Source organism: Erinaceus europaeus, chromosome 13 (genome assembly GCF_950295315.1).
Source record: "Erinaceus europaeus chromosome 13, mEriEur2.1, whole genome shotgun sequence".
Classification (NCBI taxonomy): domain Eukaryota; kingdom Metazoa; phylum Chordata; class Mammalia; order Eulipotyphla; family Erinaceidae; genus Erinaceus; species Erinaceus europaeus.
Genome location: NC_080174.1, coordinates 100203908 through 100348086, shown reverse-complemented (window position 1 = coordinate 100348086; position 144179 = coordinate 100203908).

Sequence of the window (144179 nt, the reverse complement as noted above, 5' to 3'; positions counted from 1 at the left end):
CCTCCCCCTCCCCTTCCTCATCCTCAGAGGGACTCACTCAGGGCCCTTGGCCTAGGCAAGCCAGGGCTGCTGCTCTGGCTGCTGCAGCTGCTATCCAGGGGGTGGGTGCAGGTATCTGGCCCTGTCAGTTCCTGATTCTTGGGACCTGCCTGCCTCCAGCTCCACCCACTCTCCAGTCCAGCCCCCTCCCCCTCCTCCGCAAGGATTTCCCCTTGCCCCCTACCCCCAGCTCCCCAACTGTCATCTACTGTTTGCCTCCTTTCCTGCCAGCCTGCTGCTGCCCTCCAGCCCTGGGGGCCCTGGGCCAGCCCAGCTGCCATCTTCACCATCCTGCAGGGGGACCTGCCCTAACGCCCTGCCACCACAGGCACACACAGCCCTGCACCTATTCAGGGGCTCCCCTGCCTGCAGCCTGCCCCCCAAACAGTCTCCTTCTGCCCCTCAACCCCCTTCTAACCCCTGTCAGGGCCCCTCACACACACCTGGGCATGAGTATCCCACACATGCACATCTCTCCCCTCCCCCTCCACTCCATTTGCACTAAGGATGGGAAGAGTCTTTTTCTCTGGGTATCCCGAGAGGAGTTGGGTCTGTCCAATGTCCTGGGGAGCCGGAACTGAAAACAATCTACAATGTAACATTTGGATCTCAGGCAACCCAATCCCAAGTGCGCTGTGCAAGCCTAGGACTGGCAAAAACACCCCACTCTGAGCACAAGGTCTGCCTGGGGCAGTGGCTCCTCCAGTGGACTCAGAGACAGGCAGAGGCAGACAGCGTTTTCAGGTTCAAACCTTGTACTTCCCAGAAGCTGGTCCATCAGTAGGGTAAAAAAAAAAAAAGGCTTTATTTTTTTTTTATTTCCCACTGCCTGACTCTCCTGTGTGATGCCTGTTTCTCATTGAAACAAGGGAAAAATCTTTTTGGAGGGAACAGGACCAAGATGCAGGCAGGTGGACTCCGTGGAGGGTGGATGGGTAGATGGACCATGCCCTGGCTCTAGAGCCCCAGCTGCTGTTCCAGGTGCTCTCTGATTCCAGAGATCCCCCTGTGGCTTCTCATGAGACTATTTCCAAGACTGATCCTCAGGATATTGAGGATTCAAAAAATAGACAGGTCATATTGCTGTAAAAAGGAAATCCAGGGAGGTTGGGCGGAATGTCAGAGGGTTAAGAGGTGGTGGAGGAAACGAGGGGACAGGTAGAAGGATCTGCGGTATGGCCCCCAGACCCCCACCTGCAGGGGAGTAGCTTTACAGGGGGTGAAGCAGATCTTCAGGGGCTCTATCTTTCACTTCCCCCTCTGACTTTCCCCTCCCCTATCCCTTTCTCTCTGTCCTATGTAAGGACAGTAACAACAACAACAATAAGAAGAAGCACAACAATGATCAAGCAACAAGGGCAGCAAAAGGAGAATAAATGGTCTGCAGGAGCAGTGGATTCCAGGTATATGTATCGAGCACCGGCAGTGACCCTAGATGCAATAAATAAATAAATACATATATATATATATTTACTCATAGAGAAAATATACAGGTAATATACATGTATACATGTGTCGGCGTATCCACTTTGTTAATAAATGTACATGCTTTTTGTTTATCTAGTGAAGCAGACCTGCAGGGGTCAACCTTTCTCTCACCCTTCTGTGTTTCCACTCCTCTCTCCCTTTCTCTCTGTCCTATGCACGGACAGTAACAGCAACAACAACGATAATAATAACCACAACCAAGTTCAGGCAACAAGGGCAGCCAAAGGGGAAAACATGGTCTGCAGGAGCAGTGGGTTCGTGGTGCAGGCCCCTAGCCCTGACAATAACCCTGGAGGCAATCAATCAGTCAATCAATCAATCAATAGATAAAGAATACATAAATAAAAAATGCAGGTATTATACATGTATACGTGTCTCTGTGTTTCTACTGAGTCAAATGAAAATGTGCTTTATTTATTTAGTGAAGCAGATCTTCAGGGGGCCTATCTTTCTCTCCCCCATCTCTCTTTAACCTCCTCTTTCCATTTTTCTCTGTTCTCCGCAAGGACAGTAACTATCACAACAACAATAATAATATTATTAATAACCACAATATTCAAGCCACAAGGGCAGCAAAAGGGGAAAAAATGGAACATAGGAGCAGTGGATTAGTGGTACTAGCACTGCGCTATGGCAATAACCCCTTGTGGCAATAAATAAATAAATAAATAAATAAATAAATAATACAAGTAATATACAAGAATATGTCCCAGTGTGTGTTTCCACTGTGTAAACGTAAAAGCACTTTTATTTACTTATTTATATTTTATTTATTTCTTACCTAGCCAAGACAATTTCTTTTCATTGCTAAAAAAAATGTCACATTAAGCTTAGCAGGTGGTGCCTCACCTGGTTAAGCACTCATGTTAAACTGTAGGAGGACCTGGGTTCAAGACCCTGGTTCCGACCTGCAGTGGGAAATCTTTACAAGTGGTGCAGATGTGCTGCAGGTATCTCTCTGGTTCTCAAAATCTCTATCCCTCCCTTGTCTCTCAATTCTTGACTGTCCATTCCAAAAAATAAATCAAGATACTAGAAAGCAAAGAAAAAAAAAGAAGATGAAGAAGAAGAAGAAGAAGAAGAAGAAGGCAAAATGAAATATCCCAATATTTCAAGGGGCTGCTCAGAACAATGCTTTCCTTATTATGATCCTCACAGCATACCATATTCAGAAAGGGAAAAGACACCGCGTTTTTTTAAACCCAGTTTATTTAATACATTTATTCATTTATTTATTGAGGTGTTAATGTTTTACATTCGACAGAAGACTAGGGCTCTTATGCCAGAGGTCTCAAGTACCCCTACATGGCTCTCTGCCTCTACAAAACCAATCGATCAACCCGTGCATCACTCGATCCTTCCATCCATCCATCCTTCCATCCATCCATCCATCCATCCATCCATCCATCCATCCAACTATCCATCGACAATCAACCAAGCTAAGTACAAAAGGATATATAACCTTAAATGATAAAGACAGTCAAGCCTGCACAGATACGTTGCCAGCTGGGCAGTTTGGCTGAATAGGGCAGAGGACCTGATCCAGGGAATGTGGTGGGGCGTGTGGGTGTGGGTGGGGTGAGCAGGTGAGCCTGTGAGCTGGGTCATGTCAGGGACGCAGAGGGGGGGGTGTGGGAAGCTGTCACAGGTGAAATGTCATAAGCGCTTGAGCTGGTGATCAGGGCACCCGGAAGTGAGGAGAGAAGAGAGGAGAGGAGCAGACAGGAGAGGAGAGGAGAGGAGGGGAGAGGAGAGGACAGGACAGGAGAGGAGAGGAGAGGACAGGAGAGAACAGGAGAGAACAGGAGCGGACAGGAGAGGACAGGAGAGGAACTGAGAAACCCACCTGGACAGAGGTAGCATACCGGCATCCAGCAAGGCAGGCAGGCATGTAGGTAGCTGTAGCCCGGGCTCCCTGGCTCCTGGGCGCACCTCCTCCTTTGCTCTCTTGGCTGCCAGCCCCGAGGTCCGTCGTCGGTCAGCGCTGTCCTCCCGTTCTTCTGTCCCTCTGTGCCAGGGCCCGGGGGTCTGGTTGCTGCCGCCTGACATAGTGGCAGGACAGTTGGGCTGCCCAGTGCCAGTGCGCATGCGCACAGAATCCTGGGGGGGGGGGACATCACAGAGGGCTCGAGAGGTTGCTAGGCCACGAGGACCCCGCCCACCCAGTTGACCCCTAGGGAGGCAGTGGTGGTGGCAGCAGCCATGACACCCACCCTGAACTTGATCTGAGGGGTGGTGGCCAGCCACCAGAGCCAGAGCCCCAGGCAAAAGCCAGCGCAGGTGGGCAGGGCTCTGAGGCAAGGGGCACGGTGGGGGCGTGTCCGGGGGCGGGGCCGGCATCTGACAGCCCAGGGCTGGGGTCCAAGGGCCGCCAGGCCCCTGTCCAAGCAAGTGCACTGACACACAGACAGACTGACTGACTGACAGCCCCCAACCCACAGACACCCCCCAGGGCCCTGGGAGCCCTGAGCTGCCCCGGATCGGCTTGCAGCCACCTGGACACAGGCCTCCATAGTGGAGGCTCCTGTAGACCCGTTGCCTGCTGACAGCGGCCCTCCTCCCCCTCCCTCTACCCCTCCCCCTCCCCTTCCTCATCCTCAGAGGGACTCACTCAGGGCCCTTGGCCTAGGCAAGCCAGGGCTGCTGCTCTGGCTGCTGCAGCTGCTATCCAGGGGGTGGGTGCAGGTATCTGGCCCTGTCAGTTCCTGATTCTTGGGACCTGCCTGCCTCCAGCTCCACCCACTCTCCAGTCCAGCCCCCTCCCCCTCCTCCGCAAGGATTTCCCCTTGCCCCCTACCCCCAGCTCCCCAACTGTCATCTACTGTTTGCCTCCTTTCCTGCCAGCCTGCTGCTGCCCTCCAGCCCTGGGGGCCCTGGGCCAGCCCAGCTGCCATCTTCACCATCCTGCAGGGGGACCTGCCCTAACGCCCTGCCACCACAGGCACACACAGCCCTGCACCTATTCAGGGGCTCCCCTGCCTGCAGCCTGCCCCCCAAACAGTCTCCTTCTGCCCCTCAACCCCCTTCTAACCCCTGTCAGGGCCCCTCACACACACCTGGGCATGAGTATCCCACACATGCACATCTCTCCCCTCCCCCTCCACTCCATTTGCACTAAGGATGGGAAGAGTCTTTTTCTCTGGGTATCCCCAGAGGAGTTGGGTCTGTCCAATGTCCTGGGGAGCCGGAACTGAAAACAATCTACAATGTAACATTTGGATCTCAGGCAACCCAATCCCAAGTGCGCTGTGCAAGCCTAGGACTGGCAAAAACACCCCACTCTGAGCACAAGGTCTGCCTGGGGCAGTGGCTCCTCCAGTGGACTCAGAGACAGGCAGAGGCAGACAGCGTTTTCAGGTTCAAACCTTGTACTTCCCAGAAGCTGGTCCATCAGTAGGGTAAAAAAAAAAAAAAAAAGGCTTTTTTTTTTTTTATTTCCCACTGCCTGACTCTCCTGTGTGATGCCTGTTTCTCAGTGAAACAAGGGAAAAATCTTTTTGGGAGGGAACAGGACCAAGATGCAGGCAGGTGGACTCCGTGGAGGGTGGATGGGTAGATGGACCATGCCCTGGCTCTAGAGCCCCAGCTGCTGTTCCAGGTGCTCTCTGATTCCAGAGATCCCCCTGTGGCTTCTCATGAGACTATTTCCAAGACTGATCCTCAGGATATTGAGGATTCAAAAAATAGACAGGTCATATTGCTGTAAAAAAGGAAATCCAGGGAGGTTGGGCGGAATGTCAGAGGGTTAAGAGGTGGTGGAGGAAACGAGGGGACAGGCAGAAGGATCTGCGGTATGGCCCCCAGACCCCCACCTGCAGGGGAGTAGCTTTACAGGGGGTGAAGCAGATCTTCAGGGGCTCTATCTTTCACTTCCCCCTCTGACTTTCCCCTCCCCTATCCCTTTCTCTCTGTCCTATGTAAGGACAGTAACAACAACAACAATAAGAAGAAGCACAACAATGATCAAGCAACAAGGGCAGCAAAAGGAGAATAAATGGTCTGCAGGAGCAGTGGATTCCAGGTATATGTATCGAGCACCGGCAGGGACCCTGGATGCAATAAATAAATAAATACATATATATATATATATATATATATACTCATAGAGAAAATATACAGGTAATATACATGTATACATGTGTCGGTGTATCCACTTTGTAAATAAATGTACATGCTTTTTGTTTATCTAGTGAAGCAGACCTGCAGGGGTCAACCTTTCTCTCACACCTCTGTGTTTCCACTCCTCTCTCCCTTTCTCTCTGTCCTATGCACGGACAGTAACAGCAACAACAACGATAATAATAACCACAACCAAGTTCAGGCAACAAGGGCAGCCAAAGGGGAAAACATGGTCTGCAGGAGCAGTGGGTTCGTGGTGCAGGCCCCTAGCCCTGACAATAACCCTGGAGGCAATCAATCAATCAGTCAATCAATCAATCAATAGATAAAGAATACATAAATAAAAAATGCAGGTATTATACATGCATACGTGTCTCTGTGTTTCTACTGAGTCAAATGAAAATGTGCTTTATTTATTTAGTGAAGCAGATCTTCAGGGGGCCTATCTTTCTCTCCCCCATCTCTCTTTAACCTCCTCTTTCCATTTTTCTCTGTTCTCCGCAAGGACAGTAACTATCACAACAACAATAATAATATTATTAATAACCACAATATTCAAGCCACAAGGGCAGCAAAAGGGGAAAAAATGGAACATAGGAGAAGTGGATTAGTGGTACTAGCACTGCGCTATGGCAATAACCCCTTGTGGCAATAAATAAATAAATAAATAAATAATACAAGTAATATACAAGAATATGTCCCAGTGTGTGTTTCCACTGTGTAGACGTAAAAGCACTTTTATTTACTTATTTATATTTTATTTATTTCTTACCTAGCCAAGAGAATTTCTTTTCATTGCTAAAAAAAATGTCACATTAAGCTTAGCAGGTGGTGCCTCACCTGGTTAAGCACTCATGTTAAACTGTAGGAGGACCTGGGTTCAAGACCCTGGTTCCGACCTGCAGTGGGAAATCTTTACAAGTGGTGCAGATGTGCTGCAGGTATCTCTCTGGTTCTCAAAATCTCTATCCCTCCCTTGTCTCTCAATTCTTGACTGTCCATTCCAAAAAATAAATCAAGATACTAGAAAGCAAAGAAAAAAAAAGAAGATGAAGAAGAAGAAGAAGAAGAAGAAGAAGAAGAAGAAGAAGAAGAAGAAGAAGGAGGAGGCAAAATGAAATATCCCAATATTTCAAGGGGCTGCTCAGAACAATGCTTTCCTTATTATGATCCTCACAGCATACCATATTCAGAAAGGGAAAAGACACCGCGTTTTTTAAAACCCAGTTTATTTAATATATTTATTCATTTATTTATTGAGGTGTTAATGTTTTACATTCGACAGAAGACTAGGGCTCTTATGCCAGAGGTCTCAAGTACCCCTAGATGGCTCTCTGCCTCTACAAAACCAATCGATCAACCCGTGCATCACTCGATCCTTCCATCCATCCATCCTTCCATCCATCCATCCATCCATACATCCATCCATCCATCCATCCATCCAACTATCCATCGACAATCAACCAAGCTAAGTACAAAAGGAGATATAACCTTAAATGATAAAGACAGTCAAGCCTGCACAGATACGTTGCCAGCTGGGCAGTTTGGCTGAATAGGGCAGAGGAGTTGATCCAGGGAATGTGGTGGGGCGTGTGGGTGTGGGTGGGGTGAGCAGGTGAGCCTGTGAGCTGGGTCACGTCAGGGACGCAGAGGGGGGGGGGGTGTGGGAAGCGCTCGAGCTGGTGATCAGGGCACCCGGAAGTGAGTAGAGAAGAGAGGAGAGGAGCGGACAGGAGAGGAGAGGAGAGGAGAGGACAGGAGAGGAGAGGAGAGGACAGGAGAGGACAGGAGAGAACAGGAGAGGACAGGAGAGGACAGGAGAGGAACTGAGAAACCCACCTGGACAGAGGTAGCATACCGGCATCCAGCAAGGCAGGCAGGCATGTAGGTAGCTGTAGCCCGGGCTCCCTGTCTCGTGGGCGCACCTCCTCCTTTGCTCTCTTGGCTGCCAGCCCCGAGGTCCGTCGTCGGTCAGCGCTGTCCTCCCGTTCTTCCGTCCCTCTGTGCCAGGGCCCAGGGGTCTGGTTGCTGCCGCCTGACATAGTGGCAGGACAGTTGGGCTGCCCAGTGCCAGTGCGCATGCGCACAGAATCCTGGGGTGGGGGACATCACAGAGGGCTGGAGAGGTTGCTAGGCCACGAGGACCCCGCCCACCCAGTTGACCCCTAGTGAGGCAGTGGTGGTGGCAGCAGCCATGACACCCACCCTGAAGTTGATCTGAGGGGTGGTGGCCAGCCACCAGAGCCAGAGCCCCAGGCAAAAGCCAGCGCAGGTGGGCAGGGCTCTGAGGCAAGGGGCACGGTGGGGGCGTGTCCGGGGGCGGGGCCGGCATCTGACAGCCCAGGGCTGGGGTCCAAGGGCCGCCAGGCCCCTGTCCAAGCAAGTGCACTGACACACAGACAGACTGACTGACTGACAGCCCCCAACCCACAGACACCCCCCAGGGCCCTGGGTGCCCTGAGCTGCCCCGGATCGGCTTGCAGCCACCTGGACACAGGCCTCCATAGTGGAGGCTCCTGTAGACCCGTTGCCTGCTGACAGCGGCCCTCCTCCCCCTCCCTCTACCCCTCCCCCTCCCCTTCCTAATCCTCAGAGGGACTCACTCAGAGCCCTTGGCCTAGGCAAGCCAGGGCTGCTGCTCTGGCTGCTGCAGCTGCTATCCGGGGGTGGGTGCAGGTATCTGGCCCTGTCAGTTCCTGATTCTTGGGACCTGCCTGCCTCCACCTCCACCCACTCTCCAGTCCAGCCCCCTCCCCCTCCTCCGCAAGGATGCCCCCTTTTCCCCTTGCCCCCTGTCCCCCAGCTCCCCAACTGTCATCTACTGTTTGCCTCCTTTCCTGCCAGCCTGCTGCTGCCCTCCAGCCCTGGGGGCCCTGGGCCAGCCCAGCTGCCATCTTCACCATCCTGCAGGGGGACCTGCCCTAACGCCCTGCCACCACAGGCACACACAGCCCTGCACCTATTCAGGGGCTCCCCTGCCTGCAGCCTGCCCCCCAAACAGTCTCCTTCTGCCCCTCAACCCCCTTCTAACCCCTGTCAGGGCCCCTCACACACACCTGGGCATGAGTATCCCACACATGCACATCTCTCCCCTCCCCCTCCACTCCATTTGCACTAAGGATGGGAAGAGTCTTTTTCTCTGGGTATCCCCAGAGGAGTTGGGTCTGTCCAATGTCCTGGGGAGCCGGAACTGAAAACAATCTACAATGTAACATTTGGATCTCAGGCAACCCAATCCCATGTGCGCTGTCCAAGCCTAGGACTGGCAAAAACACCCCACTCTGAGCAGAAGGTCTGCCTGGGGCAGTGGCTCCTCCAGTGGACTCAGAGACAGGCAGAGGCAGACAGCGTTTTCAGGTTCAAACCTTGTACTTCCCAGAAGCTGGTCCATCAGTAGGGTAAAAAAAAAAAAAAAAGGCTTTTTTTTTTTTTTTTTATTTCCCACTGCCTGACTCTCCTGCAGGCAGGTGGACTCCGTGGAGGGTGGATGGGTAGATGGACCATGCCCTGGCTCTAGAGCCCCAGCTGCTGTTCCAGGTGCTCTCTGATTCCAGAGATCCCCCTGTGGCTTCTCATGAGACTATTTCCAAGACTGATCCTCAGGATATTGAGGATTCAAAAAATAGACAGGTCATATTGCTGTAAAAAGGAAATCCAGGGAGGTTGGGCGGAATGTCAGAGGGTTAAGAGGTGGTGGAGGAAACGAGGGGACAGGCAGAAGGATCTGTGGTATGGCCCCCAGACCCCCACCTGCAGGGGAGTAGCTTTACAGGGGGTGAAGCAGATCTTCAGGGGCTCTATCTTTCACTTCCCCCTCTGACTTTCCCCTCCCCTATCCCTTTCTCTCTGTCCTATGTAAGGACAGTAACAACAACAACAATAAGAAGAAGCACAACAATGATCAAGCAACAAGGGCAGCAAAAGGAGAATAAATGGTCTGCAGGAGCAGTGGATTCCAGGTATATGTATCGAGCACCGGCAGTGACTCTGGATGCAATAAATAAATAAATACATATATATATATATATATATATATACTCATAGAGAAAATATACAGGTAATATACATGTATACATGTGTCGGCGTATCCACTTTGTAAATAAATGTACATGCTTTTTGTTTATCTAGTGAAGCAGACCTGCAGGGGGCAACCTTTCTCTCACCCTTCTGTGTTTCCACTCCTCTCTCCCTTTCTCTCTGTCCTATGCACGGACAGTAACAGCAACAACAACGATAATAATAACCACAACCAAGTTCAGGCAACAACGGCAGCCAAATGGGAAAACATGGTCTGCAGGAGCAGTGGGTTTGTGGTGCAGGCCCCTAGCCCTGACAATAACCCTGGAGGCAATCAATCAGTCAATCAATCAATCAATAGATAAAGAATACATAAATAAAAAATGCAGGTATTATACATGTATACATGTCTCTGTGTTTCTACTGAGTCAAATGAAAATGTGCTTTATTTATTTAGTGAAGCAGATCTTCAGGGGGCCTATCTTTCTCTCCCCCATCTCTCTTTAACCTCCTCTTTCCATTTTTCTCTGTTCTCCGCAAGGACAGTAACTATCACAACAACAATAATAATATTATTAATAACCACAATATTCAAGCCACAAGGGCAGCAAAAGGGGAAAAAATGGAACACAGGAGCAGTGGATTAGTGATACTAGCACTGCGCTATGGCAATAACCCCTTGTGGCAATAAATAAATAAATAAATAAATAATACAAGTAATATACAAGAATATGTCCCCGTGTGTGTTTCCACTGTGTAAACGTAAAAGCACTTTTATTTACTTATTTATATTTTATTTATTTCTTACCTAGCCAAGAGAATCTCTTTTCATTGCTAAAAAAAATGTCACATTAAGCTTAGCAGGTGGTGCCTCACCTGGTTAAGCACTCATGTTAAACTGTAGGAGGACCTGGGTTCAAGACCCTGGTTCCGACCTGCAGTGGAAAATCTTTACAAGTGGTGCAGATGTGCTGCAGGTATCTCTCTGGTTCTCAAAATCTCTATCCCTCCCTTGTCTCTCAATTCTTGACTGTCCATTCCAAAAATAAATCAAGATACTAGAAAGCAAAGAAAAAAAAAGAAGATGAAGAAGAAGAAGAAGAAGAAGAAGAAGAAGAAGAAGAAGGCAAAATGAAATATCCCAATATTTCAAGGGGCTGCTCAGAACAATGCTTTCCTTATTATGATCCTCACAGCATACCATATTCAGAAAGGGAAAAGACACCGCGTTTTTTTAAACCCAGTTTATTTAATACATTTATTCATTTATTTATTGAGGTGTTAATGTTTTACATTCGACAGAAGACTAGGGCTCTTATGCCAGAGGTCTCAAGTACCCCTAGATGGCTCTCTGCCTCTACAAAACCAATCGATCAACCCGTGCATCACTCGATCCTTCCATCCATCCATCCTTCCATCCATCCATCCATCCATCCATCCATCCAACTATCCATCGACAATCAACCAAGCTAAGTACAAAAGGAGATATAACCTTAAATGATAAAGACAGTCAAGCCTGCACAGATACGTTGCCAGCTGGGCAGTTTGGCTGAATAGGGCAGAGGAGCTGATCCAGGGAATGTGGTGGGGCGTGTGGGTGTGGGTGGGGTGAGCAGGTGAGCCTGTGAGCTGGGTCACGTCAGGGACACAGAGGGGGGGGTGTGGGAAGCTGTCACAGGTGAAATGTCAAAAGCGCTCGAGCTGGTGATCAGAGCACCCGGAAGTGAGGAGAGAAGAGAGGAGAGGAGCAGACAAGAGAGGAGAGGAGAGGAGAGGACAGGACAGGAGAGGAGAGGAGAGGAGAGGACAGGAGAGGACAGGAGAGAACAGGAGAGGACAGGAGAGGAACTGAGAAACCCACCTGGACAGAGGTAGCATACCGGCATCCAGCAAGGCAGGCAGGCATGTAGGTAGCTGTAGCCCGGGCTCCCTGGCTCGTGGGCGCACCTCCTCCTTTGCTCTCTTGGCTGCCAGCCCCGAGGTCCGTCGTCGGTCAGCGCTGTCCTCCCGTTCTTCCGTCCCTCTGTGTCAGGGCCCAGGGGTCTGGTTGCTGCCGCCTGACATAGTGGCAGGACAGTTGGGCTGCCCAGTGCCAGTGCGCATGCGCACAGAATCCTGGGGGGGTGGGGACATCACAGAGGGCTCGAGAGGTTGCTAGGCCACGAGGACCCCGCCCACCCAGTTGACCCCTAGGGAGGCAGTGGTGGTGGCAGCAGCCATGACACCCACCCTGAACTTGATCTGAGGGGTGGTGGCCAGCCACCAGAGCCAGAGCCCCAGGCAAAAGCCAGCGCAGGTGGGCAGGGCTCTGAGGCAAGGGGCACGGTGGGGGCGTGTCCGGGGGCGGGGCCGGCATCTGACAGCCCAGGGCTGGGGTCCAAGGGCCGCCAGGCCCCTGTCCAAGCAAGTGCACTGACACACAGACAGACTGACTGACAGCCCCCAACCCACAGACACCCCCCAGGGCCCTGGGAGCCCTGAACTGCCCCGGATCGGCTTGCAGCCACCTGGACACAGGCCTCCATAGTGGAGGCTCCTGTAGACCCGTTGCCTGCTGACAGCGGCTCTCCTCCCTCTCCCTCTACCCCTCCCCCTCCCCTTCCTCATCCTCAGAGGGACTCACTCAGGGCCCTTGGCCTAGGCAAGCCAGGGCTGCTGCTCTGGCTGCTGCAGCTGCTATCCAGGGGGTGGGTGCAGGTATCTGGCCCTGTCAGTTCCTGATTCTTGGGACCTGCCTGCCTCCAGCTCCACCCACTCTCCAGTCCAGCCCCCTCCCCCTCCTCCGCAAGGATTTCCCCTTGCCCCCTACCCCCAGCTCCCCAACTGTCATCTACTGTTTGCCTCCTTTCCTGCCAGCCTGCTGCTGCCCTCCAGCCCTGGGGGCCCTGGGCCAGCCCAGCTGCCATCTTCACCATCCTGCAGGGGGACCTGCCCTAACGCCCTGCCACCACAGGCACACACAGCCCTGCACCTATTCAGGGGCTCCCCTGCCTGCAGCCTGCCCCCCAAACAGTCTCCTTCTGCCCCTCAACCCCCTTCTAACCCCTGTCAGGGCCCCTCACACACACCTGGGCATGAGTATCCCACACATGCACATCTCTCCCCTCCCCCTCCACTCCATTTGCACTAAGGATGGGAAGAGTCTTTTTCTCTGGGTATCCCGAGAGGAGTTGGGTCTGTCCAATGTCCTGGGGAGCCGGAACTGAAAACAATCTACAATGTAACATTTGGATCTCAGGCAACCCAATCCCAAGTGCGCTGTGCAAGCCTAGGACTGGCAAAAACACCCCACTCTGAGCACAAGGTCTGCCTGGGGCAGTGGCTCCTCCAGTGGACTCAGAGACAGGCAGAGGCAGACAGCGTTTTCAGGTTCAAACCTTGTACTTCCCAGAAGCTGGTCCATCAGTAGGGTAAAAAAAAAAAAAGGCTTTATTTTTTTTTTATTTCCCACTGCCTGACTCTCCTGTGTGATGCCTGTTTCTCATTGAAACAAGGGAAAAATCTTTTTGGGAGGGAACAGGACCAAGATGCAGGCAGGTGGACTCCGTGGAGGGTGGATGGGTAGATGGACCATGCCCTGGCTCTAGAGCCCCAGCTGCTGTTCCAGGTGCTCTCTGATTCCAGAGATCCCCCTGTGGCTTCTCATGAGACTATTTCCAAGACTGATCCTCAGGATATTGAGGATTCAAAAAATAGACAGGTCATATTGCTGTAAAAAGGAAATCCAGGGAGGTTGGGCGGAATGTCAGAGGGTTAAGAGGTGGTGGAGGAAACGAGGGGACAGGTAGAAGGATCTGCGGTATGGCCCCCAGACCCCCACCTGCAGGGGAGTAGCTTTACAGGGGGTGAAGCAGATCTTCAGGGGCTCTATCTTTCACTTCCCCCTCTGACTTTCCCCTCCCCTATCCCTTTCTCTCTGTCCTATGTAAGGACAGTAACAACAACAACAATAAGAAGAAGCACAACAATGATCAAGCAACAAGGGCAGCAAAAGGAGAATAAATGGTCTGCAGGAGCAGTGGATTCCAGGTATATGTATCGAGCACCGGCAGTGACCCTAGATGCAATAAATAAATAAATACATATATATATATATTTACTCATAGAGAAAATATACAGGTAATATACATGTATACATGTGTCGGCGTATCCACTTTGTTAATAAATGTACATGCTTTTTGTTTATCTAGTGAAGCAGACCTGCAGGGGTCAACCTTTCTCTCACCCTTCTGTGTTTCCACTCCTCTCTCCCTTTCTCTCTGTCCTATGCACGGACAGTAACAGCAACAACAACGATAATAATAACCACAACCAAGTTCAGGCAACAAGGGCAGCCAAAGGGGAAAACATGGTCTGCAGGAGCAGTGGGTTCGTGGTGCAGGCCCCTAGCCCTGACAATAACCCTGGAGGCAATCAATCAGTCAATCAATCAATCAATAGATAAAGAATACATAAATAAAAAATGCAGGTATTATACATGTATACGTGTCTCTGTGTTTCTACTGAGTCAAATGAAAATGTGCTTTATTTATTTAGTGAAGCAGATCTTCAGGGGGCCTATCTTTCTCTCCCCCATCTCTCTTTAACCTCCTCTTTCCATTTTTCTCTGTTCTCCGCAAGGACAGTAACTATCACAACAACAATAATAATATTATTAATAACCACAATATTCAAGCCACAAGGGCAGCAAAAGGGGAAAAAATGGAACATAGGAGCAGTGGATTAGTGGTACTAGCACTGCGCTATGGCAATAACCCCTTGTGGCAATAAATAAATAAATAATACAAGTAATATACAAGAATATGTCCCAGTGTGTGTTTCCACTGTGTAAACGTAAAAGCACTTTTATTTACTTATTTATATTTTATTTATTTCTTACCTAGCCAAGAGAATTTCTTTTCATTGCTAAAAAAAATGTCACATTAAGCTTAGCAGGTGGTGCCTCACCTGGTTAAGCACTCATGTTAAACTGTAGGAGGACCTGGGTTCAAGACCCTGGTTCCGACCTGCAGTGGGAAATCTTTACAAGTGGTGCAGATGTGCTGCAGGTATCTCTCTGGTTCTCAAAATCTCTATCCCTCCCTTGTCTCTCAATTCTTGACTGTCCATTCCAAAAAATAAATCAAGATACTAGAAAGCAAAGAAAAAAAAAGAAGATGAAGAAGAAGAAGAAGAAGAAGAAGAAGAAGAAGAAGAAGAAGAAGAAGAAGAAGGCAAAATGAAATATCCCAATATTTCAAGGGGCTGCTCAGAACAATGCTTTCCTTATTATGATCCTCACAGCATACCATATTCAGAAAGGGAAAAGACACCGCGTTTTTTTAAACCCAGTTTATTTAATACATTTATTCATTTATTTATTGAGGTGTTAATGTTTTACATTCGACAGAAGACTAGGGCTCTTATGCCAGAGGTCTCAAGTACCCCTAGATGGCTCTCTGCCTCTACAAAACCAATCGATCAACCCGTGCATCACTCGATCCTTCCATCCATCCATCCTTCCATCCATCCATCCATCCATCCATCCAACTATCCATCGACAATCAACCAAGCTAAGTACAAAAGGAGATATAACCTTAAATGATAAAGACAGTCAAGCCTGCACAGATACGTTGCCAACTGGGCAGTTTGGCTGAATAGGGCAGAGGAGCTGATCCAGGGAATGTGGTGGGGCGTGTGGGTGTGGGTGGGGTGAGCAGGTGAGCCTGTGAGCTGGGTCACGTAAGGGACGCGGAGGGGGGGTGTGGGAAGCTGTCACAGGTGAAATGTCAAAAGCGCTCGAGCTGGTGATCAGGGCACCCGGAAGTGAGGAGAGAAGAGAGGAGAGGAGCGGACAGGAGAGGAGAGGAGAGGACAGGAGAGGAGAGGAGAGGACAGGAGAGGAGAGGAGAGGACAGGAGAGGACAGGAGAGAACAGGAGAGGACAGGAGAGGACAGGAGAGGAACTGAGAAACCCACCTGGACAGAGGTAGCATACCGGCATCCAGCAAGGCAGGCAGGCATGTAGGTAGCTGTAGCCCGGGCTCCCTGGCTCGTGGGCGCACCTCCTCCTTTGCTCTCTTGGCTGCCAGCCCCGAGGTCCGTCGTCGGTCAGCGCTGTCCTCCCGTTCTTCCGTCCCTCTGTGCCAGGGCCCAGGGGTCTGGTTGCTGCCGCCTGACATAGTGGCAGGACAGTTGGGCTGCCCAGTGCCAGTGCGCATGCGCACAGAATCCTGGGGGGGGGGGACATCACAGAGGGCTCGAGAGGTTGCTAGGCCACGAGGACCCCGCCCACCCAGTTGACCCCTAGGGAGGCAGTGGTGGTGGCAGCAGCCATGACACCCACCCTCAACTTGATCTGAGGAGTGGTGGCCAGCCACCAGAGCCAGAGCCCCAGGCAAAAGCCAGCGCAGGTGGGCAGGGCTCTGAGGCAAGGGGCACGGTGGGGGCGGGGCCGGGGGCGGGGCCGGCATCTGACAGCCCAGGGCTGGGGTCCAAGGGCCGCCAGGCCCCTGTCCAAGCAAGTGCACTGACACACAGACAGACTGACTGACTGACAGCCCCCAACCCACAGACACCCCCCAGGGCCCTGGGAGCCCTGAGCTGCCCCGGATCGGCTTGCAGCCACCTGGACACAGGCCTCCATAGTGGAGGCTCCTGTAGACCCGTTGCCTGCTGACAGCGGCCCTCCTCCCCCTCCCTCTACCCCTCCCCCTCCCCTTCCTCATCCTCAGAGGGACTCACTCAGGGCCCTTGGCCTAGGCAAGCCAGGGCTGCTGCTCTGGCTGCTGCAGCTGCTATCCAGGGAGTGGGTGCAGGTATCTGGCCCTGTCAGTTCCTGATTCTTGGGACCTGCCTGCCTCCAGCTCCACCCACTCTCCAGTCCAGCCCCCTCCCCCTCCTCAGCAAGGATTTCCCCTTTTCCCCTTGCCCCCTGTCCCCCAGCTCCCCAACTGTCATCTACTGTTCGCCTCCTTTCCTGCCAGCCTGCTGCTGCCCTCCAGCCCTGGGGGCCCTGGGCCAGCCCAGCTGCCATCTTCACCATCCTGCAGGGGGACCTGCCCTAACGCCCTGCCACCACAGGCACACACAGCCCTGCACCTATTCAGGGGCTCCCCTGCCTGCAGCCTGCCCCCCAAACAGTCTCCTTCTGCCCCTCAACCCCCTTCTAACCCCTGTCAGGGCCCCTCACACACACCTGGGCATGAGTATCCCACACATGCACATCTCTCCCCTCCCCCTCCACTCCATTTGCACTAAGGATGGGAAGAGTCTTTTTCTCTGGGTATCCCCAGAGGAGTTGGGTCTGTCCAATGTCCTGGGGAGCCGGAACTGAAAACAATCTACAATGTAACATTTGGATCTCAGGCAACCCAATCCCAAGTGCGCTGTGCAAGCCTAGGACTGGCAAAAACACCCCACTCTGAGCACAAGGTCTGCCTGGGGCAGTGGCTCCTCCAGTGGACTCAGAGACAGGCAGAGGCAGACAGCGTTTTCAGGTTCAAACCTTGTACTTCCCAGAAGCTGGTCCATCAGTAGGGTAAAAAAAAAAAAAAAAAAAAAAGGCTTTTTTTTTTTTATTTCCCACTGCCTGACTCTCCTGTGTGATGCCTGTTTCTCAGTGAAACAAGGGAAAAATCTTTTTGGGAGGGAACAGGACCAAGATGCAGGCAGGTGGACTCCGTGGAGGGTGGATGGGTAGATGGACCATGCCCTGGCTCTAGAGCCCCAGCTGCTGTTCCAGGTGCTCTCTGATTCCAGAGATCCCCCTGTGGCTTCTCATGAGACTATTTCCAAGACTGATCCTCAGGATATTGAGGATTCAAAAAATAGACAGGTCATATTGCTGTAAAAAGGAAATCCAGGGAGGTTGGGCGGAATGTCAGAGGGTTAAGAGGTGGTGGAGGAAACGAGGGGACAGGCAGAAGGATCTGCGGTATGGCCCCCAGACCCCCACCTGCAGGGGAGTAGCTTTACAGGGGGTGAAGCAGATCTTCAGGGGCTCTATCTTTCACTTCCCCCTCTGACTTTCCCCTCCCCTATCCCTTTCTCTCTGTCCTATGTAAGGACAGTAACAACAACAACAATAAGAAGAAGCACAACAATGATCAAGCAACAAGGGCAGCAAAAGGAGAATAAATGGTCTGCAGGAGCAGTGGATTCCAGGTATATGTATCGAGCACCAGCAGTGACCCTGGATGCAATAAATAAATAAATATATATATATATATATATATATATATATATATATACTCATAGAGAAAATATACAGGTAATATACATGTATACATGTGTCGGTGTATCCACTTTGTAAATAAATGTACATGCTTTTTGTTTATCTAGTGAAGCAGACCTGCAGGGGGCAACCTTTCTCTCACCCTTCTGTGTTTCCACTCCTCTCTCCCTTTCTCTCTGTCCTATGCACGGACAGTAACAGCAACAACAACGATAATAATAACCACAACAAAGTTCAGGCAACAAGGGCAGCCAAAGGGGAAAACATGGTCTGCAGGAGCAGTGGGTTCGTGGTGCAGGCCCCTAGCCCTGACAATAACCCTGGAGGCAATCAATCAGTCAATCAATCAATCAATAGATAAAGAATACATAAATAAAAAATGCAGGTATTATACATGTATACGTGTCTCTGTGTTTCTACTGAGTCAAATGAAAATGTGCTTTATTTATTTAGTGAAGCAGATCTTCAGGGGGCCTATCTTTCTCTCCCCCATCTCTCTTTAACCTCCTCTTTCCATTTTTCTCTGTTCTCCGCAAGGACAGTTATTATCACAACAACAATAATAATATTATTAATAACCACAATATTCAAGCCACAAGGGCAGCAAAAGGGAAAAAAATGGAACATAGGAGAAGTGGATTAGTGGTACTAGCACTGCGCTATGGCAATAACCCCTTGTGGCAAAAAATAAATAAATAAATAAATAAATAAATAGTACAAGTAATATACAAGAATATGTCCCAGTGTGTGTTTCCACTGTGTAAACGTAAAAGCACTTTTATTTACTTATTTATATTTTATTTATTTCTTACCTAGCCAAGAGAATTTCTTTTCATTGCTAAAAAAAAATGTCACATTAAGCTTAGCAGGTGGTGCCTCACCTGGTTAAGCACTCATGTTAAACTGTAGGAGGACATGGCTTCAAGACCCTGGTTCCGACCTGCAGTGGAAAATCTTTACAAGTGGTGCAGATGTGCTGCAGGTATCTCTCTGGTTCTCAAAATCTCTATCCCTCCCTTGTCTCTCAATTCTTGACTGTCCATTCCAAAAAATAAATCAAGATACTAGAAAGCAAAGGAAAAAAAAAGAAGATGAAGAAGAAGAAGAAGAAGAAGAAGAAGAAGAAGAAGAAGAAGAAGAAGAAGAAGAAGAAGGCAAAATGAAATATCCCAATATTTCAAGGGGCTGCTCAGAACAATGCTTTCCTTATTATGATCCTCACAGCATACCATATTCAGAAAGGGAAAAGACACCGCGTTTTTTTAAACCCAGTTTATTTAATACATTTATTCATTTATTTATTGAGGTGTTAATGTTTTACATTCGACAGAAGACTAGGGCTCTTATTCCAGAGGTCTCAAGTACCCCTAGATGGCTCTCTGCCTCTACAAAACCAATCGATCAACCCGTGCATCACTCGATCCTTCCATCCATCCATCCTTCCATCCATCCATCCATCCATCCATCCAACTATCCATCGACAATCAACCAAGCTAAGTACAAAAGGAGATATAACCTTAAATGATAAAGACAGTCAAGCCTGCACAGATACGTTGCCAGCTGGGCAGTTTGGCTGAATAGGGCAGAGGAGCTGATCCAGGGAATGTGGTGGGGCGTGTGGGTGTGGGTGGGGTGAGCAGGTGAGCCTGTGAGCTGGGTCACGTAAGGGACGCGGAGGGGGGGTGTGGGAAGCTGTCACAGGTGAAATGTCAAAAGCGCTCGAGCTGGTGATCAGGGCACCCGGAAGTGAGGAGAGAAGAGAGGAGAGGAGCGGACAGGAGAGGAGAGGAGAGGACAGGAGAGGAGAGGAGAGGACAGGAGAGGAGAGGAGAGGACAGGAGAGGACAGGAGAGAACAGGAGAGGACAGGAGAGGACAGGAGAGGAACTGAGAAACCCACCTGGACAGAGGTAGCATACCGGCATCCAGCAAGGCAGGCAGGCATGTAGGTAGCTGTAGCCCGGGCTCCCTGGCTCGTGGGCGCACCTCCTCCTTTGCTCTCTTGGCTGCCAGCCCCGAGGTCCGTCGTCGGTCAGCGCTGTCCTCCCGTTCTTCCGTCCCTCTGTGCCAGGGCCCAGGGGTCTGGTTGCTGCCGCCTGACATAGTGGCAGAACAGTTGGGCTGCCCAGTGCCAGTGCGCATGCGCACAGAATCCTGGGGGGGGGACTTCACAGAGGGCTCGAGAGGTTGCTAGGCCACGAGGACCCCGCCCACCCAGTTGACCCCTAGGGAGGCAGTGGTGGTGGCAGCAGCCATGACACCCACCCTGAACTTGATCTGAGGGGTGGTGGCCAGCCACCAGAGCCAGAGCCCCAGGCAAAAGCCAGCGCAGGTGGGCAGGGCTCTGAGGCAAGGGGCACGGTGGGGGCGTGTCCGGGGGCGGGGCCGGCATCTGACAGCCCAGGGCTGGGGTCCAAGGGCCGCCAGGCCCCTGTCCAAGCAAGTGCACTGACACACAGACAGACTGACTGACTGACAGCCCCCAACCCACAGACACCCCCCAGGGCCCTGGGAGCCCTGAGCTGCCCCGGATCGGCTTGCAGCCACCTGGACACAGGCCTCCATAGTGGAGGCTCCTGTAGACCCGTTGCCTGCTGACAGCGGCCCTCCTCCCCCTCCCTCTACCCCTCCCACTCCCCTTCCTCATCCTCAGAGGGACTCACTCAGGGCCCTTGGCCTAGGCAAGCCAGGGCTGCTGCTCTGGCTGCTGCAGCTGCTATCCAGGGGGTGGGTGCAGGTATCTGGCCCTGTCAGTTCCTGATTCTTGGGACCTGCCTGCCTCCAGCTCCACCCACTCTCCAGTCCAGCCCCCTCCCCCTCCTCAGCAAGGATTTCCCCTTTTCCCCTTGCCCCCTGTCCCCCAGCTCCCCAACTGTCATCTACTGTTCGCCTCCTTTCCTGCTAGCCTGCTGCTGCCCTCCAGCCCTGGGGGCCCTGGGCCAGCCCAGCTGCCATCTTCACCATCCTGCAGGGGGACCTGCCCTAACGCCCTGCCACCACAGGCACACACAGCCCTGCACCTATTCAGGGGCTCCCCTGCCTGCAGCCTGCCCCCCAAACAGTCTCCTTCTGCCCCTCAACCCCCTTCTAACCCCTGTCAGGGCCCCTCACACACACCTGGGCATGAGTATCCCACACATGCACATCTCTCCCCTCCCCCTCCACTCCATTTGCACTAAGGATGGGAAGAGTCTTTTTCTCTGGGTATCCCGAGAGGAGTTGGGTCTGTCCAATGTCCTGGGGAGCCGGAACTGAAAACAATCTACAATGTAACATTTGGATCTCAGGCAACCCAATCCCAAGTGCGCTGTGCAAGCATAGGACTGGCAAAAACACCCCACTCTGAGCACAAGGTCTGCCTGGGGCAGTGGCTCCTCCAGTGGACTCAGAGACAGGCAGAGGCAGACAGCGTTTTCAGGTTCAAACCTTGTACTTCCCAGAAGCTGGTCCATCAGTAGGGTAAAAAAAAAAAAAAGGCTTTTTTTTTTATTTCCCACTGCCTGACTCTCCTGTGTGATGCCTGTTTCTCAGTGAAACAAGGGAAAAATCTTTTTGGGAGGGAACAGGACCAAGATGCAGGCAGGTGGACTCCGTGGAGGGTGGATGGGTAGATGGACCATGCCCTGGCTCTAGAGCCCCAGCTGCTGTTCCAGGTGCTCTCTGATTCCAGAGATCCCCCTGTGGCTTCTCATGAGACTATTTCCAAGACTGATCCTCAGGATATTGAGGATTCAAAAAATAGACAGGTCATATTGCTGTAAAAAGGAAATCCAGGGAGGTTGGGCGGAATGTCAGAGGGTTAAGAGGTGGTGGAGGAAACGAGGGGACAGGCAGAAGGATCTGCGGTATGGCCCCCAGACCCCCACCTGCAGGGGAGTAGCTTTACAGGGGGTGAAGCAGATCTTCAGGGGCTCTATCTTTCACTTCCCCCTCTGACTTTCCCCTCCCCTATCCCTTTCTCTCTGTCCTATGTAAGGACAGTAACAACAACAACAATAAGAAGAAGCACAACAATGATCAAGCAACAAGGGCAGCAAAAGGAGAATAAATGGTCTGCAGGAGCAGTGGATTCCAGGTATATGTATCGAGCACCAGCAGTGACCCTGGATGCAATAAATAAATAAATATATATATATATATATATATATACTCATAGAGAAAATATACAGGTAATATACATGTATACATGTGTCGGTGTATCCACTTTGTAAATAAATGTACATGCTTTTTGTTTATCTAGTGAAGCAGACCTGCAGGGGTCAACCTTTCTCTCACCCTTCTGTGTTTCCACTCCTCTCTCCCTTTCTCTCTGTCCTATGCACGGACAGTAACAGCAACAACAACGATAATAATAACCACAACAAAGTTCAGGCAACAAGGGCAGCCAAAGGGGAAAACATGGTCTGCAGGAGCAGTGGGTTCGTGGTGCAGGTCCCTAGCCCTGACAATAACCCTGGAGGCAATCAATCAGTCAATCAATCAATCAATAGATAAAGAATACATAAATAAAAAATGCAGGTATTATACATGTATACGTGTCTCTGTGTTTCTACTGAGTCAAATGAAAATGTGCTTTATTTATTTAGTGAAGCAGATCTTCAGGGGGCCTATCTTTCTCTCCCCCATCTCTCTTTAACCTCCTCTTTCCATTTTTCTCTGTTCTCCGAAAGGACAGTAATTATCACAACAACAATAATAATATTATTAATAACCACAATATTCAAGCCACAAGGGCAGCAAAAGGGAAAAAAATGGAACATAGGAGAAGTGGATTAGTGGTACTAGCACTGCGCTATGGCAATAACCCCTTGTGGCAAAAAATAAATAAATAAATAAATAAATAGTACAAGTAATATACAAGAATATGTCCCAGTGTGTGTTTCCACTGTGTAAACGTAAAAGCACTTTTATTTACTTATTTATATTTTATTTATTTCTTACCTAGCCAAGAGAATTTCTTTTCATTGCTAAAAAAAAATGTCACATTAAGCTTAGCAGGTGGTGCCTCACCTGGTTAAGCACTCATGTTAAACTGTAGGAGGACATGGCTTCAAGACCCTGGTTCCGACCTGCAGTGGGAAATCTTTACAAGTTGTGCAGATGTGCTGCAGGTATCTCTCTGGTTCTCAAAATCTCTATCCCTCCCTTGTCTCTCAATTCTTGACTGTCCATTCCAAAAAATAAATCAAGATACTAGAAAGCAAAGAAAAAAAAAAGAAGATGAAGAAGAAGAAGAAGAAGAAGAAGAAGAAGAAGAAGAAGAAGAAGAAGAAGGCAAAATGAAATATCCCAATATTTCAAGGGGCTGCTCAGAACAATGCTTTCCTTATTATGATCCTCACAGCATACCATATTCAGAAAGGGAAAAGACACCGCGTTTTTTAAACCCAGTTTATTTAATACATTTATTCATTTATTTATTGAGGTGTTAATGTTTTACATTCGACAGAAGACTAGGGCTCTTATTCCAGAGGTCTCAAGTACCCCTAGATGGCTCTCTGCCTCTACAAAACCAATCGATCAACCCGTGCATCACTCGATCCTTCCATCCATCCATCCTTCCATCCATCCATCCATCCATCCATCCAACTATCCATCGACAATCAACCAAGCTAAGTACAAAAGGAGATATAACCTTAAATGATAAAGACAGTCAAGCCTGCACAGATACGTTGCCAGCTGGGCAGTTTGGCTGAATAGGGCAGAGGAGCTGATCCAGGGAATGTGGTGGGGCGTGTGGGTGTGGGTGGGGTGAGCAGGTGAGCCTGTGAGCTGGGTCACGTAAGGGACGCGGAGGGGGGGTGTGGGAAGCTGTCACAGGTGAAATGTCAAAAGCGCTCGAGCTGGTGATCAGGGCACCCGGAAGTGAGGAGAGAAGAGAGGAGAGGAGCGGACAGGAGAGGAGAGGAGAGGACAGGAGAGGAGAGGAGAGGACAGGAGAGGACAGGAGAAAACAGGAGAGGACAGGAGAGGACAGGAGAGGAACTGAGAAACCCACCTGGACAGAGGTAGCATACCGGCATCCAGCAAGGCAGGCAGGCATGTAGGTAGCTGTAGCCCGGGCTCCCTGGCTCCTGGGCGCACCTCCTCCTTTGCTCTCTTGGCTGCCAGCCCCGAGGTCCGTCGTCGGTCAGCGCTGTCCTCCCGTTCTTCCGTCCCTCTGTGCCAGGGCCCAGGGGTCTGGTTGCTGCCGCCTGACATAGTGGCAGGACAGTTGGGCTGCCCAGTGCCAGTGCGCATGCGCACAGAATCCTGGGGGGGGGGACATCACAGAGGGCTCGAGAGGTTGCTAGGCCACGAGGACCCCGCCCACCCAGTTGACCCCTAGGGAGGCAGTGGTGGTGGCAGCAGCCATGACACCCACCCTCAACTTGATCTGAGGGGTGGTGGCCAGCCACCAGAGCCAGAGCCCCAGGCAAAAGCCAGCGCAGGTGGGCAGGGCTCTGAGGCAAGGGGCACGGTGGGGGCGTGTCCGGGGGCGGGGCCGGCATCTGACAGCCCAGGGCTGGGGTCCAAGGGCCGCCAGGCCCCTGTCCAAGCAAGTGCACTGACACACAGACAGACTGACTGACTGACAGCCCCCAACCCACAGACACCCCCCAGGGCCCTGGGAGCCCTGAGCTGCCCCGGATCGGCTTGCAGCCACCTGGACACAGGCCTCCATAGTGGAGGCTCCTGTAGACCCGTTGCCTGCTGACAGCGGCCCTCCTCCCCCTCCCTCTACCCCTCCCCCTCCCCTTCCTCATCCTCAGAGGGACTCACTCAGGGCCCTTGGCCTAGGCAAGCCAGGGCTGCTGCTCTGGCTGCTGCAGCTGCTATCCAGGGGGTGGGTGCAGGTATCTGGCCCTGTCAGTTCCTGATTCTTGGGACCTGCCTGCCTCCAGCTCCACCCACTCTCCAGTCCAGCCCCCTCCCCCTCCTCCGCAAGGATGCCCCCTTTTCCCCTTGCCCCCTGTCCCCCAGCTCCCCAACTGTCATCTACTGTTTGCCTCCTTTCCTGCCAGCCTGCTGCTGCCCTCCAGCCCTGGGGGCCCTGGGCCAGCCCAGCTGCCATCTTCACCATCCTGCAGGGGGACCTGCCCTAACGCCCTGCCACCACAGGCACACACAGCCCTGCACCTATTCAGGGGCTCCCCTGCCTGCAGCCTGCCCCCCAAACAGTCTCCTTCTGCCCCTCAACCCCCTTCTAACCCCTGTCAGGGCCCCTCACACACACCTGGGCATGAGTATCCCACACATGCACATCTCTCCCCTCCCCCTCCACTCCATTTGCACTAAGGATGGGAAGAGTCTTTTTCTCTGGGTATCCCCAGAGGAGTTGGGTCTGTCCAATGTCCTGGGGAGCCGGAACTGAAAACAATCTACAATGTAACATTTGGATCTCAGGCAACCCAATCCCAAGTGCGCTGTGCAAGCCTAGGACTGGCAAAAACACCCCACTCTGAGCACAAGGTCTGCCTGGGGCAGTGGCTCCTCCAGTGGACTCAGAGACAGGCAGAGGCAGACAGCGTTTTCAGGTTCAAACCTTGTACTTCCCAGAAGCTGGTCCATCAGTAGGGTAAAAAAAAATAAAATAAAATAAAATAAGGCTTTTTTTTTTTTATTTCCCACTGCCTGACTCTCCTGTGTGATGCCTGTTTCTCAGTGAAACAAGGGAAAAATCTTTTTGGGAGGGAACAGGACCAAGATGCAGGCAGGTGGACTCCGTGGAGGGTGGATGGGTAGATGGACCATGCCCTGGCTCTAGAGCCCCAGCTGCTGTTCCAGGTGCTCTCTGATTCCAGAGATCCCCCTGTGGCTTCTCATGAGACTATTTCCAAGACTGATCCTCAGGATATTGAGGATTCAAAAAATAGACAGGTCATATTGCTGTAAAAAGGAAATCCAGGGAGGTTGGGCGGAATGTCAGAGGGTTAAGAGGTGGTGGAGGAAACGAGGGGACAGGCAGAAGGATCTGCGGTATGGCCCCCAGACCCCCACCTGCAGGGGAGTAGCTTTACAGGGGGTGAAGCAGATCTTCAGGGGCTCTATCTTTCACTTCCCCCTCTGACTTTCCCCTCCCCTATCCCTTTCTCTCTGTCCTATGTAAGGACAGTAACAACAACAACAATAAGAAGAAGCACAACAATGATCAAGCAACAAGGGCAGCAAAAGGAGAATAAATGGTCTGCAGGAGCAGTGGATTCCAGGTATATGTATCGAGCACCAGCAGTGACCCTGGATGCAATAAATAAATATATATATATATATATATATATATATATATACTCATAGAGAAAATATACAGGTAATATACATGTATACATGTGTCGGTGTATCCACTTTGTAAATAAATGTACATGCTTTTTGTTTATCTAGTGAAGCAGACCTGCAGGGGGCAACCTTTCTCTCACCCTTCTGTGTTTCCACTCCTCTCTCCCTTTCTCTCTGTCCTATGCACGGACAGTAACAGCAACAACAACGATAATAATAACCACAACAAAGTTCAGGCAACAAGGGCAGCCAAAGGGGAAAACATGGTCTGCAGGAGCAGTGGGTTCGTGGTGCAGGTCCCTAGCCCTGACAATAACCCTGGAGGCAATCAATCAGTCAATCAATCAATCAATAGATAAAGAATACATAAATAAAAAATGCAGGTATTATACATGTATACGTGTCTCTGTGTTTCTACTGAGTCAAATGAAAATGTGCTTTATTTATTTAGTGAAGCAGATCTTCAGGGGGCCTATCTTTCTCTCCCCCATCTCTCTTTAACCTCCTCTTTCCATTTTTCTCTGTTCTCCGCAAGGACAGTAATTATCACAACAACAATAATAATATTATTAATAACCACAATATTCAAGCCACAAGGGCAGCAAAAGGGAAAAAAATGGAACATAGGAGAAGTGGATTAGTGGTACTAGCACTGCGCTATGGCAATAACCCCTTGTGGCAAAAAATAAATAAATAAATAAATAAATAAATAGTACAAGTAATATACAAGAATATGTCCCAGTGTGTGTTTCCACTGTGTAAACGTAAAAGCACTTTTATTTACTTATTTATATTTTATTTATTTCTTACCTAGCCAAGAGAATTTCTTTTCATTGCTAAAAAAAAATGTCACATTAAGCTTAGCAGGTGGTGCCTCACCTGGTTAAGCACTCATGTTAAACTGTAGGAGGACATGGCTTCAAGACCCTGGTTCCGACCTGCAGTGGAAAATCTTTACAAGTGGTGCAGATGTGCTGCAGGTATCTCTCTGGTTCTCAAAATCTCTATCACTCCCTTGTCTCTCAATTCTTGACTGTCCATTCCAAAAAATAAATCAAGATACTAGAAAGCAAAGGAAAAAAAAAGAAGATGAAGAAGAAGAAGAAGAAGAAGAAGAAGAAGAAGGCAAAATGAAATATCCCAATATTTCAAGGGGCTGCTCAGAACAATGCTTTCCTTATTATGATCCTCACAGCATACCATATTCAGAAAGGGAAAAGACACCGCGTTTTTTTAAACCCAGTTTATTTAATACATTTATTCATTTATTTATTGAGGTGTTAATGTTTTACATTCGACAGAAGACTAGGGCTCTTATTCCAGAGGTCTCAAGTACCCCTAGATGGCTCTCTGCCTCTACAAAACCAATCGATCAACCCGTGCATCACTCGATCCTTCCATCCATCCATCCTTCCATCCATCCATCCATCCATCCATCCAACTATCCATCGACAATCAACCAAGCTAAGTACAAAAGGAGATATAACCTTAAATGATAAAGACAGTCAAGCCTGCACAGATACGTTGCCAGCTGGGCAGTTTGGCTGAATAGGGCAGAGGAGCTGATCCAGGGAATGTGGTGGGGCGTGTGGGTGTGGGTGGGGTGAGCAGGTGAGCCTGTGAGCTGGGTCACGTAAGGGACGCGGAGGGGGGGGTGTGGGAAGCTGTCACAGGTGAAATGTCAAAAGCGCTCGAGCTGGTGATCAGGGCACCCGGAAGTGAGGAGAGAAGAGAGGAGAGGAGCGGACAGGAGAGGAGAGGAGAGGACAGGAGAGGAGAGGAGAGGACAGGAGAGGAGAGGAGAGGAGAGGACAGGAGAGGACAGGAGAGAACAGGAGAGGACAGGAGAGGACAGGAGAGGAACTGAGAAACCCACCTGGACAGAGGTAGCATACCGGCATCCAGCAAGGCAGGCAGGCATGTAGGTAGCTGTAGCCCGGGCTCCCTGGCTCGTGGGCGCACCTCCTCCTTTGCTCTCTTGGCTGCCAGCCCCGAGGTCCGTCGTCGGTCAGCGCTGTCCTCCCGTTCTTCCGTCCCTCTGTGCCAGGGCCCAGGGGTCTGGTTGCTGCCGCCTGACATAGTGGCAGGACAGTTGGGCTGCCCAGTGCCAGTGCGCATGCGCACAGAATCCTGGGGGGGGGGACATCACAGAGGGCTCGAGAGGTTGCTAGGCCACGAGGACCCCGCCCACCCAGTTGACCCCTAGGGAGGCAGTGGTGGTGGCAGCAGCCATGACACCCACCCTCAACTTGATCTGAGGAGTGGTGGCCAGCCACCAGAGCCAGAGCCCCAGGCAAAAGCCAGCGCAGGTGGGCAGGGCTCTGAGGCAAGGGGCACGGTGGGGGCGTGTCCGGGGGCGGGGCCGGCATCTGACAGCCCAGGGCTGGGGTCCAAGGGCCGCCAGGCCCCTGTCCAAGCAAGTGCACTGACACACAGACAGACTGACTGACTGACAGCCCCCAACCCACAGACACCCCCCAGGGCCCTGGGAGCCCTGAGCTGCCCCGGATCGGCTTGCAGCCACCTGGACACAGGCCTCCATAGTGGAGGCTCCTGTAGACCCGTTGCCTGCTGACAGCGGCCCTCCTCCCCCTCCCTCTACCCCTCCCCCTCCCCTTCCTCATCCTCAGAGGGACTCACTCAGGGCCCTTGGCCTAGGCAAGCCAGGGCTGCTGCTCTGGCTGCTGCAGCTGCTATCCAGGGGGTGGGTGCAGGTATCTGGCCCTGTCAGTTCCTGATTCTTGGGACCTGCCTGCCTCCAGCTCCACCCACTCTCCAGTCCAGCCCCCTCCCCCTCCTCAGCAAGGATTTCCCCTTTTCCCCTTGCCCCCTGTCCCCCAGCTCCCCAACTGTCATCTACTGTTCGCCTCCTTTCCTGCCAGCCTGCTGCTGCCCTCCAGCCCTGGGGGCCCTGGGCCAGCCCAGCTGCCATCTTCACCATCCTGCAGGGGGACCTGCCCTAACGCCCTGCCACCACAGGCACACACAGCCCTGCACCTATTCAGGGGCTCCCCTGCCTGCAGCCTGCCCCCCAAACAGTCTCCTTCTGCCCCTCAACCCCCTTCTAACCCCTGTCAGGGCCCCTCACACACACCTGGGCATGAGTATCCCACACATGCACATCTCTCCCCTCCCCCTCCACTCCATTTGCACTAAGGATGGGAAGAGTCTTTTTCTCTGGGTATCCCCAGAGGAGTTGGGTCTGTCCAATGTCCTGGGGAGCCGGAACTGAAAACAATCTACAATGTAACATTTGGATCTCAGGCAACCCAATCCCAAGTGCGCTGTGCAAGCCTAGGACTGGCAAAAACACCCCACTCTGAGCACAAGGTCTGCCTGGGGCAGTGGCTCCTCCAGTGGACTCAGAGACAGGCAGAGGCAGACAGCGTTTTCAGGTTCAAACCTTGTACTTCCCAGAAGCTGGTCCATCAGTAGGGTAAAAAAAAAAAAAAAAAAAAAAAAAGGCTTTTTTTTTTTTATTTCCCACTGCCTGACTCTCCTGTGTGATGCCTGTTTCTCAGTGAAACAAGGGAAAAATCTTTTTGGGAGGGAACAGGACCAAGATGCAGGCAGGTGGACTCCGTGGAGGGTGGATGGGTAGATGGACCATGCCCTGGCTCTAGAGCCCCAGCTGCTGTTCCAGGTGCTCTCTGATTCCAGAGATCCCCCTGTGGCTTCTCATGAGACTATTTCCAAGACTGATCCTCAGGATATTGAGGATTCAAAAAATAGACAGGTCATATTGCTGTAAAAAGGAAATCCAGGGAGGTTGGGCGGAATGTCAGAGGGTTAAGAGGTGGTGGAGGAAACGAGGGGACAGGCAGAAGGATCTGCGGTATGGCCCCCAGACCCCCACCTGCAGGGGAGTAGCTTTACAGGGGGTGAAGCAGATCTTCAGGGGCTCTATCTTTCACTTCCCCCTCTGACTTTCCCCTCCCCTATCCCTTTCTCTCTGTCCTATGTAAGGACAGTAACAACAACAACAATAAGAAGAAGCACAACAATGATCAAGCAACAAGGGCAGCAAAAGGAGAATAAATGGTCTGCAGGAGCAGTGGATTCCAGGTATATGTATCGAGCACCAGCAGTGACCCTGGATGCAATAAATAAATATATATATATATATATATATATATATATATATATACTCATAGAGAAAATATACAGGTAATATACATGTATACATGTGTCGGTGTATCCACTTTGTAAATAAATGTACATGCTTTTTGTTTATCTAGTGAAGCAGACCTGCAGGGGTCAACCTTTCTCTCACCCTTCTGTGTTTCCACTCCTCTCTCCCTTTCTCTCTGTCCTATGCACGGACAGTAACAGCAACAACAACGATAATAATAACCACAACAAAGTTCAGGCAACAAGGGCAGCCAAAGGGGAAAACATGGTCTGCAGGAGCAGTGGGTTCGTGGTGCAGGCCCCTAGCCCTGACAATAACCCTGGAGGCAATCAATCAGTCAATCAATCAATCAATAGATAAAGAATACATAAATAAAAAATGCAGGTATTATACATGTATACGTGTCTCTGTGTTTCTACTGAGTCAAATGAAAATGTGCTTTATTTATTTAGTGAAGCAGATCTTCAGGGGGCCTATCTTTCTCTCCCCCATCTCTCTTTAACCTCCTCTTTCCATTTTTCTCTGTTCTCCGCAAGGACAGTAATTATCACAACAACAATAATAATATTATTAATAACCACAATATTCAAGCCACAAGGGCAGCAAAAGGGAAAAAAATGGAACATAGGAGAAGTGGATTAGTGGTACTAGCACTGCGCTATGGCAATAACCCCTTGTGGCAAAAAATAAATAAATAAATAAATAAATAAATAAATAAATAGTACAAGTAATATACAAGAATATGTCCCAGTGTGTGTTTCCACTGTGTAAACGTAAAAGCACTTTTATTTACTTATTTATATTTTATTTATTTCTTACCTAGCCAAGAGAATTTCTTTTCATTGCTAAAAAAAAATGTCACATTAAGCTTAGCAGGTGGTGCCTCACCTGGTTAAGCACTCATGTTAAACTGTAGGAGGACATGGCTTCAAGACCCTGGTTCCGACCTGCAGTGGGAAATCTTTACAAGTTGTGCAGATGTGCTGCAGGTATCTCTCTGGTTCTCAAAATCTCTATCCCTCCCTTGTCTCTCAATTCTTGACTGTCCATTCCAAAAAATAAATCAAGATACTAGAAAGCAAAGAAAAAAAAAGAAGATGAAGAAGAAGAATAAGAAGAAGAAGAAGAAGAAGAAGGCAAAATGAAATATCCCAATATTTCAAGGGGCTGCTCAGAACAATGCTTTCCTTATTATGATCCTCACAGCATACCATATTCAGAAAGGGAAAAGACACCGCGTTTTTTTAAACCCAGTTTATTTAATACATTTATTCATTTATTTATTGAGGTGTTAATGTTTTACATTCGACAGAAGACTAGGGCTCTTATTCCAGAGGTCTCAAGTACCCCTAGATGGCTCTCTGCCTCTACAAAACCAATCGATCAACCCGTGCATCACTCGATCCTTCCATCCATCCATCCTTCCATCCATCCATCCATCCATCCATCCAACTATCCATCGACAATCAACCAAGCTAAGTACAAAAGGAGATATAACCTTAAATGATAAAGACAGTCAAGCCTGCACAGATACGTTGCCAGCTGGGCAGTTTGGCTGAATAGGGCAGAGGAGCTGATCCAGGGAATGTGGTGGGGCGTGTGGGTGTGGGTGGGGTGAGCAGGTGAGCCTGTGAGCTGGGTCACGTAAGGGACGCGGAGGGGGGGTGTGGGAAGCTGTCACAGGTGAAATGTCAAAAGCGCTCGAGCTGGTGATCAGGGCACCCGGAAGTGAGGAGAGAAGAGAGGAGAGGAGCGGACAGGAGAGGAGAGGAGAGGACAGGAGAGGAGAGGAGAGGACAGGAGAGGACAGGAGAAAACAGGAGAGGACAGGAGAGGACAGGAGAGGAACTGAGAAACCCACCTGGACAGAGGTAGCATACCGGCATCCAGCAAGGCAGGCAGGCATGTAGGTAGCTGTAGCCCGGGCTCCCTGGCTCCTGGGCGCACCTCCTCCTTTGCTCTCTTGGCTGCCAGCCCCGAGGTCCGTCGTCGGTCAGCGCTGTCCTCCCGTTCTTCCGTCCCTCTGTGCCAGGGCCCAGGGGTCTGGTTGCTGCCGCCTGACATAGTGGCAGGACAGTTGGGCTGCCCAGTGCCAGTGCGCATGCGCACAGAATCCTGGGGGGGGGACATCACAGAGGGCTCGAGAGGTTGCTAGGCCACGAGGACCCCGCCCACCCAGTTGACCCCTAGGGAGGCAGTGGTGGTGGCAGCAGCCATGACACCCACCCTCAACTTGATCTGAGGGGTGGTGGCCAGCCACCAGAGCCAGAGCCCCAGGCAAAAGCCAGCGCAGGTGGGCAGGGCTCTGAGGCAAGGGGCACGGTGGGGGCGTGTCCGGGGGCGGGGCCGGCATCTGACAGCCCAGGGCTGGGGTCCAAGGGCCGCCAGGCCCCTGTCCAAGCAAGTGCACTGACACACAGACAGACTGACTGACTGACAGCCCCCAACCCACAGACACCCCCCAGGGCCCTGGGAGCCCTGAGCTGCCCCGGATCGGCTTGCAGCCACCTGGACACAGGCCTCCATAGTGGAGGCTCCTGTAGACCCGTTGCCTGCTGACAGCGGCCCTCCTCCCCCTCCCTCTACCCCTCCCCCTCCCCTTCCTCATCCTCAGAGGGACTCACTCAGGGCCCTTGGCCTAGGCAAGCCAGGGCTGCTGCTCTGGCTGCTGCAGCTGCTATCCAGGGGGTGGGTGCAGGTATCTGGCCCTGTCAGTTCCTGATTCTTGGGACCTGCCTGCCTCCAGCTCCACCCACTCTCCAGTCCAGCCCCCTCCCCCTCCTCCGCAAGGATGCCCCCTTTTCCCCTTGCCCCCTGTCCCCCAGCTCCCCAACTGTCATCTACTGTTTGCCTCCTTTCCTGCCAGCCTGCTGCTGCCCTCCAGCCCTGGGGGCCCTGGGCCAGCCCAGCTGCCATCTTCACCATCCTGCAGGGGGACCTGCCCTAACGCCCTGCCACCACAGGCACACACAGCCCTGCACCTATTCAGGGGCTCCCCTGCCTGCAGCCTGCCCCCCAAACAGTCTCCTTCTGCCCCTCAACCCCCTTCTAACCCCTGTCAGGGCCCCTCACACACACCTGGGCATGAGTATCCCACACATGCACATCTCTCCCCTCCCCCTCCACTCCATTTGCACTAAGGATGGGAAGAGTCTTTTTCTCTGGGTATCCCCAGAGGAGTTGGGTCTGTCCAATGTCCTGGGGAGCCGGAACTGAAAACAATCTACAATGTAACATTTGGATCTCAGGCAACCCAATCCCAAGTGCGCTGTGCAAGCCTAGGACTGGCAAAAACACCCCACTCTGAGCACAAGGTCTGCCTGGGGCAGTGGCTCCTCCAGTGGACTCAGAGACAGGCAGAGGCAGACAGCGTTTTCAGGTTCAAACCTTGTACTTCCCAGAAGCTGGTCCATCAGTAGGGTAAAAAAAAATAAAATAAAATAAAATAAGGCTTTTTTTTTTTTTATTTCCCACTGCCTGACTCTCCTGTGTGATGCCTGTTTCTCAGTGAAACAAGGGAAAAATCTTTTTGGGAGGGAACAGGACCAAGATGCAGGCAGGTGGACTCCGTGGAGGGTGGATGGGTAGATGGACCATGCCCTGGCTCTAGAGCCCCAGCTGCTGTTCCAGGTGCTCTCTGATTCCAGAGATCCCCCTGTGGCTTCTCATGAGACTATTTCCAAGACTGATCCTCAGGATATTGAGGATTCAAAAAATAGACAGGTCATATTGCTGTAAAAAGGAAATCCAGGGAGGTTGGGCGGAATGTCAGAGGGTTAAGAGGTGGTGGAGGAAACGAGGGGACAGGCAGAAGGATCTGCGGTATGGCCCCCAGACCCCCACCTGCAGGGGAGTAGCTTTACAGGGGGTGAAGCAGATCTTCAGGGGCTCTATCTTTCACTTCCCCCTCTGACTTTCCCCTCCCCTATCCCTTTCTCTCTGTCCTATGTAAGGACAGTAACAACAACAACAATAAGAAGAAGCACAACAATGATCAAGCAACAAGGGCAGCAAAAGGAGAATAAATGGTCTGCAGGAGCAGTGGATTCCAGGTATATGTATCGAGCACCAGCAGTGACCCTGGATGCAATAAATAAATAAATATATATATATATATATATATATATACTCATAGAGAAAATATACAGGTAATATACATGTATACATGTGTCGGTGTATCCACTTTGTAAATAAATGTACATGCTTTTTGTTTATCTAGTGAAGCAGACCTGCAGGGGGCAACCTTTCTCTCACCCTTCTGTGTTTCCACTCCTCTCTCCCTTTCTCTCTGTCCTATGCACGGACAGTAACAGCAACAACAACGATAATAATAACCACAACAAAGTTCAGGCAACAAGGGCAGCCAAAGGGGAAAACATGGTCTGCAGGAGCAGTGGGTTCGTGGTGCAGGCCCCTAGCCCTGACAATAACCCTGGAGGCAATCAATCAGTCAATCAATCAATCAATAGATAAAGAATACATAAATAAAAAATGCAGGTATTATACATGTATACGTGTCTCTGTGTTTCTACTGAGTCAAATGAAAATGTGCTTTATTTATTTAGTGAAGCAGATCTTCAGGGGGCCTATCTTTCTCTCCCCCATCTCTCTTTAACCTCCTCTTTCCATTTTTCTCTGTTCTCCGCAAGGACAGTAATTATCACAACAACAATAATAATATTATTAATAACCACAATATTCAAGCCACAAGGGCAGCAAAAGGGAAAAAAATGGAACATAGGAGAAGTGGATTAGTGGTACTAGCACTGCGCTATGGCAATAACCCCTTGTGGCAAAAAATAAATAAATAAATAAATAGTACAAGTAATATACAAGAATATGTCCCAGTGTGTGTTTCCACTGTGTAAACGTAAAAGCACTTTTATTTACTTATTTATATTTTATTTATTTCTTACCTAGCCAAGAGAATTTCTTTTCATTGCTAAAAAAAAATGTCACATTAAGCTTAGCAGGTGGTGCCTCACCTGGTTAAGCACTCATGTTAAACTGTAGGAGGACATGGCTTCAAGACCCTGGTTCCGACCTGCAGTGGAAAATCTTTACAAGTGGTGCAGATGTGCTGCAGGTATCTCTCTGGTTCTCAAAATCTCTATCACTCCCTTGTCTCTCAATTCTTGACTGTCCATTCCAAAAAATAAATCAAGATACTAGAAAGCAAAGGAAAAAAAAAGAAGATGAAGAAGAAGAAGAAGAAGAAGAAGAAGAAGAAGAAGAAGAAGGCAAAATGAAATATCCCAATATTTCAAGGGGCTGCTCAGAACAATGCTTTCCTTATTATGATCCTCACAGCATACCATATTCAGAAAGGGAAAAGACACCGCGTTTTTTTAAACCCAGTTTATTTAATACATTTATTCATTTATTTATTGAGGTGTTAATGTTTTACATTCGACAGAAGACTAGGGCTCTTATTCCAGAGGTCTCAAGTACCCCTAGATGGCTCTCTGCCTCTACAAAACCAATCGATCAACCCGTGCATCACTCGATCCTTCCATCCATCCATCCTTCCATCCATCCATCCATCCATCCATCCAACTATCCATCGACAATCAACCAAGCTAAGTACAAAAGGAGATATAACCTTAAATGATAAAGACAGTCAAGCCTGCACAGATACGTTGCCAGCTGGGCAGTTTGGCTGAATAGGGCAGAGGAGCTGATCCAGGGAATGTGGTGGGGCGTGTGGGTGTGGGTGGGGTGAGCAGGTGAGCCTGTGAGCTGGGTCACGTAAGGGACGCGGAGGGGGGGGTGTGGGAAGCTGTCACAGGTGAAATGTCAAAAGCGCTCGAGCTGGTGATCAGGGCACCCGGAAGTGAGGAGAGAAGAGAGGAGAGGAGCGGACAGGAGAGGAGAGGAGAGGACAGGAGAGGAGAGGAGAGGACAGGAGAGGAGAGGAGAGGACAGGAGAGGACAGGAGAGAACAGGAGAGGACAGGAGAGGACAGGAGAGGAACTGAGAAACCCACCTGGACAGAGGTAGCATACCGGCATCCAGCAAGGCAGGCAGGCATGTAGGTAGCTGTAGCCCGGGCTCCCTGGCTCGTGGGCGCACCTCCTCCTTTGCTCTCTTGGCTGCCAGCCCCGAGGTCCGTCGTCGGTCAGCGCTGTCCTCCCGTTCTTCCGTCCCTCTGTGCCAGGGCCCAGGGGTCTGGTTGCTGCCGCCTGACATAGTGGCAGGACAGTTGGGCTGCCCAGTGCCAGTGCGCATGCGCACAGAATCCTGGGGGGGGGGACATCACAGAGGGCTCGAGAGGTTGCTAGGCCACGAGGACCCCGCCCACCCAGTTGACCCCTAGGGAGGCAGTGGTGGTGGCAGCAGCCATGACACCCACCCTCAACTTGATCTGAGGAGTGGTGGCCAGCCACCAGAGCCAGAGCCCCAGGCAAAAGCCAGCGCAGGTGGGCAGGGCTCTGAGGCAAGGGGCACGGTGGGGGCGTGTCCGGGGGCGGGGCCGGCATCTGACAGCCCAGGGCTGGGGTCCAAGGGCCGCCAGGCCCCTGTCCAAGCAAGTGCACTGACACACAGACAGACTGACTGACTGACAGCCCCCAACCCACAGACACCCCCCAGGGCCCTGGGAGCCCTGAGCTGCCCCGGATCGGCTTGCAGCCACCTGGACACAGGCCTCCATAGTGGAGGCTCCTGTAGACCCGTTGCCTGCTGACAGCGGCCCTCCTCCCCCTCCCTCTACCCCTCCCCCTCCCCTTCCTCATCCTCAGAGGGACTCACTCAGGGCCCTTGGCCTAGGCAAGCCAGGGCTGCTGCTCTGGCTGCTGCAGCTGCTATCCAGGGGGTGGGTGCAGGTATCTGGCCCTGTCAGTTCCTGATTCTTGGGACCTGCCTGCCTCCAGCTCCACCCACTCTCCAGTCCAGCCCCCTCCCCCTCCTCAGCAAGGATTTCCCCTTTTCCCCTTGCCCCCTGTCCCCCAGCTCCCCAACTGTCATCTACTGTTCGCCTCCTTTCCTGCCAGCCTGCTGCTGCCCTCCAGCCCTGGGGGCCCTGGGCCAGCCCAGCTGCCATCTTCACCATCCTGCAGGGGGACCTGCCCTAACGCCCTGCCACCACAGGCACACACAGCCCTGCACCTATTCAGGGGCTCCCCTGCCTGCAGCCTGCCCCCCAAACAGTCTCCTTCTGCCCCTCAACCCCCTTCTAACCCCTGTCAGGGCCCCTCACACACACCTGGGCATGAGTATCCCACACATGCACATCTCTCCCCTCCCCCTCCACTCCATTTGCACTAAGGATGGGAAGAGTCTTTTTCTCTGGGTATCCCCAGAGGAGTTGGGTCTGTCCAATGTCCTGGGGAGCCGGAACTGAAAACAATCTACAATGTAACATTTGGATCTCAGGCAACCCAATCCCAAGTGCGCTGTGCAAGCCTAGGACTGGCAAAAACACCCCACTCTGAGCACAAGGTCTGCCTGGGGCAGTGGCTCCTCCAGTGGACTCAGAGACAGGCAGAGGCAGACAGCGTTTTCAGGTTCAAACCTTGTACTTCCCAGAAGCTGGTCCATCAGTAGGGTAAAAAAAAAAAAAAAAAAAAAAAAGGCTTTTTTTTTTTTATTTCCCACTGCCTGACTCTCCTGTGTGATGCCTGTTTCTCAGTGAAACAAGGGAAAAATCTTTTTGGGAGGGAACAGGACCAAGATGCAGGCAGGTGGACTCCGTGGAGGGTGGATGGGTAGATGGACCATGCCCTGGCTCTAGAGCCCCAGCTGCTGTTCCAGGTGCTCTCTGATTCCAGAGATCCCCCTGTGGCTTCTCATGAGACTATTTCCAAGACTGATCCTCAGGATATTGAGGATTCAAAAAATAGACAGGTCATATTGCTGTAAAAAGGAAATCCAGGGAGGTTGGGCGGAATGTCAGAGGGTTAAGAGGTGGTGGAGGAAACGAGGGGACAGGCAGAAGGATCTGCGGTATGGCCCCCAGACCCCCACCTGCAGGGGAGTAGCTTTACAGGGGGTGAAGCAGATCTTCAGGGGCTCTATCTTTCACTTCCCCCTCTGACTTTCCCCTCCCCTATCCCTTTCTCTCTGTCCTATGTAAGGACAGTAACAACAACAACAATAAGAAGAAGCACAACAATGATCAAGCAACAAGGGCAGCAAAAGGAGAATAAATGGTCTGCAGGAGCAGTGGATTCCAGGTATATGTATCGAGCACCAGCAGTGACCCTGGATGCAATAAATAAATAAATAAATATATATATATATATATACTCATAGAGAAAATATACAGGTAATATACATGTATACATGTGTCGGTGTATCCACTTTGTAAATAAATGTACATGCTTTTTGTTTATCTAGTGAAGCAGACCTGCAGGGGTCAACCTTTCTCTCACCCTTCTGTGTTTCCACTCCTCTCTCCCTTTCTCTCTGTCCTATGCACGGACAGTAACAGCAACAACAACGATAATAATAACCACAACAAAGTTGAGGCAACAAGGGCAGCCAAAGGGGAAAACATGGTCTGCAGGAGCAGTGGGTTCGTGGTGCAGGCCCCTAGCCCTGACAATAACCCTGGAGGCAATCAATCAGTCAATCAATCAATCAATAGATAAAGAATACATAAATAAAAAATGCAGGTATTATACATGTATACGTGTCTCTGTGTTTCTACTGAGTCAAATGAAAATGTGCTTTATTTATTTAGTGAAGCAGATCTTCAGGGGGCCTATCTTTCTCTCCCCCATCTCTCTTTAACCTCCTCTTTCCATTTTTCTCTGTTCTCCGCAAGGACAGTAATTATCACAACAACAATAATAATATTATTAATAACCACAATATTCAAGCCACAAGGGCAGCAAAAGGGAAAAAAATGGAACATAGGAGAAGTGGATTAGTGGTACTAGCACTGCGCTATGGCAATAACCCCTTGTGGCAATAAATAAATAAATAAATAAATAAATAGTACAAGTAATATACAAGAATATGTCCCAGTGTGTGTTTCCACTGTGTAAACGTAAAAGCACTTTTATTTACTTATTTATATTTTATTTATTTCTTACCTAGCCAAGAGAATTTCTTTTCATTGCTAAAAAAAAATGTCACATTAAGCTTAGCAGGTGGTGCCTCACCTGGTTAAGCACTCATGTTAAACTGTAGGAGGACATGGCTTCAAGACCCTGGTTCCGACCTGCAGTGGGAAATCTTTACAAGTTGTGCAGATGTGCTGCAGGTATCTCTCTGGTTCTCAAAATCTCTATCCCTCCCTTGTCTCTCAATTCTTGACTGTCCATTCCAAAAAATAAATCAAGATACTAGAAAGCAAAGAAAAAAAAAGAAGATGAAGAAGAAGAAGAAGAAGAAGAAGAAGAAGAAGAAGAAGAAGAAGAAGAAGAAGAAGAAGAAGGCAAAATGAAATATCCCAATATTTCAAGGGGCTGCTCAGAACAATGCTTTCCTTATTATGATCCTCACAGCATACCATATTCAGAAAGGGAAAAGACACCGCGTTTTTTTAAACCCAGTTTATTTAATACATTTATTCATTTATTTATTGAGGTGTTAATGTTTTACATTCGACAGAAGACTAGGGCTCTTATTCCAGAGGTCTCAAGTACCCCTAGATGGCTCTCTGCCTCTACAAAACCAATCGATCAACCCGTGCATCACTCGATCCTTCCATCCATCCATCCTTCCATCCATCCATCCATCCATCCATCCAACTATCCATCGACAATCAACCAAGCTAAGTACAAAAGGAGATATAACCTTAAATGATAAAGACAGTCAAGCCTGCACAGATACGTTGCCAGCTGGGCAGTTTGGCTGAATAGGGCAGAGGAGCTGATCCAGGGAATGTGGTGGGGCGTGTGGGTGTGGGTGGGGTGAGCAGGTGAGCCTGTGAGCTGGGTGACGTAAGGGACGCGGAGGGGGGGTGTGGGAAGCTGTCACAGGTGAAATGTCAAAAGCGCTCGAGCTGGTGATCAGGGCACCCGGAAGTGAGGAGAGAAGAGAGGAGAGGAGCGGACAGGAGAGGAGAGGAGAGGACAGGAGAGGAGAGGAGAGGACAGGAGAGGAGAGGAGAGGACAGGAGAGGACAGGAGAGAACAGGAGAGGACAGGAGAGGACAGGAGAGGAACTGAGAAACCCACCTGGACAGAGGTAGCATACCGGCATCCAGCAAGGCAGGCAGGCATGTAGGTAGCTGTAGCCCGGGCTCCCTGGCTCCTGGGCGCACCTCCTCCTTTGCTCTCTTGGCTGCCAGCCCCGAGGTCCGTCGTCGGTCAGCGCTGTCCTCCCGTTCTTCCGTCCCTCTGTGCCAGGGCCCAGGGGTCTGGTTGCTGCCGCCTGACATAGTGGCAGGACAGTTGGGCTGCCCAGTGCCAGTGCGCATGCGCACAGAATCCTGGGGGGGGGGGACATCACAGAGGGCTCGAGAGGTTGCTAGGCCACGAGGACCCCGCCCACCCAGTTGACCCCTAGGGAGGCAGTGGTGGTGGCAGCAGCCATGACACCCACCCTGAACTTGATCTGAGGGATGGTGGCCAGCCACCAGAGCCAGAGCCCCAGGCAAAAGCCAGCGCAGGTGGGCAGGGCTCTGAGGCAAGGGGCACGGTGGGGGCGTGTCCGGGGGCGGGGCCGGCATCTGACAGCCCAGGGCTGGGGTCCAAGGGCCGCCAGGCCCCTGTCCAAGCAAGTGCACTGACACACAGACAGACTGACTGACTGACAGCCCCCAACCCACAGACACCCCCCAGGGCCCTGGGAGCCCTGAGCTGCCCCGGATCGGCTTGCAGCCACCTGGACACAGGCCTCCATAGTGGAGGCTCCTGTAGACCCGTTGCCTGCTGACAGCGGCCCTCCTCCCCCTCCCTCTACCCCTCCCCCTCCCCTTCCTCATCCTCAGAGGGACTCACTCAGGGCCCTTGGCCTAGGCAAGCCAGGGCTGCTGCTCTGGCTGCTGCAGCTGCTATCCAGGGGGTGGGTGCAGGTATCTGGCCCTGTCAGTTCCTGATTCTTGGGACCTGCCTGCCTCCAGCTCCACCCACTCTCCAGTCCAGCCCCCTCCCCCTCCCCCTCCTCCGCAAGGATGCCCCCTTTTCCCCTTGCCCCCTGTCCCCCAGCTCCCCAACTGTCATCTACTGTTTGCCTCCTTTCCTGCCAGCCTGCTGCTGCCCTCCAGCCCTGGGGGCCCTGGGCCAGCCCAGCTGCCATCTTCACCATCCTGCAGGGGGACCTGCCCTAACGCCCTGCCACCACAGGCACACACAGCCCTGCACCTATTCAGGGGCTCCCCTGCCTGCAGCCTGCCCCCCAAACAGTCTCCTTCTGCCCCTCAAACCCCTTCTAACCCCTGTCAGGGCCCCTCACACACACCTGGGCATGAGTATCCCACACATGCACATCTCTCCCCTCCCCCTCCACTCCATTTGCACTAAGGATGGGAAGAGTCTTTTTCTCTGGGTATCCCCAGAGGAGTTGGGTCTGTCCAATGTCCTGGGGAGCCGGAACTGAAAACAATCTACAATGTAACATTTGGATCTCAGGCAACCCAATCCCAAGTGCGCTGTGCAAGCCTAGGACTGGCAAAAACACCCCACTCTGAGCACAAGGTCTGCCTGGGGCAGTGGCTCCTCCAGTGGACTCAGAGACAGGCAGAGGCAGACAGCGTTTTCAGGTTCAAACCTTGTACTTCCCAGAAGCTGGTCCATCAGTAGGGTAAAAAAAAATAAAATAAAATAAAAAAAGGCTTTTTTTTTTTTTTATTTCCCACTGCCTGACTCTCCTGTGTGATGCCTGTTTCTCAGTGAAACAAGGGAAAAATCTTTTTGGGAGGGAACAGGACCAAGATGCAGGCAGGTGGACTCCGTGGAGGGTGGATGGGTAGATGGACCATGCCCTGGCTCTAGAGCCCCAGCTGCTGTTCCAGGTGCTCTCTGATTCCAGAGATCCCCCTGTGGCTTCTCATGAGACTATTTCCAAGACTGATCCTCAGGATATTGAGGATTCAAAAAATAGACAGGTCATATTGCTGTAAAAAGGAAATCCAGGGAGGTTGGGCGGAATGTCAGAGGGTTAAGAGGTGGTGGAGGAAACGAGGGGACAGGCAGAAGGATCTGCGGTATGGCCCCCAGACCCCCACCTGCAGGGGAGTAGCTTTACAGGGGGTGAAGCAGATCTTCAGGGGCTCTATCTTTCACTTCCCCCTCTGACTTTCCCCTCCCCTATCCCTTTCTCTCTGTCCTATGTAAGGACAGTAACAACAACAACAATAAGAAGAAGCACAACAATGATCAAGCAACAAGGGCAGCAAAAGGAGAATAAATGGTCTGCAGGAGCAGTGGATTCCAGGTATATGTATCGAGCACCAGCAGTGACCCTGGATGCAATAAATAAATAAATATATATATATATATATATATATATATATATATACTCATAGAGAAAATATACAGGTAATATACATGTATACATGTGTCGGTGTATCCACTTTGTAAATAAATGTACATGCTTTTTGTTTATCTAGTGAAGCAGACCTGCAGGGGTCAACCTTTCTCTCACCCTTCTGTGTTTCCACTCCTCTCTCCCTTTCTCTCTGTCCTATGCACGGACAGTAACAGCAACAACAACGATAATAATAACCACAACAAAGTTCAGGCAACAAGGGCAGCCAAAGGGGAAAACATGGTCTGCAGGAGCAGTGGGTTCGTGGTGCAGGCCCCTAGCCCTGACAATAACCCTGGAGGCAATCAATCAATCAGTCAATCAATCAATCAATAGATAAAGAATACATAAATAAAAAATGCAGGTATTATACATGTATACGTGTCTCTGTGTTTCTACTGAGTCAAATGAAAATGTGCTTTATTTATTTAGTGAAGCAGATCTTCAGGGGGCCTATCTTTCTCTCCCCCATCTCTCTTTAACCTCCTCTTTCCATTTTTCTCTGTTCTCCGCAAGGACAGTAACTATCACAACAACAATAATAATATTATTAATAACCACAATATTCAAGCCACAAGGGCAGCAAAAGGGAAAAAAATGGAACATAGGAGAAGTGGATTAGTGGTACTAGCACTGCGCTATGGCAATAACCCCTTGTGGAAAAAATAAATAAATAAATAAATAAATAGTACAAGTAATATACAAGAATATGTCCCAGTGTGTGTTTCCACTGTGTAAACGTAAAAGCACTTTTATTTACTTATTCATATTTTATTTATTTCTTACCTAGCCAAGAGAATTTCTTTTCATTGCTAAAAAAAAAAATGTCACATTAAGCTTAGCAGGTGGTGCCTCACCTGGTTAAGCACTCATGTTAAACTGTAGGAGGACATGGCTTCAAGACCCTGGTTCCGACCTGCAGTGGAAAATCTTTACAAGTGGTGCAGATGTGCTGCAGGTATCTCTCTGGTTCTCAAAATCTCTATCCCTCCCTTGTCTCTCAATTCTTGACTGTCCATTCCAAAAAATAAATCAAGATACTAGAAAGCAAAGAAAAAAAAAGAAGATGAAGAAGAAGAAGAAGAAGAAGAAGAAGAAGAAGAAGAAGAAGAAGAAGAAGGCAAAATGAAATATCCCAATATTTCAAGGGGCTGCTCAGAACAATGCTTTCCTTATTATGATCCTCACAGCATACCATATTCAGAAAGGGAAAAGACACCGCGTTTTTTTAAACCCAGTTTATTTAATACATTTATTCATTTATTTATTGAGGTGTTAATGTTTTACATTCGACAGAAGACTAGGGCTCTTATGCCAGAGGTCTCAAGTACCCCTAGATGGCTCTCTGCCTCTACAAAACCAATCGATCAACCCGTGCATCACTCGATCCTTCCATCCATCCATCCTTCCATCCATCCATCCATCCATCCATCCAACTATCCATCGACAATCAACCAAGCTAAGTACAAAAGGAGATATAACCTTAAATGATAAAGACAGTCAAGCCTGCACAGATACGTTGCCAACTGGGCAGTTTGGCTGAATAGGGCAGAGGAGCTGATCCAGGGAATGTGGTGGGGCGTGTGGGTGTGGGTGGGGTGAGCAGGTGAGCCTGTGAGCTGGGTCACGTAAGGGACGCGGAGGGGGGGGTGTGGGAAGCTGTCACAGGTGAAATGTCAAAAGCGCTCGAGCTGGTGATCAGGGCACCCGGAAGTGAGGAGAGAAGAGAGGAGAGGAGCGGACAGGAGAGGAGAGGAGAGGACAGGAGAGGAGAGGAGAGGACAGGAGAGGAGAGGAGAGGACAGGAGAGGACAGGAGAGAACAGGAGAGGACAGGAGAGGACAGGAGAGGAACTGAGAAACCCACCTGGACAGAGGTAGCATACCGGCATCCAGCAAGGCAGGCAGGCATGTAGGTAGCTGTAGCCCGGGCTCCCTGGCTCCTGGGCGCACCTCCTCCTTTGCTCTCTTGGCTGCCAGCCCCGAGGTCCGTCGTCGGTCAGCGCTGTCCTCCCGTTCTTCCGTCCCTCTGTGCCAGGGCCCAGGGGTCTGGTTGCTGCCGCCTGACATAGTGGCAGGACAGTTGGGCTGCCCAGTGCCAGTGCGCGTGCGCACAGAATCCTGGGGGGGGGGACATCACAGAGGGCTCGAGAGGTTGCTAGGCCACGAGGACCCCGCCCACCCAGTTGACCCCTAGGGAGGCAGTGGTGGTGGCAGCAGCCATGACACCCACCCTGAACTTGATCTGAGGGGTGGTGGCCAGCCACCAGAGCCAGAGCCCCAGGCAAAAGCCAGCGCAGGTGGGCAGGGCTCTGAGGCAAGGGGCACGGTGGGGGCGTGTCCGGGGGCGGGGCCGGCATCTGACAGCCCAGGGCTGGGGTCCAAGGGCCGCCAGGCCCCTGTCCAAGCAAGTGCACTGACACACAGACAGACTGACTGACTGACAGCCCCCAACCCACAGACACCCCCCAGGGCCCTGGGAGCCCTGAGCTGCCCCGGATCGGCTTGCAGCCACCTGGACACAGGCCTCCATAGTGGAGGCTCCTGTAGACCCGTTGCCTGCTGACAGCGGCCCTCCTCCCCCTCCCTCTACCCCTCCCCCTCCCCTTCCTCATCCTCAGAGGGACTCACTCAGGGCCCTTGGCCTAGGCAAGCCAGGGCTGCTGCTCTGGCTGCTGCAGCTGCTATCCAGGGGGTGGGTGCAGGTATCTGGCCCTGTCAGTTCCTGATTCTTGGGACCTGCCTGCCTCCAGCTCCACCCACTCTCCAGTCCAGCCCCCTCCCCCTACCCCTCCTCCGCAAGGATGCCCCCTTTTCCCCTTGCCCCCTGTCCCCCAGCTCCCCAACTGTCATCTACTGTTTGCCTCCTTTCCTGCCAGCCTGCTGCTGCCCTCCAGCCCTGGGGGCCCTGGGCCAGCCCAGCTGCCATCTTCACCATCCTGCAGGGGGACCTGCCCTAACGCCCTGCCACCACAGGCACACACAGCCCTGCACCTATTCAGGGGCTCCCCTGCCTGCAGCCTGCCCCCCAAACAGTCTCCTTCTGCCCCTCAACCCCCTTCTAACCCCTGTCAGGGCCCCTCACACACACCTGGGCATGAGTATCCCACACATGCACATCTCTCCCCTCCCCCTCCACTCCATTTGCACTAAGGATGGGAAGAGTCTTTTTCTCTGGGTATCCCCAGAGGAGTTGGGTCTGTCCAATGTCCTGGGGAGCCGGAACTGAAAACAATCTACAATGTAACATTTGGATCTCAGGCAACCCAATCCCAAGTGCGCTGTGCAAGCCTAGGACTGGCGAAAACACCCCACTCTGAGCACAAGGTCTGCCTGGGGCAGTGGCTCCTCCAGTGGACTCAGAGTCAGGCAGAGGCAGACAGCGTTTTCAGGTTCAAACCTTGTACTTCCCAGAAGCTGGTCCATCAGTAGGGTAAAAAAAAAAAAAAAAGGCTTTTTTTTTTTAATTTCCCACTGCCTGACTCTCCTGTGTGATGCCTGTTTCTCAGTGAAACAAGGGAAAAATCTTTTTGGGAGGGAACAGGACCAAGATGCAGGCAGGTGGACTCCGTGGAGGGTGGATGGGTAGATGGACCATGCCCTGGCTCTAGAGCCCCAGCTGCTGTTCCAGGTGCTCTCTGATTCCAGAGATCCCCCTGTGGCTTCTCATGAGACTATTTCCAAGACTGATCCTCAGGATATTGAGGATTCAAAAAATAGACAGGTCATATTGCTGTAAAAAGGAAATCCAGGGAGGTTGGGCGGAATGTCAGAGGGTTAAGAGGTGGTGGAGGAAACGAGGGGACAGGCAGAAGGATCTGCGGTATGGCCCCCAGACCCCCACCTGCAGGGGAGTAGCTTTACAGGGGGTGAAGCAGATCTTCAGGGGCTCTATCTTTCACTTCCCCCTCTGACTTTCCCCTCCCCTATCCCTTTCTCTCTGTCCTATGTAAGGACAGTAACAACAACAACAATAAGAAGAAGCACAACAATGATCAAGCAACAAGGGCAGCAAAAGGAGAATAAATGGTCTGCAGGAGCAGTGGATTCCAGGTATATGTATCGAGCACCAGCAGTGACCCTGGATGCAATAAATAAATAAATATATATATATATATATATATATATATATACTCATAGAGAAAATATACAGGTAATATACATGTATACATGTGTCGGTGTATCCACTTTGTAAATAAATGTACATGCTTTTTGTTTATCTAGTGAAGCAGACCTGCAGGGGTCAACCTTTCTCTCACCCTTCTGTGTTTCCACTCCTCTCTCCCTTTCTCTCTGTCCTATGCACGGACAGTAACAGCAACAACAACGATAATAATAACCACAACAAAGTTCAGGCAACAAGGGCAGCCAAAGGGGAAAACATGGTCTGCAGGAGCAGTGGGTTCGTGGTGCAGGCCCCTAGCCCTGACAATAACCCTGGAGGCAATCAATCAGTCAATCAATCAATCAATAGATAAAGAATACATAAATAAAAAATGCAGGTATTATACATGTATACGTGTCTCTGTGTTTCTACTGAGTCAAATGAAAATGTGCTTTATTTATTTAGTGAAGCAGATCTTCAGGGGGCCTATCTTTCTCTCCCCCATCTCTCTTTAACCTCCTCTTTCCATTTTTCTCTGTTCTCCGCAAGGACAGTAACTATCACAACAACAATAATAATATTATTAATAACCACAATATTCAAGCCACAAGGGCAGCAAAAGGGAAAAAAATGGAACATAGGAGAAGTGGATTAGTGGTACTAGCACTGCGCTATGGCAATAACCCCTTGTGGAAAAAATAAATAAATAAATAAATAAATAGTACAAGTAATATACAAGAATATGTCCCAGTGTGTGTTTCCACTGTGTAAACGTAAAAGCACTTTTATTTACTTATTCATATTTTATTTATTTCTTACCTAGCCAAGAGAATTTCTTTTCATTGCTAAAAAAAAAAATGTCACATTAAGCTTAGCAGGTGGTGCCTCACCTGGTTAAGCACTCATGTTAAACTGTAGGAGGACATGGCTTCAAGACCCTGGTTCCGACCTGCAGTGGAAAATCTTTACAAGTGGTGCAGATGTGCTGCAGGTATCTCTCTGGTTCTCAAAATCTCTATCCCTCCCTTGTCTCTCAATTCTTGACTGTCCATTCCAAAAAATAAATCAAGATACTAGAAAGCAAAGAAAAAAAAAGAAGATGAAGAAGAAGAAGAAGAAGAAGAAGAAGAAGAAGAAGAAGAAGAAGAAGAAGAAGAAGAAGGCAAAATGAAATATCCCAATATTTCAAGGGGCTGCTCAGAACAATGCTTTCCTTATTATGATCCTCACAGCATACCATATTCAGAAAGGGAAAAGACACCGCGTTTTTTTAAACCCAGTTTATTTAATACATTTATTCATTTATTTATTGAGGTGTTAATGTTTTACATTCGACAGAAGACTAGGGCTCTTATGCCAGAGGTCTCAAGTACCCCTAGATGGCTCTCTGCCTCTACAAAACCAATCGATCAACCCGTGCATCACTCGATCCTTCCATCCATCCATCCTTCCATCCATCCATCCATCCATCCATCCAACTATCCATCGACAATCAACCAAGCTAAGTACAAAAGGAGATATAACCTTAAATGATAAAGACAGTCAAGCCTGCACAGATACGTTGCCAACTGGGCAGTTTGGCTGAATAGGGCAGAGGAGCTGATCCAGGGAATGTGGTGGGGCGTGTGGGTGTGGGTGGGGTGAGCAGGTGAGCCTGTGAGCTGGGTCACGTAAGGGACGCGGAGGGGGGGGTGTGGGAAGCTGTCACAGGTGAAATGTCAAAAGCGCTCGAGCTGGTGATCAGGGCACCCGGAAGTGAGGAGAGAAGAGAGGAGAGGAGCGGACAGGAGAGGAGAGGAGAGGACAGGAGAGGAGAGGAGAGGACAGGAGAGGAGAGGAGAGGACAGGAGAGGACAGGAGAGAACAGGAGAGGACAGGAGAGGACAGGAGAGGAACTGAGAAACCCACCTGGACAGAGGTAGCATACCGGCATCCAGCAAGGCAGGCAGGCATGTAGGTAGCTGTAGCCCGGGCTCCCTGGCTCCTGGGCGCACCTCCTCCTTTGCTCTCTTGGCTGCCAGCCCCGAGGTCCGTCGTCGGTCAGCGCTGTCCTCCCGTTCTTCCGTCCCTCTGTGCCAGGGCCCAGGGGTCTGGTTGCTGCCGCCTGACATAGTGGCAGGACAGTTGGGCTGCCCAGTGCCAGTGCGCATGCGCACAGAATCCTGGGGGGGGGGACATCACAGAGGGCTCGAGAGGTTGCTAGGCCACGAGGACCCCGCCCACCCAGTTGACCCCTAGGGAGGCAGTGGTGGTGGCAGCAGCCATGACACCCACCCTGAACTTGATCTGAGGGGTGGTGGCCAGCCACCAGAGCCAGAGCCCCAGGCAAAAGCCAGCGCAGGTGGGCAGGGCTCTGAGGCAAGGGGCACGGTGGGGGCGTGTCCGGGGGCGGGGCCGGCATCTGACAGCCCAGGGCTGGGGTCCAAGGGCCGCCAGGCCCCTGTCCAAGCAAGTGCACTGACACACAGACAGACTGACTGACTGACAGCCCCCAACCCACAGACACCCCCCAGGGCCCTGGGAGCCCTGAGCTGCCCCGGATCGGCTTGCAGCCACCTGGACACAGGCCTCCATAGTGGAGGCTCCTGTAGACCCGTTGCCTGCTGACAGCGGCCCTCCTCCCCCTCCCTCTACCCCTCCCCCTCCCCTTCCTCATCCTCAGAGGGACTCACTCAGGGCCCTTGGCCTAGGCAAGCCAGGGCTGCTGCTCTGGCTGCTGCAGCTGCTATCCAGGGGGTGGGTGCAGGTATCTGGCCCTGTCAGTTCCTGATTCTTGGGACCTGCCTGCCTCCAGCTCCACCCACTCTCCAGTCCAGCCCCCTCCCCCTACCCCTCCTCCGCAAGGATGCCCCCTTTTCCCCTTGCCCCCTGTCCCCCAGCTCCCCAACTGTCATCTACTGTTTGCCTCCTTTCCTGCCAGCCTGCTGCTGCCCTCCAGCCCTGGGGGCCCTGGGCCAGCCCAGCTGCCATCTTCACCATCCTGCAGGGGGACCTGCCCTAACGCCCTGCCACCACAGGCACACACAGCCCTGCACCTATTCAGGGGCTCCCCTGCCTGCAGCCTGCCCCCCAAACAGTCTCCTTCTGCCCCTCAACCCCCTTCTAACCCCTGTCAGGGCCCCTCACACACACCTGGGCATGAGTATCCCACACATGCACATCTCTCCCCTCCCCCTCCACTCCATTTGCACTAAGGATGGGAAGAGTCTTTTTCTCTGGGTATCCCCAGAGGAGTTGGGTCTGTCCAATGTCCTGGGGAGCCGGAACTGAAAACAATCTACAATGTAACATTTGGATCTCAGGCAACCCAATCCCAAGTGCGCTGTGCAAGCCTAGGACTGGCGAAAACACCCCACTCTGAGCACAAGGTCTGCCTGGGGCAGTGGCTCCTCCAGTGGACTCAGAGTCAGGCAGAGGCAGACAGCGTTTTCAGGTTCAAACCTTGTACTTCCCAGAAGCTGGTCCATCAGTAGGGTAAAAAAAAAAAAAAAAGGCTTTTTTTTTTTAATTTCCCACTGCCTGACTCTCCTGTGTGATGCCTGTTTCTCAGTGAAACAAGGGAAAAATCTTTTTGGGAGGGAACAGGACCAAGATGCAGGCAGGTGGACTCCGTGGAGGGTGGATGGGTAGATGGACCATGCCCTGGCTCTAGAGCCCCAGCTGCTGTTCCAGGTGCTCTCTGATTCCAGAGATCCCCCTGTGGCTTCTCATGAGACTATTTCCAAGACTGATCCTCAGGATATTGAGGATTCAAAAAATAGACAGGTCATATTGCTGTAAAAAGGAAATCCAGGGAGGTTGGGCGGAATGTCAGAGGGTTAAGAGGTGGTGGAGGAAACGAGGGGACAGGCAGAAGGATCTGCGGTATGGCCCCCAGACCCCCACCTGCAGGGGAGTAGCTTTACAGGGGGTGAAGCAGATCTTCAGGGGCTCTATCTTTCACTTCCCCCTCTGACTTTCCCCTCCCCTATCCCTTTCTCTCTGTCCTATGTAAGGACAGTAACAACAACAACAATAAGAAGAAGCACAACAATGATCAAGCAACAAGGGCAGCAAAAGGAGAATAAATGGTCTGCAGGAGCAGTGGATTCCAGGTATATGTATCGAGCACCAGCAGTGACCCTGGATGCAATAAATAAATAAATATATATATATATATATATATATACTCATAGAGAAAATATACAGGTAATATACATGTATACATGTGTCGGTGTATCCACTTTGTAAATAAATGTACATGCTTTTTGTTTATCTAGTGAAGCAGACCTGCAGGGGTCAACCTTTCTCTCACCCTTCTGTGTTTCCACTCCTCTCTCCCTTTCTCTCTGTCCTATGCACGGACAGTAACAGCAACAACAACGATAATAATAACCACAACAAAGTTCAGGCAACAAGGGCAGCCAAAGGGGAAAACATGGTCTGCAGGAGCAGTGGGTTCGTGGTGCAGGCCCCTAGCCCTGACAATAACCCTGGAGGCAATCAATCAGTCAATCAATCAATCAATAGATAAAGAATACATAAATAAAAAATGCAGGTATTATACATGTATACGTGTCTCTGTGTTTCTACTGAGTCAAATGAAAATGTGCTTTATTTATTTAGTGAAGCAGATCTTCAGGGGGCCTATCTTTCTCTCCCCCATCTCTCTTTAACCTCCTCTTTCCATTTTTCTCTGTTCTCCGCAAGGACAGTAATTATCACAACAACAATAATAATATTATTAATAACCACAATATTCAAGCCACAAGGGCAGCAAAAGGGAAAAAAATGGAACATAGGAGAAGTGGATTAGTGGTACTAGCACTGCGCTATGGCAATAACCCCTTGTGGAAAAAATAAATAAATAAATAAATAAATAGTACAAGTAATATACAAGAATATGTCCCAGTGTGTGTTTCCACTGTGTAAACGTAAAAGCACTTTTATTTACTTATTCATATTTTATTTATTTCTTACCTAGCCAAGAGAATTTCTTTTCATTGCTAAAAAAAAAAATGTCACATTAAGCTTAGCAGGTGGTGCCTCACCTGGTTAAGCACTCATGTTAAACTGTAGGAGGACATGGCTTCAAGACCCTGGTTCCGACCTGCAGTGGAAAATCTTTACAAGTGGTGCAGATGTGCTGCAGGTATCTCTCTGGTTCTCAAAATCTCTATCCCTCCCTTGTCTCTCAATTCTTGACTGTCCATTCCAAAAAATAAATCAAGATACTAGAAAGCAAAGAAAAAAAAAGAAGATGAAGAAGAAGAAGAAGAAGAAGAAGAAGAAGAAGAAGAAGAAGAAGAAGAAGAAGGCAAAATGAAATATCCCAATATTTCAAGGGGCTGCTCAGAACAATGCTTTCCTTATTATGATCCTCACAGCATACCATATTCAGAAAGGGAAAAGACACCGCGTTTTTTTAAACCCAGTTTATTTAATACATTTATTCATTTATTTATTGAGGTGTTAATGTTTTACATTCGACAGAAGACTAGGGCTCTTATGCCAGAGGTCTCAAGTACCCCTAGATGGCTCTCTGCCTCTACAAAACCAATCGATCAACCCGTGCATCACTCGATCCTTCCATCCATCCATCCTTCCATCCATCCATCCATCCATCCATCCAACTATCCATCGACAATCAACCAAGCTAAGTACAAAAGGAGATATAACCTTAAATGATAAAGACAGTCAAGCCTGCACAGATACGTTGCCAACTGGGCAGTTTGGCTGAATAGGGCAGAGGAGCTGATCCAGGGAATGTGGTGGGGTGTGTGGGTGTGGGTGGGGTGAGCAGGTGAGCCTGTGAGCTGGGTCACGTAAGGGACGCGGAGGGGGGGGTGTGGGAAGCTGTCACAGGTGAAATGTCAAAAGCGCTCGAGCTGGTGATCAGGGCACCCGGAAGTGAGGAGAGAAGAGAGGAGAGGAGCGGACAGGAGAGGAGAGGAGAGGACAGGAGAGGAGAGGAGAGGACAGGAGAGGAGAGGAGAGGACAGGAGAGGACAGGAGAGAACAGGAGAGGACAGGAGAGGACAGGAGAGGAACTGAGAAACCCACCTGGACAGAGGTAGCATACCGGCATCCAGCAAGGCAGGCAGGCATGTAGGTAGCTGTAGCCCGGGCTCCCTGGCTCCTGGGCGCACCTCCTCCTTTGCTCTCTTGGCTGCCAGCCCCGAGGTCCGTCGTCGGTCAGCGCTGTCCTCCCGTTCTTCCGTCCCTCTGTGCCAGGGCCCAGGGGTCTGGTTGCTGCCGCCTGACATAGTGGCAGGACAGTTGGGCTGCCCAGTGCCAGTGCGCGTGCGCACAGAATCCTGGGGGGGGGGACATCACAGAGGGCTCGAGAGGTTGCTAGGCCACGAGGACCCCGCCCACCCAGTTGACCCCTAGGGAGGCAGTGGTGGTGGCAGCAGCCATGACACCCACCCTGAACTTGATCTGAGGGGTGGTGGCCAGCCACCAGAGCCAGAGCCCCAGGCAAAAGCCAGCGCAGGTGGGCAGGGCTCTGAGGCAAGGGGCACGGTGGGGGCGTGTCCGGGGGCGGGGCCGGCATCTGACAGCCCAGGGCTGGGGTCCAAGGGCCGCCAGGCCCCTGTCCAAGCAAGTGCACTGACACACAGACAGACTGACTGACTGACAGCCCCCAACCCACAGACACCCCCCAGGGCCCTGGGAGCCCTGAGCTGCCCCGGATCGGCTTGCAGCCACCTGGACACAGGCCTCCATAGTGGAGGCTCCTGTAGACCCGTTGCCTGCTGACAGCGGCCCTCCTCCCCCTCCCTCTACCCCTCCCCCTCCCCTTCCTCATCCTCAGAGGGACTCACTCAGGGCCCTTGGCCTAGGCAAGCCAGGGCTGCTGCTCTGGCTGCTGCAGCTGCTATCCAGGGGGTGGGTGCAGGTATCTGGCCCTGTCAGTTCCTGATTCTTGGGACCTGCCTGCCTCCAGCTCCACCCACTCTCCAGTCCAGCCCCTTCCCCCTACCCCTCCTCCGCAAGGATGCCCCCTTTTCCCCTTGCCCCCTGTCCCCCAGCTCCCCAACTGTCATCTACTGTTTGCCTCCTTTCCTGCCAGCCTGCTGCTGCCCTCCAGCCCTGGGGGCCCTGGGCCAGCCCAGCTGCCATCTTCACCATCCTGCAGGGGGACCTGCCCTAACGCCCTGCCACCACAGGCACACACAGCCCTGCACCTATTCAGGGGCTCCCCTGCCTGCAGCCTGCCCCCCAAACAGTCTCCTTCTGCCCCTCAACCCCCTTCTAACCCCTGTCAGGGCCCCTCACACACACCTGGGCATGAGTATCCCACACATGCACATCTCTCCCCTCCCCCTCCACTCCATTTGCACTAAGGATGGGAAGAGTCTTTTTCTCTGGGTATCCCCAGAGGAGTTGGGTCTGTCCAATGTCCTGGGGAGCCGGAACTGAAAACAATCTACAATGTAACATTTGGATCTCAGGCAACCCAATCCCAAGTGCGCTGTGCAAGCCTAGGACTGGCGAAAACACCCCACTCTGAGCACAAGGTCTGCCTGGGGCAGTGGCTCCTCCAGTGGACTCAGAGTCAGGCAGAGGCAGACAGCGTTTTCAGGTTCAAACCTTGTACTTCCCAGAAGCTGGTCCATCAGTAGGGTAAAAAAAAAAAAAAAAGGCTTTTTTTTTTTAATTTCCCACTGCCTGACTCTCCTGTGTGATGCCTGTTTCTCAGTGAAACAAGGGAAAAATCTTTTTGGGAGGGAACAGGACCAAGATGCAGGCAGGTGGACTCCGTGGAGGGTGGATGGGTAGATGGACCATGCCCTGGCTCTAGAGCCCCAGCTGCTGTTCCAGGTGCTCTCTGATTCCAGAGATCCCCCTGTGGCTTCTCATGAGACTATTTCCAAGACTGATCCTCAGGATATTGAGGATTCAAAAAATAGACAGGTCATATTGCTGTAAAAAGGAAATCCAGGGAGGTTGGGCGGAATGTCAGAGGGTTAAGAGGTGGTGGAGGAAACGAGGGGACAGGCAGAAGGATCTGCGGTATGGCCCCCAGACCCCCACCTGCAGGGGAGTAGCTTTACAGGGGGTGAAGCAGATCTTCAGGGGCTCTATCTTTCACTTCCCCCTCTGACTTTCCCCTCCCCTATCCCTTTCTCTCTGTCCTATGTAAGGACAGTAACAACAACAACAATAAGAAGAAGCACAACAATGATCAAGCAACAAGGGCAGCAAAAGGAGAATAAATGGTCTGCAGGAGCAGTGGATTCCAGGTATATGTATCGAGCACCAGCAGTGACCCTGGATGCAATAAATAAATAAATATATATATATATATATATATATATATATATACTCATAGAGAAAATATACAGGTAATATACATGTATACATGTGTCGGTGTATCCACTTTGTAAATAAATGTACATGCTTTTTGTTTATCTAGTGAAGCAGACCTGCAGGGGTCAACCTTTCTCTCACCCTTCTGTGTTTCCACTCCTCTCTCCCTTTCTCTCTGTCCTATGCACGGACAGTAACAGCAACAACAACGATAATAATAACCACAACAAAGTTCAGGCAACAAGGGCAGCCAAAGGGGAAAACATGGTCTGCAGGAGCAGTGGGTTCGTGGTGCAGGCCCCTAGCCCTGACAATAACCCTGGAGGCAATCAATCAGTCAATCAATCAATCAATAGATAAAGAATACATAAATAAAAAATGCAGGTATTATACATGTATACGTGTCTCTGTGTTTCTACTGAGTCAAATGAAAATGTGCTTTATTTATTTAGTGAAGCAGATCTTCAGGGGGCCTATCTTTCTCTCCCCCATCTCTCTTTAACCTCCTCTTTCCATTTTTCTCTGTTCTCCGCAAGGACAGTAACTATCACAACAACAATAATAATATTATTAATAACCACAATATTCAAGCCACAAGGGCAGCAAAAGGGAAAAAAATGGAACATAGGAGAAGTGGATTAGTGGTACTAGCACTGCGCTATGGCAATAACCCCTTGTGGAAAAAATAAATAAATAAATAAATAAATAGTACAAGTAATATACAAGAATATGTCCCAGTGTGTGTTTCCACTGTGTAAACGTAAAAGCACTTTTATTTACTTATTTATATTTTATTTATTTCTTACCTAGCCAAGAGAATTTCTTTTCATTGCTAAAAAAAAAATGTCACATTAAGCTTAGCAGGTGGTGCCTCACCTGGTTAAGCACTCATGTTAAACTGTAGGAGGACATGGCTTCAAGACCCTGGTTCCGACCTGCAGTGGGAAATCTTTACAAGTGGTGCAGATGTGCTGCAGGTATCTCTCTGGTTCTCAAAATCTCTATCCCTCCCTTGTCTCTCAATTCTTGACTGTCCATTCCAAAAAATAAATCAAGATACTAGAAAGCAAAGAAAAAAAAAGAAGATGAAGAAGAAGAAGAAGAAGAAGAAGAAGAAGAAGAAGAAGAAGAAGAAGAAGAAGAAGGCAAAATGAAATATCCCAATATTTCAAGGGGCTGCTCAGAACAATGCTTTCCTTATTATGATCCTCACAGCATACCATATTCAGAAAGGGAAAAGACACCGCGTTTTTTTAAACCCAGTTTATTTAATACATTTATTCATTTATTTATTGAGGTGTTAATGTTTTACATTCGACAGAAGACTAGGGCTCTTATGCCAGAGGTCTCAAGTACCCCTAGATGGCTCTCTGCCTCTACAAAACCAATCGATCAACCCGTGCATCACTCGATCCTTCCATCCATCCATCCTTCCATCCATCCATCCATCCATCCATCCAACTATCCATCGACAATCAACCAAGCTAAGTACAAAAGGAGATATAACCTTAAATGATAAAGACAGTCAAGCCTGCACAGATACGTTGCCAACTGGGCAGTTTGGCTGAATAGGGCAGAGGAGCTGATCCAGGGAATGTGGTGGGGCGTGTGGGTGTGGGTGGGGTGAGCAGGTGAGCCTGTGAGCTGGGTCACGTAAGGGACGCGGAGGGGGGGGTGTGGGAAGCTGTCACAGGTGAAATGTCAAAAGCGCTCGAGCTGGTGATCAGGGCACCCGGAAGTGAGGAGAGAAGAGAGGAGAGGAGCGGACAGGAGAGGAGAGGAGAGGACAGGAGAGGAGAGGAGAGGACAGGAGAGGAGAGGAGAGGACAGGAGAGGACAGGAGAGAACAGGAGAGGACAGGAGAGGACAGGAGAGGAACTGAGAAACCCACCTGGACAGAGGTAGCATACCGGCATCCAGCAAGGCAGGCAGGCATGTAGGTAGCTGTAGCCCGGGCTCCCTGGCTCCTGGGCGCACCTCCTCCTTTGCTCTCTTGGCTGCCAGCCCCGAGGTCCGTCGTCGGTCAGCGCTGTCCTCCCGTTCTTCCGTCCCTCTGTGCCAGGGCCCAGGGGTCTGGTTGCTGCCGCCTGACATAGTGGCAGGACAGTTGGGCTGCCCAGTGCCAGTGCGCATGCGCACAGAATCCTGGGGGGGGGGGACATCACAGAGGGCTCGAGAGGTTGCTAGGCCACGAGGACCCCGCCCACCCAGTTGACCCCTAGGGAGGCAGTGGTGGTGGCAGCAGCCATGACACCCACCCTGAACTTGATCTGAGGGGTGGTGGCCAGCCACCAGAGCCAGAGCCCCAGGCAAAAGCCAGCGCAGGTGGGCAGGGCTCTGAGGCAAGGGGCACGGTGGGGGCGTGTCCGGGGGCGGGGCCGGCATCTGACAGCCCAGGGCTGGGGTCCAAGGGCCGCCAGGCCCCTGTCCAAGCAAGTGCACTGACACACAGACAGACTGACTGACTGACAGCCCCCAACCCACAGACACCCCCCAGGGCCCTGGGAGCCCTGAGCTGCCCCGGATCGGCTTGCAGCCACCTGGACACAGGCCTCCATAGTGGAGGCTCCTGTAGACCCGTGGCCTGCTGACAGCGGCCCTCCTCCCCCTCCCTCTACCCCTCCCCCTCCCCTTCCTCATCCTCAGAGGGACTCACTCAGGGCCCTTGGCCTAGGCAAGCCAGGGCTGCTGCTCTGGCTGCTGCAGCTGCTATCCAGGGGGTGGGTGCAGGTATCTGGCCCTGTCAGTTCCTGATTCTTGGGACCTGCCTGCCTCCAGCTCCACCCACTCTCCAGTCCAGCCCCCTCCCCCTACCCCTCCTCCGCAAGGATGCCCCCTTTTCCCCTTGCCCCCTGTCCCCCAGCTCCCCAACTGTCATATACTGTTTGCCTCCTTTCCTGCCAGCCTGCTGCTGCCCTCCAGCCCTGGGGGCCCTGGGCCAGCCCAGCTGCCATCTTCACCATCCTGCAGGGGGACCTGCCCTAACGCCCTGCCACCACAGGCACACACAGCCCTGCACCTATTCAGGGGCTCCCCTGCCTGCAGCCTGCCCCCCAAACAGTCTCCTTCTGCCCCTCAACCCCCTTCTAACCCCTGTCAGGGCCCCTCACACACACCTGGGCATGAGTATCCCACACATGCACATCTCTCCCCTCCCCCTCCACTCCATTTGCACTAAGGATGAGAAGAGTCTTTTTCTCTGGGTATCCCCAGAGGAGTTGGGTCTGTCCAATGTCCTGGGGAGCCGGAACTGAAAACAATCTACAATGTAACATTTGGATCTCAGGCAACCCAATCCCAAGTGCGCTGTGCAAGCCTAGGACTGGCGAAAACACCCCACTCTGAGCACAAGGTCTGCCTGGGGCAGTGGCTCCTCCAGTGGACTCAGAGTCAGGCAGAGGCAGACAGCGTTTTCAGGTTCAAACCTTGTACTTCCCAGAAGCTGGTCCATCAGTAGGGTAAAAAAAAAAAAAAAAGGCTTTTTTTTTTTAATTTCCCACTGCCTGACTCTCCTGTGTGATGCCTGTTTCTCAGTGAAACAAGGGAAAAATCTTTTTGGGAGGGAACAGGACCAAGATGCAGGCAGGTGGACTCCGTGGAGGGTGGATGGGTAGATGGACCATGCCCTGGCTCTAGAGCCCCAGCTGCTGTTCCAGGTGCTCTCTGATTCCAGAGATCCCCCTGTGGCTTCTCATGAGACTATTTCCAAGACTGATCCTCAGGATATTGAGGATTCAAAAAATAGACAGGTCATATTGCTGTAAAAAGGAAATCCAGGGAGGTTGGGCGGAATGTCAGAGGGTTAAGAGGTGGTGGAGGAAACGAGGGGACAGGCAGAAGGATCTGCGGTATGGCCCCCAGACCCCCACCTGCAGGGGAGTAGCTTTACAGGGGGTGAAGCAGATCTTCAGGGGCTCTATCTTTCACTTCCCCCTCTGACTTTCCCCTCCCCTATCCCTTTCTCTCTGTCCTATGTAAGGACAGTAACAACAACAACAATAAGAAGAAGCACAACAATGATCAAGCAACAAGGGCAGCAAAAGGAGAATAAATGGTCTGCAGGAGCAGTGGATTCCAGGTATATGTATCGAGCACCAGCAGTGACCCTGGATGCAATAAATAAATAAATATATATATATATATATATATATATACTCATAGAGAAAATATACAGGTAATATACATGTATACATGTGTCGGTGTATCCACTTTGTAAATAAATGTACATGCTTTTTGTTTATCTAGTGAAGCAGACCTGCAGGGGTCAACCTTTCTCTCACCCTTCTGTGTTTCCACTCCTCTCTCCCTTTCTCTCTGTCCTATGCACGGACAGTAACAGCAACAACAACGATAATAATAACCACAACAAAGTTCAGGCAACAAGGGCAGCCAAAGGGGAAAACATGGTCTGCAGGAGCAGTGGGTTCGTGGTGCAGGCCCCTAGCCCTGACAATAACCCTGGAGGCAATCAATCAGTCAATCAATCAATCAATAGATAAAGAATACATAAATAAAAATGCAGGTATTATACATGTATACGTGTCTCTGTGTTTCTACTGAGTCAAATGAAAATGTGCTTTATTTATTTAGTGAAGCAGATCTTCAGGGGGCCTATCTTTCTCTCCCCCATCTCTCTTTAACCTCCTCTTTCCATTTTTCTCTGTTCTCCGCAAGGACAGTAACTATCACAACAACAATAATAATATTATTAATAACCACAATATTCAAGCCACAAGGGCAGCAAAAGGGAAAAAAATGGAACATAGGAGAAGTGGATTAGTGGTACTAGCACTGCGCTATGGCAATAACCCCTTGTGGAAAAAATAAATAAATAAATAAATAAATAGTACAAGTAATATACAAGAATATGTCCCAGTGTGTGTTTCCACTGTGTAAACGTAAAAGCACTTTTATTTACTTATTTATATTTTATTTATTTCTTACCTAGCCAAGAGAATTTCTTTTCATTGCTAAAAAAAAAATGTCACATTAAGCTTAGCAGGTGGTGCCTCACCTGGTTAAGCACTCATGTTAAACTGTAGGAGGACATGGCTTCAAGACCCTGGTTCCGACCTGCAGTGGGAAATCTTTACAAGTGGTGCAGATGTGCTGCAGGTATCTCTCTGGTTCTCAAAATCTCTATCCCTCCCTTGTCTCTCAATTCTTGACTGTCCATTCCAAAAAATAAATCAAGATACTAGAAAGCAAAGAAAAAAAAAGAAGATGAAGAAGAAGAAGAAGAAGAAGAAGAAGAAGAAGAAGAAGAAGAAGAAGAAGAAGAAGGCAAAATGAAATATCCCAATATTTCAAGGGGCTGCTCAGAACAATGCTTTCCTTATTATGATCCTCACAGCATACCATATTCAGAAAGGGAAAAGACACCGCGTTTTTTTAAACCCAGTTTATTTAATACATTTATTCATTTATTTATTGAGGTGTTAATGTTTTACATTCGACAGAAGACTAGGGCTCTTATGCCAGAGGTCTCAAGTACCCCTAGATGGCTCTCTGCCTCTACAAAACCAATCGATCAACCCGTGCATCACTCGATCCTTCCATCCATCCATCCTTCCATCCATCCATCCATCCATCCATCCAACTATCCATCGACAATCAACCAAGCTAAGTACAAAAGGAGATATAACCTTAAATGATAAAGACAGTCAAGCCTGCACAGATACGTTGCCAACTGGGCAGTTTGGCTGAATAGGGCAGAGGAGCTGATCCAGGGAATGTGGTGGGGCGTGTGGGTGTGGGTGGGGTGAGCAGGTGAGCCTGTGAGCTGGGTCACGTAAGGGACGCGGAGGGGGGGGTGTGGGAAGCTGTCACAGGTGAAATGTCAAAAGCGCTCGAGCTGGTGATCAGGGCACCCGGAAGTGAGGAGAGAAGAGAGGAGAGGAGCGGACAGGAGAGGAGAGGAGAGGACAGGAGAGGAGAGGAGAGGACAGGAGAGGAGAGGAGAGGACAGGAGAGGACAGGAGAGAACAGGAGAGGACAGGAGAGGACAGGAGAGGAACTGAGAAACCCACCTGGACAGAGGTAGCATACCGGCATCCAGCAAGGCAGGCAGGCATGTAGGTAGCTGTAGCCCGGGCTCCCTGGCTCCTGGGCGCACCTCCTCCTTTGCTCTCTTGGCTGCCAGCCCCGAGGTCCGTCGTCGGTCAGCGCTGTCCTCCCGTTCTTCCGTCCCTCTGTGCCAGGGCCCAGGGGTCTGGTTGCTGCCGCCTGACATAGTGGCAGGACAGTTGGGCTGCCCAGTGCCAGTGCGCATGCGCACAGAATCCTGGGGGGGGGGACATCACAGAGGGCTCGAGAGGTTGCTAGGCCACGAGGACCCCGCCCACCCAGTTGACCCCTAGGGAGGCAGTGGTGGTGGCAGCAGCCATGACACCCACCCTCAACTTGATCTGAGGGGTGGTGGCCAGCCACCAGAGCCAGAGCCCCAGGCAAAAGCCAGCGCAGGTGGGCAGGGCTCTGAGGCAAGGGGCACGGTGGGGGCGTGTCCGGGGGCGGGGCCGGCATCTGACAGCCCAGGGCTGGGGTCCAAGGGCCGCCAGGCCCCTGTCCAAGCAAGTGCACTGACACACAGACAGACTGACTGACTGACAGCCCCCAACCCACAGACACCCCCCAGGGCCCTGGGAGCCCTGAGCTGCCCCGGATCGGCTTGCAGCCACCTGGACACAGGCCTCCATAGTGGAGGCTCCTGTAGACCCGTTGCCTGCTGACAGCGGCCCTCCTCCCCCTCCCTCTACCCCTCCCCCTCCCCTTCCTCATCCTCAGAGGGACTCACTCAGGGCCCTTGGCCTAGGCAAGCCAGGGCTGCTGCTCTGGCTGCTGCAGCTGCTATCCAGGGGGTGGGTGCAGGTATCTGGCCCTGTCAGTTCCTGATTCTTGGGACCTGCCTGCCTCCAGCTCCACCCACTCTCCAGTCCAGCCCCCTCCCCCTACCCCTCCTCCGCAAGGATGCCCCCTTTTCCCCTTGCCCCCTGTCCCCCAGCTCCCCAACTGTCATATACTGTTTGCCTCCTTTCCTGCCAGCCTGCTGCTGCCCTCCAGCCCTGGGGGCCCTGGGCCAGCCCAGCTGCCATCTTCACCATCCTGCAGGGGGACCTGCCCTAACGCCCTGCCACCACAGGCACACACAGCCCTGCACCTATTCAGGGGCTCCCCTGCCTGCAGCCTGCCCCCCAAACAGTCTCCTTCTGCCCCTCAACCCCCTTCTAACCCCTGTCAGGGCCCCTCACACACACCTGGGCATGAGTATCCCACACATGCACATCTCTCCCCTCCCCCTCCACTCCATTTGCACTAAGGATGAGAAGAGTCTTTTTCTCTGGGTATCCCCAGAGGAGTTGGGTCTGTCCAATGTCCTGGGGAGCCGGAACTGAAAACAATCTACAATGTAACATTTGGATCTCAGGCAACCCAATCCCAAGTGCGCTGTGCAAGCCTAGGACTGGCAAAAACATCCCACTCTGAGCACAAGGTCTGCCTGGGGCAGTGGCTCCTCCAGTGGACTCAGAGTCAGGCAGAGGCAGACAGCGTTTTCAGGTTCAAACCTTGTACTTCCCAGAAGCTGGTCCATCAGTAGGGTAAAAAAAAAAAAAAAGGCTTTTTTTTTTTAATTTCCCACTGCCTGACTCTCCTGTGTGATGCCTGTTTCTCAGTGAAACAAGGGAAAAATCTTTTTGGGAGGGAACAGGACCAAGATGCAGGCAGGTGGACTCCGTGGAGGGTGGATGGGTAGATGGACCATGCCCTGGCTCTAGAGCCCCAGCTGCTGTTCCAGGTGCTCTCTGATTCCAGAGATCCCCCTGTGGCTTCTCATGAGACTATTTCCAAGACTGATCCTCAGGATATTGAGGATTCAAAAAATAGACAGGTCATATTGCTGTAAAAAGGAAATCCAGGGAGGTTGGGCGGAATGTCAGAGGGTTAAGAGGTGGTGGAGGAAACGAGGGGACAGGCAGAAGGATCTGCGGTATGGCCCCCAGACCCCCACCTGCAGGGGAGTAGCTTTACAGGGGGTGAAGCAGATCTTCAGGGGCTCTATCTTTCACTTCCCCCTCTGACTTTCCCCTCCCCTATCCCTTTCTCTCTGTCCTATGTAAGGACAGTAACAACAACAACAACAATAAGAAGAAGCACAACAATGATCAAGCAACAAGGGCAGCAAAAGGAGAATAAATGGTCTGCAGGAGCAGTGGATTCCAGGTATATGTATCGAGCACCAGCAGTGACCCTGGATGCAATAAATAAATAAATATATATATATATATATATATATATATATATATACTCATAGAGAAAATATACAGGTAATATACATGTATACATGTGTCGGTGTATCCACTTTGTAAATAAATGTACATGCTTTTTGTTTATCTAGTGAAGCAGACCTGCAGGGGTCAACCTTTCTCTCACCCTTCTGTGTTTCCACTCCTCTCTCCCTTTCTCTCTGTCCTATGCACGGACAGTAACAGCAACAACAACGATAATAATAACCACAACAAAGTTCAGGCAACAAGGGCAGCCAAAGGGGAAAACATGGTCTGCAGGAGCAGTGGGTTCGTGGTGCAGGCCCCTAGCCCTGACAATAACCCTGGAGGCAATCAATCAGTCAATCAATCAATCAATAGATAAAGAATACATAAATAAAAATGCAGGTATTATACATGTATACGTGTCTCTGTGTTTCTACTGAGTCAAATGAAAATGTGCTTTATTTATTTAGTGAAGCAGATCTTCAGGGGGCCTATCTTTCTCTCCCCCATCTCTCTTTAACCTCCTCTTTCCATTTTTCTCTGTTCTCCGCAAGGACAGTAACTATCACAACAACAATAATAATATTATTAATAACCACAATATTCAAGCCACAAGGGCAGCAAAAGGGAAAAAAATGGAACATAGGAGAAGTGTATTAGTGGTACTAGCACTGCGCTATGTCAATAACCCCTTGTGGAAAAAATAAATAAATAAATAAATAAATAAATAGTACAAGTAATATACAAGAATATGTCCCAGTGTGTGTTTCCACTGTGTAAACGTAAAAGCAATTTTATTTACTTATTTATATTTTATTTATTTCTTACCTAGCCAAGAGAATTTCTTTTCATTGCTAAAAAAAAAATGTCACATTAAGCTTAGCAGGTGGTGCCTCACCTGGTTAAGCACTCATGTTAAACTGTAGGAGGACATGGCTTCAAGACCCTGGTTCTGACCTGCAGTGGAAAATCTTTACAAGTGGTGCAGATGTGCTGCAGGTATCTCTCTGGTTCTCAAAATCTCTATCCCTCCCTTGTCTCTCAATTCTTGACTGTCCATTCCAAAAAATAAATCAATATACTAGAAAGCAAAGAAAAAAAAAGAAGATGAAGAAGAAGAAGAAGAAGAAGAAGAAGAAGAAGGCAAAATGAAATATCCCAATATTTCAAGGGGCTGCTCAGAACAATGCTTTCCTTATTATGATCCTCACAGCATACCATATTCAGAAAGGGAAAAGACACCGCGTTTTTTTAAACCCAGTTTATTTAATACATTTATTCATTTATTTATTGAGGTGTTAATGTTTTACATTCGACAGAAGACTAGGGCTCTTATGCCAGAGGTCTCAAGTACCCCTAGATGGCTCTCTGCCTCTACAAAACCAATCGATCAACCCGTGCATCACTCGATCCTTCCATCCATCCATCCTTCCATCCATCCATCCATCCATCCATCCAACTATCCATCGACAATCAACCAAGCTAAGTACAAAAGGAGATATAACCTTAAATGATAAAGACAGTCAAGCCTGCACAGATACGTTGCCAACTGGGCAGTTTGGCTGAATAGGGCAGAGGAGCTGATCCAGGGAATGTGGTGGGGCGTGTGGGTGTGGGTGGGGTGAGCAGGTGAGCCTGTGAGCTGGGTCACGTAAGGGACGCGGAGGGGGGGGTGTGGGAAGCTGTCACAGGTGAAATGTCAAAAGCGCTCGAGCTGGTGATCAGGGCACCCGGAAGTGAGGAGAGAAGAGAGGAGAGGAGCGGACAGGAGAGGAGAGGAGAGGACAGGAGAGGAGAGGAGAGGACAGGAGAGGAGAGGAGAGGACAGGAGAGGACAGGAGAGAACAGGAGAGGACAGGAGAGGACAGGAGAGGAACTGAGAAACCCACCTGGACAGAGGTAGCATACCGGCATCCAGCAAGGCAGGCAGGCATGTAGGTAGCTGTAGCCCGGGCTCCCTGGCTCCTGGGCGCACCTCCTCCTTTGCTCTCTTGGCTGCCAGCCCCGAGGTCCGTCGTCGGTCAGCGCTGTCCTCCCGTTCTTCCGTCCCTCTGTGCCAGGGCCCAGGGGTCTGGTTGCTGCCGCCTGACATAGTGGCAGGACAGTTGGGCTGCCCAGTGCCAGTGCGCATGCGCACAGAATCCTGGGGGGGGGGGGACATCACAGAGGGCTCGAGAGGTTGCTAGGCCACGAGGACCCCGCCCACCCAGTTGACCCCTAGGGAGGCAGTGGTGGTGGCAGCAGCCATGACACCCACCCTGAACTTGATCTGAGGGGTGGTGGCCAGCCACCAGAGCCAGAGCCCCAGGCAAAAGCCAGCGCAGGTGGGCAGGGCTCTGAGGCAAGGGGCACGGTGGGGGCGTGTCCGGGGGCGGGGCCGGCATCTGACAGCCCAGGGCTGGGGTCCAAGGGCCGCCAGGCCCCTGTCCAAGCAAGTGCACTGACACACAGACAGACTGACTGACTGACAGCCCCCAACCCACAGACACCCCCCAGGGCCCTGGGAGCCCTGAGCTGCCCCGGATCGGCTTGCAGCCACCTGGACACAGGCCTCCATAGTGGAGGCTCCTGTAGACCCGTTGCCTGCTGACAGCGGCCCTCCTCCCCCTCCCTCTACCCCTCCCCCTCCCCTTCCTCATCCTCAGAGGGACTCACTCAGGGCCCTTGGCCTAGGCAAGCCAGGGCTGCTGCTCTGGCTGCTGCAGCTGCTATCCAGGGGGTGGGTGCAGGTATCTGGCCCTGTCAGTTCCTGATTCTTGGGACCTGCCTGCCTCCAGCTCCACCCACTCTCCAGTCCAGCCCCCTCCCCCTACCCCTCCTCCGCAAGGATGCCCCCTTTTCCCCTTGCCCCCTGTCCCCCAGCTCCCCAACTGTCATCTACTGTTTGCCTCCTTTCCTGCCAGCCTGCTGCTGCCCTCCAGCCCTGGGGGCCCTGGGCCAGCCCAGCTGCCATCTTCACCATCCTGCAGGGGGACCTGCCCTAACGCCCTGCCACCACAGGCACACACAGCCCTGCACCTATTCAGGGGCTCCCCTGCCTGCAGCCTGCCCCCCAAACAGTCTCCTTCTGCCCCTCAAACCCCTTCTAACCCCTGTCAGGGCCCCTCACACACACCTGGGCATGAGTATCCCACACATGCACATCTCTCCCCTCCCCCTCCACTCCATTTGCACTAAGGATGGGAAGAGTCTTTTTCTCTGGGTATCCCCAGAGGAGTTGGGTCTGTCCAATGTCCTGGGGAGCCGGAACTGAAAACAATCTACAATGTAACATTTGGATCTCAGGCAACCCAATCCCAAGTGCGCTGTGCAAGCCTAGGACTGGCGAAAACACCCCACTCTGAGCACAAGGTCTGCCTGGGGCAGTGGCTCCTCCAGTGGACTCAGAGTCAGGCAGAGGCAGACAGCGTTTTCAGGTTCAAACCTTGTACTTCCCAGAAGCTGGTCCATCAGTAGGGCAAAAAAAAAAAAAAAAGGCTTTTTTTTTTTAATTTCCCACTGCCTGACTCTCCTGTGTGATGCCTGTTTCTCAGTGAAACAAGGGAAAAATCTTTTTGGGAGGGAACAGGACCAAGATGCAGGCAGGTGGACTCCGTGGAGGGTGGATGGGTAGATGGACCATGCCCTGGCTCTAGAGCCCCAGCTGCTGTTCCAGGTGCTCTCTGATTCCAGAGATCCCCCTGTGGCTTCTCATGAGACTATTTCCAAGACTGATCCTCAGGATATTGAGGATTCAAAAAATAGACAGGTCATATTGCTGTAAAAAGGAAATCCAGGGAGGTTGGGCGGAATGTCAGAGGGTTAAGAGGTGGTGGAGGAAACGAGGGGACAGGCAGAAGGATCTGCGGTATGGCCCCCAGACCCCCACCTGCAGGGGAGTAGCTTTACAGGGGGTGAAGCAGATCTTCAGGGGCTCTATCTTTCACTTCCCCCTCTGACTTTCCCCTCCCCTATCCCTTTCTCTCTGTCCTATGTAAGGACAGTAACAACAACAACAATAAGAAGAAGCACAACAATGATCAAGCAACAAGGGCAGCAAAAGGAGAATAAATGGTCTGCAGGAGCAGTGGATTCCAGGTATATGTATCGAGCACCAGCAGTGACCCTGGATGCAATAAATAAATAAATATATATATATATATATATATATATATATATACTCATAGAGAAAATATACAGGTAATATACATGTATACATGTGTCGGTGTATCCACTTTGTAAATAAATGTACATGCTTTTTGTTTATCTAGTGAAGCAGACCTGCAGGGGTCAACCTTTCTCTCACCCTTCTGTGTTTCCACTCCTCTCTCACTTTCTCTCTGTCCTATGCACGGACAGTAACAGCAACAACAACGATAATAATAACCACAACAAAGTTCAGGCAACAAGGGCAGCCAAAGGGGAAAACATGGTCTGCAGGAGCAGTGGGTTCGTGGTGCAGGCCCCTAGCCCTGACAATAACCCTGGAGGCAATCAATCAGTCAATCAATCAATCAATAGATAAAGAATACATAAATAAAAAATGCAGGTATTATACATGTATACGTGTCTCTGTGTTTCTACTGAGTCAAATGAAAATGTGCTTTATTTATTTAGTGAAGCAGATCTTCAGGGGGCCTATCTTTCTCTCCCCCATCTCTCTTTAACCTCCTCTTTCCATTTTTCTCTGTTCTCCGCAAGGACAGTAACTATCACAACAACAATAATAATATTATTAATAACCACAATATTCAAGCCACAAGGGCAGCAAAAGGGAAAAAAATGGAACATAGGAGAAGTGGATTAGTGGTACTAGCACTGCGCTATGGCAATAACCCCTTGTGGCAAAAAATAAATAAATAAATAAATAAATAAATAGTACAAGTAATATACAAGAATATGTCCCAGTGTGTGTTTCCACTGTGTAAACGTAAAAGCACTTTTATTTACTTATTTATATTTTATTTATTTCTTACCTAGCCAAGAGAATTTCTTTTCATTGCTAAAAAAAAAATGTCACATTAAGCTTAGCAGGTGGTGCCTCACCTGGTTAAGCACTCATGTTAAACTGTAGGAGGACATGGTTTCAAGACCCTGGTTCCGACCTGCAGTGGAAAATCTTTACAAGTGGTGCAGATGTGCTGCAGGTATCTCTCTGGTTCTCAAAATCTCTATCCCTCCCTTGTCTCTCAATTCTTGACTGTCCATTCCAAAAAATAAATCAAGATACTAGAAAGCAAAGAAAAAAAAGAAGATGAAGAAGAAGAAGAAGAAGAAGAAGAAGAAGAAGAAGAAGAAGAAGAAGGCAAAATGAAATATCCCAATATTTCAAGGGGCTGCTCAGAACAATGCTTTCCTTATTATGATCCTCACAGCATACCATATTCAGAAAGGGAAAAGACACCGCGTTTTTTTAAACCCAGTTTATTTAATACATTTATTCATTTATTTATTGAGGTGTTAATGTTTTACATTCGACAGAAGACTAGGGCTCTTATGCCAGAGGTCTCAAGTACCCCTAGATGGCTCTCTGCCTCTACAAAACCAATCGATCAACCCGTGCATCACTCGATCCTTCCATCCATCCATCCTTCCATCCATCCATCCATCCATCCATCCAACTATCCATCGACAATCAACCAAGCTAAGTACAAAAGGAGATATAACCTTAAATGATAAAGACAGTCAAGCCTGCACAGATACGTTGCCAACTGGGCAGTTTGGCTGAATAGGGCAGAGGAGCTGATCCAGGGAATGTGGTGGGGCGTGTGGGTGTGGGTGGGGTGAGCAGGTGAGCCTGTGAGCTGGGTCACGTAAGGGACGCGGAGGGGGGGGTGTGGGAAGCTGTCACAGGTGAAATGTCAAAAGCGCTCGAGCTGGTGATCAGGGCACCCGGAAGTGAGGAGAGAAGAGAGGAGAGGAGCGGACAGGAGAGGAGAGGAGAGGACAGGAGAGGAGAGGAGAGGACAGGAGAGGAGAGGAGAGGACAGGAGAGGACAGGAGAGAACAGGAGAGGACAGGAGAGGACAGGAGAGGAACTGAGAAACCCACCTGGACAGAGGTAGCATACCGGCATCCAGCAAGGCAGGCAGGCATGTAGGTAGCTGTAGCCCGGGCTCCCTGGCTCCTGGGCGCACCTCCTCCTTTGCTCTCTTGGCTGCCAGCCCCGAGGTCCGTCGTCGGTCAGCGCTGTCCTCCCGTTCTTCCGTCCCTCTGTGCCAGGGCCCAGGGGTCTGGTTGCTGCCGCCTGACATAGTGGCAGGACAGTTGGGCTGCCCAGTGCCAGTGCGCATGCGCACAGAATCCTGGGGGGGGGACATCACAGAGGGCTCGAGAGGTTGCTAGGCCACGAGGACCCCGCCCACCCAGTTGACCCCTAGGGAGGCAGTGGTGGTGGCAGCAGCCATGACACCCACCCTGAACTTGATCTGAGGGGTGGTGGCCAGCCACCAGAGCCAGAGCCCCAGGCAAAAGCCAGCGCAGGTGGGCAGGGCTCTGAGGCAAGGGGCACGGTTGGGGCGTGTCCGGGGGCGGGGCCGGCATCTGACAGCCCAGGGCTGGGGTCCAAGGGCCGCCAGGCCCCTGTCCAAGCAAGTGCACTGACACACAGACAGACTGACTGACTGACAGCCCCCAACCCACAGACACCCCCCAGGGCCCTGGGAGCCCTGAGCTGCCCCGGATCGGCTTGCAGCCACCTGGACACAGGCCTCCATAGTGGAGGCTCCTGTAGACCCGTTGCCTGCTGACAGCGGCCCTCCTCCCCCTCCCTCTACCCCTCCCCCTCCCCTTCCTCATCCTCAGAGGGACTCACTCAGGGCCCTTGGCCTAGGCAAGCCAGGGCTTTTGCTCTGGCTGCTGCAGCTGCTATCCAGGGGGTGGGTGCAGGTATCTGGCCCTGTCAGTTCCTGATTCTTGGGACCTGCCTGCCTCCAGCTCCACCCACTCTCCAGTCCAGCCCCCTCCCCCTCCCCCTCCTCCGCAAGGATGCCCCCTTTTCCCCTTGCCCCCTGTCCCCCAGCTCCCCAACTGTCATCTACTGTTTGCCTCCTTTCCTGCCAGCCTGCTGCTGCCCTCCAGCCCTGGGGGCCCTGGGCCAGCCCAGCTGCCATCTTCACCATCCTGCAGGGGGACCTGCCCTAACGCCCTGCCACCACAGGCACACACAGCCCTGCACCTATTCAGGGGCTCCCCTGCCTGCAGCCTGCCCCCCAAACAGTCTCCTTCTGCCCCTCAACCCCCTTCTAACCCCTGTCAGGGCCCCTCACACACACCTGGGCATGAGTATCCCACACATGCACATCTCTCCCCTCCCCCTCCACTCCATTTGCACTAAGGATGGGAAGAGTCTTTTTCTCTGGGTATCCCCAGAGGAGTTGGGTCTGTCCAATGTCCTGGGGAGCCGGAACTGAAAACAATCTACAATGTAACATTTGGATCTCAGGCAACCCAATCCCAAGTGCGCTGTGCAAGCCTAGGACTGGCAAAAACACCCCACTCTGAGCACAAGGTCTGCCTGGGGCAGTGGCTCCTCCAGTGGACTCAGAGACAGGCAGAGGCAGACAGCGTTTTCAGGTTCAAACCTTGTACTTCCCAGAAGCTGGTCCATCAGTAGGGTAAAAAAAAAAAAAAAAAAAAGGCTTTTTTTTTTTTTATTTCCCACTGCCTGACTCTCCTGTGTGATGCCTGTTTCTCAGTGAAACAAGGGAAAAATCTTTTTGGGAGGGAACAGGACCAAGATGCAGGCAGGTGGACTCCGTGGAGGGTGGATGGGTAGATGGACCATGCCCTGGCTCTAGAGCCCCAGCTGCTGTTCCAGGTGCTCTCTGATTCCAGAGATCCCCCTGTGGCTTCTCATGAGACTATTTCCAAGACTGATCCTCAGGATATTGAGGATTCAAAAAATAGACAGGTCATATTGCTGTAAAAAGGAAATCCAGGGAGGTTGGGCGGAATGTCAGAGGGTTAAGAGGTGGTGGAGGAAACGAGGGGACAGGCAGAAGGATCTGCGGTATGGCCCCCAGACCCCCACCTGCAGGGGAGTAGCTTTACAGGGGGTGAAGCAGATCTTCAGGGGCTCTATCTTTCACTTCCCCCTCTGACTTTCCCCTCCCCTATCCCTTTCTCTCTGTCCTATGTAAGGACAGTAACAACAACAACAATAAGAAGAAGCACAACAATGATCAAGCAACAAGGGCAGCAAAAGGAGAATAAATGGTCTGCAGGAGCAGTGGATTCCAGGTATATGTATCGAGCACCAGCAGTGACCCTGGATGCAATAAATAAATAAATATATATATATATATATATATATATATATACTCATAGAGAAAATATACAGGTAATATACATGTATACATGTGTCGGTGTATCCACTTTGTAAATAAATGTACATGCTTTTTGTTTATCTAGTGAAGCAGACCTGCAGGGGTCAACCTTTCTCTCACCCTTCTGTGTTTCCACTCCTCTCTCCCTTTCTCTCTGTCCTATGCACGGACAGTAACAGCAACAACAATGATAATAATAACCACAACCAAGTTCAGGCAACAAGGGCAGCCAAAGGGGAAAACATGGTCTGCAGGAGCAGTGGGTTCGTGGTGCAGGCCCCTAGCCCTGACAATAACCCTGGAGGCAATCAATCAGTCAATCAATCAATCAATAGATAAAGAATACATAAATAAAAAATGCAGGTATTATACATGTATACGTGTCTCTGTGTTTCTACTGAGTCAAATGAAAATGTGCTTTATTTATTTAGTGAAGCAGATCTTCAGGGGGCCTATCTTTCTCTCCCCCATCTCTCTTTAACCTCCTCTTTCCATTTTTCTCTGTTCTCCGCAAGGACAGTAACTATCACAACAACAATAATAATATTATTAATAACCACAATATTCAAGCCACAAGGGCAGCAAAAGGGAAAAAAATGGAACATAGGAGCAGTGGATTAGTGGTACTAGCACTGCGCTATGGCAATAACCCCTTGTGGCAAAAAATAAATAAATAAATAAATAAATAGTACAAGTAATATACAAGAATATGTCCCAGTGTGTGTTTCCACTGTGTAAACGTAAAAGCACTTTTATTTACTTATTTATATTTTATTTATTTCTTACCTAGCCAAGAGAATTTCTTTTCATTGCTAAAAAAAATGTCACATTAAGCTTAGCAGGTGGTGCCTCACCTGGTTAAGCACTCATGTTAAACTGTAGGAGGACATGGCTTCAAGACCCTGGTTCCGACCTGCAGTGGAAAATCTTTACAAGTGGTGCAGATGTGCTGCAGGTATCTCTCTGGTTCTCAAAATCTCTATCCCTCCCTTGTCTCTCAATTCTTGACTGTCCATTCCAAAAAATAAATCAAGATACTAGAAAGCAAAGAAAAAAAAAGAAGATGAAGAAGAAGAAGAAGAAGAAGAAGAAGAAGAAGAAGAAGAAGAAGAAGAAGAAGGCAAAATGAAATATCCCAATATTTCAAGGGGCTGCTCAGAACAATGCTTTCCTTATTATGATCCTCACAGCATACCATATTCAGAAAGGGAAAAGACACCGCGTTTTTTTAAACCCAGTTTATTTAATACATTTATTCATTTATTTATTGAGGTGTTAATGTTTTACATTCGACAGAAGACTAGGGCTCTTATGCCAGAGGTCTCAAGTACCCCTAGATGGCTCTCTGCCTCTACAAAACCAATCGATCAACCCGTGCATCACTCGATCCTTCCATCCATCCATCCTTCCATCCATCCATCCATCCATCCATCCAACTATCCATCGACAATCAACCAAGCTAAGTACAAAAGGAGATATAACCTTAAATGATAAAGACAGTCAAGCCTGCACAGATACGTTGCCAACTGGGCAGTTTGGCTGAATAGGGCAGAGGAGCTGATCCAGGGAATGTGGTGGGGCGTGTGGGTGTGGGTGGGGTGAGCAGGTGAGCCTGTGAGCTGGGTCACGTAAGGGACGCGGAGGGGGGGGTGTGGGAAGCTGTCACAGGTGAAATGTCAAAAGCGCTCGAGCTGGTGATCAGGGCACCCGGAAGTGAGGAGAGAAGAGAGGAGAGGAGCGGACAGGAGAGGAGAGGAGAGGACAGGAGAGGAGAGGAGAGGACAGGAGAGGAGAGGAGAGGACAGGAGAGGACAGGAGAGAACAGGAGAGGACAGGAGAGGACAGGAGAGGAACTGAGAAACCCACCTGGACAGAGGTAGCATACCGGCATCCAGCAAGGCAGGCAGGCATGTAGGTAGCTGTAGCCCGGGCTCCCTGGCTCCTGGGCGCACCTCCTCCTTTGCTCTCTTGGCTGCCAGCCCCGAGGTCCGTCGTCGGTCAGCGCTGTCCTCCCGTTCTTCCGTCCCTCTGTGCCAGGGCCCAGGGGTCTGGTTGCTGCCGCCTGACATAGTGGCAGGACAGTTGGGCTGCCCAGTGCCAGTGCGCATGCGCACAGAATCCTGGGGGGGGGGACATCTAAGAGGGCTCGAGAGGTTGCTAGGCCACGAGGACCCCGCCCACCCAGTTGACCCCTAGGGAGGCAGTGGTGGTGGCAGCAGCCATGACACCCACCCTGAACTTGATCTGAGGGGTGGTGGCCAGCCACCAGAGCCAGAGCCCCAGGCAAAAGCCAGCGCAGGTGGGCAGGGCTCTGAGGCAAGGGGCACGGTGGGGGCGTGTCCGGGGGCGGGGCCGGCATCTGACAGCCCAGGGCTGGGGTCCAAGGGCCGCCAGGCCCCTGTCCAAGCAAGTGCACTGACACACAGACAGACTGACTGACTGACAGCCCCCAACCCACAGACACCCCCCAGGGCCCTGGGAGCCCTGAGCTGCCCCGGATCGGCTTGCAGCCACCTGGACACAGGCCTCCATAGTGGAGGCTCCTGTAGACCCGTTGCCTGCTGACAGCGGCCCTCCTCCCCCTCCCTCTACCCCTCCCCCTCCCCTTCCTCATCCTCAGAGGGACTCACTCAGGGCCCTTGGCCTAGGCAAGCCAGGGCTGCTGCTCTGGCTGCTGCAGCTGCTATCCAGAGGGTGGGTGCAGGTATCTGGCCCTGTCAGTTCCTGATTCTTGGGACCTGCCTGCCTCCAGCTCCACCCACTCTCCAGTCCAGCCCCCTCCCCCTCCTCCGCAAGGATGCCCCCTTTTCCCCTTGCCCCCTGTCCCCCAGCTCCCCAACTGTCATCTACTGTTTGCCTCCTTTCCTGCCAGCCTGCTGCTGCCCTCCAGCCCTGGGGGCCCTGGGCCAGCCCAGCTGCCATCTTCACCATCCTGCAGGGGGACCTGCCCTAACGCCCTGCCACCACAGGCACACACAGCCCTGCACCTATTCAGGGGCTCCCCTGCCTGCAGCCTGCCCCCCAAACAGTCTCCTTCTGCCCCTCAACCCCCTTCTAACCCCTGTCAGGGCCCCTCACACACACCTGGGCATGAGTATCCCACACATGCACATCTCTCCCCTCCCCCTCCACTCCATTTGCACTAAGGATGGGAAGAGTCTTTTTCTCTGGGTATCCCCAGAGGAGTTGGGTCTGTCCAATGTCCTGGGGAGCCGGAACTGAAAACAATCTACAATGTAACATTTGGATCTCAGGCAACCCAATCCCAAGTGCGCTGTGCAAGCCTAGGACTGGCAAAAACACCCCACTCTGAGCACAAGGTCTGCCTGGGGCAGTGGCTCCTCCAGTGGACTCAGAGACAGGCAGAGGCAGACAGCGTTTTCAGGTTCAAACCTTGTACTTCCCAGAAGCTGGTCCATCAGTAGGGTAAAAAAAAAAAAAAAAAAAAGGCTTTTTTTTTTTTTATTTCCCACTGCCTGACTCTCCTGTGTGATGCCTGTTTCTCAGTGAAACAAGGGAAAAATCTTTTTGGGAGGGAACAGGACCAAGATGCAGGCAGGTGGACTCCGTGGAGGGTGGATGGGTAGATGGACCATGCCCTGGCTCTAGAGCCCCAGCTGCTGTTCCAGGTGCTCTCTGATTCCAGAGATCCCCCTGTGGCTTCTCATGAGACTATTTCCAAGACTGATCCTCAGGATATTGAGGATTCAAAAAATAGACAGGTCATATTGCTGTAAAAAGGAAATCCAGGGAGGTTGGGCGGAATGTCAGAGGGTTAAGAGGTGGTGGAGGAAAGGAGGGGACAGGCAGAAGGATCTGCGGTATGGCCCCCAGACCCCCACCTGCAGGGGAGTAGCTTTACAGGGGGTGAAGCAGATCTTCAGGGGCTCTATCTTTCACTTCCCCCTCTGACTTTCCCCTCCCCTATCCCTTTCTCTCTGTCCTATGTAAGGACAGTAACAACAACAACAATAAGAAGAAGCACAACAATGATCAAGCAACAAGGGCAGCAAAAGGAGAATAAATGGTCTGCAGGAGCAGTGGATTCCAGGTATATGTATCGAGCACCAGCAGTGACCCTGGATGCAATAAATAAATAAATAAATATATATATATATATATATATATATATATATATACTCATAGAGAAAATATACAGGTAATATACATGTATACATGTGTCGGTGTATCCACTTTGTAAATAAATGTACATGCTTTTTGTTTATCTAGTGAAGCAGACCTGCAGGGGTCAACCTTTCTCTCACCCTTCTGTGTTTCCACTCCTCTCTCCCTTTCTCTCTGTCCTATGCACGGACAGTAACAGCAACAACAACGATAATAATAACCACAACCAAGTTCAGGCAACAAGGGCAGCCAAAGGGGAAAACATGGTCTGCAGGAGCAGTGGGTTCGTGGTGCAGGCCCCTAGCCCTGACAATAACCCTGGAGGCAATCAATCAGTCAATCAATCAATCAATAGATAAAGAATACATAAATAAAAAATGCAGGTATTATACATGTATACGTGTCTCTGTGTTTCTACTGAGTCAAATGAAAATGTGCTTTATTTATTTAGTGAAGCAGATCTTCAGGGGGCCTATCTTTCTCTCCCCCATCTCTCTTTAACCTCCTCTTTCCATTTTTCTCTGTTCTCCGCAAGGACAGTAACTATCACAACAACAATAATAATATTATTAATAACCACAATATTCAAGCCACAAGGGCAGCAAAAGGGAAAAAAATGGAACATAGGAGCAGTGGATTAGTGGTACTAGCACTGCGCTATGGCAATAACCCCTTGTGGCAAAAAATAAATAAATAAATAAATAAATAAATAAATAGTACAAGTAATATACAAGAATATGTCCCAGTGTGTGTTTCCACTGTGTAAACGTAAAAGCACTTTTATTTACTTATTTATATTTTATTTATTTCTTACCTAGCCAAGAGAATTTCTTTTCATTGCTAAAAAAAATGTCACATTAAGCTTAGCAGGTGGTGCCTCACCTGGTTAAGCACTCATGTTAAACTGTAGGAGGACATGGCTTCAAGACCCTGGTTCCGACCTGCAGTGGAAAATCTTTACAAGTGGTGCAGATGTGCTGCAGGTATCTCTCTGGTTCTCAAAATCTCTATCCCTCCCTTGTCTCTCAATTCTTGACTGTCCATTCCAAAAAATAAATCAAGATACTAGAAAGCAAAGAAAAAAAAGAAGATGAAGAAGAAGAAGAAGAAGAAGAAGAAGAAGAAGAAGAAGAAGAAGAAGAAGGCAAAATGAAATATCCCAATATTTCAAGGGGCTGCTCAGAACAATGCTTTCCTTATTATGATCCTCACAGCATACCATATTCAGAAAGGGAAAAGACACCGCGTTTTTTTAAACCCAGTTTATTTAATACATTTATTCATTTATTTATTGAGGTGTTAATGTTTTACATTCGACAGAAGACTAGGGCTCTTATGCCAGAGGTCTCAAGTACCCCTAGATGGCTCTCTGCCTCTACAAAACCAATCGATCAACCCGTGCATCACTCGATCCTTCCATCCATCCATCCTTCCATCCATCCATCCATCCAACTATCCATCGACAATCAACCAAGCTAAGTACAAAAGGAGATATAACCTTAAATGATAAAGACAGTCAAGCCTGCACAGATACGTTGCCAACTGGGCAGTTTGGCTGAATAGGGCAGAGGAGCTGATCCAGGGAATGTGGTGGGGCGTGTGGGTGTGGGTGGGGTGAGCAGGTGAGCCTGTGAGCTGGGTCACGTAAGGGACGCGGAGGGGGGGGTGTGGGAAGCTGTCACAGGTGAAATGTCAAAAGCGCTCGAGCTGGTGATCAGGGCACCCGGAAGTGAGGAGAGAAGAGAGGAGAGGAGCGGACAGGAGAGGAGAGGACAGGAGAGGATAGGAGAGGACAGGAGAGGTGAGGAGAGGACAGGAGAGGACAGGAGAGAACAGGAGAGGACAGGAGAGGACAGGAGAGGAACTGAGAAACCCACCTGGACAGAGGTAGCATACCGGCATCCAGCAAGGCAGGCAGGCATGTAGGTAGCTGTAGCCCGGGCTCCCTGGCTCCTGGGCGCACCTCCTCCTTTGCTCTCTTGGCTGCCAGCCCCGAGGTCCGTCGTCGGTCAGCGCTGTCCTCCCGTTCTTCCGTCCCTCTGTGCCAGGGCCCAGGGGTCTGGTTGCTGCCGCCTGACATAGTGGCAGGACAGTTGGGCTGCCCAGTGCCAGTGCGCATGCGCACAGAATCCTGGGGGGGGGACATCACAGAGGGCTCGAGAGGTTGCTAGGCCACGAGGACCCCGCCCACCCAGTTGACCCCTAGGGAGGCAGTGGTGGTGGCAGCAGCCATGACACCCACCCTGAACTTGATCTGAGGGGTGGTGGCCAGCCACCAGAGCCAGAGCCCCAGGCAAAAGCCAGCGCAGGTGGGCAGGGCTCTGAGGCAAGGGGCACGGTGGGGGCGTGTCCGGGGGCGGGGCCGGCATCTGACAGCCCAGGGCTGGGGTCCAAGGGCCGCCAGGCCCCTGTCCAAGCAAGTGCACTGACACACAGACAGACTGACTGACTGACAGCCCCCAACCCACAGACACCCCCCAGGGCCCTGGGAGCCCTGAGCTGCCCCGGATCGGCTTGCAGCCACCTGGACACAGGCCTCCATAGTGGAGGCTCCTGTAGACCCGTTGCCTGCTGACAGCGGCCCTCCTCCCCCTCCCTCTACCCCTCCCCCTCCCCTTCCTCATCCTCAGAGGGACTCACTCAGGGCCCTTGGCCTAGGCAAGCCAGGGCTGCTGCTCTGGCTGCTGCAGCTGCTATCCAGGGGGTGGGTGCAGGTATCTGGCCCTGTCAGTTCCTGATTCTTGGGACCTGCCTGCCTCCAGCTCCACCCACTCTCCAGTCCAGCCCCCTCCCCCTCCCCCTCCTCCGCAAGGATGCCCCCTTTTCCCCTTGCCCCCTGTCCCCCAGCTCCCCAACTGTCATCTACTGTTTGCCTCCTTTCCTGCCAGCCTGCTGCTGCCCTCCAGCCCTGGGGGCCCTGGGCCAGCCCAGCTGCCATCTTCACCATCCTGCAGGGGGACCTGCCCTAACGCCCTGCCACCACAGGCACACACAGCCCTGCACCTATTCAGGGGCTCCCCTGCCTGCAGCCTGCCCCCCAAACAGTCTCCTTCTGCCCCTCAACCCCCTTCTAACCCCTGTCAGGGCCCCTCACACACACCTGGGCATGAGTATCCCACACATGCACATCTCTCCCCTCCCCCTCCACTCCATTTGCACTAAGGATGGGAAGAGTCTTTTTCTCTGGGTATCCCCAGAGGAGTTGGGTCTGTCCAATGTCCTGGGGAGCCGGAACTGAAAACAATCTACAATGTAACATTTGGATCTCAGGCAACCCAATCCCAAGTGCGCTGTGCAAGCCTAGGACTGGCAAAAACACCCCACTCTGAGCACAAGGTCTGCCTGGGGCAGTGGCTCCTCCAGTGGACTCAGAGACAGGCAGAGGCAGACAGCGTTTTCAGGTTCAAACCTTGTACTTCCCAGAAGCTGGTCCATCAGTAGGGTAAAAAAAAAAAAAAAAAAAAAGGCTTTTTTTTTTTTTATTTCCCACTGCCTGACTCTCCTGTGTGATGCCTGTTTCTCAGTGAAACAAGGGAAAAATCTTTTTGGGAGGGAACAGGACCAAGATGCAGGCAGGTGGACTCCGTGGAGGGTGGATGGGTAGATGGACCATGCCCTGGCTCTAGAGCCCCAGCTGCTGTTCCAGGTGCTCTCTGATTCCAGAGATCCCCCTGTGGCTTCTCATGAGACTATTTCCAAGACTGATCCTCAGGATATTGAGGATTCAAAAAATAGACAGGTCATATTGCTGTAAAAAGGAAATCCAGGGAGGTTGGGCGGAATGTCAGAGGGTTAAGAGGTGGTGGAGGAAAGGAGGGGACAGGCAGAAGGATCTGCGGTATGGCCCCCAGACCCCCACCTGCAGGGGAGTAGCTTTACAGGGGGTGAAGCAGATCTTCAGGGGCTCTATCTTTCACTTCCCCCTCTGACTTTCCCCTCCCCTATCCCTTTCTCTCTGTCCTATGTAAGGACAGTAACAACAACAACAATAAGAAGAAGCACAACAATGATCAAGCAACAAGGGCAGCAAAAGGAGAATAAATGGTCTGCAGGAGCAGTGGATTCCAGGTATATGTATCGAGCACCAGCAGTGACCCTGGATGCAATAAATAAATATATATATATATATATATATATATATATATATATATACTCATAGAGAAAATATACAGGTAATATACATGTATACATGTGTCGGTGTATCCACTTTGTAAATAAATGTACATGCTTTTTGTTTATCTAGTGAAGCAGACCTGCAGGGGTCAACCTTTCTCTCACCCTTCTGTGTTTCCACTCCTCTCTCCCTTTCTCTCTGTCCTATGCACGGACAGTAACAGCAACAACAACGATAATAATAACCACAACCAAGTTCAGGCAACAAGGGCAGCCAAAGGGGAAAACATGGTCTGCAGGAGCAGTGGGTTCGTGGTGCAGGCCCCTAGCCCTGACAATAACCCTGGAGGCAATCAATCAGTCAATCAATCAATCAATAGATAAAGAATACATAAATAAAAAATGCAGGTATTATACATGTATACGTGTCTCTGTGTTTCTACTGAGTCAAATGAAAATGTGCTTTATTTATTTAGTGAAGCAGATCTTCAGGGGGCCTATCTTTCTCTCCCCCATCTCTCTTTAACCTCCTCTTTCCATTTTTCTCTGTTCTCCGCAAGGACAGTAACTATCACAACAACAATAATAATATTATTAATAACCACAATATTCAAGCCACAAGGGCAGCAAAAGGGAAAAAAATGGAACATAGGAGCAGTGGATTAGTGGTACTAGCACTGCGCTATGGCAATAACCCCTTGTGGCAAAAAATAAATAAATAAATAAATAAATAAATAAATAGTACAAGTAATATACAAGAATATGTCCCAGTGTGTGTTTCCACTGTGTAAACGTAAAAGCACTTTTATTTACTTATTTATATTTTATTTATTTCTTACCTAGCCAAGAGAATTTCTTTTCATTGCTAAAAAAAAAATGTCACATTAAGCTTAGCAGGTGGTGCCTCACCTGGTTAAGCACTCATGTTAAACTGTAGGAGGACATGGCTTCAAGACCCTGGTTCCGACCTGCAGTGGAAAATCTTTACAAGTGGTGCAGATGTGCTGCAGGTATCTCTCTGGTTCTCAAAATCTCTATCCCTCCCTTGTCTCTCAATTCTTGACTGTCCATTCCAAAAAATAAATCAAGATACTAGAAAGCAAAGAAAAAAAAGAAGATGAAGAAGAAGAAGAAGAAGAAGAAGAAGAAGAAGAAGAAGAAGAAGAAGAAGGCAAAATGAAATATCCCAATATTTCAAGGGGCTGCTCAGAACAATGCTTTCCTTATTATGATCCTCACAGCATACCATATTCAGAAAGGGAAAAGACACCGCGTTTTTTTAAACCCAGTTTATTTAATACATTTATTCATTTATTTATTGAGGTGTTAATGTTTTACATTCGACAGAAGACTAGGGCTCTTATGCCAGAGGTCTCAAGTACCCCTAGATGGCTCTCTGCCTCTACAAAACCAATCGATCAACCCGTGCATCACTCGATCCTTCCATCCATCCATCCTTCCATCCATCCATCCATCCATCCATCCAACTATCCATCGACAATCAACCAAGCTAAGTACAAAAGGAGATATAACCTTAAATGATAAAGACAGTCAAGCCTGCACAGATACGTTGCCAACTGGGCAGTTTGGCTGAATAGGGCAGAGGAGCTGATCCAGGGAATGTGGTGGGGCGTGTGGGTGTGGGTGGGGTGAGCAGGTGAGCCTGTGAGCTGGGTCACGTAAGGGACGCGGAGGGGGGGGTGTGGGAAGCTGTCACAGGTGAAATGTCAAAAGCGCTCGAGCTGGTGATCAGGGCACCCGGAAGTGAGGAGAGAAGAGAGGAGAGGAGCGGACAGGAGAGGAGAGGAGAGGACAGGAGAGGATAGGAGAGGACAGGAGAGGTGAGGAGAGGACAGGAGAGGACAGGAGAGAACAGGAGAGGACAGGAGAGGACAGGAGAGGAACTGAGAAACCCACCTGGACAGAGGTAGCATACCGGCATCCAGCAAGGCAGGCAGGCATGTAGGTAGCTGTAGCCCGGGCTCCCTGGCTCCTGGGCGCACCTCCTCCTTTGCTCTCTTGGCTGCCAGCCCCGAGGTCCGTCGTCGGTCAGCGCTGTCCTCCCGTTCTTCCGTCCCTCTGTGCCAGGGCCCAGGGGTCTGGTTGCTGCCGCCTGACATAGTGGCAGGACAGTTGGGCTGCCCAGTGCCAGTGCGCATGCGCACAGAATCCTGGGGGGGGGGGACATCACAGAGGGCTCGAGAGGTTGCTAGGCCACGAGGACCCCGCCCACCCAGTTGACCCCTAGGGAGGCAGTGGTGGTGGCAGCAGCCATGACACCCACCCTGAACTTGATCTGAGGGGTGGTGGCCAGCCACCAGAGCCAGAGCCCCAGGCAAAAGCCAGCGCAGGTGGGCAGGGCTCTGAGGCAAGGGGCACGGTGGGGGCGTGTCCGGGGGCGGGGCCGGCATCTGACAGCCCAGGGCTGGGGTCCAAGGGCCGCCAGGCCCCTGTCCAAGCAAGTGCACTGACACACAGACAGACTGACTGACTGACAGCCCCCAACCCACAGACACCCCCCAGGGCCCTGGGAGCCCTGAGCTGCCCCGGATCGGCTTGCAGCCACCTGGACACAGGCCTCCATAGTGGAGGCTCCTGTAGACCCGTTGCCTGCTGACAGCGGCCCTCCTCCCCCTCCCTCTACCCCTCCCCCTCCCCTTCCTCATCCTCAGAGGGACTCACTCAGGGCCCTTGGCCTAGGCAAGCCAGGGCTGCTGCTCTGGCTGCTGCAGCTGCTATCCAGGGGGTGGGTGCAGGTATCTGGCCCTGTCAGTTCCTGATTCTTGGGACCTGCCTGCCTCCAGCTCCACCCACTCTCCAGTCCAGCCCCCTCCCCCTCCTCCGCAAGGATGCCCCCTTTTCCCCTTGCCCCCTGTCCCCCAGCTCCCCAACTGTCATCTACTGTTTGCCTCCTTTCCTGCCAGCCTGCTGCTGCCCTCCAGCCCTGGGGGCCCTGGGCCAGCCCAGCTGCCATCTTCACCATCCTGCAGGGGGACCTGCCCTAACGCCCTGCCACCACAGGCACACACAGCCCTGCACCTATTCAGGGGCTCCCCTGCCTGCAGCCTGCCCCCCAAACAGTCTCCTTCTGCCCCTCAACCCCCTTCTAACCCCTGTCAGGGCCCCTCACACACACCTGGGCATGAGTATCCCACACATGCACATCTCTCCCCTCCCCCTCCACTCCATTTGCACTAAGGATGGGAAGAGTCTTTTTCTCTGGGTATCCCCAGAGGAGTTGGGTCTGTCCAATGTCCTGGGGAGCCGGAACTGAAAACAATCTACAATGTAACATTTGGATCTCAGGCAACCCAATCCCAAGTGCGCTGTGCAAGCCTAGGACTGGCAAAAACACCCCACTCTGAGCACAAGGTCTGCCTGGGGCAGTGGCTCCTCCAGTGGACTCAGAGACAGGCAGAGGCAGACAGCGTTTTCAGGTTCAAACCTTGTACTTCCCAGAAGCTGGTCCATCAGTAGGGTAAAAAAAAAAAAAAAAAAAAGGCTTTTTTTTTTTTTATTTCCCACTGCCTGACTCTCCTGTGTGATGCCTGTTTCTCAGTGAAACAAGGGAAAAATCTTTTTGGGAGGGAACAGGACCAAGATGCAGGCAGGTGGACTCCGTGGAGGGTGGATGGGTAGATGGACCATGCCCTGGCTCTAGAGCCCCAGCTGCTGTTCCAGGTGCTCTCTGATTCCAGAGATCCCCCTGTGGCTTCTCATGAGACTATTTCCAAGACTGATCCTCAGGATATTGAGGATTCAAAAAATAGACAGGTCATATTGCTGTAAAAAGGAAATCCAGGGAGGTTGGGCGGAATGTCAGAGGGTTAAGAGGTGGTGGAGGAAACGAGGGGACAGGCAGAAGGATCTGCGGTATGGCCCCCAGACCCCCACCTGCAGGGGAGTAGCTTTACAGGGGGTGAAGCAGATCTTCAGGGGCTCTATCTTTCACTTCCCCCTCTGACTTTCCCCTCCCCTATCCCTTTCTCTCTGTCCTATGTAAGGACAGTAACAACAACAACAATAAGAAGAAGCACAACAATGATCAAGCAACAAGGGCAGCAAAAGGAGAATAAATGGTCTGCAGGAGCAGTGGATTCCAGGTATATGTATCGAGCACCAGCAGTGACCCTGGATGCAATAAATAAATAAATATATATATATATATATATATATATATATATATACTCATAGAGAAAATATACAGGTAATATACATGTATACATGTGTCGGTGTATCCACTTTGTAAATAAATGTACATGCTTTTTGTTTATCTAGTGAAGCAGACCTGCAGGGGTCAACCTTTCTCTCACCCTTCTGTGTTTCCACTCCTCTCTCCCTTTCTCTCTGTCCTATGCACGGACAGTAACAGCAACAACAACGATAATAATAACCACAACCAAGTTCAGGCAACAAGGGCAGCCAAAGGGGAAAACATGGTCTGCAGGAGCAGTGGGTTCGTGGTGCAGGCCCCTAGCCCTGACAATAACCCTGGAGGCAATCAATCAGTCAATCAATCAATCAATAGATAAAGAATACATAAATAAAAAATGCAGGTATTATACATGTATACGTGTCTCTGTGTTTCTACTGAGTCAAATGAAAATGTGCTTTATTTATTTAGTGAAGCAGATCTTCAGGGGGCCTATCTTTCTCTCCCCCATCTCTCTTTAACCTCCTCTTTCCATTTTTCTCTGTTCTCCGCAAGGACAGTAACTATCACAACAACAATAATAATATTATTAATAACCACAATATTCAAGCCACAAGGGCAGCAAAAGGGAAAAAAATGGAACATAGGAGCAGTGGATTAGTGGTACTAGCACTGCGCTATGGCAATAACCCCTTGTGGCAAAAAATAAATAAATAAATAAATAAATAGTACAAGTAATATACAAGAATATGTCCCAGTGTGTGTTTCCACTGTGTAAACGTAAAAGCACTTTTATTTACTTATTTATATTTTATTTATTTCTTACCTAGCCAAGAGAATTTCTTTTCATTGCTAAAAAAAATGTCACATTAAGCTTAGCAGGTGGTGCCTCACCTGGTTAAGCACTCATGTTAAACTGTAGGAGGACATGGCTTCAAGACCCTGGTTCCGACCTGCAGTGGAAAATCTTTACAAGTGGTGCAGATGTGCTGCAGGTATCTCTCTGGTTCTCAAAATCTCTATCCCTCCCTTGTCTCTCAATTCTTGACTGTCCATTCCAAAAAATAAATCAAGATACTAGAAAGCAAAGAAAAAAAAAAGAAGATGAAGAAGAAGAAGAAGAAGAAGAAGAAGAAGAAGAAGAAGAAGAAGAAGAAGAAGGCAAAATGAAATATCCCAATATTTCAAGGGGCTGCTCAGAACAATGCTTTCCTTATTATGATCCTCACAGCATACCATATTCAGAAAGGGAAAAGACACCGCGTTTTTTTAAACCCAGTTTATTTAATACATTTATTCATTTATTTATTGAGGTGTTAATGTTTTACATTCGACAGAAGACTAGGGCTCTTATGCCAGAGGTCTCAAGTACCCCTAGATGGCTCTCTGCCTCTACAAAACCAATCGGTCAACCCGTGCATCACTCGATCCTTCCATCCATCCATCCTTCCATCCATCCATCCATCCATCCATCCAACTATCCATCGACAATCAACCAAGCTAAGTACAAAAGGAGATATAACCTTAAATGATAAAGACAGTCAAGCCTGCACAGATACGTTGCCAACTGGGCAGTTTGGCTGAATAGGGCAGAGGAGCTGATCCAGGGAATGTGGTGGGGCGTGTGGGTGTGGGTGGGGTGAGCAGGTGAGCCTGTGAGCTGGGTCACGTAAGGGACGCGGAGGGGGGGGTGTGGGAAGCTGTCACAGGTGAAATGTCAAAAGCGCTCGAGCTGGTGATCAGGGCACCCGGAAGTGAGGAGAGAAGAGAGGAGAGGAGCGGACAGGAGAGGAGAGGAGAGGACAGGAGAGGAGAGGAGAGGACAGGAGAGGACAGGAGAGAACAGGAGAGGACAGGAGAGGACAGGAGAGGAACTGAGAAACCCACCTGGACAGAGGTAGCATACCGGCATCCAGCAAGGCAGGCAGGCATGTAGGTAGCTGTAGCCCGGGCTCCCTGGCTCCTGGGCGCACCTCCTCCTTTGCTCTCTTGGCTGCCAGCCCCGAGGTCCGTCGTCGGTCAGCGCTGTCCTCCCGTTCTTCCGTCCCTCTGTGCCAGGGCCCAGGGGTCTGGTTGCTGCCGCCTGACATAGTGGCAGGACAGTTGGGCTGCCCAGTGCCAGTGCGCATGCGCACAGAATCCTGGGGGGGGGGGGACATCACAGAGGGCTCGAGAGGTTGCTAGGCCACGAGGACCCCGCCCACCCAGTTGACCCCTAGGGAGGCAGTGGTGGTGGCAGCAGCCATGACACCCACCCTGAACTTGATCTGAGGGGTGGTGGCCAGCCACCAGAGCCAGAGCCCCAGGCAAAAGCCAGCGCAGGTGGGCAGGGCTCTGAGGCAAGGGGCACGGTGGGGGCGTGTCCGGGGGCGGGGCCGGCATCTGACAGCCCAGGGCTGGGGTCCAAGGGCCGCCAGGCCCCTGTCCAAGCAAGTGCACTGACACACAGACAGACTGACTGACTGACAGCCCCCAACCCACAGACACCCCCCAGGGCCCTGGGAGCCCTGAGCTGCCCCGGATCGGCTTGCAGCCACCTGGACACAGGCCTCCATAGTGGAGGCTCCTGTAGACCCGTTGCCTGCTGACAGCGGCCCTCCTCCCCCTCCCTCTAGCCCTCCCCCTCCCCTTCCTCATCCTCAGAGGGACTCACTCAGGGCCCTTGGCCTAGGCAAGCCAGGGCTGCTGCTCTGGCTGCTGCAGCTGCTATCCAGGGGGTGGGTGCAGGTATCTGGCCCTGTCAGTTCCTGATTCTTGGGACCTGCCTGCCTCCAGCTCCACCCACTCTCCAGTCCAGCCCCCTCCCCCTACCCCTCCTCCGCAAGGATGCCCCCTTTTCCCCTTGCCCCCTGTCCCCCAGCTCCCCAACTGTCATCTACTGTTTGCCTCCTTTCCTGCCAGCCTGCTGCTGCCCTCCAGCCCTGGGGGCCCTGGGCCAGCCCAGCTGCCATCTTCACCATCCTGCAGGGGGACCTGCCCTAACGCCCTGCCACCACAGGCACACACAGCCCTGCACCTATTCAGGGGCTCCCCTGCCTGCAGCCTGCCCCCCAAACAGTCTCCTTCTGCCCCTCAACCCCCTTCTAACCCCTGTCAGGGCCCCTCACACACACCTGGGCATGAGTATCCCACACATGCACATCTCTCCCCTCCCCCTCCACTCCATTTGCACTAAGGATGGGAAGAGTCTTTTTCTCTGGGTATCCCCAGAGGAGTTGGGTCTGTCCAATGTCCTGGGGAGCCGGAACTGAAAACAATCTACAATGTAACATTTGGATCTCAGGCAACCCAATCCCAAGTGCGCTGTGCAAGCCTAGGACTGGCAAAAACACCCCACTCTGAGCACAAGGTCTGCCTGGGGCAGTGGCTCCTCCAGTGGACTCAGAGACAGGCAGAGGCAGACAGCGTTTTCAGGTTCAAACCTTGTACTTCCCAGAAGCTGGTCCATCAGTAGGGTAAAAAAAAAAAAAAAAAAAAAGGCTTTTTTTTTTTTTTTAATTTCCCACTGCCTGACTCTCCTGTGTGATGCCTGTTTCTCAGTGAAACAAGGGAAAAATCTTTTTGGGAGGGAACAGGACCAAGATGCAGGCAGGTGGACTCCGTGGAGGGTGGATGGGTAGATGGACCATGCCCTGGCTCTAGAGCCCCAGCTGCTGTTCCAGGTGCTCTCTGATTCCAGAGATCCCCCTGTGGCTTCTCATGAGACTATTTCCAAGACTGATCCTCAGGATATTGAGGATTCAAAAAATAGACAGGTCATATTGCTGTAAAAAGGAAATCCAGGGAGGTTGGGCGGAATGTCAGAGGGTTAAGAGGTGGTGGAGGAAAGGAGGGGACAGGCAGAAGGATCTGCGGTATGGCCCCCAGACCCCCACCTGCAGGGGAGTAGCTTTACAGGGGGTGAAGCAGATCTTCAGGGGCTCTATCTTTCACTTCCCCCTCTGACTTTCCCCTCCCCTATCCCTTTCTCTCTGTCCTATGTAAGGACAGTAACAACAACAACAATAAGAAGAAGCACAACAATGATCAAGCAACAAGGGCAGCAAAAGGAGAATAAATGGTCTGCAGGAGCAGTGGATTCCAGGTATATGTATCGAGCACCAGCAGTGACCCTGGATGCAATAAATAAATAAATATATATATATATATATATATATATATATATACTCATAGAGAAAATATACAGGTAATATACATGTATACATGTGTCGGTGTATCCACTTTGTAAATAAATGTACATGCTTTTTGTTTATCTAGTGAAGCAGACCTGCAGGGGTCAACCTTTCTCTCACCCTTCTGTGTTTCCACTCCTCTCTCCCTTTCTCTCTGTCCTATGCACGGACAGTAACAGCAACAACAACGATAATAATAACCACAACCAAGTTCAGGCAACAAGGGCAGCCAAAGGGGAAAACATGGTCTGCAGGAGCAGTGGGTTCGTGGTGCAGGCCCCTAGCCCTGACAATAACCCTGGAGGCAATCAATCAGTCAATCAATCAATCAATAGATAAAGAATACATAAATAAAAAATGCAGGTATTATACATGTATACGTGTCTCTGTGTTTCTACTGAGTCAAATGAAAATGTGCTTTATTTATTTAGTGAAGCAGATCTTCAGGGGGCCTATCTTTCTCTCCCCCATCTCTCTTTAACCTCCTCTTTCCATTTTTCTCTGTTCTCCGCAAGGACAGTAACTATCACAACAACAATAATAATATTATTAATAACCACAATATTCAAGCCACAAGGGCAGCAAAAGGGAAAAAAATGGAACATAGGAGCAGTGGATTAGTGGTACTAGCACTGCGCTATGGCAATAACCCCTTGTGGCAAAAAATAAATAAATAAATAAATAAATAAATAAATAAATAGTACAAGTAATATACAAGAATATGTCCCAGTGTGTGTTTCCACTGTGTAAACGTAAAAGCACTTTTATTTACTTATTTATATTTTATTTATTTCTTACCTAGCCAAGAGAATTTCTTTTCATTGCTAAAAAAAATGTCACATTAAGCTTAGCAGGTGGTGCCTCACCTGGTTAAGCACTCATGTTAAACTGTAGGAGGACATGGCTTCAAGACCCTGGTTCCGACCTGCAGTGGAAAATCTTTACAAGTGGTGCAGATGTGCTGCAGGTATCTCTCTGGTTCTCAAAATCTCTATCCCTCCCTTGTCTCTCAATTCTTGACTGTCCATTCCAAAAAATAAATCAAGATACTAGAAAGCAAAGAAAAAAAAAAGAAGATGAAGAAGAAGAAGAAGAAGAAGAAGAAGAAGGCAAAATGAAATATCCCAATATTTCAAGGGGCTGCTCAGAACAATGCTTTCCTTATTATGATCCTCACAGCATACCATATTCAGAAAGGGAAAAGACACCGCGTTTTTTTAAACCCAGTTTATTTAATACATTTATTCATTTATTTATTGAGGTGTTAATGTTTTACATTCGACAGAAGACTAGGGCTCTTATGCCAGAGGTCTCAAGTACCCCTAGATGGCTCTCTGCCTCTACAAAACCAATCGGTCAACCCGTGCATCACTCGATCCTTCCATCCATCCATCCTTCCATCCATCCATCCATCCATCCATCCAACTATCCATCGACAATCAACCAAGCTAAGTACAAAAGGAGATATAACCTTAAATGATAAAGACAGTCAAGCCTGCACAGATACGTTGCCAACTGGGCAGTTTGGCTGAATAGGGCAGAGGAGCTGATCCAGGGAATGTGGTGGGGCGTGTGGGTGTGGGTGGGGTGAGCAGGTGAGCCTGTGAGCTGGGTCACGTAAGGGACGCGGAGGGGGGGGTGTGGGAAGCTGTCACAGGTGAAATGTCAAAAGCGCTCGAGCTGGTGATCAGGGCACCCGGAAGTGAGGAGAGAAGAGAGGAGAGGAGCGGACAGGAGAGGAGAGGAGAGGACAGGAGAGGAGAGGAGAGGACAGGAGAGGAGAGGAGAGGACAGGAGAGGACAGGAGAGAACAGGAGAGGACAGGAGAGGACAGGAGAGGAACTGAGAAACCCACCTGGACAGAGGTAGCATACCGGCATCCAGCAAGGCAGGCAGGCATGTAGGTAGCTGTAGCCCGGGCTCCCTGGCTCCTGGGCGCACCTCCTCCTTTGCTCTCTTGGCTGCCAGCCCCGAGGTCCGTCGTCGGTCAGCGCTGTCCTCCCGTTCTTCCGTCCCTCTGTGCCAGGGCCCAGGGGTCTGGTTGCTGCCGCCTGACATAGTGGCAGGACAGTTGGGCTGCCCAGTGCCAGTGCGCATGCGCACAGAATCCTGGGGGGGGGGACATCACAGAGGGCTCGAGAGGTTGCTAGGCCACGAGGACCCCGCCCACCCAGTTGACCCCTAGGGAGGCAGTGGTGGTGGCAGCAGCCATGACACCCACCCTGAACTTGATCTGAGGGGTGGTGGCCAGCCACCAGAGCCAGAGCCCCAGGCAAAAGCCAGCGCAGGTGGGCAGGGCTCTGAGGCAAGGGGCACGGTGGGGGCGTGTCCGGGGGCGGGGCCGGCATCTGACAGCCCAGGGCTGGGGTCCAAGGGCCGCCAGGCCCCTGTCCAAGCAAGTGCACTGACACACAGACAGACTGACTGACTGACAGCCCCCAACCCACAGACACCCCCCAGGGCCCTGGGAGCCCTGAGCTGCCCCGGATCGGCTTGCAGCCACCTGGACACAGGCCTCCATAGTGGAGGCTCCTGTAGACCCGTTGCCTGCTGACAGCGGCCCTCCTCCCCCTCCCTCTACCCCTCCCCCTCCCCTTCCTCATCCTCAGAGGGACTCACTCAGGGCCCTTGGCCTAGGCAAGCCAGGGCTGCTGCTCTGGCTGCTGCAGCTGCTATCCAGGGGGTGGGTGCAGGTATCTGGCCCTGTCAGTTCCTGATTCTTGGGACCTGCCTGCCTCCAGCTCCACCCACTCTCCAGTCCAGCCCCCTCCCCCTCCTCCGCAAGGATGCCCCCTTTTCCCCTTGCCCCCTGTCCCCCAGCTCCCCAACTGTCATCTACTGTTTGCCTCCTTTCCTGCCAGCCTGCTGCTGCCCTCCAGCCCTGGGGGCCCTGGGCCAGCCCAGCTGCCATCTTCACCATCCTGCAGGGGGACCTGCCCTAACGCCCTGCCACCACAGGCACACACAGCCCTGCACCTATTCAGGGGCTCCCCTGCCTGCAGCCTGCCCCCCAAACAGTCTCCTTCTGCCCCTCAACCCCCTTCTAACCCCTGTCAGGGCCCCTCACACACACCTGGGCATGAGTATCCCACACATGCACATCTCTCCCCTCCCCCTCCACTCCATTTGCACTAAGGATGGGAAGAGTCTTTTTCTCTGGGTATCCCCAGAGGAGTTGGGTCTGTCCAATGTCCTGGGGAGCCGGAACTGAAAACAATCTACAATGTAACATTTGGATCTCAGGCAACCCAATCCCAAGTGCGCTGTGCAAGCCTAGGACTGGCAAAAACACCCCACTCTGAGCACAAGGTCTGCCTGGGGCAGTGGCTCCTCCAGTGGACTCAGAGACAGGCAGAGGCAGACAGCGTTTTCAGGTTCAAACCTTGTACTTCCCAGAAGCTGGTCCATCAGTAGGGTAAAAAAAAAAAAAAAAAAAAGGCTTTTTTTTTTTTTATTTCCCACTGCCTGACTCTCCTGTGTGATGCCTGTTTCTCAGTGAAACAAGGGAAAAATCTTTTTGGGAGGGAACAGGACCAAGATGCAGGCAGGTGGACTCCGTGGAGGGTGGATGGGTAGATGGACCATGCCCTGGCTCTAGAGCCCCAGCTGCTGTTCCAGGTGCTCTCTGATTCCAGAGATCCCCCTGTGGCTTCTCATGAGACTATTTCCAAGACTGATCCTCAGGATATTGAGGATTCAAAAAATAGACAGGTCATATTGCTGTAAAAAGGAAATCCAGGGAGGTTGGGCGGAATGTCAGAGGGTTAAGAGGTGGTGGAGGAAACGAGGGGACAGGCAGAAGGATCTGCGGTATGGCCCCCAGACCCCCACCTGCAGGGGAGTAGCTTTACAGGGGGTGAAGCAGATCTTCAGGGGCTCTATCTTTCACTTCCCCCTCTGACTTTCCCCTCCCCTATCCCTTTCTCTCTGTCCTATGTAAGGACAGTAACAACAACAACAATAAGAAGAAGCACAACAATGATCAAGCAACAAGGGCAGCAAAAGGAGAATAAATGGTCTGCAGGAGCAGTGGATTCCAGGTATATGTATCGAGCACCAGCAGTGACCCTGGATGCAATAAATAAATAAATATATATATATATATATATATATATATACTCATAGAGAAAATATACAGGTAATATACATGTATACATGTGTCGGTGTATCCACTTTGTAAATAAATGTACATGCTTTTTGTTTATCTAGTGAAGCAGACCTGCAGGGGTCAACCTTTCTCTCACCCTTCTGTGTTTCCACTCCTCTCTCCCTTTCTCTCTGTCCTATGCACGGACAGTAACAGCAACAACAATGATAATAATAACCACAACCAAGTTCAGGCAACAAGGGCAGCCAAAGGGGAAAACATGGTCTGCAGGAGCAGTGGGTTCGTGGTGCAGGCCCCTAGCCCTGACAATAACCCTGGAGGCAATCAATCAGTCAATCAATCAATCAATAGATAAAGAATACATAAATAAAAAATGCAGGTATTATACATGTATACGTGTCTCTGTGTTTCTACTGAGTCAAATGAAAATGTGCTTTATTTATTTAGTGAAGCAGATCTTCAGGGGGCCTATCTTTCTCTCCCCCATCTCTCTTTAACCTCCTCTTTCCATTTTTCTCTGTTCTCCGCAAGGACAGTAACTATCACAACAACAATAATAATATTATTAATAACCACAATATTCAAGCCACAAGGGCAGCAAAAGGGAAAAAAATGGAACATAGGAGCAGTGGATTAGTGGTACTAGCACTGCGCTATGGCAATAACCCCTTGTGGCAAAAAATAAATAAATAAATAAATAAATAAATAAATAAATAGTACAAGTAATATACAAGAATATGTCCCAGTGTGTGTTTCCACTGTGTAAACGTAAAAGCACTTTTATTTACTTATTTATATTTTATTTATTTCTTACCTAGCCAAGAGAATTTCTTTTCATTGCTAAAAAAAAAATGTCACATTAAGCTTAGCAGGTGGTGCCTCACCTGGTTAAGCACTCATGTTAAACTGTAGGAGGACATGGCTTCAAGACCCTGGTTCCGACCTGCAGTGGAAAATCTTTACAAGTGGTGCAGATGTGCTGCAGGTATCTCTCTGGTTCTCAAAATCTCTATCCCTCCCTTGTCTCTCAATTCTTGACTGTCCATTCCAAAAAATAAATCAAGATACTAGAAAGCAAAGAAAAAAAAGAAGATGAAGAAGAAGAAGAAGAAGAAGAAGAAGAAGAAGAAGAAGAAGAAGAAGAAGAAGAAGAAGGCAAAATGAAATATCCCAATATTTCAAGGGGCTGCTCAGAACAATGCTTTCCTTATTATGATCCTCACAGCATACCATATTCAGAAAGGGAAAAGACACCGCGTTTTTTTAAACCCAGTTTATTTAATACATTTATTCATTTATTTATTGAGGTGTTAATGTTTTACATTCGACAGAAGACTAGGGCTCTTATGCCAGAGGTCTCAAGTACCCCTAGATGGCTCTCTGCCTCTACAAAACCAATCGATCAACCCGTGCATCACTCGATCCTTCCATCCATCCATCCTTCCATCCATCCATCCATCCATCCATCCATCCATCCAACTATCCATCGACAATCAACCAAGCTAAGTACAAAAGGAGATATAACCTTAAATGATAAAGACAGTCAAGCCTGCACAGATATGTTGCCAACTGGGCAGTTTGGCTGAATAGGGCAGAGGAGCTGATCCAGGGAATGTGGTGGGGCGTGTGGGTGTGGGTGGGGTGAGCAGGTGAGCCTGTGAGCTGGGTCACGTAAGGGACGCGGAGGGGGGGGTGTGGGAAGCTGTCACAGGTGAAATGTCAAAAGCGCTCGAGCTGGTGATCAGGGCACCCGGAAGTGAGGAGAGAAGAGAGGAGAGGAGCGGACAGGAGAGGAGAGGAGAGGACAGGAGAGGATAGGAGAGGACAGGAGAGGTGAGGAGAGGACAGGAGAGGACAGGAGAGAACAGGAGAGGACAGGAGAGGACAGGAGAGGAACTGAGAAACCCACCTGGACAGAGGTAGCATACCGGCATCCAGCAAGGCAGGCAGGCATGTAGGTAGCTGTAGCCCGGGCTCCCTGGCTCCTGGGCGCACCTCCTCCTTTGCTCTCTTGGCTGCCAGCCCCGAGGTCCGTCGTCGGTCAGCGCTGTCCTCCCGTTCTTCCGTCCCTCTGTGCCAGGGCCCAGGGGTCTGGTTGCTGCCGCCTGACATAGTGGCAGGACAGTTGGGCTGCCCAGTGCCAGTGCGCATGCGCACAGAATCCTGGGGGGGGGGGACATCACAGAGGGCTCGAGAGGTTGCTAGGCCACGAGGACCCCGCCCACCCAGTTGACCCCTAGGGAGGCAGTGGTGGTGGCAGCAGCCATGACACCCACCCTGAACTTGATCTGAGGGGTGGTGGCCAGCCACCAGAGCCAGAGCCCCAGGCAAAAGCCAGCGCAGGTGGGCAGGGCTCTGAGGCAAGGGGCACGGTGGGGGCGTGTCCGGGGGCGGGGCCGGCATCTGACAGCCCAGGGCTGGGGTCCAAGGGCCGCCAGGCCCCTGTCCAAGCAAGTGCACTGACACACAGACTGACTGACTGACAGCCCCCAACCCACAGACACCCCCCAGGGCCCTGGGAGCCCTGAGCTGCCCCGGATCGGCTTGCAGCCACCTGGACACAGGCCTCCATAGTGGAGGCTCCTGTAGACCCGTTGCCTGCTGACAGCGGCCCTCCTCCCCCTCCCTCTACCCCTCCCCCTCCCCTTCCTCATCCTCAGAGGGACTCACTCAGGGCCCTTGGCCTAGGCAAGCCAGGGCTGCTGCTCTGGCTGCTGCAGCTGCTATCCAGGGGGTGGGTGCAGGTATCTGGCCCTGTCAGTTCCTGATTCTTGGGACCTGCCTGCCTCCAGCTCCACCCACTCTCCAGTCCAGCCCCCTCCCCCTACCCCTCCTCCGCAAGGATGCCCCCTTTTCCCCTTGCCCCCTGTCCCCCAGCTCCCCAACTGTCATCTACTGTTTGCCTCCTTTCCTGCCAGCCTGCTGCTGCCCTCCAGCCCTGGGGGCCCTGGGCCAGCCCAGCTGCCATCTTCACCATCCTGCAGGGGGACCTGCCCTAACGCCCTGCCACCACAGGCACACACAGCCCTGCACCTATTCAGGGGCTCCCCTGCCTGCAGCCTGCCCCCAAAACCGTCTCCTTCTGCCCCTCAACCCCCTTCTAACCCCTGTCAGGGCCCCTCACACACACCTGGGCATGAGTATCCCACACATGCACATCTCTCCCCTCCCCCTCCACTCCATTTGCACTAAGGATGGGAAGAGTCTTTTTCTCTGGGTATCCCCAGAGGAGTTGGGTCTGTCCAATGTCCTGGGGAGCCGGAACTGAAAACAATCTACAATGTAACATTTGGATCTCAGGCAACCCAATCCCAAGTGCGCTGTGCAAGCCTAGGACTGGCAAAAACACCCCACTCTGAGCACAAGGTCTGCCTGGGGCAGTGGCTCCTCCAGTGGACTCAGAGACAGGCAGAGGCAGACAGCGTTTTCAGGTTCAAACCTTGTACTTCCCAGAAGCTGGTCCATCAGTAGGGTAAAAAAAAAAAAAAAAAAGGCTTTTTTTTTTTTTTATTTCCCACTGCCTGACTCTCCTGTGTGATGCCTGTTTCTCAGTGAAACAAGGGAAAAATCTTTTTGGGAGGGAACAGGACCAAGATGCAGGCAGGTGGACTCCGTGGAGGGTGGATGGGTAGATGGACCATGCCCTGGCTCTAGAGCCCCAGCTGCTGTTCCAGGTGCTCTCTGATTCCAGAGATCCCCCTGTGGCTTCTCATGAGACTATTTCCAAGACTGATCCTCAGGATATTGAGGATTCAAAAAATAGACAGGTCATATTGCTGTAAAAAGGAAATCCAGGGAGGTTGGGCGGAATGTCAGAGGGTTAAGAGGTGGTGGAGGAAAGGAGGGGACAGGCAGAAGGATCTGCGGTATGGCCCCCAGACCCCCACCTGCAGGGGAGTAGCTTTACAGGGGGTGAAGCAGATCTTCAGGGGCTCTATCTTTCACTTCCCCCTCTGACTTTCCCCTCCCCTATCCCTTTCTCTCTGTCCTATGTAAGGACAGTAACAACAACAACAATAAGAAGAAGCACAACAATGATCAAGCAACAAGGGCAGCAAAAGGAGAATAAATGGTCTGCAGGAGCAGTGGATTCCAGGTATATGTATCGAGCACCAGCAGTGACCCTGGATGCAATAAATAAATAAATATATATATATATATATATATATATATACTCATAGAGAAAATATACAGGTAATATACATGTATACATGTGTCGGTGTATCCACTTTGTAAATAAATGTACATGCTTTTTGTTTATCTAGTGAAGCAGACCTGCAGGGGTCAACCTTTCTCTCACCCTTCTGTGTTTCCACTCCTCTCTCCCTTTCTCTCTGTCCTATGCACGGACAGTAACAGCAACAACAACGATAATAATAACCACAACCAAGTTCAGGCAACAAGGGCAGCCAAAGGGGAAAACATGGTCTGCAGGAGCAGTGGGTTCGTGGTGCAGGCCCCTAGCCCTGACAATAACCCTGGAGGCAATCAATCAGTCAATCAATCAATCAATAGATAAAGAATACATAAATAAAAAATGCAGGTATTATACATGTATACGTGTCTCTGTGTTTCTACTGAGTCAAATGAAAATGTGCTTTATTTATTTAGTGAAGCAGATCTTCAGGGGGCCTATCTTTCTCTCCCCCATCTCTCTTTAACCTCCTCTTTCCATTTTTCTCTGTTCTCCGCAAGGACAGTAACTATCACAACAACAATAATAATATTATTAATAACCACAATATTCAAGCCACAAGGGCAGCAAAAGGGAAAAAAATGGAACATAGGAGCAGTGGATTAGTGGTACTAGCACTGCGCTATGGCAATAACCCCTTGTGGCAAAAAATAAATAAATAAATAAATAAATAGTACAAGTAATATACAAGAATATGTCCCAGTGTGTGTTTCCACTGTGTAAACGTAAAAGCACTTTTATTTACTTATTTATATTTTATTTATTTCTTACCTAGCCAAGAGAATTTCTTTTCATTGCTAAAAAAAATGTCACATTAAGCTTAGCAGGTGGTGCCTCACCTGGTTAAGCACTCATGTTAAACTGTAGGAGGACATGGCTTCAAGACCCTGGTTCCGACCTGCAGTGGAAAATCTTTACAAGTGGTGCAGATGTGCTGCAGGTATCTCTCTGGTTCTCAAAATCTCTATCCCTCCCTTGTCTCTCAATTCTTGACTGTCCATTCCAAAAAATAAATCAAGATACTAGAAAGCAAAGAAAAAAAAAAGAAGATGAAGAAGAAGAAGAAGAAGAAGAAGAAGAAGAAGAAGGCAAAATGAAATATCCCAATATTTCAAGGGGCTGCTCAGAACAATGCTTTCCTTATTATGATCCTCACAGCATACCATATTCAGAAAGGGAAAAGACACCGCGTTTTTTTAAACCCAGTTTATTTAATACATTTATTCATTTATTTATTGAGGTGTTAATGTTTTACATTCGACAGAAGACTAGGGCTCTTATGCCAGAGGTCTCAAGTACCCCTAGATGGCTCTCTGCCTCTACAAAACCAATCGGTCAACCCGTGCATCACTCGATCCTTCCATCCATCCATCCTTCCATCCATCCATCCATCCATCCATCCAACTATCCATCGACAATCAACCAAGCTAAGTACAAAAGGAGATATAACCTTAAATGATAAAGACAGTCAAGCCTGCACAGATACGTTGCCAACTGGGCAGTTTGGCTGAATAGGGCAGAGGAGCTGATCCAGGGAATGTGGTGGGGCGTGTGGGTGTGGGTGGGGTGAGCAGGTGAGCCTGTGAGCTGGGTCACGTAAGGGACGCGGAGGGGGGGGTGTGGGAAGCTGTCACAGGTGAAATGTCAAAAGCGCTCGAGCTGGTGATCAGGGCACCCGGAAGTGAGGAGAGAAGAGAGGAGAGGAGCGGACAGGAGAGGAGAGGAGAGGACAGGAGAGGAGAGGAGAGGACAGGAGAGGACAGGAGAGAACAGGAGAGGACAGGAGAGGACAGGAGAGGAACTGAGAAACCCACCTGGACAGAGGTAGCATACCGGCATCCAGCAAGGCAGGCAGGCATGTAGGTAGCTGTAGCCCGGGCTCCCTGGCTCCTGGGCGCACCTCCTCCTTTGCTCTCTTGGCTGCCAGCCCCGAGGTCCGTCGTCGGTCAGCGCTGTCCTCCCGTTCTTCCGTCCCTCTGTGCCAGGGCCCAGGGGTCTGGTTGCTGCCGCCTGACATAGTGGCAGGACAGTTGGGCTGCCCAGTGCCAGTGCGCATGCGCACAGAATCCTGGGGGGGGGGACATCACAGAGGGCTCGAGAGGTTGCTAGGCCACGAGGACCCCGCCCACCCAGTTGACCCCTAGGGAGGCAGTGGTGGTGGCAGCAGCCATGACACCCACCCTGAACTTGATCTGAGGGGTGGTGGCCAGCCACCAGAGCCAGAGCCCCAGGCAAAAGCCAGCGCAGGTGGGCAGGGCTCTGAGGCAAGGGGCACGGTGGGGGCGTGTCCGGGGGCGGGGCCGGCATCTGACAGCCCAGGGCTGGGGTCCAAGGGCCGCCAGGCCCCTGTCCAAGCAAGTGCACTGACACACAGACAGACTGACTGACTGACAGCCCCCAACCCACAGACACCCCCCAGGGCCCTGGGAGCCCTGAGCTGCCCCGGATCGGCTTGCAGCCACCTGGACACAGGCCTCCATAGTGGAGGCTCCTGTAGACCCGTTGCCTGCTGACAGCGGCCCTCCTCCCCCTCCCTCTACCCCTCCCCCTCCCCTTCCTCATCCTCAGAGGGACTCACTCAGGGCCCTTGGCCTAGGCAAGCCAGGGCTGCTGCTCTGGCTGCTGCAGCTGCTATCCAGGGGGTGGGTGCAGGTATCTGGCCCTGTCAGTTCCTGATTCTTGGGACCTGCCTGCCTCCAGCTCCACCCACTCTCCAGTCCAGCCCCCTCCCCCTACCCCTCCTCCGCAAGGATGCCCCCTTTTCCCCTTGCCCCCTGTCCCCCAGCTCCCCAACTGTCATCTACTGTTTGCCTCCTTTCCTGCCAGCCTGCTGCTGCCCTCCAGCCCTGGGGGCCCTGGGCCAGCCCAGCTGCCATCTTCACCATCCTGCAGGGGGACCTGCCCTAACGCCCTGCCACCACAGGCACACACAGCCCTGCACCTATTCAGGGGCTCCCCTGCCTGCAGCCTGCCCCCCAAACAGTCTCCTTCTGCCCCTCAACCCCCTTCTAACCCCTGTCAGGGCCCCTCACACACACCTGGGCATGAGTATCCCACACATGCACATCTCTCCCCTCCCCCTCCACTCCATTTGCACTAAGGATGGGAAGAGTCTTTTTCTCTGGGTATCCCCAGAGGAGTTGGGTCTGTCCAATGTCCTGGGGAGCCGGAACTGAAAACAATCTACAATGTAACATTTGGATCTCAGGCAACCCAATCCCAAGTGCGCTGTGCAAGCCTAGGACTGGCAAAAACACCCCACTCTGAGCACAAGGTCTGCCTGGGGCAGTGGCTCCTCCAGTGGACTCAGAGACAGGCAGAGGCAGACAGCGTTTTCAGGTTCAAACCTTGTACTTCCCAGAAGCTGGTCCATCAGTAGGGTAAAAAAAAAAAAAAAAAAGGCTTTTTTTTTTTTTTATTTCCCACTGCCTGACTCTCCTGTGTGATGCCTGTTTCTCAGTGAAACAAGGGAAAAATCTTTTTGGGAGGGAACAGGACCAAGATGCAGGCAGGTGGACTCCGTGGAGGGTGGATGGGTAGATGGACCATGCCCTGGCTCTAGAGCCCCAGCTGCTGTTCCAGGTGCTCTCTGATTCCAGAGATCCCCCTGTGGCTTCTCATGAGACTATTTCCAAGACTGATCCTCAGGATATTGAGGATTCAAAAAATAGACAGGTCATATTGCTGTAAAAAGGAAATCCAGGGAGGTTGGGCGGAATGTCAGAGGGTTAAGAGGTGGTGGAGGAAAGGAGGGGACAGGCAGAAGGATCTGCGGTATGGCCCCCAGACCCCAACCTGCAGGGGAGTAGCTTTACAGGGGGTGAAGCAGATCTTCAGGGGCTCTATCTTTCACTTCCCCCTCTGACTTTCCCCTCCCCTATCCCTTTCTCTCTGTCCTATGTAAGGACAGTAACAACAACAACAATAAGAAGAAGCACAACAATGATCAAGCAACAAGGGCAGCAAAAGGCGAATAAATGGTCTGCAGGAGCAGTGGATTCCAGGTATATGTATCGAGCACCAGCAGTGACCCTGGATGCAATAAATAAATAAATATATATATATATATATATATATATATATATATACTCATAGAGAAAATATACAGGTAATATACATGTATACATGTGTCGGTGTATCCACTTTGTAAATAAATGTACATGCTTTTTGTTTATCTAGTGAAGCAGACCTGCAGGGGTCAACCTTTCTCTCACCCTTCTGTGTTTCCACTCCTCTCTCCCTTTCTCTCTGTCCTATGCACGGACAGTAACAGCAACAACAACGATAATAATAACCACAACCAAGTTCAGGCAACAAGGGCAGCCAAAGGGGAAAACATGGTCTGCAGGAGCAGTGGGTTCGTGGTGCAGGCCCCTAGCCCTGACAATAACCCTGGAGGCAATCAATCAGTCAATCAATCAATCAATAGATAAAGAATACATAAATAAAAAATGCAGGTATTATACATGTATACGTGTCTCTGTGTTTCTACTGAGTCAAATGAAAATGTGCTTTATTTATTTAGTGAAGCAGATCTTCAGGGGGCCTATCTTTCTCTCCCCCATCTCTCTTTAACCTCCTCTTTCCATTTTTCTCTGTTCTCCGCAAGGACAGTAACTATCACAACAACAATAATAATATTATTAATAACCACAATATTCAAGCCACAAGGGCAGCAAAAGGGAAAAAAATGGAACATAGGAGCAGTGGATTAGTGGTACTAGCACTGCGCTATGGCAATAACCCCTTGTGGCAAAAAATAAATAAATAAATAAATAAATAAATAGTACAAGTAATATACAAGAATATGTCCCAGTGTGTGTTTCCACTGTGTAAACGTAAAAGCACTTTTATTTACTTATTTATATTTTATTTATTTCTTACCTAGCCAAGAGAATTTCTTTTCATTGCTAAAAAAAAAATGTCACATTAAGCTTAGCAGGTGGTGCCTCACCTGGTTAAGCACTCATGTTAAACTGTAGGAGGACATGGCTTCAAGACCCTGGTTCCGACCTGCAGTGGGAAATCTTTACAAGTGGTGCAGATGTGCTGCAGGTATCTCTCTGGTTCTCAAAATCTCTATCCCTCCCTTGTCTCTCAATTCTTGACTGTCCATTCCAAAAAATAAATCAAGATACTAGAAAGCAAAGAAAAAAAAAAGAAGATGAAGAAGAAGAAGAAGAAGAAGAAGAAGAAGAAGAAGGCAAAATGAAATATCCCAATATTTCAAGGGGCTGCTCAGAACAATGCTTTCCTTATTATGATCCTCACAGCATACCATATTCAGAAAGGGAAAAGACACCGCGTTTTTTTAAACCCAGTTTATTTAATACATTTATTCATTTATTTATTGAGGTGTTAATGTTTTACATTCGACAGAAGACTAGGGCTCTTATGCCAGAGGTCTCAAGTACCCCTAGATGGCTCTCTGCCTCTACAAAACCAATCGATCAACCCGTGCATCACTCGATCCTTCCATCCATCCATCCTTCCATCCATCCATCCATCCATCCATCCATCCAACTATCCATCGACAATCAACCAAGCTAAGTACAAAAGGAGATATAACCTTAAATGATAAAGACAGTCAAGCCTGCACAGATACGTTGCCAACTGGGCAGTTTGGCTGAATAGGGCAGAGGAGCTGATCCAGGGAATGTGGTGGGGCGTGTGGGTGTGGGTGGGGTGAGCAGGTGAGCCTGTGAGCTGGGTCACGTAAGGGACGCGGAGGGGGGGGTGTGGGAAGCTGTCACAGGTGAAATGTCAAAAGCGCTCGAGCTGGTGATCAGGGCACCCGGAAGTGAGGAGAGAAGAGAGGAGAGGAGCGGACAGGAGAGGAGAGGAGAGGACAGGAGAGGAGAGGAGAGGACAGGAGAGGACAGGAGAGAACAGGAGAGGACAGGAGAGGACAGGAGAGGAACTGAGAAACCCACCTGGACAGAGGTAGCATACCGGCATCCAGCAAGGCAGGCAGGCATGTAGGTAGCTGTAGCCCGGGCTCCCTGGCTCCTGGGCGCACCTCCTCCTTTGCTCTCTTGGCTGCCAGCCCCGAGGTCCGTCGTCGGTCAGCGCTGTCCTCCCGTTCTTCCGTCCCTCTGTGCCAGGGCCCAGGGGTCTGGTTGCTGCCGCCTGACATAGTGGCAGGACAGTTGGGCTGCCCAGTGCCAGTGCGCATGCGCACAGAATCCTGGGGGGGGGGACATCACAGAGGGCTCGAGAGGTTGCTAGGCCACGAGGACCCCGCCCACCCAGTTGACCCCTAGGGAGGCAGTGGTGGTGGCAGCAGCCATGACACCCACCCTGAACTTGATCTGAGGGGTGGTGGCCAGCCACCAGAGCCAGAGCCCCAGGCAAAAGCCAGCGCAGGTGGGCAGGGCTCTGAGGCAAGGGGCACGGTGGGGGCGTGTCCGGGGGCGGGGCCGGCATCTGACAGCCCAGGGCTGGGGTCCAAGGGCCGCCAGGCCCCTGTCCAAGCAAGTGCACTGACACACAGACAGACTGACTGACTGACAGCCCCCAACCCACAGACACCCCCCAGGGCCCTGGGAGCCCTGAGCTGCCCCGGATCGGCTTGCAGCCACCTGGACACAGGCCTCCATAGTGGAGGCTCCTGTAGACCCGTTGCCTGCTGACAGCGGCCCTCCTCCCCCTCCCTCTACCCCTCCCCCTCCCCTTCCTCATCCTCAGAGGGACTCACTCAGGGCCCTTGGCCTAGGCAAGCCAGGGCTGCTGCTCTGGCTGCTGCAGCTGCTATCCAGGGGGTGGGTGCAGGTATCTGGCCCTGTCAGTTCCTGATTCTTGGGACCTGCCTGCCTCCAGCTCCACCCACTCTCCAGTCCAGCCCCCTCCCCCTACCCCTCCTCCGCAAGGATGCCCCCTTTTCCCCTTGCCCCCTGTCCCCCAGCTCCCCAACTGTCATCTACTGTTTGCCTCCTTTCCTGCCAGCCTGCTGCTGCCCTCCAGCCCTGGGGGCCCTGGGCCAGCCCAGCTGCCATCTTCACCATCCTGCAGGGGGACCTGCCCTAACGCCCTGCCACCACAGGCACACACAGCCCTGCACCTATTCAGGGGCTCCCCTGCCTGCAGCCTGCCCCCCAAACAGTCTCCTTCTGCCCCTCAACCCCCTTCTAACCCCTGTCAGGGCCCCTCACACACACCTGGGCATGAGTATCCCACACATGCACATCTCTCCCCTCCCCCTCCACTCCATTTGCACTAAGGATGGGAAGAGTCTTTTTCTCTGGGTATCCCCAGAGGAGTTGGGTCTGTCCAATGTCCTGGGGAGCCGGAACTGAAAACAATCTACAATGTAACATTTGGATCTCAGGCAACCCAATCCCAAGTGCGCTGTGCAAGCCTAGGACTGGCAAAAACACCCCACTCTGAGCACAAGGTCTGCCTGGGGCAGTGGCTCCTCCAGTGGACTCAGAGACAGGCAGAGGCAGACAGCGTTTTCAGGTTCAAACCTTGTACTTCCCAGAAGCTGGTCCATCAGTAGGGTAAAAAAAAAAAAAAAAAAAAGGCTTTTTTTTTTTTTTTTATTTCCCACTGCCTGACTCTCCTGTGTGATGCCTGTTTCTCAGTGAAACAAGGGAAAAATCTTTTTGGGAGGGAACAGGACCAAGATGCAGGCAGGTGGACTCCGTGGAGGGTGGATGGGTAGATGGACCATGCCCTGGCTCTAGAGCCCCAGCTGCTGTTCCAGGTGCTCTCTGATTCCAGAGATCCCCCTGTGGCTTCTCATGAGACTATTTCCAAGACTGATCCTCAGGATATTGAGGATTCAAAAAATAGACAGGTCATATTGCTGTAAAAAGGAAATCCAGGGAGGTTGGGCGGAATGTCAGAGGGTTAAGAGGTGGTGGAGGAAACGAGGGGACAGGCAGAAGGATCTGCGGTATGGCCCCCAGACCCCCACCTGCAGGGGAGTAGCTTTACAGGGGGTGAAGCAGATCTTCAGGGGCTCTATCTTTCACTTCCCCCTCTGACTTTCCCCTCCCCTATCCCTTTCTCTCTGTCCTATGTAAGGACAGTAACAACAACAACAATAAGAAGAAGCACAACAATGATCAAGCAACAAGGGCAGCAAAAGGAGAATAAATGGTCTGCAGGAGCAGTGGATTCCAGGTATATGTATCGAGCACCGGCAGTGACCCTGGATGCAATAAATAAATACATACATATATATATATATATATATATATATATATATATATATATACTCATAGAGAAAATATACAGGTAATATACATGTATACATGTGTCGGTGTATCCACTTTGTAAATAAATGTACATGCTTTTTGTTTATCTAGTGAAGCAGACCTGCAGGGGTCAACCTTTCTCTCACCCTTCTGTGTTTCCACTCCTCTCTCCCTTTCTCTCTGTCCTATGCACGGACAGTAACAGCAACAACAACGATAATAATAACCACAACCAAGTTCAGGCAACAAGGGCAGCCAAAGGGGAAAACATGGTCTGCAGGAGCAGTGGGTTCGTGGTGCAGGCCCCTAGCCCTGACAATAACCCTGGAGGCAATCAATCAGTCAATCAATCAATCAATAGATAAAGAATACATAAATAAAAAATGCAGGTATTATACATGTATACGTGTCTCTGTGTTTCTACTGAGTCAAATGAAAATGTGCTTTATTTATTTAGTGAAGCAGATCTTCAGGGGGCCTATCTTTCTCTCCCCCATCTCTCTTTAACCTCCTCTTTCCATTTTTCTCTGTTCTCCGCAAGGACAGTAACTATCACAACAACAATAATAATATTATTAATAACCACAATATTCAAGCCACAAGGGCAGCAAAAGGGAAAAAAATGGAACATAGGAGCAGTGGATTAGTGGTACTAGCACTGCGCTATGGCAATAACCCCTTGTGGCAAAAAATAAATAAATAAATAAATAAATAAATAGTACAAGTAATATACAAGAATATGTCCCAGTGTGTGTTTCCACTGTGTAAACGTAAAAGCACTTTTATTTACTTATTTATATTTTATTTATTTCTTACCTAGCCAAGAGAATTTCTTTTCATTGCTAAAAAAAAAATGTCACATTAAGCTTAGCAGGTGGTGCCTCACCTGGTTAAGCACTCATGTTAAACTGTAGGAGGACATGGCTTCAAGACCCTGGTTCCGACCTGCAGTGGGAAATCTTTACAAGTGGTGCAGATGTGCTGCAGGTATCTCTCTGGTTCTCAAAATCTCTATCCCTCCCTTGTCTCTCAATTCTTGACTGTCCATTCCAAAAAATAAATCAAGATACTAGAAAGCAAAGAAAAAAAAAAGAAGATGAAGAAGAAGAAGAAGAAGAAGAAGAAGAAGAAGAAGGCAAAATGAAATATCCCAATATTTCAAGGGGCTGCTCAGAACAATGCTTTCCTTATTATGATCCTCACAGCATACCATATTCAGAAAGGGAAAAGACACCGCGTTTTTTTAAACCCAGTTTATTTAATACATTTATTCATTTATTTATTGAGGTGTTAATGTTTTACATTCGACAGAAGACTAGGGCTCTTATGCCAGAGGTCTCAAGTACCCCTAGATGGCTCTCTGCCTCTACAAAACCAATCGATCAACCCGTGCATCACTCGATCCTTCCATCCATCCATCCTTCCATCCATCCATCCATCCATCCATCCATCCAACTATCCATCGACAATCAACCAAGCTAAGTACAAAAGGAGATATAACCTTAAATGATAAAGACAGTCAAGCCTGCACAGATACGTTGCCAACTGGGCAGTTTGGCTGAATAGGGCAGAGGAGCTGATCCAGGGAATGTGGTGGGGCGTGTGGGTGTGGGTGGGGTGAGCAGGTGAGCCTGTGAGCTGGGTCACGTAAGGGACGCGGAGGGGGGGGTGTGGGAAGCTGTCACAGGTGAAATGTCAAAAGCGCTCGAGCTGGTGATCAGGGCACCCGGAAGTGAGGAGAGAAGAGAGGAGAGGAGCGGACAGGAGAGGAGAGGAGAGGACAGGAGAGGAGAGGAGAGGACAGGAGAGGAGAGGAGAGGACAGGAGAGGACAGGAGAAAACAGGAGAGGACAGGAGAAAACAGGAGAGGACAGGAGAGGACAGGAGAGGAACTGAGAAACCCACCTGGACAGAGGTAGCATACCGGCATCCAGCAAGGCAGGCAGGCATGTAGGTAGCTGTAGCCCGGGCTCCCTGGCTCCTGGGCGCACCTCCTCCTTTGCTCTCTTGGCTGCCAGCCCCGAGGTCCGTCGTCGGTCAGCGCTGTCCTCCCGTTCTTCCGTCCCTCTGTGCCAGGGCCCAGGGGTCTGGTTGCTGCCGCCTGACATAGTGGCAGGACAGTTGGGCTGCCCAGTGCCAGTGCGCATGCGCACAGAATCCTGGGGGGGGGGGACATCACAGAGGGCTCGAGAGGTTGCTAGGCCACGAGGACCCCGCCCACCCAGTTGACCCCTAGGGAGGCAGTGGTGGTGGCAGCAGCCATGACACCCACCCTGAACTTGATCTGAGGGGTGGTGGCCAGCCACCAGAGCCAGAGCCCCAGGCAAAAGCCAGCGCAGGTGGGCAGGGCTCTGAGGCAAGGGGCACGGTGGGGGCGTGTCCGGGGGCGGGGCCGGCATCTGACAGCCCAGGGCTGGGGTCCAAGGGCCGCCAGGCCCCTGTCCAAGCAAGTGCACTGACACACAGACTGACTGACTGACAGCCCCCAACCCACAGACACCCCCCAGGGCCCTGGGAGCCCTGAGCTGCCCCGGATCGGCTTGCAGCCACCTGGACACAGGCCTCCATAGTGGAGGCTCCTGTAGACCCGTTGCCTGCTGACAGCGGCCCTCCTCCCCCTCCCTCTACCCCTCCCCCTCCCCTTCCTCATCCTCAGAGGGACTCACTCAGGGCCCTTGGCCTAGGCAAGCCAGGGCTGCTGCTCTGGCTGCTGCAGCTGCTATCCAGGGGGTGGGTGCAGGTATCTGGCCCTGTCAGTTCCTGATTCTTGGGACCTGCCTGCCTCCAGCTCCACCCACTCTCCAGTCCAGCCCCCTCCCCCTACCCCTCCTCCGCAAGGATGCCCCCTTTTCCCCTTGCCCCCTGTCCCCCAGCTCCCCAACTGTCATCTACTGTTTGCCTCCTTTCCTGCCAGCCTGCTGCTGCCCTCCAGCCCTGGGGGCCCTGGGCCAGCCCAGCTGCCATCTTCACCATCCTGCAGGGGGACCTGCCCTAACGCCCTGCCACCACAGGCACACACAGCCCTGCACCTATTCAGGGGCTCCCCTGCCTGCAGCCTGCCCCCAAAACCGTCTCCTTCTGCCCCTCAACCCCCTTCTAACCCCTGTCAGGGCCCCTCACACACACCTGGGCATGAGTATCCCACACATGCACATCTCTCCCCTCCCCCTCCACTCCATTTGCACTAAGGATGGGAAGAGTCTTTTTCTCTGGGTATCCCCAGAGGAGTTGGGTCTGTCCAATGTCCTGGGGAGCCGGAACTGAAAACAATCTACAATGTAACATTTGGATCTCAGGCAACCCAATCCCAAGTGCGCTGTGCAAGCCTAGGACTGGCAAAAACACCCCACTCTGAGCACAAGGTCTGCCTGGGGCAGTGGCTCCTCCAGTGGACTCAGAGACAGGCAGAGGCAGACAGCGTTTTCAGGTTCAAACCTTGTACTTCCCAGAAGCTGGTCCATCAGTAGGGTAAAAAAAAAAAAAAAAAAGGCTTTTTTTTTTTTTTATTTCCCACTGCCTGACTCTCCTGTGTGATGCCTGTTTCTCAGTGAAACAAGGGAAAAATCTTTTTGGGAGGGAACAGGACCAAGATGCAGGCAGGTGGACTCCGTGGAGGGTGGATGGGTAGATGGACCATGCCCTGGCTCTAGAGCCCCAGCTGCTGTTCCAGGTGCTCTCTGATTCCAGAGATCCCCCTGTGGCTTCTCATGAGACTATTTCCAAGACTGATCCTCAGGATATTGAGGATTCAAAAAATAGACAGGTCATATTGCTGTAAAAAGGAAATCCAGGGAGGTTGGGCGGAATGTCAGAGGGTTAAGAGGTGGTGGAGGAAAGGAGGGGACAGGCAGAAGGATCTGCGGTATGGCCCCCAGACCCCCACCTGCAGGGGAGTAGCTTTACAGGGGGTGAAGCAGATCTTCAGGGGCTCTATCTTTCACTTCCCCCTCTGACTTTCCCCTCCCCTATCCCTTTCTCTCTGTCCTATGTAAGGACAGTAACAACAACAACAATAAGAAGAAGCACAACAATGATCAAGCAACAAGGGCAGCAAAAGGAGAATAAATGGTCTGCAGGAGCAGTGGATTCCAGGTATATGTATCGAGCACCAGCAGTGACCCTGGATGCAATAAATAAATAAATATATATATATATATATATATATATACTCATAGAGAAAATATACAGGTAATATACATGTATACATGTGTCGGTGTATCCACTTTGTAAATAAATGTACATGCTTTTTGTTTATCTAGTGAAGCAGACCTGCAGGGGTCAACCTTTCTCTCACCCTTCTGTGTTTCCACTCCTCTCTCCCTTTCTCTCTGTCCTATGCACGGACAGTAACAGCAACAACAACGATAATAATAACCACAACCAAGTTCAGGCAACAAGGGCAGCCAAAGGGGAAAACATGGTCTGCAGGAGCAGTGGGTTCGTGGTGCAGGCCCCTAGCCCTGACAATAACCCTGGAGGCAATCAATCAGTCAATCAATCAATCAATAGATAAAGAATACATAAATAAAAAATGCAGGTATTATACATGTATACGTGTCTCTGTGTTTCTACTGAGTCAAATGAAAATGTGCTTTATTTATTTAGTGAAGCAGATCTTCAGGGGGCCTATCTTTCTCTCCCCCATCTCTCTTTAACCTCCTCTTTCCATTTTTCTCTGTTCTCCGCAAGGACAGTAACTATCACAACAACAATAATAATATTATTAATAACCACAATATTCAAGCCACAAGGGCAGCAAAAGGGAAAAAAATGGAACATAGGAGCAGTGGATTAGTGGTACTAGCACTGCGCTATGGCAATAACCCCTTGTGGCAAAAAATAAATAAATAAATAAATAAATAGTACAAGTAATATACAAGAATATGTCCCAGTGTGTGTTTCCACTGTGTAAACGTAAAAGCACTTTTATTTACTTATTTATATTTTATTTATTTCTTACCTAGCCAAGAGAATTTCTTTTCATTGCTAAAAAAAATGTCACATTAAGCTTAGCAGGTGGTGCCTCACCTGGTTAAGCACTCATGTTAAACTGTAGGAGGACATGGCTTCAAGACCCTGGTTCCGACCTGCAGTGGAAAATCTTTACAAGTGGTGCAGATGTGCTGCAGGTATCTCTCTGGTTCTCAAAATCTCTATCCCTCCCTTGTCTCTCAATTCTTGACTGTCCATTCCAAAAAATAAATCAAGATACTAGAAAGCAAAGAAAAAAAAAAGAAGATGAAGAAGAAGAAGAAGAAGAAGAAGAAGAAGAAGGCAAAATGAAATATCCCAATATTTCAAGGGGCTGCTCAGAACAATGCTTTCCTTATTATGATCCTCACAGCATACCATATTCAGAAAGGGAAAAGACACCGCGTTTTTTTAAACCCAGTTTATTTAATACATTTATTCATTTATTTATTGAGGTGTTAATGTTTTACATTCGACAGAAGACTAGGGCTCTTATGCCAGAGGTCTCAAGTACCCCTAGATGGCTCTCTGCCTCTACAAAACCAATCGGTCAACCCGTGCATCACTCGATCCTTCCATCCATCCATCCTTCCATCCATCCATCCATCCATCCATCCAACTATCCATCGACAATCAACCAAGCTAAGTACAAAAGGAGATATAACCTTAAATGATAAAGACAGTCAAGCCTGCACAGATACGTTGCCAACTGGGCAGTTTGGCTGAATAGGGCAGAGGAGCTGATCCAGGGAATGTGGTGGGGCGTGTGGGTGTGGGTGGGGTGAGCAGGTGAGCCTGTGAGCTGGGTCACGTAAGGGACGCGGAGGGGGGGGTGTGGGAAGCTGTCACAGGTGAAATGTCAAAAGCGCTCGAGCTGGTGATCAGGGCACCCGGAAGTGAGGAGAGAAGAGAGGAGAGGAGCGGACAGGAGAGGAGAGGAGAGGACAGGAGAGGAGAGGAGAGGACAGGAGAGGACAGGAGAGAACAGGAGAGGACAGGAGAGGACAGGAGAGGAACTGAGAAACCCACCTGGACAGAGGTAGCATACCGGCATCCAGCAAGGCAGGCAGGCATGTAGGTAGCTGTAGCCCGGGCTCCCTGGCTCCTGGGCGCACCTCCTCCTTTGCTCTCTTGGCTGCCAGCCCCGAGGTCCGTCGTCGGTCAGCGCTGTCCTCCCGTTCTTCCGTCCCTCTGTGCCAGGGCCCAGGGGTCTGGTTGCTGCCGCCTGACATAGTGGCAGGACAGTTGGGCTGCCCAGTGCCAGTGCGCATGCGCACAGAATCCTGGGGGGGGGGACATCACAGAGGGCTCGAGAGGTTGCTAGGCCACGAGGACCCCGCCCACCCAGTTGACCCCTAGGGAGGCAGTGGTGGTGGCAGCAGCCATGACACCCACCCTGAACTTGATCTGAGGGGTGGTGGCCAGCCACCAGAGCCAGAGCCCCAGGCAAAAGCCAGCGCAGGTGGGCAGGGCTCTGAGGCAAGGGGCACGGTGGGGGCGTGTCCGGGGGCGGGGCCGGCATCTGACAGCCCAGGGCTGGGGTCCAAGGGCCGCCAGGCCCCTGTCCAAGCAAGTGCACTGACACACAGACAGACTGACTGACTGACAGCCCCCAACCCACAGACACCCCCCAGGGCCCTGGGAGCCCTGAGCTGCCCCGGATCGGCTTGCAGCCACCTGGACACAGGCCTCCATAGTGGAGGCTCCTGTAGACCCGTTGCCTGCTGACAGCGGCCCTCCTCCCCCTCCCTCTACCCCTCCCCCTCCCCTTCCTCATCCTCAGAGGGACTCACTCAGGGCCCTTGGCCTAGGCAAGCCAGGGCTGCTGCTCTGGCTGCTGCAGCTGCTATCCAGGGGGTGGGTGCAGGTATCTGGCCCTGTCAGTTCCTGATTCTTGGGACCTGCCTGCCTCCAGCTCCACCCACTCTCCAGTCCAGCCCCCTCCCCCTACCCCTCCTCCGCAAGGATGCCCCCTTTTCCCCTTGCCCCCTGTCCCCCAGCTCCCCAACTGTCATCTACTGTTTGCCTCCTTTCCTGCCAGCCTGCTGCTGCCCTCCAGCCCTGGGGGCCCTGGGCCAGCCCAGCTGCCATCTTCACCATCCTGCAGGGGGACCTGCCCTAACGCCCTGCCACCACAGGCACACACAGCCCTGCACCTATTCAGGGGCTCCCCTGCCTGCAGCCTGCCCCCCAAACAGTCTCCTTCTGCCCCTCAACCCCCTTCTAACCCCTGTCAGGGCCCCTCACACACACCTGGGCATGAGTATCCCACACATGCACATCTCTCCCCTCCCCCTCCACTCCATTTGCACTAAGGATGGGAAGAGTCTTTTTCTCTGGGTATCCCCAGAGGAGTTGGGTCTGTCCAATGTCCTGGGGAGCCGGAACTGAAAACAATCTACAATGTAACATTTGGATCTCAGGCAACCCAATCCCAAGTGCGCTGTGCAAGCCTAGGACTGGCAAAAACACCCCACTCTGAGCACAAGGTCTGCCTGGGGCAGTGGCTCCTCCAGTGGACTCAGAGACAGGCAGAGGCAGACAGCGTTTTCAGGTTCAAACCTTGTACTTCCCAGAAGCTGGTCCATCAGTAGGGTAAAAAAAAAAAAAAAAAAGGCTTTTTTTTTTTTTTATTTCCCACTGCCTGACTCTCCTGTGTGATGCCTGTTTCTCAGTGAAACAAGGGAAAAATCTTTTTGGGAGGGAACAGGACCAAGATGCAGGCAGGTGGACTCCGTGGAGGGTGGATGGGTAGATGGACCATGCCCTGGCTCTAGAGCCCCAGCTGCTGTTCCAGGTGCTCTCTGATTCCAGAGATCCCCCTGTGGCTTCTCATGAGACTATTTCCAAGACTGATCCTCAGGATATTGAGGATTCAAAAAATAGACAGGTCATATTGCTGTAAAAAGGAAATCCAGGGAGGTTGGGCGGAATGTCAGAGGGTTAAGAGGTGGTGGAGGAAACGAGGGGACAGGCAGAAGGATCTGCGGTATGGCCCCCAGACCCCCACCTGCAGGGGAGTAGCTTTACAGGGGGTGAAGCAGATCTTCAGGGGCTCTATCTTTCACTTCCCCCTCTGACTTTCCCCTCCCCTATCCCTTTCTCTCTGTCCTATGTAAGGACAGTAACAACAACAACAATAAGAAGAAGCACAACAATGATCAAGCAACAAGGGCAGCAAAAGGAGAATAAATGGTCTGCAGGAGCAGTGGATTCCAGGTATATGTATCGAGCACCGGCAGTGACCCTGGATGCAATAAATAAATACATACATATATATATATATATATATATATATATATATATATATATACTCATAGAGAAAATATACAGGTAATATACATGTATACATGTGTCGGTGTATCCACTTTGTAAATAAATGTACATGCTTTTTGTTTATCTAGTGAAGCAGACCTGCAGGGGTCAACCTTTCTCTCACCCTTCTGTGTTTCCACTCCTCTCTCCCTTTCTCTCTGTCCTATGCACGGACAGTAACAGCAACAACAACGATAATAATAACCACAACCAAGTTCAGGCAACAAGGGCAGCCAAAGGGGAAAACATGGTCTGCAGGAGCAGTGGGTTCGTGGTGCAGGCCCCTAGCCCTGACAATAACCCTGGAGGCAATCAATCAGTCAATCAATCAATCAATAGATAAAGAATACATAAATAAAAAATGCAGGTATTATACATGTATACGTGTCTCTGTGTTTCTACTGAGTCAAATGAAAATGTGCTTTATTTATTTAGTGAAGCAGATCTTCAGGGGGCCTATCTTTCTCTCCCCCATCTCTCTTTAACCTCCTCTTTCCATTTTTCTCTGTTCTCCGCAAGGACAGTAACTATCACAACAACAATAATAATATTATTAATAACCACAATATTCAAGCCACAAGGGCAGCAAAAGGGAAAAAAATGGAACATAGGAGCAGTGGATTAGTGGTACTAGCACTGCGCTATGGCAATAACCCCTTGTGGCAAAAAATAAATAAATAAATAAATAAATAGTACAAGTAATATACAAGAATATGTCCCAGTGTGTGTTTCCACTGTGTAAACGTAAAAGCACTTTTATTTACTTATTTATATTTTATTTATTTCTTACCTAGCCAAGAGAATTTCTTTTCATTGCTAAAAAAAATGTCACATTAAGCTTAGCAGGTGGTGCCTCACCTGGTTAAGCACTCATGTTAAACTGTAGGAGGACATGGCTTCAAGACCCTGGTTCCGACCTGCAGTGGAAAATCTTTACAAGTGGTGCAGATGTGCTGCAGGTATCTCTCTGGTTCTCAAAATCTCTATCCCTCCCTTGTCTCTCAATTCTTGACTGTCCATTCCAAAAAATAAATCAAGATACTAGAAAGCAAAGAAAAAAAAAGAAGATGAAGAAGAAGAAGAAGAAGAAGAAGAAGAAGAAGAAGAAGAAGGCAAAATGAAATATCCCAATATTTCAAGGGGCTGCTCAGAACAATGCTTTCCTTATTATGATCCTCACAGCATACCATATTCAGAAAGGGAAAAGACACCGCGTTTTTTTAAACCCAGTTTATTTAATACATTTATTCATTTATTTATTGAGGTGTTAATGTTTTACATTCGACAGAAGACTAGGGCTCTTATGCCAGAGGTCTCAAGTACCCCTAGATGGCTCTCTGCCTCTACAAAACCAATCGGTCAACCCGTGCATCACTCGATCCTTCCATCCATCCATCCTTCCATCCATCCATCCATCCATCCATCCAACTATCCATCGACAATCAACCAAGCTAAGTACAAAAGGAGATATAACCTTAAATGATAAAGACAGTCAAGCCTGCACAGATACGTTGCCAACTGGGCAGTTTGGCTGAATAGGGCAGAGGAGCTGATCCAGGGAATGTGGTGGGGCGTGTGGGTGTGGGTGGGGTGAGCAGGTGAGCCTGTGAGCTGGGTCACGTAAGGGACGCGGAGGGGGGGGTGTGGGAAGCTGTCACAGGTGAAATGTCAAAAGCGCTCGAGCTGGTGATCAGGGCACCCGGAAGTGAGGAGAGAAGAGAGGAGAGGAGCGGACAGGAGAGGAGAGGAGAGGACAGGAGAGGAGAGGAGAGGACAGGAGAGGACAGGAGAGAACAGGAGAGGACAGGAGAGGACAGGAGAGGAACTGAGAAACCCACCTGGACAGAGGTAGCATACCGGCATCCAGCAAGGCAGGCAGGCATGTAGGTAGCTGTAGCCCGGGCTCCCTGGCTCCTGGGCGCACCTCCTCCTTTGCTCTCTTGGCTGCCAGCCCCGAGGTCCGTCGTCGGTCAGCGCTGTCCTCCCGTTCTTCCGTCCCTCTGTGCCAGGGCCCAGGGGTCTGGTTGCTGCCGCCTGACATAGTGGCAGGACAGTTGGGCTGCCCAGTGCCAGTGCGCATGCGCACAGAATCCTGGGGGGGGGGGACATCACAGAGGGCTCGAGAGGTTGCTAGGCCACGAGGACCCCGCCCACCCAGTTGACCCCTAGGGAGGCAGTGGTGGTGGCAGCAGCCATGACACCCACCCTGAACTTGATCTGAGGGGTGGTGGCCAGCCACCAGAGCCAGAGCCCCAGGCAAAAGCCAGCGCAGGTGGGCAGGGCTCTGAGGCAAGGGGCACGGTGGGGGCGTGTCCGGGGGCGGGGCCGGCATCTGACAGCCCAGGGCTGGGGTCCAAGGGCCGCCAGGCCCCTGTCCAAGCAAGTGCACTGACACACAGACAGACTGACTGACTGACAGCCCCCAACCCACAGACACCCCCCAGGGCCCTGGGAGCCCTGAGCTGCCCCGGATCGGCTTGCAGCCACCTGGACACAGGCCTCCATAGTGGAGGCTCCTGTAGACCCGTTGCCTGCTGACAGCGGCCCTCCTCCCCCTCCCTCTAGCCCTCCCCCTCCCCTTCCTCATCCTCAGAGGGACTCACTCAGGGCCCTTGGCCTAGGCAAGCCAGGGCTGCTGCTCTGGCTGCTGCAGCTGCTATCCAGGGGGTGGGTGCAGGTATCTGGCCCTGTCAGTTCCTGATTCTTGGGACCTGCCTGCCTCCAGCTCCACCCACTCTCCAGTCCAGCCCCCTCCCCCTACCCCTCCTCCGCAAGGATGCCCCCTTTTCCCCTTGCCCCCTGTCCCCCAGCTCCCCAACTGTCATCTACTGTTTGCCTCCTTTCCTGCCAGCCTGCTGCTGCCCTCCAGCCCTGGGGGCCCTGGGCCAGCCCAGCTGCCATCTTCACCATCCTGCAGGGGGACCTGCCCTAACGCCCTGCCACCACAGGCACACACAGCCCTGCACCTATTCAGGGGCTCCCCTGCCTGCAGCCTGCCCCCCAAACAGTCTCCTTCTGCCCCTCAACCCCCTTCTAACCCCTGTCAGGGCCCCTCACACACACCTGGGCATGAGTATCCCACACATGCACATCTCTCCCCTCCCCCTCCACTCCATTTGCACTAAGGATGGGAAGAGTCTTTTTCTCTGGGTATCCCCAGAGGAGTTGGGTCTGTCCAATGTCCTGGGGAGCCGGAACTGAAAACAATCTACAATGTAACATTTGGATCTCAGGCAACCCAATCCCAAGTGCGCTGTGCAAGCCTAGGACTGGCAAAAACACCCCACTCTGAGCACAAGGTCTGCCTGGGGCAGTGGCTCCTCCAGTGGACTCAGAGACAGGCAGAGGCAGACAGCGTTTTCAGGTTCAAACCTTGTACTTCCCAGAAGCTGGTCCATCAGTAGGGTAAAAAAAAAAAAAAAAAAGGCTTTTTTTTTTTTTTTAATTTCCCACTGCCTGACTCTCCTGTGTGATGCCTGTTTCTCAGTGAAACAAGGGAAAAATCTTTTTGGGAGGGAACAGGACCAAGATGCAGGCAGGTGGACTCCGTGGAGGGTGGATGGGTAGATGGACCATGCCCTGGCTCTAGAGCCCCAGCTGCTGTTCCAGGTGCTCTCTGATTCCAGAGATCCCCCTGTGGCTTCTCATGAGACTATTTCCAAGACTGATCCTCAGGATATTGAGGATTCAAAAAATAGACAGGTCATATTGCTGTAAAAAGGAAATCCAGGGAGGTTGGGCGGAATGTCAGAGGGTTAAGAGGTGGTGGAGGAAACGAGGGGACAGGCAGAAGGATCTGCGGTATGGCCCCCAGACCCCCACCTGCAGGGGAGTAGCTTTACAGGGGGTGAAGCAGATCTTCAGGGGCTCTATCTTTCACTTCCCCCTCTGACTTTCCCCTCCCCTATCCCTTTCTCTCTGTCCTATGTAAGGACAGTAACAACAACAACAATAAGAAGAAGCACAACAATGATCAAGCAACAAGGGCAGCAAAAGGAGAATAAATGGTCTGCAGGAGCAGTGGATTCCAGGTATATGTATCGAGCACCGGCAGTGACCCTGGATGCAATAAATAAATACATACATATATATATATATATATATATATATATATATATATATATATATATACTCATAGAGAAAATATACAGGTAATATACATGTATACATGTGTCGGTGTATCCACTTTGTAAATAAATGTACATGCTTTTTGTTTATCTAGTGAAGCAGACCTGCAGGGGTCAACCTTTCTCTCACCCTTCTGTGTTTCCACTCCTCTCTCCCTTTCTCTCTGTCCTATGCACGGACAGTAACAGCAACAACAACGATAATAATAACCACAACCAAGTTCAGGCAACAAGGGCAGCCAAAGGGGAAAACATGGTCTGCAGGAGCAGTGGGTTCGTGGTGCAGGCCCCTAGCCCTGACAATAACCCTGGAGGCAATCAATCAGTCAATCAATCAATCAATAGATAAAGAATACATAAATAAAAAATGCAGGTATTATACATGTATACGTGTCTCTGTGTTTCTACTGAGTCAAATGAAAATGTGCTTTATTTATTTAGTGAAGCAGATCTTCAGGGGGCCTATCTTTCTCTCCCCCATCTCTCTTTAACCTCCTCTTTCCATTTTTCTCTGTTCTCCGCAAGGACAGTAACTATCACAACAACAATAATAATATTATTAATAACCACAATATTCAAGCCACAAGGGCAGCAAAAGGGAAAAAAATGGAACATAGGAGAAGTGGATTAGTGGTACTAGCACTGCGCTATGGCAATAACCCCTTGTGGCAAAAAATAAATAAATAAATAAATAAATAAATAGTACAAGTAATATACAAGAATATGTCCCAGTGTGTGTTTCCACTGTGTAAACGTAAAAGCACTTTTATTTACTTATTTATATTTTATTTATTTCTTACCTAGCCAAGAGAATTTCTTTTCATTGCTAAAAAAAAAATGTCACATTAAGCTTAGCAGGTGGTGCCTCACCTGGTTAAGCACTCATGTTAAACTGTAGGAGGACATGGCTTCAAGACCCTGGTTCCGACCTGCAGTGGGAAATCTTTACAAGTGGTGCAGATGTGCTGCAGGTATCTCTCTGGTTCTCAAAATCTCTATCCCTCCCTTGTCTCTCAATTCTTGACTGTCCATTCCAAAAAATAAATCAAGATACTAGAAAGCAAAGAAAAAAAAAAGAAGATGAAGAAGAAGAAGAAGAAGAAGAAGAAGAAGAAGAAGAAGGCAAAATGAAATATCCCAATATTTCAAGGGGCTGCTCAGAACAATGCTTTCCTTATTATGATCCTCACAGCATACCATATTCAGAAAGGGAAAAGACACCGCGTTTTTTTAAACCCAGTTTATTTAATACATTTATTCATTTATTTATTGAGGTGTTAATGTTTTACATTCGACAGAAGACTAGGGCTCTTATGCCAGAGGTCTCAAGTACCCCTAGATGGCTCTCTGCCTCTACAAAACCAATCGATCAACCCGTGCATCACTCGATCCTTCCATCCATCCATCCTTCCATCCATCCATCCATCCATCCATCCATCCAACTATCCATCGACAATCAACCAAGCTAAGTACAAAAGGAGATATAACCTTAAATGATAAAGACAGTCAAGCCTGCACAGATACGTTGCCAACTGGGCAGTTTGGCTGAATAGGGCAGAGGAGCTGATCCAGGGAATGTGGTGGGGCGTGTGGGTGTGGGTGGGGTGAGCAGGTGAGCCTGTGAGCTGGGTCACGTAAGGGACGCGGAGGGGGGGGCGTGGGAAGCTGTCACAGGTGAAATGTCAAAAGCGCTCGAGCTGGTGATCAGGGCACCCGGAAGTGAGGAGAGAAGAGAGGAGAGGAGCGGACAGGAGAGGAGAGGAGAGGACAGGAGAGGAGAGGAGAGGACAGGAGAGGAGAGGAGAGGACAGGAGAGGACAGGAGAGAACAGGAGAGGACAGGAGAGGACAGGAGAGGAACTGAGAAACCCACCTGGACAGAGGTAGCATACCGGCATCCAGCAAGGCAGGCAGGCATGTAGGTAGCTGTAGCCCGGGCTCCCTGGCTCCTGGGCGCACCTCCTCCTTTGCTCTCTTGGCTGCCAGCCCCGAGGTCCGTCGTCGGTCAGCGCTGTCCTCCCGTTCTTCCGTCCCTCTGTGCCAGGGCCCAGGGGTCTGGTTGCTGCCGCCTGACATAGTGGCAGGACAGTTGGGCTGCCCAGTGCCAGTGCGCATGCGCACAGAATCCTGGGGGGGGGGGGACATCACAGAGGGCTCGAGAGGTTGCTAGGCCACGAGGACCCCGCCCACCCAGTTGACCCCTAGGGAGGCAGTGGTGGTGGCAGCAGCCATGACACCCACCCTGAACTTGATCTGAGGGGTGGTGGCCAGCCACCAGAGCCAGAGCCCCAGGCAAAAGCCAGCGCAGGTGGGCAGGGCTCTGAGGCAAGGGGCACGGTGGGGGCGTGTCCGGGGGCGGGGCCGGCATCTGACAGCCCAGGGCTGGGGTCCAAGGGCCGCCAGGCCCCTGTCCAAGCAAGTGCACTGACACACAGACAGACTGACTGACTGACAGCCCCCAACCCACAGACACCCCCCAGGGCCCTGGGAGCCCTGAGCTGCCCCGGATCGGCTTGCAGCCACCTGGACACAGGCCTCCATAGTGGAGGCTCCTGTAGACCCGTTGCCTGCTGACAGCGGCCCTCCTCCCCCTCCCTCTACCCTTCCCCCTCCCCTTCCTCATCCTCAGAGGGACTCACTCAGGGCCCTTGGCCTAGGCAAGCCAGGGCTGCTGCTCTGGCTGCTGCAGCTGCTATCCAGTGGGTGGGTGCAGGTATCTGGCCCTGTCAGTTCCTGATTCTTGGGACCTGCCTGCCTCCAGCTCCACCCACTCTCCAGTCCAGCCCCCTCCCCCTACCCCTCCTCCGCAAGGATGCCCCCTTTTCCCCTTGCCCCCTGTCCCCCAGCTCCCCAACTGTCATCTACTGTTTGCCTCCTTTCCTGCCAGCCTGCTGCTGCCCTCCAGCCCTGGGGGCCCTGGGCCAGCCCAGCTGCCATCTTCACCATCCTGCAGGGGGACCTGCCCTAACGCCCTGCCACCACAGGCACACACAGCCCTGCACCTATTCAGGGGCTCCCCTGCCTGCAGCCTGCCCCCCAAACAGTCTCCTTCTGCCCCTCAACCCCCTTCTAACCCCTGTCAGGGCCCCTCACACACACCTGGGCATGAGTATCCCACACATGCACATCTCTCCCCTCCCCCTCCACTCCATTTGCACTAAGGATGGGAAGAGTCTTTTTCTCTGGGTATCCCCAGAGGAGTTGGGTCTGTCCAATGTCCTGGGGAGCCGGAACTGAAAACAATCTACAATGTAACATTTGGATCTCAGGCAACCCAATCCCAAGTGCGCTGTGCAAGCCTAGGACTGGCAAAAACACCCCACTCTGAGCACAAGGTCTGCCTGGGGCAGTGGCTCCTCCAGTGGACTCAGAGACAGGCAGAGGCAGACAGCGTTTTCAGGTTCAAACCTTGTACTTCCCAGAAGCTGGTCCATCAGTAGGGTAAAAAAAAAAAAAAAAAAAAGGCTTTTTTTTTTTTTATTTCCCACTGCCTGACTCTCCTGTGTGATGCCTGTTTCTCAGTGAAACAAGGGAAAAATCTTTTTGGGAGGGAACAGGACCAAGATGCAGGCAGGTGGACTCCGTGGAGGGTGGATGGGTAGATGGACCATGCCCTGGCTCTAGAGCCCCAGCTGCTGTTCCAGGTGCTCTCTGATTCCAGAGATCCCCCTGTGGCTTCTCATGAGACTATTTCCAAGACTGATCCTCAGGATATTGAGGATTCAAAAAATAGACAGGTCATATTGCTGTAAAAAGGAAATCCAGGGAGGTTGGGCGGAATGTCAGAGGGTTAAGAGGTGGTGGAGGAAACGAGGGGACAGGCAGAAGGATCTGCGGTATGGCCCCCAGACCCCCACCTGCAGGGGAGTAGCTTTACAGGGGGTGAAGCAGATCTTCAGGGGCTCTATCTTTCACTTCCCCCTCTGACTTTCCCCTCCCCTATCCCTTTCTCTCTGTCCTATGTAAGGACAGTAACAACAACAACAATAAGAAGAAGCACAACAATGATCAAGCAACAAGGGCAGCAAAAGGAGAATAAATGGTCTGCAGGAGCAGTGGATTCCAGGTATATGTATCGAGCACCAGCAGTGACCCTGGATGCAATAAATAAATAAATATATATATATATATATATATATATATACTCATAGAGAAAATATACAGGTAATATACATGTATACATGTGTCGGTGTATCCACTTTGTAAATAAATGTACATGCTTTTTGTTTATCTAGTGAAGCAGACCTGCAGGGGTCAACCTTTCTCTCACCCTTCTGTGTTTCCACTCCTCTCTCCCTTTCTCTCTGTCCTATGCACGGACAGTAACAGCAACAACAACGATAATAATAACCACAACCAAGTTCAGGCAACAAGGGCAGCCAAAGGGGAAAACATGGTCTGCAGGAGCAGTGGGTTCGTGGTGCAGGCCCCTAGCCCTGACAATAACCCTGGAGGCAATCAATCAGTCAATCAATCAATCAATAGATAAAGAATACATAAATAAAAAATGCAGGTATTATACATGTATACGTGTCTCTGTGTTTCTACTGAGTCAAATGAAAATGTGCTTTATTTATTTAGTGAAGCAGATCTTCAGGGGGCCTATCTTTCTCTGCCCCATCTCTCTTTAACCTCCTCTTTCCATTTTTCTCTGTTCTCCGCAAGGACAGTAACTATCACAACAACAATAATAATATTATTAATAACCACAATATTCAAGCCACAAGGGCAGCAAAAGGGAAAAAAATGGAACATAGGAGAAGTGGATTAGTGGTACTAGCACTGCGCTATGGCAATAACCCCTTGTGGCAAAAAATAAATAAATAAATAAATAAATAAATAAATAGTACAAGTAATATACAAGAATATGTCCCAGTGTGTGTTTCCACTGTGTAAACGTAAAAGCACTTTTATTTACTTATTTATATTTTATTTATTTCTTACCTAGCCAAGAGAATTTCTTTTCATTGCTAAAAAAAAAATGTCACATTAAGCTTAGCAGGTGGTGCCTCACCTGGTTAAGCACTCATGTTAAACTGTAGGAGGACATGGCTTCAAGACCCTGGTTCCGACCTGCAGTGGAAAATCTTTACAAGTGGTGCAGATGTGCTGCAGGTATCTCTCTGGTTCTCAAAATCTCTATCCCTCCCTTGTCTCTCAATTCTTGACTGTCCATTCCAAAAAATAAATCAAGATACTAGAAAGCAAAGAAAAAAAAAGAAGATGAAGAAGAAGAAGAAGAAGAAGAAGAAGAAGAAGAAGAAGAAGAAGAAGGCAAAATGAAATATCCCAATATTTCAAGGGGCTGCTCAGAACAATGCTTTCCTTATTATGATCCTCACAGCATACCATATTCAGAAAGGGAAAAGACACCGCGTTTTTTTAAACCCAGTTTATTTAATACATTTATTCATTTATTTATTGAGGTGTTAATGTTTTACATTCGACAGAAGACTAGGGCTCTTATGCCAGAGGTCTCAAGTACCCCTAGATGGCTCTCTGCCTCTACAAAACCAATCGATCAACCCGTGCATCACTCGATCCTTCCATCCATCCATCCTTCCATCCATCCATCCATCCATCCATCCATCCATCCAACTATCCATCGACAATCAACCAAGCTAAGTACAAAAGGAGATATAACCTTAAATGATAAAGACAGTCAAGCCTGCACAGATACGTTGCCAACTGGGCAGTTTGGCTGAATAGGGCAGAGGAGCTGATCCAGGGAATGTGGTGGGGCGTGTGGGTGTGGGTGGGGTGAGCAGGTGAGCCTGTGAGCTGGGTCACGTAAGGGACGCGGAGGGGGGGGTGTGGGAAGCTGTCACAGGTGAAATGTCAAAAGCGCTCGAGCTGGTGATCAGGGCACCCGGAAGTGAGGAGAGAAGAGAGGAGAGGAGCGGACAGGAGAGAAGAGGAGAGGACAGGAGAGGAGAGGAGAGGACAGGAGAGGAGAGGAGAGGACAGGAGAGGACAGGAGAGAACAGGAGAGGACAGGAGAGGACAGGAGAGGAACTGAGAAACCCACCTGGACAGAGGTAGCATACCGGCATCCAGCAAGGCAGGCAGGCATGTAGGTAGCTGTAGCCCGGGCTCCCTGGCTCCTGGGCGCACCTCCTCCTTTGCTCTCTTGGCTGCCAGCCCCGAGGTCCGTCGTCGGTCAGCGCTGTCCTCCCGTTCTTCCGTCCCTCTGTGCCAGGGCCCAGGGGTCTGGTTGCTGCCGCCTGACATAGTGGCAGGACAGTTGGGCTGCCCAGTGCCAGTGCGCATGCGCACAGAATCCTGGGGGGGGGGGACATCACAGAGGGCTCGAGAGGTTGCTAGGCCACGAGGACCCCGCCCACCCAGTTGACCCCTAGGGAGGCAGTGGTGGTGGCAGCAGCCATGACACCCACCCTGAACTTGATCTGAGGGGTGGTGGCCAGCCACCAGAGCCAGAGCCCCAGGCAAAAGCCAGCGCAGGTGGGCAGGGCTCTGAGGCAAGGGGCACGGTGGGGGCGTGTCCGGGGGCGGGGCCGGCATCTGACAGCCCAGGGCTGGGGTCCAAGGGCCGCCAGGCCCCTGTCCAAGCAAGTGCACTGACACACAGACAGACTGACTGACTGACAGCCCCCAACCCACAGACACCCCCCAGGGCCCTGGGAGCCCTGAGCTGCCCCGGATCGGCTTGCAGCCACCTGGACACAGGCCTCCATAGTGGAGGCTCCTGTAGACCCGTTGCCTGCTGACAGCGGCCCTCCTCCCCCTCCCTCTACCCCTCCCCCTCCCCTTCCTCATCCTCAGAGGGACTCACTCAGGGCCCTTGGCCTAGGCAAGCCAGGGCTGCTGCTCTGGCTGCTGCAGCTGCTATCCAGGGGGTGGGTGCAGGTATCTGGCCCTGTCAGTTCCTGATTCTTGGGACCTGCCTGCCTCCAGCTCCACCCACTCTCCAGTCCAGCCCCCTCCCCCTCCTCCGCAAGGATGCCCCCTTTTCCCCTTGCCCCCTGTCCCCCAGCTCCCCAACTGTCATCTACTGTTTGCCTCCTTTCCTGCCAGCCTGCTGCTGCCCTCCAGCCCTGGGGGCCCTGGGCCAGCCCAGCTGCCATCTTCACCATCCTGCAGGGGGACCTGCCCTAACGCCCTGCCACCACAGGCACACACAGCCCTGCACCTATTCAGGGGCTCCCCTGCCTGCAGCCTGCCCCCCAAACAGTCTCCTTCTGCCCCTCGAACCCCTTCTAACCCCTGTCAGGGCCCCTCACACACACCTGGGCATGAGTATCCCACACATGCACATCTCTCCCCTCCCCCTCCACTCCATTTGCACTAAGGATGGGAAGAGTCTTTTTCTCTGGGTATCCCCAGAGGAGTTGGGTCTGTCCAATGTCCTGGGGAGCCGGAACTGAAAACAATCTACAATGTAACATTTGGATCTCAGGCAACCCAATCCCAAGTGCGCTGTGCAAGCCTAGGACTGGCAAAAACACCCCACTCTGAGCACAAGGTCTGCCTGGGGCAGTGGCTCCTCCAGTGGACTCAGAGTCAGGCAGAGGCAGACAGCGTTTTCAGGTTCAAACCTTGTACTTCCCAGAAGCTGGTCCATCAGTAGGGTAAAAAAAAAAAAAAAGGCTTTTTTTTTTTAATTTCCCACTGCCTGACTCTCCTGTGTGATGCCTGTTTCTCAGTGAAACAAGGGAAAAATCTTTTTGGGAGGGAACAGGACCAAGATGCAGGCAGGTGGACTCCGTGGAGGGTGGATGGGTAGATGGACCATGCCCTGGCTCTAGAGCCCCAGCTGCTGTTCCAGGTGCTCTCTGATTCCAGAGATCCCCCTGTGGCTTCTCATGAGACTATTTCCAAGACTGATCCTCAGGATATTGAGGATTCAAAAAATAGACAGGTCATATTGCTGTAAAAAGGAAATCCAGGGAGGTTGGGCGGAATGTCAGAGGGTTAAGAGGTGGTGGAGGAAACGAGGGGACAGGCAGAAGGATCTGCGGTATGGCCCCCAGACCCCCACCTGCAGGGGAGTAGCTTTACAGGGGGTGAAGCAGATCTTCAGGGGCTCTATCTTTCACTTCCCCCTCTGACTTTCCCCTCCCCTATCCCTTTCTCTCTGTCCTATGTAAGGACAGTAACAACAACAACAATAAGAAGAAGCACAACAATGATCAAGCAACAAGGGCAGCAAAAGGAGAATAAATGGTCTGCAGGAGCAGTGGATTCCAGGTATATGTATCGAGCACCAGCAGTGACCCTGGATGCAATAAATAAATAAATATATATATATATATATATATATACTCATAGAGAAAATATACAGGTAATATACATGTATACATGTGTCGGTGTATCCACTTTGTAAATAAATGTACATGCTTTTTGTTTATCTAGTGAAGCAGACCTGCAGGGGTCAACCTTTCTCTCACCCTTCTGTGTTTCCACTCCTCTCTCCCTTTCTCTCTGTCCTATGCACGGACAGTAACAGCAACAACAACGATAATAATAACCACAACAAAGTTCAGGCAACAAGGGCAGCCAAAGGGGAAAACATGGTCTGCAGGAGCAGTGGGTTCGTGGTGCAGGCCCCTAGCCCTGACAATAACCCTGGAGGCAATCAATCAGTCAATCAATCAATCAATAGATAAAGAATACATAAATAAAAAATGCAGGTATTATACATGTATACGTGTCTCTGTGTTTCTACTGAGTCAAATGAAAATGTGCTTTATTTATTTAGTGAAGCAGATCTTCAGGGGGCCTATCTTTCTCTCCCCCATCTCTCTTTAACCTCCTCTTTCCATTTTTCTCTGTTCTCCGCAAGGACAGTAACTATCACAACAACAATAATAATATTATTAATAACCACAATATTCAAGCCACAAGGGCAGCAAAAGGGAAAAAAATGGAACATAGGAGAAGTGGATTAGTGGTACTAGCACTGCGCTATGGCAATAACCCCTTGTGGAAAAAATAAATAAATAAATAAATAAATAGTACAAGTAATATACAAGAATATGTCCCAGTGTGTGTTTCCACTGTGTAAACGTAAAAGCACTTTTATTTACTTATTTATATTTTATTTATTTCTTACCTAGCCAAGAGAATTTCTTTTCATTGCTAAAAAAAAAAATGTCACATTAAGCTTAGCAGGTGGTGCCTCACCTGGTTAAGCACTCATGTTAAACTGTAGGAGGACATGGCTTCAAGACCCTGGTTCCGACCTGCAGTGGAAAATCTTTACAAGTGGTGCAGATGTGCTGCAGGTATCTCTCTGGTTCTCAAAATCTCTATCCCTCCCTTGTCTCTCAATTCTTGACTGTCCATTCCAAAAAATAAATCAAGATACTAGAAAGCAAAGAAAAAAAAAGAAGATGAAGAAGAAGAAGAAGAAGAAGAAGAAGAAGAAGAAGAAGAAGAAGAAGAAGAAGAAGGCAAAATGAAATATCCCAATATTTCAAGGGGCTGCTCAGAACAATGCTTTCCTTATTATGATCCTCACAGCATACCATATTCAGAAAGGGAAAAGACACCGCGTTTTTTTAAACCCAGTTTATTTAATACATTTATTCATTTATTTATTGAGGTGTTAATGTTTTACATTCGACAGAAGACTAGGGCTCTTATGCCAGAGGTCTCAAGTACCCCTAGATGGCTCTCTGCCTCTACAAAACCAATCGATCAACCCGTGCATCACTCGATCCTTCCATCCATCCATCCTTCCATCCATCCATCCATCCATCCATCCATCCATCCAACTATCCATCGACAATCAACCAAGCTAAGTACAAAAGGAGATATAACCTTAAATGATAAAGACAGTCAAGCCTGCACAGATACGTTGCCAACTGGGCAGTTTGGCTGAATAGGGCAGAGGAGCTGATCCAGGGAATGTGGTGGGGCGTGTGGGTGTGGGTGGGGTGAGCAGGTGAGCCTGTGAGCTGGGTCACGTAAGGGACGCGGAGGGGGGGGTGTGGGAAGCTGTCACAGGTGAAATGTCAAAAGCGCTCGAGCTGGTGATCAGGGCACCCGGAAGTGAGGAGAGAAGAGAGGAGAGGAGCGGACAGGAGAGGAGAGGAGAGGACAGGAGAGGAGAGGAGAGGACAGGAGAGGAGAGGAGAGGACAGGAGAGGACAGGAGAGAACAGGAGAGGACAGGAGAGGACAGGAGAGGAACTGAGAAACCCACCTGGACAGAGGTAGCATACCGGCATCCAGCAAGGCAGGCAGGCATGTAGGTAGCTGTAGCCCGGGCTCCCTGGCTCCTGGGCGCACCTCCTCCTTTGCTCTCTTGGCTGCCAGCCCCGAGGTCCGTCGTCGGTCAGCGCTGTCCTCCCGTTCTTCCGTCCCTCTGTGCCAGGGCCCAGGGGTCTGGTTGCTGCCGCCTGACATAGTGGCAGGACAGTTGGGCTGCCCAGTGCCAGTGCGCATGCGCACAGAATCCTGGGGGGGGGGGACATCACAGAGGGCTCGAGAGGTTGCTAGGCCACGAGGACCCCGCCCACCCAGTTGACCCCTAGGGAGGCAGTGGTGGTGGCAGCAGCCATGACACCCACCCTGAACTTGATCTGAGGGGTGGTGGCCAGCCACCAGAGCCAGAGCCCCAGGCAAAAGCCAGCGCAGGTGGGCAGGGCTCTGAGGCAAGGGGCACGGTGGGGGCGTGTCCGGGGGCGGGGCCGGCATCTGACAGCCCAGGGCTGGGGTCCAAGGGCCGCCAGGCCCCTGTCCAAGCAAGTGCACTGACACACAGACAGACTGACTGACTGACAGCCCCCAACCCACAGACACCCCCCAGGGCCCTGGGAGCCCTGAGCTGCCCCGGATCGGCTTGCAGCCACCTGGACACAGGCCTCCATAGTGGAGGCTCCTGTAGACCCGTTGCCTGCTGACAGCGGCCCTCCTCCCCCTCCCTCTACCCCTCCCCCTCCCCTTCCTCATCCTCAGAGGGACTCACTCAGGGCCCTTGGCCTAGGCAAGCCAGGGCTGCTGCTCTGGCTGCTGCAGCTGCTATCCAGGGGGTGGGTGCAGGTATCTGGCCCTGTCAGTTCCTGATTCTTGGGACCTGCCTGCCTCCAGCTCCACCCACTCTCCAGTCCAGCCCCCTCCCCCTCCTCCGCAAGGATGCCCCCTTTTCCCCTTGCCCCCTGTCCCCCAGCTCCCCAACTGTCATCTACTGTTTGCCTCCTTTCCTGCCAGCCTGCTGCTGCCCTCCAGCCCTGGGGGCCCTGGGCCAGCCCAGCTGCCATCTTCACCATCCTGCAGGGGGACCTGCCCTAACGCCCTGCCACCACAGGCACACACAGCCCTGCACCTATTCAGGGGCTCCCCTGCCTGCAGCCTGCCCCCCAAACAGTCTCCTTCTGCCCCTCGAACCCCTTCTAACCCCTGTCAGGGCCCCTCACACACACCTGGGCATGAGTATCCCACACATGCACATCTCTCCCCTCCCCCTCCACTCCATTTGCACTAAGGATGGGAAGAGTCTTTTTCTCTGGGTATCCCCAGAGGAGTTGGGTCTGTCCAATGTCCTGGGGAGCCGGAACTGAAAACAATCTACAATGTAACATTTGGATCTCAGGCAACCCAATCCCAAGTGCGCTGTGCAAGCCTAGGACTGGCGAAAACACCCCACTCTGAGCACAAGGTCTGCCTGGGGCAGTGGCTCCTCCAGTGGACTCAGAGTCAGGCAGAGGCAGACAGCGTTTTCAGGTTCAAACCTTGTACTTCCCAGAAGCTGGTCCATCAGTAGGGTAAAAAAAAAAAAAAAGGCTTTTTTTTTTTAATTTCCCACTGCCTGACTCTCCTGTGTGATGCCTGTTTCTCAGTGAAACAAGGGAAAAATCTTTTTGGGAGGGAACAGGACCAAGATGCAGGCAGGTGGACTCCGTGGAGGGTGGATGGGTAGATGGACCATGCCCTGGCTCTAGAGCCCCAGCTGCTGTTCCAGGTGCTCTCTGATTCCAGAGATCCCCCTGTGGCTTCTCATGAGACTATTTCCAAGACTGATCCTCAGGATATTGAGGATTCAAAAAATAGACAGGTCATATTGCTGTAAAAAGGAAATCCAGGGAGGTTGGGCGGAATGTCAGAGGGTTAAGAGGTGGTGGAGGAAACGAGGGGACAGGCAGAAGGATCTGCGGTATGGCCCCCAGACCCCCACCTGCAGGGGAGTAGCTTTACAGGGGGTGAAGCAGATCTTCAGGGGCTCTATCTTTCACTTCCCCCTCTGACTTTCCCCTCCCCTATCCCTTTCTCTCTGTCCTATGTAAGGACAGTAACAACAACAACAATAAGAAGAAGCACAACAATGATCAAGCAACAAGGGCAGCAAAAGGAGAATAAATGGTCTGCAGGAGCAGTGGATTCCAGGTATATGTATCGAGCACCAGCAGTGACCCTGGATGCAATAAATAAATAAATATATATATATATATATATATATACTCATAGAGAAAATATACAGGTAATATACATGTATACATGTGTCGGTGTATCCACTTTGTAAATAAATGTACATGCTTTTTGTTTATCTAGTGAAGCAGACCTGCAGGGGTCAACCTTTCTCTCACCCTTCTGTGTTTCCACTCCTCTCTCCCTTTCTCTCTGTCCTATGCACGGACAGTAACAGCAACAACAACGATAATAATAACCACAACAAAGTTCAGGCAACAAGGGCAGCCAAAGGGGAAAACATGGTCTGCAGGAGCAGTGGGTTCGTGGTGCAGGCCCCTAGCCCTGACAATAACCCTGGAGGCAATCAATCAGTCAATCAATCAATCAATAGATAAAGAATACATAAATAAAAAATGCAGGTATTATACATGTATACGTGTCTCTGTGTTTCTACTGAGTCAAATGAAAATGTGCTTTATTTATTTAGTGAAGCAGATCTTCAGGGGGCCTATCTTTCTCTCCCCCATCTCTCTTTAACCTCCTCTTTCCATTTTTCTCTGTTCTCCGCAAGGACAGTAACTATCACAACAACAATAATAATATTATTAATAACCACAATATTCAAGCCACAAGGGCAGCAAAAGGGAAAAAAATGGAACATAGGAGAAGTGGATTAGTGGTACTAGCACTGCGCTATGGCAATAACCCCTTGTGGAAAAAATAAATAAATAAATAAATAAATAGTACAAGTAATATACAAGAATATGTCCCAGTGTGTGTTTCCACTGTGTAAACGTAAAAGCACTTTTATTTACTTATTTATATTTTATTTATTTCTTACCTAGCCAAGAGAATTTCTTTTCATTGCTAAAAAAAAAATGTCACATTAAGCTTAGCAGGTGGTGCCTCACCTGGTTAAGCACTCATGTTAAACTGTAGGAGGACATGGCTTCAAGACCCTGGTTCCGACCTGCAGTGGAAAATCTTTACAAGTGGTGCAGATGTGCTGCAGGTATCTCTCTGGTTCTCAAAATCTCTATCCCTCCCTTGTCTCTCAATTCTTGACTGTCCATTCCAAAAAATAAATCAAGATACTAGAAAGCAAAGAAAAAAAAAGAAGATGAAGAAGAAGAAGAAGAAGAAGAAGGCAAAATGAAATATCCCAATATTTCAAGGGGCTGCTCAGAACAATGCTTTCCTTATTATGATCCTCACAGCATACCATATTCAGAAAGGGAAAAGACACCGCGTTTTTTTAAACCCAGTTTATTTAATACATTTATTCATTTATTTATTGAGGTGTTAATGTTTTACATTCGACAGAAGACTAGGGCTCTTATGCCAGAGGTCTCAAGTACCCCTAGATGGCTCTCTGCCTCTACAAAACCAATCGATCAACCCGTGCATCACTCGATCCTTCCATCCATCCATCCTTCCATCCATCCATCCATCCATCCATCCAACTATCCATCGACAATCAACCAAGCTAAGTACAAAAGGAGATATAACCTTAAATGATAAAGACAGTCAAGCCTGCACAGATACGTTGCCAACTGGGCAGTTTGGCTGAATAGGGCAGAGGAGCTGATCCAGGGAATGTGGTGGGGCGTGTGGGTGTGGGTGGGGTGAGCAGGTGAGCCTGTGAGCTGGGTCACGTAAGGGACGCGGAGGGGGGGGTGTGGGAAGCTGTCACAGGTGAAATGTCAAAAGCGCTCGAGCTGGTGATCAGGGCACCCGGAAGTGAGGAGAGAAGAGAGGAGAGGAGCGGACAGGAGAGGAGAGGAGAGGACAGGAGAGGAGAGGAGAGGACAGGAGAGGAGAGGAGAGGACAGGAGAGGACAGGAGAGAACAGGAGAGGACAGGAGAGGACAGGAGAGGAACTGAGAAACCCACCTGGACAGAGGTAGCATACCGGCATCCAGCAAGGCAGGCAGGCATGTAGGTAGCTGTAGCCCGGGCTCCCTGGCTCCTGGGCGCACCTCCTCCTTTGCTCTCTTGGCTGCCAGCCCCGAGGTCCGTCGTCGGTCAGCGCTGTCCTCCCGTTCTTCCGTCCCTCTGTGCCAGGGCCCAGGGGTCTGGTTGCTGCCGCCTGACATAGTGGCAGGACAGTTGGGCTGCCCAGTGCCAGTGCGCATGCGCACAGAATCCTGGGGGGGGGGGGACATCACAGAGGGCTCGAGAGGTTGCTAGGCCACGAGGACCCCGCCCACCCAGTTGACCCCTAGGGAGGCAGTGGTGGTGGCAGCAGCCATGACACCCACCCTGAACTTGATCTGAGGGGTGGTGGCCAGCCACCAGAGCCAGAGCCCCAGGCAAAAGCCAGCGCAGGTGGGCAGGGCTCTGAGGCAAGGGGCACGGTGGGGGCGTGTCCGGGGGCGGGGCCGGCATCTGACAGCCCAGGGCTGGGGTCCAAGGGCCGCCAGGCCCCTGTCCAAGCAAGTGCACTGACACACAGACAGACTGACTGACTGACAGCCCCCAACCCACAGACACCCCCCAGGGCCCTGGGAGCCCTGAGCTGCCCCGGATCGGCTTGCAGCCACCTGGACACAGGCCTCCATAGTGGAGGCTCCTGTAGACCCGTTGCCTGCTGACAGCGGCCCTCCTCCCCCTCCCTCTACCCCTCCCCCTCCCCTTCCTCATCCTCAGAGGGACTCACTCAGGGCCCTTGGCCTAGGCAAGCCAGGGCTGCTGCTCTGGCTGCTGCAGCTGCTATCCAGGGGGTGGGTGCAGGTATCTGGCCCTGTCAGTTCCTGATTCTTGGGACCTGCCTGCCTCCAGCTCCACCCACTCTCCAGTCCAGCCCCCTCCCCCTACCCCTCCTCCGCAAGGATGCCCCCTTTTCCCCTTGCCCCCTGTCCCCCAGCTCCCCAACTGTCATCTACTGTTTGCCTCCTTTCCTGCCAGCCTGCTGCTGCCCTCCAGCCCTGGGGGCCCTGGGCCAGCCCAGCTGCCATCTTCACCATCCTGCAGGGGGACCTGCCCTAACGCCCTGCCACCACAGGCACACACAGCCCTGCACCTATTCAGGGGCTCCCCTGCCTGCAGCCTGCCCCCCAAACAGTCTCCTTCTGCCCCTCAAACCCCTTCTAACCCCTGTCAGGGCCCCTCACACACACCTGGGCATGAGTATCCCACACATGCACATCTCTCCCCTCCCCCTCCACTCCATTTGCACTAAGGATGGGAAGAGTCTTTTTCTCTGGGTATCCCCAGAGGAGTTGGGTCTGTCCAATGTCCTGGGGAGCCGGAACTGAAAACAATCTACAATGTAACATTTGGATCTCAGGCAACCCAATCCCAAGTGCGCTGTGCAAGCCTAGGACTGGCAAAAACACCCCACTCTGAGCACAAGGTCTGCCTGGGGCAGTGGCTCCTCCAGTGGACTCAGAGACAGGCAGAGGCAGACAGCGTTTTCAGGTTCAAACCTTGTACTTCCCAGAAGCTGGTCCATCAGTAGGGTAAAAAAAAAAAAAAAAGGCTTTTTTTTTTTTTATTTCCCACTGCCTGACTCTCCTGTGTGATGCCTGTTTCTCAGTGAAACAAGGGAAAAATCTTTTTGGGAGGGAACAGGACCAAGATGCAGGCAGGTGGACTCCGTGGAGGGTGGATGGGTAGATGGACCATGCCCTGGCTCTAGAGCCCCAGCTGCTGTTCCAGGTGCTCTCTGATTCCAGAGATCCCCCTGTGGCTTCTCATGAGACTATTTCCAAGACTGATCCTCAGGATATTGAGGATTCAAAAAATAGACAGGTCATATTGCTGTAAAAAGGAAATCCAGGGAGGTTGGGCGGAATGTCAGAGGGTTAAGAGGTGGTGGAGGAAACGAGGGGACAGGCAGAAGGATCTGCGGTATGGCCCCCAGACCCCCACCTGCAGGGGAGTAGCTTTACAGGGGGTGAAGCAGATCTTCAGGGGCTCTATCTTTCACTTCCCCCTCTGACTTTCCCCTCCCCTATCCCTTTCTCTCTGTCCTATGTAAGGACAGTAACAACAACAACAATAAGAAGAAGCACAACAATGATCAAGCAACAAGGGCAGCAAAAGGAGAATAAATGGTCTGCAGGAGCAGTGGATTCCAGGTATATGTATCGAGCACCAGCAGTGACCCTGGATGCAATAAATAAATAAATAAATATATATATATATATATATATATATATATATATACTCATAGAGAAAATATACAGGTAATATACATGTATACATGTGTCGGTGTATCCACTTTGTAAATAAATGTACATGCTTTTTGTTTATCTAGTGAAGCAGACCTGCAGGGGTCAACCTTTCTCTCACCCTTCTGTGTTTCCACTCCTCTCTCCCTTTCTCTCTGTCCTATGCACGGACAGTAACAGCAACAACAACGATAATAATAACCACAACAAAGTTCAGGCAACAAGGGCAGCCAAAGGGGAAAACATGGTCTGCAGGAGCAGTGGGTTCGTGGTGCAGGCCCCTAGCCCTGACAATAACCCTGGAGGCAATCAATCAGTCAATCAATCAATCAATAGATAAAGAATACATAAATAAAAAATGCAGGTATTATACATGTATACGTGTCTCTGTGTTTCTACTGAGTCAAATGAAAATGTGCTTTATTTATTTAGTGAAGCAGATCTTCAGGGGGCCTATCTTTCTCTCCCCCATCTCTCTTTAACCTCCTCTTTCCATTTTTCTCTGTTCTCCGCAAGGACAGTAACTATCACAACAACAATAATAATATTATTAATAACCACAATATTCAAGCCACAAGGGCAGCAAAAGGGAAAAAAATGGAACATAGGAGCAGTGGATTAGTGGTACTAGCACTGCGCTATGGCAATAACCCCTTGTGGCAAAAAATAAATAAATAAATAAATAAATAAATAGTACAAGTAATATACAAGAATATGTCCCAGTGTGTGTTTCCACTGTGTAAACGTAAAAGCACTTTTATTTACTTATTTATATTTTATTTATTTCTTACCTAGCCAAGAGAATTTCTTTTCATTGCTAAAAAAAAAATGTCACATTAAGCTTAGCAGGTGGTGCCTCACCTGGTTAAGCACTCATGTTAAACTGTAGGAGGACATGGCTTCAAGACCCTGGTTCCGACCTGCAGTGGGAAATCTTTACAAGTGGTGCAGATGTGCTGCAGGTATCTCTCTGGTTCTCAAAATCTCTATCCCTCCCTTGTCTCTCAATTCTTGACTGTCCATTCCAAAAAATAAATCAAGATACTAGAAAGCAAAGAAAAAAAAAGAAGATGAAGAAGAAGAAGAAGAAGAAGAAGAAGAAGAAGAAGAAGAAGAAGAAGAAGGCAAAATGAAATATCCCAATATTTCAAGGGGCTGCTCAGAACAATGCTTTCCTTATTATGATCCTCACAGCATACCATATTCAGAAAGGGAAAAGACACCGCGTTTTTTTAAACCCAGTTTATTTAATACATTTATTCATTTATTTATTGAGGTGTTAATGTTTTACATTCGACAGAAGACTAGGGCTCTTATGCCAGAGGTCTCAAGTACCCCTAGATGGCTCTCTGCCTCTACAAAACCAATCGATCAACCCGTGCATCACTCGATCCTTCCATCCATCCATCCTTCCATCCATCCATCCATCCATCCATCCAACTATCCATCGACAATCAACCAAGCTAAGTACAAAAGGAGATATAACCTTAAATGATAAAGACAGTCAAGCCTGCACAGATACGTTGCCAACTGGGCAGTTTGGCTGAATAGGGCAGAGGAGCTGATCCAGGGAATGTGGTGGGGCGTGTGGGTGTGGGTGGGGTGAGCAGGTGAGCCTGTGAGCTGGGTCACGTAAGGGACGCGGAGGGGGGGTGTGGGAAGCTGTCACAGGTGAAATGTCAAAAGCGCTCGAGCTGGTGATCAGGGCACCCGGAAGTGAGGAGAGAAGAGAGGAGAGGAGCGGACAGGAGAGGAGAGGAGAGGACAGGAGAGGAGAGGAGAGGACAGGAGAGGAGAGGAGAGGACAGGAGAGGACAGGAGAGAACAGGAGAGGACAGGAGAGGACAGGAGAGGAACTGAGAAACCCACCTGGACAGAGGTAGCATACCGGCATCCAGCAAGGCAGGCAGGCATGTAGGTAGCTGTAGCCCGGGCTCCCTGGCTCCTGGGCGCACCTCCTCCTTTGCTCTCTTGGCTGCCAGCCCCGAGGTCCGTCGTCGGTCAGCGCTGTCCTCCCGTTCTTCCGTCCCTCTGTGCCAGGGCCCAGGGGTCTGGTTGCTGCCGCCTGACATAGTAGCAGGACAGTTGGGCTGCCCAGTGCCAGTGCGCATGCGCACAGAATCCTGGGGGGGGGGACATCACAGAGGGCTCGAGAGGTTGCTAGGCCACGAGGACCCCGCCCACCCAGTTGACCCCTAGGGAGGCAGTGGTGGTGGCAGCAGCCATGACACCCACCCTGAACTTGATCTGAGGGGTGGTGGCCAGCCACCAGAGCCAGAGCCCCAGGCAAAAGCCAGCGCAGGTGGGCAGGGCTCTGAGGCAAGGGGCACGGTGGGGGCGTGTCCGGGGGCGGGGCCGGCATCTGACAGCCCAGGGCTGGGGTCCAAGGGCCGCCAGGCCCCTGTCCAAGCAAGTGCACTGACACACAGACAGACTGACTGACTGACAGCCCCCAACCCACAGACACCCCCCAGGGCCCTGGGAGCCCTGAGCTGCCCCGGATCGGCTTGCAGCCACCTGGACACAGGCCTCCATAGTGGAGGCTCCTGTAGACCCGTTGCCTGCTGACAGCGGCCCTCCTCCCCCTCCCTCTACCCCTCCCCCTCCCCTTCCTCATCCTCAGAGGGACTCACTCAGGGCCCTTGGCCTAGGCAAGCCAGGGCTGCTGCTCTGGCTGCTGCAGCTGCTATCCAGGGGGTGGGTGCAGGTATCTGGCCCTGTCAGTTCCTGATTCTTGGGACCTGCCTGCCTCCAGCTCCACCCACTCTCCAGTCCAGCCCCCTCCCCCTCCTCCGCAAGGATGCCCCCTTTTCCCCTTGCCCCCTGTCCCCCAGCTCCCCAACTGTCATATACTGTTTGCCTCCTTTCCTGCCAGCCTGCTGCTGCCCTCCAGCCCTGGGGGCCCTGGGCCAGCCCAGCTGCCATCTTCACCATCCTGCAGGGGGACCTGCCCTAACGCCCTGCCACCACAGGCACACACAGCCCTGCACCTATTCAGGGGCTCCCCTGCCTGCAGCCTGCCCCCCAAACAGTCTCCTTCTGCCCCTCAACCCCCTTCTAACCCCTGTCAGGGCCCCTCACACACACCTGGGCATGAGTATCCCACACATGCACATCTCTCCCCTCCCCCTCCACTCCATTTGCACTAAGGATGGGAAGAGTCTTTTTCTCTGGGTATCCCCAGAGGAGTTGGGTCTGTCCAATGTCCTGGGGAGCCGGAACTGAAAACAATCTACAATGTAACATTTGGATCTCAGGCAACCCAATCCCAAGTGCGCTGTGCAAGCCTAGGACTGGCAAAAACACCCCACTCTGAGCACAAGGTCTGCCTGGGGCAGTGGCTCCTCCAGTGGACTCAGAGACAGGCAGAGGCAGACAGCGTTTTCAGGTTCAAACCTTGTACTTCCCAGAAGCTGGTCCATCAGTAGGGTAAAAAAAAAAAAAAAAAAAAGGCTTTTTTTTTTTTTATTTCCCACTGCCTGACTCTCCTGTGTGATGCCTGTTTCTCAGTGAAACAAGGGAAAAATCTTTTTGGGAGGGAACAGGACCAAGATGCAGGCAGGTGGACTCCGTGGAGGGTGGATGGGTAGATGGACCATGCCCTGGCTCTAGAGCCCCAGCTGCTGTTCCAGGTGCTCTCTGATTCCAGAGATCCCCCTGTGGCTTCTCATGAGACTATTTCCAAGACTGATCCTCAGGATATTGAGGATTCAAAAAATAGACAGGTCATATTGCTGTAAAAAGGAAATCCAGGGAGGTTGGGCGGAATGTCAGAGGGTTAAGAGGTGGTGGAGGAAAGGAGGGGACAGGCAGAAGGATCTGCGGTATGGCCCCCAGACCCCCACCTGCAGGGGAGTAGCTTTACAGGGGGTGAAGCAGATCTTCAGGGGCTCTATCTTTCACTTCCCCCTCTGACTTTCCCCTCCCCTATCCCTTTCTCTCTGTCCTATGTAAGGACAGTAACAACAACAACAATAAGAAGAAGCACAACAATGATCAAGCAACAAGGGCAGCAAAAGGAGAATAAATGGTCTGCAGGAGCAGTGGATTCCAGGTATATGTATCGAGCACCAGCAGTGACCCTGGATGCAATAAATAAATAAATATATATATATATATATATATATATATACTCATAGAGAAAATATACAGGTAATATACATGTATACATGTGTCGGTGTATCCACTTTGTAAATAAATGTACATGCTTTTTGTTTATCTAGTGAAGCAGACCTGCAGGGGTCAACCTTTCTCTCACCCTTCTGTGTTTCCACTCCTCTCTCCCTTTCTCTCTGTCCTATGCACGGACAGTAACAGCAACAACAACGATAATAATAACCACAACCAAGTTCAGGCAACAAGGGCAGCCAAAGGGGAAAACATGGTCTGCAGGAGCAGTGGGTTCGTGGTGCAGGCCCCTAGCCCTGACAATAACCCTGGAGGCAGTCAATCAGTCAATCAATCAATCAATAGATAAAGAATACATAAATAAAAAATGCAGGTATTATACATGTATACGTGTCTCTGTGTTTCTACTGAGTCAAATGAAAATGTGCTTTATTTATTTAGTGAAGCAGATCTTCAGGGGGCCTATCTTTCTCTCCCCCATCTCTCTTTAACCTCCTCTTTCCATTTTTCTCTGTTCTCCGCAAGGACAGTAACTATCACAACAACAATAATAATATTATTAATAACCACAATATTCAAGCCACAAGGGCAGCAAAAGGGAAAAAAATGGAACATAGGAGCAGTGGATTAGTGGTACTAGCACTGCGCTATGGCAATAACCCCTTGTGGCAAAAAATAAATAAATAAATAAATAAATAAATAAATAGTACAAGTAATATACAAGAATATGTCCCAGTGTGTGTTTCCACTGTGTAAACGTAAAAGCACTTTTATTTACTTATTTATATTTTATTTATTTCTTACCTAGCCAAGAGAATTTCTTTTCATTGCTAAAAAAAAAATGTCACATTAAGCTTAGCAGGTGGTGCCTCACCTGGTTAAGCACTCATGTTAAACTGTAGGAGGACATGGCTTCAAGACCCTGGTTCCGACCTGCAGTGGAAAATCTTTACAAGTGGTGCAGATGTGCTGCAGGTATCTCTCTGGTTCTCAAAATCTCTATCCCTCCCTTGTCTCTCAATTCTTGACTGTCCATTCCAAAAAATAAATCAAGATACTAGAAAGCAAAGAAAAAAAAGAAGATGAAGAAGAAGAAGAAGAAGAAGAAGAAGAAGAAGAAGAAGAAGGCAAAATGAAATATCCCAATATTTCAAGGGGCTGCTCAGAACAATGCTTTCCTTATTATGATCCTCACAGCATACCATATTCAGAAAGGGAAAAGACACCGCGTTTTTTTAAACCCAGTTTATTTAATACATTTATTCATTTATTTATTGAGGTGTTAATGTTTTACATTCGACAGAAGACTAGGGCTCTTATGCCAGAGGTCTCAAGTACCCCTAGATGGCTCTCTGCCTCTACAAAACCAATCGATCAACCCGTGCATCACTCGATCCTTCCATCCATCCATCCTTCCATCCATCCATCCATCCATCCAACTATCCATCGACAATCAACCAAGCTAAGTACAAAAGGAGATATAACCTTAAATGATAAAGACAGTCAAGCCTGCACAGATACGTTGCCAACTGGGCAGTTTGGCTGAATAGGGCAGAGGAGCTGATCCAGGGAATGTGGTGGGGCGTGTGGGTGTGGGTGGGGTGAGCAGGTGAGCCTGTGAGCTGGGTCACGTAAGGGACGCGGAGGGGGGGGTGTGGGAAGCTGTCACAGGTGAAATGTCAAAAGCGCTCGAGCTGGTGATCAGGGCACCCGGAAGTGAGGAGAGAAGAGAGGAGAGGAGCGGACAGGAGAGGAGAGGAGAGGACAGGAGAGGATAGGAGAGGACAGGAGAGGTGAGGAGAGGACAGGAGAGGACAGGAGAGAACAGGAGAGGACAGGAGAGGACAGGAGAGGAACTGAGAAACCCACCTGGACAGAGGTAGCATACCGGCATCCAGCAAGGCAGGCAGGCATGTAGGTAGCTGTAGCCCGGGCTCCCTGGCTCCTGGGCGCACCTCCTCCTTTGCTCTCTTGGCTGCCAGCCCCGAGGTCCGTCGTCGGTCAGCGCTGTCCTCCCGTTCTTCCGTCCCTCTGTGCCAGGGCCCAGGGGTCTGGTTGCTGCCGCCTGACATAGTGGCAGGACAGTTGGGCTGCCCAGTGCCAGTGCGCATGCGCACAGAATCCTGGGGGGGGGACATCACAGAGGGCTCGAGAGGTTGCTAGGCCACGAGGACCCCGCCCACCCAGTTGACCCCTAGGGAGGCAGTGGTGGTGGCAGCAGCCATGACACCCACCCTGAACTTGATCTGAGGGGTGGTGGCCAGCCACCAGAGCCAGAGCCCCAGGCAAAAGCCAGCGCAGGTGGGCAGGGCTCTGAGGCAAGGGGCACGGTGGGGGCGTGTCCGGGGGCGGGGCCGGCATCTGACAGCCCAGGGCTGGGGTCCAAGGGCCGCCAGGCCCCTGTCCAAGCAAGTGCACTGACACACAGACAGACTGACTGACTGACAGCCCCCAACCCACAGACACCCCCCAGGGCCCTGGGAGCCCTGAGCTGCCCCGGATCGGCTTGCAGCCACCTGGACACAGGCCTCCATAGTGGAGGCTCCTGTAGACCCGTTGCCTGCTGACAGCGGCCCTCCTCCCCCTCCCTCTACCCCTCCCCCTCCCCTTCCTCATCCTCAGAGGGACTCACTCAGGGCCCTTGGCCTAGGCAAGCCAGGGCTGCTGCTCTGGCTGCTGCAGCTGCTATCCAGGGGGTGGGTGCAGGTATCTGGCCCTGTCAGTTCCTGATTCTTGGGACCTGCCTGCCTCCAGCTCCACCCACTCTCCAGTCCAGCCCCCTCCCCCTCCTCCGCAAGGATGCCCCCTTTTCCCCTTGCCCCCTGTCCCCCAGCTCCCCAACTGTCATATACTGTTTGCCTCCTTTCCTGCCAGCCTGCTGCTGCCCTCCAGCCCTGGGGGCCCTGGGCCAGCCCAGCTGCCATCTTCACCATCCTGCAGGGGGACCTGCCCTAACGCCCTGCCACCACAGGCACACACAGCCCTGCACCTATTCAGGGGCTCCCCTGCCTGCAGCCTGCCCCCCAAACAGTCTCCTTCTGCCCCTCAACCCCCTTCTAACCCCTGTCAGGGCCCCTCACACACACCTGGGCATGAGTATCCCACACATGCACATCTCTCCCCTCCCCCTCCACTCCATTTGCACTAAGGATGGGAAGAGTCTTTTTCTCTGGGTATCCCCAGAGGAGTTGGGTCTGTCCAATGTCCTGGGGAGCCGGAACTGAAAACAATCTACAATGTAACATTTGGATCTCAGGCAACCCAATCCCAAGTGCGCTGTGCAAGCCTAGGACTGGCAAAAACACCCCACTCTGAGCACAAGGTCTGCCTGGGGCAGTGGCTCCTCCAGTGGACTCAGAGACAGGCAAAGGCAGACAGCGTTTTCAGGTTCAAACCTTGTACTTCCCAGAAGCTGGTCCATCAGTAGGGTAAAAAAAAAAAAGGCTTTTTTTTTTTTTATTTCCCACTGCCTGACTCTCCTGTGTGATGCCTGTTTCTCAGTGAAACAAGGGAAAAATCTTTTTGGGAGGGAACAGGACCAAGATGCAGGCAGGTGGACTCCGTGGAGGGTGGATGGGTAGATGGACCATGCCCTGGCTCTAGAGCCCCAGCTGCTGTTCCAGGTGCTCTCTGATTCCAGAGATCCCCCTGTGGCTTCTCATGAGACTATTTCCAAGACTGATCCTCAGGATATTGAGGATTCAAAAAATAGACAGGTCATATTGCTGTAAAAAGGAAATCCAGGGAGGTTGGGCGGAATGTCAGAGGGTTAAGAGGTGGTGGAGGAAAGGAGGGGACAGGCAGAAGGATCTGCGGTATGGCCCCCAGACCCCCACCTGCAGGGGAGTAGCTTTACAGGGGGTGAAGCAGATCTTCAGGGGCTCTATCTTTCACTTCCCCCTCTGACTTTCCCCTCCCCTATCCCTTTCTCTCTGTCCTATGTAAGGACAGTAACAACAACAACAATAAGAAGAAGCACAACAATGATCAAGCAACAAGGGCAGCAAAAGGAGAATAAATGGTCTGCAGGAGCAGTGGATTCCAGGTATATGTATCGAGCACCAGCAGTGACCCTGGATGCAATAAATAAATAAATATATATATATATATATATATATATATACTCATAGAGAAAATATACAGGTAATATACATGTATACATGTGTCGGTGTATCCACTTTGTAAATAAATGTACATGCTTTTTGTTTATCTAGTGAAGCAGACCTGCAGGGGTCAACCTTTCTCTCACCCTTCTGTGTTTCCACTCCTCTCTCCCTTTCTCTCTGTCCTATGCACGGACAGTAACAGCAACAACAACGATAATAATAACCACAACCAAGTTCAGGCAACAAGGGCAGCCAAAGGGGAAAACATGGTCTGCAGGAGCAGTGGGTTCGTGGTGCAGGCCCCTAGCCCTGACAATAACCCTGGAGGCAGTCAATCAGTCAATCAATCAATCAATAGATAAAGAATACATAAATAAAAAATGCAGGTATTATACATGTATACGTGTCTCTGTGTTTCTACTGAGTCAAATGAAAATGTGCTTTATTTATTTAGTGAAGCAGATCTTCAGGGGGCCTATCTTTCTCTCCCCCATCTCTCTTTAACCTCCTCTTTCCATTTTTCTCTGTTCTCCGCAAGGACAGTAACTATCACAACAACAATAATAATATTATTAATAACCACAATATTCAAGCCACAAGGGCAGCAAAAGGGAAAAAAATGGAACATAGGAGCAGTGGATTAGTGGTACTAGCACTGCGCTATGGCAATAACCCCTTGTGGCAAAAAATAAATAAATAAATAAATAAATAAATAAATAGTACAAGTAATATACAAGAATATGTCCCAGTGTGTGTTTCCACTGTGTAAACGTAAAAGCACTTTTATTTACTTATTTATATTTTATTTATTTCTTACCTAGCCAAGAGAATTTCTTTTCATTGCTAAAAAAAAAATGTCACATTAAGCTTAGCAGGTGGTGCCTCACCTGGTTAAGCACTCATGTTAAACTGTAGGAGGACATGGCTTCAAGACCCTGGTTCCGACCTGCAGTGGAAAATCTTTACAAGTGGTGCAGATGTGCTGCAGGTATCTCTCTGGTTCTCAAAATCTCTATCCCTCCCTTGTCTCTCAATTCTTGACTGTCCATTCCAAAAAATAAATCAAGATACTAGAAAGCAAAGAAAAAAAAGAAGATGAAGAAGAAGAAGAAGAAGAAGAAGAAGAAGAAGAAGAAGGCAAAATGAAATATCCCAATATTTCAAGGGGCTGCTCAGAACAATGCTTTCCTTATTATGATCCTCACAGCATACCATATTCAGAAAGGGAAAAGACACCGCGTTTTTTTAAACCCAGTTTATTTAATACATTTATTCATTTATTTATTGAGGTGTTAATGTTTTACATTCGACAGAAGACTAGGGCTCTTATGCCAGAGGTCTCAAGTACCCCTAGATGGCTCTCTGCCTCTACAAAACCAATCGATCAACCCGTGCATCACTCGATCCTTCCATCCATCCATCCTTCCATCCATCCATCCATCCATCCAACTATCCATCGACAATCAACCAAGCTAAGTACAAAAGGAGATATAACCTTAAATGATAAAGACAGTCAAGCCTGCACAGATACGTTGCCAACTGGGCAGTTTGGCTGAATAGGGCAGAGGAGCTGATCCAGGGAATGTGGTGGGGCGTGTGGGTGTGGGTGGGGTGAGCAGGTGAGCCTGTGAGCTGGGTCACGTAAGGGACGCGGAGGGGGGGGTGTGGGAAGCTGTCACAGGTGAAATGTCAAAAGCGCTCGAGCTGGTGATCAGGGCACCCGGAAGTGAGGAGAGAAGAGAGGAGAGGAGCGGACAGGAGAGGAGAGGAGAGGACAGGAGAGGATAGGAGAGGACAGGAGAGGTGAGGAGAGGACAGGAGAGGACAGGAGAGAACAGGAGAGGACAGGAGAGGACAGGAGAGGAACTGAGAAACCCACCTGGACAGAGGTAGCATACCGGCATCCAGCAAGGCAGGCAGGCATGTAGGTAGCTGTAGCCCGGGCTCCCTGGCTCCTGGGCGCACCTCCTCCTTTGCTCTCTTGGCTGCCAGCCCCGAGGTCCGTCGTCGGTCAGCGCTGTCCTCCCGTTCTTCCGTCCCTCTGTGCCAGGGCCCAGGGGTCTGGTTGCTGCCGCCTGACATAGTGGCAGGACAGTTGGGCTGCCCAGTGCCAGTGCGCATGCGCACAGAATCCTGGGGGGGGGACATCACAGAGGGCTCGAGAGGTTGCTAGGCCACGAGGACCCCGCCCACCCAGTTGACCCCTAGGGAGGCAGTGGTGGTGGCAGCAGCCATGACACCCACCCTGAACTTGATCTGAGGGGTG